Source organism: Choloepus didactylus, chromosome 17, assembly GCF_015220235.1.
Source record: "Choloepus didactylus isolate mChoDid1 chromosome 17, mChoDid1.pri, whole genome shotgun sequence".
In the NCBI taxonomy this organism is placed as follows: domain Eukaryota; kingdom Metazoa; phylum Chordata; class Mammalia; order Pilosa; family Megalonychidae; genus Choloepus; species Choloepus didactylus.
The window spans coordinates 1,866,128-2,010,306 of record NC_051323.1 but is presented as its reverse complement, the minus strand read 5'-3'; the positions used below and the strand labels follow the sequence as shown (position 1 = coordinate 2,010,306).

The following is a 144,179-nucleotide window of genomic DNA, read 5'->3' as shown; positions in this document are numbered from 1 at the left end:
GTTCTCTACAGTACTGCCCCCCAAAACTAGAACACACAAAATAGTAAGACCTTTGGGCAAAGGCATGAAGTTTGCTTTTGGATATTTTTAAAGACTTACAGAATGAAAAGGAATAATCAATTTTCATATCTGTATATATATATGATTTACATAATTAGAGTGAAAGATTGGCTTTAGTCTTACTTTAATTAGATTTTTCTTCATCAGTTTTCAAGGTAAACAGGGTGTGTCTTTCATATATGACTGATGAAGATATTAACAACATAAAAAGGCACCATCAAAACTGATTTTTTTTAGAACAAGAAAGATGCTTTGAGCTCTGGAATGTGGTGACAACATCCTCAATAATGAGCAGCATCCCCTGGATTTTCCATCTCTTTGAGTTCAGGTGAGTATTGGAGAGAATTTTCCTCCAGAGAGATGTACCTTCTTTATTTTGTAAATGAATTTTAATCTGAAGATAATTGTGTGATCTCACTGCAGACATTTGGTGACAGGCTGATGGTAAGTTCAGGTATAGTTGAGAAGGATTTCCTCCAGGATTTAATTGATAAGTAATAGGGAAGAACTTGCCTTATTTTAAAGATTATGGTGTCTATTTTTCTGCAGTTTGTCCCATGGAGGTGACAGGAGACGAGGAAATGAACAAATAAATAAACATGTAGTGACAAAACACAGGCACTGCCTGAAGATGAAGTTGTGTTCTGTTCAAGAGAACTTGGCCAGAGGAGGGAAAGGCTAACATAGGTAGGTGTTCAGAAAAGGGGGGAATTAAGAGGGATTAACTTTTAAACTGACAATGTAGGAAAATGAATGAGTGTGCTTATGTGTGTTTTGTGTTGGGAGGCGATAAAGGATAACAATAGTGCTTAGTGCAGTGAGTTAACAGTTTTCTATTGTGTTTCTGTGGTGCTGAAAAGGGGTTTTAGGAATTAATTCCTGGATGCCTTATGGAGCCATTAATTAAGATTTGTAGTGAAAGGATATATAACTTTCCCTTGTTTGGGGGAAAGTAATGTCTTCAGTTCAAGATATATTTTAATTTGGGCCCCAGTAAGTGTTGGGGAAATATAAATAAAAACAAAATCATTTCCCAACCCCAAATATCTCTCTGCAAAGGTAGAAGACAAAGAAAAACAATCTTAATATTGACTAAGCATTAAAACAGAATGTACATATCACAGGCAATCCCCAAAGGGATTCAAAGATAGAAAGAAATCTTATGCTTTTTATGGGACTAAGAAGATACAACCCATTTCAAACAGAATCTTAATTTTTTTCTCGTATCTTCAGAATCTGAGGTACATTTACAATTTGGAGCCAGGAACATCCCCCTTACCACTCAATCTTCAACTGCCAGAAGTTATGTTCATCTCTTATCAGGAAATTGGGAGAAATTTTCTTTGGCTACATTTCAAAGAAATGGCTTCATTGTGTAGAACTTGTGTGGGAAAATTTTTAAGAGAGACTTACTTAAATTTTGACACACATTTCAAATGTGCATGTATTTCAAAAGGACAAAGAAATTGGTATTACTTACAACTACTGATTTTCTAAAGTAAAGACTCAAAGAGATGCGAGAGAATATGTAGTTTCTTCCCTTACATTCAACAGGAATAATAAAGGCTTTCTCATTTTTAAATTTGCACTTGGCCTTACGTAATACACAAGTATATAGAAGTAAAATATCAGAAATGACATTCAGATGATAACATCTTCACTGTCATTGTATGGATAAAAATGAAGAAAATGTCATCAATCTGAGAAATGGGTCAGGTTATCATAGTACAGTGATGAAATGAGGACAGAAGAAAAGAGAATTGATCATCAAGATGCTTCAATAATATTATTTGTTGAGTGTTTTAATTTCTTTCGCTGCTCAAGCAAATACCATGCAATGGATCAGATTACACAATGGGAATTTATTATCTCATGTTTTGAGGCTAAGATAAAATCCAAATCAAAGTAACACCAAGGCAAAGCTTTCTCTTGGAAGACTGACATTTTGGGGATGGCTGCCAGTGATCCTTGGTCCTTAGGCTGTCACATGGCAAGGCACATTGCAGCATTTCCCTTCTCTTCTGGGTTCTGTTGATATTTAGATTCAGGCTGCTCCTACTGTGGCTTTCTCTCTGTCAATTCCAATCTCTTATAAAGATCTACTGTAATAGGATTAAGACCCATCCTGATTGAGGTGGGCCACACCTTAACTGAAGTAGCCTCATCAAAAGTTCCTTCCACTTAGAACAGGTCCTGGCAGGATAGGAGGATATGACTAGTAATTTTACAAGGAATCAAGAAAATCTGTTGCAGCTAAGAGGACAGAAATTTAATTAATAAGCAGTACAAAAAGCACTGGTAAGGGCAGTAACTGGCCCTTTAGTAGTAAGGAATGCTCTCAATGAAAATGGAGTGTGGGGGCTCACAGGAAATGGGTCCTTCATTTATTTGTAAGGTGAACTATGTCAAGATTGCTTGGAGAATTAATGATCATAGTAATAATCTGACATTTAAGTGGAACATGCCAGTTTTGCTCAAAGCATTTTACAATATTAATCTTTGTATGAATTCTCTGAGTTGGAGACTATTACCTTCAATTCCACTTTCTGGAGATCAAATGGAAGGACAAGGAGGATAAGTAAATTGCCCAAAGTGGCTTATCTAAGAAGGGACAGATGTGGTGTTGAAATCCAGACAATGGGGCTATCATTACTGAGTGGTGTAACATTAGGCCAGGAAAAGCCTTCCCAGCTTTTCCCAGGAAGACCCTTCAGAGAAAACTTCAGGCATGTCTTGGATGGTCCAGCTATCTTCAGTTACACTGGGGGGCTGAAAATTTCAAATCCCTCCTTCATATCAATAGAAGTGCTCTTTTATATATTTCTCATCTTAAAGAGGTAAACACTCCTGTTATAAAAATTATTCACTCCCTTTGGTTCCAAAATACATACACATATGTTTATTTATACACATATTTATACAAATATATGCACATATATTTATCCATTCATTTATTGTTTGATAGATTTATACAGACAATACACATATACATATATACAAAACATACATATAATATACATTAATTTTTTTTCTACTTCCCACATAGTTGTTCAGTGCTAGCTCTACCAAATGTTCTGTTAAATGAGCTATGAAGTTTAACTATCAAGAACCATCTTGAGACTTCATACCGTGAGGAAGACCACAGAGCTGGTCTCTGAGTATGCACAATGCCTCACCTCATGGCTCAGCTCTGAGAGCAGAAGTGGCATCTTGAAAGTGCATTGATATTGTGCATTCAGTGTATCCTGTACATTATGGTACATGCAGCTGCTCCTGTTTTGGAAAATGGAAATATCTTTGAAATAATCTGCCCTTGTGTCTTGGTTTTCTGTTCTAAAAATATGTGACATTCATGTATATAAAATCATAGCTGGCATCCTATCTTCCCTTACCTCTTACTCAGGGACCTGCAGAGACCATAGTTTGTGACCCCCTCTCTGGCTTCTTTTTAGGGACTTGCAAAGTCCCAAATCATGGGGTCTCCACATTTTCCCCACCCTTCAACACTCCACTTCCCACCTCAGCCTCTCCCACACTTTTCTCAGAGTCAGTGTAAAGATACATAAATAGAAGTTCAGAGGAGGGCTTTCCCAGAATACATCAGTTGACAATCGTAGGGGATATGAAAACACTCAACAGTTGGGGAAATCCAGACCCCCATTTCTCCTAACCCAGAAAACTCTACCACACCATTTGAGAATCACTAGGTAGAGGGAGACTTTTTACTTTATGTTTTCCATGGGAGTGGTCAAGTCAAAGGGATGCAAAAGAGATTATCTTCGTATTCTAGAGTTCATGGTTAAAAGGCAGTAGTGGAGAGATGAGGACCAAAGCCCAAGAGAATATGGATTTGACACTTCAGCCATGGGTTATGGGCTCAGCATTCTCCTGCTGCAACACTTCTAAACCTGCAGGATTTATAATTAATCTTCAAGTTAAATGATTCATTTGTACTGTCCCAGGTGCTTCCCATTGAAAATAGTCTAGTTTCACATGCCTATAGCAGTGACATAGGGAAATGATTTCATTTGCCTTGTCACTACTACAAAGAGGAAGATGGAAAAACATGGATGAATCACACAAATCACAACTCTGTGGCAAAATGTATTGATGGTGTCCCTCATATGGCAAATTGTTACTCTGAGACTGGCTCAGAGGGTTTTTAAAATTCAGAATAGACCACAAAAGTGTTAAAAGTGAGCACAGATACTATTCTGAGCTCTTTAATTTGTTCCCACCCAAACAGTAGCCCTCTGAGTCAGGTTCTGTTTTCCTTCTCTTCATATGTGGATGGTGACAGAGATGCAGAGAGAGCTTAAGACACATTGCAGACACAGTGGCAGGTGGAGACCAATACTCAGGCAGTGCAGCAACTAAAACACTTAATTACACCTTGTTGAGTGTGGATATTATGGACTCCAAGGAGCTCGGGGTGAATCAGATACAATCATATAAAGCCTTTCAGGAACGTCATGTATTTTCTCAGCGTAAAATAAACTTTGCAATTATAATTAACTTGTTAATTGTTCACTTCCTGGGGACATGTTTAAATGACATAATAGCAACATACACGACAAATTCCTAAGAATGAGAAACAAAATATGTTTCTTTACTTAACACCATGGAACCCTTCCAACCCCCATGCCGTCAGCACCTGGCGGGGATTTCCTGTCGCAGGTTTCAAGGAGCAGGCAGTGGAGAAGGGGCTTCAACCACCTCTGTGGTTAAGCAGCCCCACGCCGGGCTTCCTCGATCCCTGAAGGTCTGTGCACCCTGGGCTGGAAACACTGGGTTGGGCCTGCCAGGCTTCCAGGTGGCAAAGAGTTCCTGGACAGGTCATCTTCCTTGAGGTCCAATGAATTCATCAACAAACTGTGGATATCTCCTAACTGGACAGGGTGGAGGGTTGGTGCATGGAGGCAGGGAGGACTCTGGCTAGGCAGGGCCTCTGCGGGGAGTCCCGTGGGAGATCACAGACACCCTTTGTGAGGCACCATGAGCTTATGCTGGGATTGTCCAGACGGTGGGGGCGAGGATAAAACCTTGATGTGGGCAGGAAAGACTGGGAGAAGGGTGGAGGCTCCCTGGCTCCTGCTCCTTCTGCGGGTCCTTCTTCCTGAACCTTCAATGTTGGCTGTGATGAGGAGTCCACTTCACCCAGGCTCAGTCTACTGGCACTGAACAATCTGAACACAATCTCAGTGATTCGGCCACTGGGCGGGGAGGGCACGGATTTTCACCACGAAGCAGATGCCGAAGCTTCCTGCGCTGTGGACCGCCTGCCGGCAGGGGGCGCCGGAAACCGCCCTCTCTGACTAAACCGCGCCGGAAACGCCTCCTTGTTCATTCCCCCGCTGGGCGCCGCCTCCGCGGACAGGGCAGGCGGCTTATTCCCGCGGGACCCAAGGAGGAGCTACCCGCGGCTTTGGGGGTACTGTGGCCACGTCTGTGTGAGTCTGTAGCTTCTTGTTCGAGCCTGAGGCTGAGGAGCGAGCTCTGTTGTAGTTCTCCGCGGTGTTCTAAATAGCGAGCACGAAGCTTCATTTTCTGCACTGTCCTATGTAGTTCATTCTCTACTTTCTCAGGTAATCTTTTAGCGAGAGCTATTCTACTAAAGTATTCGTTCATTGAGGGCTTTGCCCGGTCGAAATCTGGCATGCTGTGGAACTTTTTACGAATCAGGACTTTTTCTGGAGACAGTCCTGATAAAGAGATTCAGAGAGAGGGGGAGAAGCATCCACAGTACTGAAAGGGATGTGCAGAATATTTCAGCCTTCCTGTGGAGCAGTCGGGGGGGCAGGCCAGTCCTGGTTGAGCCATATCAGAGCCCGAGGAGAAAGGGAAAATGGTGCTCCTAGGTATATGCCTTTATTATTGGTTTTATTGGCTAATTTTTCATGGACCGCTTACGGAGTTGAAAAAAATGTTGAAGAATTCACAAGTACGGGTAATACAACTCCCAACATTAATTTTAAATGCTATTTACCCCAAATTTCAACATTTACAATAACTTTACTTTCCTGGTTTTAATAAAGGCAAACTTTTGAGTAAAATTTGAAATATGTTTTTGAAACTTTTCTTTTCAAATGAAAAAATTGTCACGTTGTACAATTTCTGATGACCAAGTTATGATCTTAAATTATTTTTAAGTTTAGCTTCCTGAAATGTCTTTTTAGTTTGACTGATAGATCGATAGATAGAGGTTATACTTGCAAAGCATGAGGATGTCCTAAATGCCCCTGAAGTGTAGTCTAAGTTGTTTGTTATGTGAATTTTACAGCAAGATATGTGACCTCCAAGTTAGGATAAGTTTGTCTCCATTAAAATTCATGCACGAATGGAAATCAGTTTTTGATGTGCAAAACAGGATTGTGATTTTCAATATCTGATATTGCACAATGCTTAAATCTACTTAAGATGAAATTTGTGCAGGACTTAAATCATCATTTTATTCAAGAGCTGTGTCAGAGGCTATTTTTTTTGTAAATCAGATGTATTCATTGAAACTAAATTTCTCTGGTGGAAAATTCAAACTCTGACTGCACTTGGTTTAATTTTGTATATTTCCATGGGAAGGTGAACTCAGTATGTCTACAATCTCATCATTTTGTATATGCCTATTTTCTGTATTTATCAGTATTTCAAATGGTGATGAACCATTTTCAATTTCTTTACTTTTCTCTTTCTCTACTTTCAAATTTGGAAATGTATTCATATGTCTACATAAATTTTACACTAATGATATACACTGAAGTGGGGAAGAGGCCTAATAACCATCTACCTTTATATACCATGACAATTTTTTTTTCTTGAGATTTATTAACTAATTTCTCTTGGTCAGCATATCATCTCACACTAATAAGTCATATACACTTATTAGTTTGTCATCTATTTTCAACAAGAAGTTGTTGATTTCAACATAGTCCATTTCTTCTTTTTACCATCCATACATTAGATATATCTGATATTATTTAAACATTCTGTAAATGTTAATTTGTACATGAAGTGCCCTGATTACATTTGCTTCCCTCCCACCTTGGCACATAAAGATAAATTCCAGCATTTCATAACCCCCAGCACTTCTCCACCTTGCAAATCCCTGCTGTGATCAAGTCATTACCTTATTCCCCCATAGTCACTAATATCTCTCAAAAGACTACTGAAGGGGAAAGAGATAGAGAGATGATCTCCTGAAACACAGATGCACAGACAGACAAAAGAAAGCCAAGTACAGAAAATCTGAGGTAAAGTCTGAGCCACCTCTTGAAGCCATAGTGAACACAAGAAATTCTGGAGTAGCAAGCCTCTGGCATGTAGAAGGGAGTTACATAATACATGTCCTTCACTATGGCTTTCAACCTGGGATAAAGGGCAGTACGTCTCCAAAACATGCAGAGAGGAAGGAGTTTCTGTGAGAAACCGGAATTCAAACACCTCGCTGTTTCCACAAACAGCCCAAATCATTCAGGACACCAAGACATAGTGCTATTAATATGAAAGTAACATATTTCCTCCTTAATAACATCCAGATTGTTAAAAGGTTGATTGCTTTCAAATTTTGGTTGGATTACATTTAGGTAGATTTGGTCCGGTATGGTAGATTTGGTGTGTGATAGTGACATGGGCGTTTTTAAAGTAATTTATTTTGAAATAATATCAAATGTGTAAAAAATTGCAGAGCAGTAGGTACAAAGAACTCCTGATCCCGTCACTAAGATTCTCAAGTTGTTTTTAATTTTACCATGTTTGGACCCTAAAAAACATTTCATAAAAATACTCCACTTATTTATCTACAAAAACAAGGACACTCTCCTAGAAATTCCAAATCAGGAACTCACCTTTGCTTCAATGCTGTAATCCCACTGTCAGACCTGTTCAATGTTTACGCACTAATTCCCCCTTCCCAAACTCTCAACATTATCTATTTTTCCAGTCAGCTTTATCCAGTCAATTTCAATATGCAGCTCCTCTGAGAGGTTCTTTGATTTTTACATCTTGACAAATTTAAGGAGCATTAATGACCCCCACCTTGGTCTGCCCAATGTTCCTTTTGAGATTTAGGCGTACATTCCCAGTAGGAACCCAGCTTGAAGCTATGCTTTCCTCAGTGCAGCCCATCAGGAAGGATAGGAGATCCAGTTGCTTCACCCACTAGTGCTGTGAACTTGGTAACTTGAAATTTCTTTCAGGTTCCTCTAAATGCAAAAACATGCTTGCACCTTTGTAATAAATGACATTTATGAGAACAAAGTTCTGAGATTATATCAATACTATGGTCCCCTTCTATCCTCCACCCTCCATCCTTTCCACCACTCAACCACAACTCGAATGGTTGTCAAATGTTCATTTTTTCTTTTCCAGCACTGCTCTCTATTTTTATTTGGCTTTCTGCCTTACAGAGGGCTTGCTTGCTCCCAGTTTACTTGATATAGCACTAAAGATTTGGGTATTCTATTTTATTCAATGTATTCTCATCTTTTATTATTTGTTTTAATGCTCAAATTGTTTCAGATTGCATAGTGGGATCCCCTGCAAGTAAGTCATCTTTACTTGGTCTAGGTGGGATTCAAAGCAAGAGGATTAAATTATTCCTGACTTCATTTTTCAGATTTTTTCCAGTCTTGTGGGCAACCATCTTTGAATATTTAAAATTGACTAATATCCTTCTAAATTTTCTCTTAATGTACCTCTCTAATACTTATGTCAACACATCCTAAACCTAAAGGGCTCTCTTGGACATAGATACATGTCATTCTACTTTAACTTTGTTGATGGGTCCCCATTGTCCTTCAAACAAGGACTATAGGGCTTCCAATGGTCTTCAGACCCTGAATGCTTCTTTCAGCCGCTCTCTGCAGTCCAGTCCAACCCAGTTGCCTGCAGTCCATTCCGCTCTCAGTTTCTGCAAAGAGCAGTCTGTTGTTGCTGGAATTTTGTACATTTTCCCATTAAACCCGTTTGTATCCCAAACAAATTTTCTAAATGTTGTCCAGGTCATCTTTAAAGTTTCAACAAACATCTACTCTTTCCAAGAGGATTGTCCCACCTCAACAAATAAATCCTTCAGTACTATGTACACAAGTTAGCATTGTCATTTTTACTTTGTGTTTTCTCTTCTGAACTAAACTTAAACTTACCACAGGGCAGATGATTATTTTATTAGCTGGTATATTACATTGACTGACATAGCCTTGACTCAAATAGATTATGACTTCCCTTAAGAATGTTGCACAATGGCCAGGCTAGAAAGAGTAATGGTAACATAAAAATATGAGATTACCTAAAATACCTGCTTTTAAAAAAGCACTAATTTTTTTTCCAAAACAGTGGATTTTTAAGAGTAAATATAAAGAAGGCAAGGTGTGTTTCTGGGAATTGGCCCATATTGTCAAGGATATCTAATACCTTTGGGCACAATTGCTTATAGTGTTCTCTTAAAACCCATCTTATTTTTGTAAGGTTGTTAGAAATGTCACCACTTTCTTTACTAATTTAGTGAATTGACTCTTCTCTAATTTATCCTTTTTTTCATTTTCTTTTGTGGAATATAACATATACATAAAAGTGATAATTTTCAAAGTGTGATTTAATAAGTAGAGACCATATTTCAAAGAATGTTATGGGTTACAGTTCCATTTCAGTTATTTACTTACTGTGAAATATGATATATGCAGATAAGTGATAACTTTCAAAGTATGATTTAGCAAGTGGTTATATAGGAAATTTCAAAGAATGTTATGGGGTCCAGTACCATAGTTTCAGTTATTTCTTTATTATAAAATATAACATATGTACAGAAGGGTGATAACTTTCAAAGTACAATTTAACAAGTAGCCATAGAGCAAATTTCAAAGAATGTTATGGGTTACCGTTCCACCATTTCAGGTCTTTCCTTCTAGCTATTCTGATACCCTAGCAAATAAGAAAAAAAAATTATATAAAGATTCAGTATTCATAACCCTTTGTTAAATCCTATCTTGTCTGTTGCAACCCCTTGCTCTAGTTTAATCACTTTCCTGATCTTCAGGGATGTCTAGGCAGTGACCACCCTAACCTGTTCATGTTGAAAAGGAGTGTCTATATTATGGGAAGTCCCAAAACCCTGTTGCCTCTGGGTTTTGGGACTTACTGGCATTGGAACACTCTGGAGGATTTGTTTCTGAAAAATAAACTTATGAGTGAAACTTTTACAGAGTCTCAGATAGGGACCAGGGTATTCTTTAGGGTTTTCAGGACTGCTGTTGATTTGGAATTGTCATACTGTGGCCATTTGGCACATCTAGCTGAAGCTTGCATAGGAGTAACCTCCAGGACAGCCTCTTGACTCTATATGAAATCTCTTAGCCACTGAAACCTTATTTGTTGCCCTTCTTTAACCCCTTTTATTTAAAAAGCATTCTCCATCCCTCAGTGCCAGGATCAGGCTCATTCCTGGGATCTGTGTCCCACATTACCAGGAAGACTCACTCACCTGGGAGTCCTGTCACACATTGGGGGCTTAGAGAAAGAAAGGCCACATCTGAGCAACAGAAAAGGTTTTCTAGAAGTGACTCCAAGGTGTTTTTTTAGGTGGGCTTAGCCTCCCCTTTACAGCTGTGAGTTTCACATGAACAAGCCTTAAGATCAATGACTTGACTTATTAAGTAAAGGGTTCCTAATTTCACATAGCTTATGTTCTGTCCTAGATAAACTATCAGTGTACATTATCTTCATTTAGTTGTACAATCATAATCACTCTCCATTTTAAACAATTCTTTTGACCCAAAATACCCCAAGCTCATATCAGCCCTTAATTATTTATCCCTAGTATTTGTGTGGTACTTTTAAGGTATTCGCATTAATTATAGTCTCTAGTATGCAATAGGTAGTTTTTCCCGTATACCACCCTGTTGTTAACTCTTTTATCAGTGTCATACCTTAGAAGTATGTCATGCAAGCCCTTCTACTTGTAGTGCTAATCTGTGGGATACATGCCTTTAAGAAACCACTTCCGATATGTTCACCTTCAATGTTGCACTGATAGTTATAATCCCATTAATGAACCATTGTCAACTCTGTTCATTCCCATACATTTAAGTTCACCCTCATTATCATGTCTATACCTATTAGGTTTTCATTCTCCCTTCACTAGCTTCTGTCTATCTCTAGGTCCCCTGCATTCTACATTGTAAGACAATGATTTTATGTTTTTCAGAGAGTTCATATGAGTGATAACATACAATATCTCTCCTTTTGTGTCTGACTTATTTCACTCAACATTATATCTTCAGGGTTCATCCATGTTGCCATATGTTTCAGAACCACATTCCTTTTTAGTGCTGCATAGTATTACATTGTCTGTGTATATCACATTTTGTTTATCCACTTGTTTATTGAAGGACACTTGCATTGTTTCCATCTCTTGGCATTTGTGAGCAGTGTTGCTATGAACATTGGTGTGCAAATGTCTGTTTGTGTCACTGCTCTCAAATCTTCTGGGTTTATACTGAGAAGTGGAATTGCTAGATTGTAGGGTAACTTGATATCCAGTTTTCTGAAGAATGGCCAAACTGTCTTCCACAGTGGCAATGAATAAGAGCTCCAATTTGTAAACATCCTCTCCGTCATTTGTAGTTTCCTATTTATGTAATGACAGCCATTCTTATTGGTGTGAGATGATATCCCATTGTGGGATTGATTTGCATTTCCCTAATAGCCAGTGAAGCTGAACATTTTTCATTTTTTTTTATACATTTGTAGTTCCTCTTCAAAAATTTTATTTTCATATCTTTTGCCTGTTTTATTTATATTTATTATATATATATATATATTAGATGCTACAGTATTAGAACAGCTAGAGGGAAATAACTGAAATGGTTGATTTGTTACCCAAAACATTCCTTGAAATTTGCTCCATAGCCACTTGCCAAATTTCACCTGAAAGCTATCACCTTTTTGTATCTGTTCACAATAAGGAAATAATTGAAACTGTGGAAATAAAACCAATCGCATACTTTGAAATTACCTATATAAGCACATGCTAAATCATACTTTGAGTTACATTTCCCTATGTATGTTATAATCACAATAAGGAAGTAACCGAAATTGTAACCATAACATTCTTAGAAATGTGCTAACTACTTGTTAAGTTGTACTTTGAATGCTAAAAAAAAAAGAAAATTAGAGATGCTGATTTAGGGAGTTCAAGAACACCTGGACCACATGAAATCACCTTGTATCAATTTTCCTGATTTTCAAGAAGGCAACAGTTGGATGCTAGTGCCACCTTACCTTTCTAATATTTGCTAATCAACAGTTTTACCATAAAGAGAGTATGATCAAAACTCAGAGCCTTCCAGCAAGCAACATTTTCTAGCTATAAGATAATGATTTTTTGGTCATGTTTGAATGGATGGATAGATAGATTTATGTTTATAGCTTTAGAGAATGATTCTGCTTTTCCTTTTATAGTATGGATATAAAGATATTAACATTTTAAAGCATTAAGTAATTATATTCAGGGACATGATGGTATGGCAAAACTTATGAAAGTTATGAAAATTGCTGGAGTGTGGCAACAAAAAGAAAATTTTATAATTGGGCTGTTTGTACCTTCATCATTGAGGTGTAGGATTTCTTTATATATGCAGGATATGAGTCTCTTATCAGATATATAGTTTCCAAATATTTTCTTCCATTCAACTGGCTGCCTCTTCAATCTTTTTGACAAAGTCTTTTGTGGCACAGAAGCTTTTGATTTTGATGACTTCCCATTTATCTATTTCTTCTTTTGTTGCTTGTGCTTTGGATGTAAGGTCTAAGAAGCTACCTTCTATTATGAGGTCTTCAAGACGTTTCCCTGTATTATTTTCTAGGAATTTTATGGTGCTGTCTCTTATGTTGAGGTCTGTGATCCACTTGGAGTTAATGTTTGTGTAGGGTGTGAGGCAGGGGTCTTCTTTCATTCTTTTGAATATGGATATACAGTTCTCCAATCCCCATTTGTTGAAGAGATTATTCTATCTAGTTCGGTGGATTTGTGGGACTTATCAAAAATCAGTTGACCTTAGATCTGGGGTTCTATTTCCAAACTCTTAATTGGATTCCATTGATCAGTATGTCTATCTTTGTGCCAATACATGCTGTTTTGATGTCTGTGACTTTATAGTATGCTTTAAAGTCAGAAGTGTAAGTTTTCCCATTTAGTTCTTTCTTAGAATATTTTTGGCAATGCAAGGCCCCTTTCCCTTCCAAATTTGATAACTAGCTTTGCCAATTCTGCAATTAGGTTGTTGGAATTTTGATTGGAATAGCGTTTAATCTGTAGATCAGTTTCAGTAGCATTGACATTGTAACAATGTTTTACTTTCCTATCCATGAACATGGAATATCTTTCCACCTAATTAGGTCCACATTGATTTCTTTCAGTAAAGTTTTGTAATTTGCTCTGTAGAGGTCTTTTACATCCTTGGTTAAGTTTATTCCTAGGTACTTGATTTTTTTAGTTGCTATTGTGAATGGAATTCTTCTCTTGATTGGCTCTTCAGTTTGGTTATTACTAGTGTATAAGAACATTGCTGGCTTATGCCCATTAATCTTGCATCCTGCCACTTTGCTGAATTTGTTTATTAGCTCAGGTAGCTGTGTCATCAGTTTCTCTGAATTTTACAAATATAAGATCACATCATCTGCAAATAATGACAGTTTTACTTCTTCCTTTCCAATTTGGATGCCTTTTGTTTCTTTGTCTTGGCAAATTGCTCTGGCTAGAACTTCTAGCACAGTGTTGAATAATAGTGGTGACAGTGGGCATCATTGTCTCATTCCTGATCTCAAGGGGGAGACTTTCAGTCTCTCACTGTTGAGTACTGTGCAGGCTCTTGGGTTTTTCGTATGTTCCCTTTATCATATTGAGGAAGTTTCCTTGAATTCCTACCTTTAGAAATATTTTATCAAAAAGGGATACTGAATTTTGTCAAATGCTTTTTCAGCCTGTATCAAGATGATAATTTGATTTTTCCCTTTTGATTTGTTAATGTGTTATATTGATTGATTTCTTATGTTGAACCACCCTTGCACCACCACTTGATCATGGTGTATAATTCTTTTAATGTACCTTTTGATTCGATTTGCAATTATTATGTTGAGAATTTTTGCATCTATATTAGGGAAATTGGCTTGCAGTTTTCCTTTCTTGTAGTGTCTTTATATGGTTTAGTAATAGAATGATGTTGGCTTCATAAAATGAATTAGTAGTGTTCCTTTTTCTTCAAATTTTCAAGAATTTGAGGTGGAATAGTGTCAATTGTTTTTGGAAAGTTTGGTAAAATTCTGCTGTGAAGCCATCTAGCCCTGGTCTTTTATTTGTAGGTAGATTTTCATGACTGATTGGATCTCTTTGCTTGTGATTAGTTTGTTAAGGTCTTCTGTTTCCTTTCAGATCAGTCTAGGATGTTCATGTGTTTCCAGGAAATTGTCCATTTCCTCTAGGTTGTCTAGTTTGTTGGCGTACAGCTGTTTATAGTATCCTCTTATGAGTTTCTGAATTGCCTCAGGATCCATTGTAATGGCCCTCCTCTCATTTATGATTTTGTTTGTTTGGGTCTTCTCTTTTTTGACTTTGTCAGTCTAGCTAAGGTTTTGTCAATCTCGTCGATCTTCTCAAAAAACCACCTTTTGGTTTTATTTATTCTGTTTTTTGTTGTTCATCTCATTTATTTCTGCTTTAATCTTTGTTATTTCTTTTCTTCTACTTGCTTTAGGGTTAGTTTGCTGATTGTTCTGTAGCCTCTTCATTTTTTCAATTAGGTCTTTGGTTTTAGCTCTTTCTTCCCTTTTTATGTATGCATTTAGAGCTATAAATTTCCCTCTCAGCACCACCGTGGCTGTATCCCATAGGTTTTGATATGTTATGTTCTTGTTTTCATTTGTCTAGTTATTTACTTATTTCTATTGCAGTTTCTTCTTTGACCCTCTGGTTGTTTAGGAGTGTGTGGTTAACCTCCATATATTTGTGAAAGATCTGGTTCCTTGGTGTCTATTGATTTCTAGTTGCATTCCATTTTGGTCATATAATGTGCTTTGAATAATTTCAGTCTTTTAAAATTTGTTAAGACTCATTTTGTGCCCCAGCATATGATCTGTCCTGGAGAACGTTGCATGAGTGCTAAAGGAGAATGTATATCCTGGTACTTTGGGATGTAACAATCTATATATGTATGTTAAGTCTAATTAATTTATCATATTTTTTTAGGTTCTCAATTTCTTTATTGGGGCTCTGTCTAGTTTTTCTATCTATAGAAGAAAGTGGTGTATTGAAGTCTCATTATTATTGTAGAAATGTCTATTGCTCCATTCAGTTTAGACAATGTTTGTCTCAAGTACTTTGTAGCTCCTGGGTGCGTAAACATTTATATTGTTATTTCTTCTTGGAGTATTGTCCCTTTTATTAATATATAGTGTCCTTCTTTGTCTCTTATGACATCTTTGCATTTAAAGTCTTTTGTCTTTTATTGGGATGGCTACCCCTGCTTTTTTGGTTGCAGCTTGTATGGAGTATCTTTTTCCATCCTTTCACTTTCAGTCTCTGTGTCACTGGGTCAAATATGAGTCTCTTCTAAACAATATTTCAGTGGATCATACTTTTTAATCCATTCTGCCAATCTATAAGTTTTAATTGGGGAATTTAATCCAATTAAACATTTAAATTTCTTACTGTGAAGGCAATTCTTGAATCAACCATGTTATCCTTTGGTTTTTAATTGTCAGATCTATTTTACTCCCTCTTCTTCTTTTTTTTAAGTTACATATTCCAGTTTGCTAATGCTGCTATTATGCAATATACCAGAAATGGAAAGGCTTTTATAAAGGAGATTTATTGGTTACAAAGTTATAGTCTTATGGCCATGCAAATGTCCAAACAAAGGCATCAACAGTAGGGTAACTTCGCTGAAGAACACCGATGGGTCTGGAAAACCTCTGTTATCTGGGAAGGCACATGACTGGTGTCTCTTTGCTCCTAGGTTCTTTGTCAAAGTGGCATTCTCCAAAATGTCTCTCTGAGATGCAGCTGCACTGAGCTCTTCTGTCTGAGCTTTTATAGGGCTCTGGTAAACTAATCAAGACTACAATGAATGGGCAGGCCATACCTCCATGGAAAATATCTAATCAAAGGTATTACGCACAGTTGGGTGGATCACATATCCAAGGAATCTAAAGATTCTAACTAATCAACCCTAGTACATCTGCCCCCAGAAGACTGCATTAAAGAACATGGTGTTTGGGGGGACATAATACATCCAGACTGAGACATTACACTTACTTCTGTTCTTCAGTTCTGTGCCCTTCTCCAGACCTTTCTCTCTTTTTTTCTCAGCTGGCAGAACTCTTTAGTATTTCTTGCAGGGCAGGTTCTTGTTCATAAATTCTCCTAGTATTTGTTCATCTGTGAAAATTTTAACTTCTTCATTTTTTAAAAAAAATCAGTTTTATTGAGATATATTCACATACCATACAATCATCCACGGTGTACAATTAGCTGTTCACACTACCATTATATAGTTGTGCATTCATCAATAGTCAATATTTTAACATTTTCATTACCACACACAAAAAAGAATAAGAATTAAGGTTAAAGTAAAAAGAACACCAAAAACATCCCATACTCCCATCCCTCCCTATTATTCATTTACTTTTTCTCCTTATTTTTCTATTCATCTGTCCATACACTATATAAAGGGAGGGGGAGTCACAAAGTTTTCACAATCAAATGGTCACACAGTGTGAGCTATATAGTTACACAGTTGTCTTCAAGAGTAAAAGCTACAATTTTAGGTATTTCCCTCCAAGTATTCCAATACACTAAAAGCTAAAAAGTGATATCTACATAATGCATAAGAATAGCCTCCAGAATAACCACGCGACTCTATTTGAGATTTCTCAGCCTTTGAAACTTGATTTTGTTCCATTTGTCTTCCTCCTTTTGGTCCAAGAGGCTTTCTGAATCCCATGATGCCAGGACCAGGCTCATCCCTGTGAGTCATATCCCATGTTGCCAGGGAGATCTGCACCCCTGGGAGTCATGTCCCCAACCTGCAGAGTTGGCTTCAAGAGAGAGGCCACATCTGAGCAACAAAAAACAGGTTCTCTCTGGGGGTGATTCTTAGGCACAGTTTTAACTAGGCTTAACCTCTCCTTTGTAGCAACAAACTTCATAAGGGCAACCCCAAGATCAAGTGCTCGGCCTTCGAGATTGGTAGTCCCTAGTGCTTGTGAGTATATCATCAGTTTCCCATGTGGGGAAATTTAATATTTCCACATTTTCCCCTAGTCCCTCAAGTGGGATTTGCAAATACATTTTTGTTTTCTGCCCAAAGTACTGTGGGATGTATTGGGGCTTCACAATAGCCTGTATAAACCAGCCAGATTTCACTGCCTATTCAATGTTCTGTATAAACATGTTGGTTGAACAAACTGGCCATACAAGTTAAATTATGTAGTGTGTTAAAAACAATATAAATTTTACACCTTTGGTCTCGCTCAGAAGTTGAAGTTTTAAACACACTGTCAATATTGTCATTTACCCTTTATTCTGATTTACCTTAGTCCTAACCAAGTCCATTTCGTGTATCTCTAATTGAAGTCTGATCTCTTTTTTCAGACTCCTTAACATTTGCTGTTGCTGACAGGGCGACGCTGAAATGAAACACAGACACAAAGTTAAGATTTAAGGGAGCAGGGGACTCACAGCATCGTATGCCAAGTGGGTGCTGATGCACCTGTGCTCCAGTTATTTATTCGTTTGTTACACAAAGCAAGACTATGCTACGTGATCAAAAGCATTCAGGGTCTCTCAGATATTAATCTTTACATCCTGCTGCAGATAAGGAGGAACAATCTGGGATCAGTGGTTAACGCTGCTGTCATAGTCACGAGACGCACATCTTTACAAGGCATGCCTGCACGGCATTCTGTGCAGGCTTGTGGCCCAGCATTCCAGGCCACCACCTGGTCTAAGTGACATGAAAAGCTTGGTTCCCCACAATTTGCTATATGGGGTGATGATGACATTCATAGCTGACAGACTCTGGCTCTGAATCTCATGTGTCACACAGATACACAAAGTTCCAGGGACCAGCCAGGTTATATACCAAGATCTCAGCGTCTCAGAATTTATAAATAACCATTACAACACAGGAATAGATGTAACTGCTGTAGGAGCTTACAATCTAGGAACCTTTACAATCAGGCTTCCACTGATAGCCTGTGCTCTCAGGCCCAGGTCTCAGAGTTTACACATTATAGTTAGGCCATATTAATGAGGCATTATATTATTTTTCTTTACATTTCTGGTTTATTTCACCCAACATACTGTCCTCAATATACATTCATCTCACAACTTCACTCCTCCTTTTAGCAGTCAGTACTCCATTGTATATATACACCACAGTTCACCATTCCGTTCATCAGTTGATGCACCCTTAGACCACTTCCACCCACTGCAAATCATGAATACTGACACCATAAACCCTACTGTGCAAATGTCCGTTTGTATCCCTCTTTTTAGTTCTTCCAAGTAAATACCCAGTAACTGGGTTCCAGGACCATATGGCAACCCCATGCTTAGTTTCCTTTGGAACCACCACACTGCCCTCCACATGGACTGCAGCATTCTACTGCCCCACCAATGGAGACTAGATACACTTTCTCCACATTTTCTCCAGCACTTGTATCCCTCTGTTTGTTTTTTAGATGGTTTTATTCACATACCATATATTCCATCCTAAGTAAACAGTCAGTGCTTCCCTGTATGATCACATAGTTATGTATTCACCACCACTATCTATATAAGGACATCCCATTTCTTCCACAAAGAAAGAGGAATAGGCAACAAAGTAAAAAGACAAAAGAAAAAGGAAGAAGAATGATAACTTAAAAGCAAGGAAAGAAAAGATAAATAAAATACAATAAAAAAAGTCAGCAAAACCAATACCAAGGATCCCACACCCCTACCTTCCTTATATCATCCTCTTTTAGATATTTAGCTTTGGTGTATTGCCTTTGTTACAATTAAAGGATGCATATTACAATGTTACTGATAACTATGGACTCTAGTTTGCATTGATTGTATTTTTCTCCCAATATCACCCCCTTTTTAACAGCTTGCAATGTTGACATTCATTTGTTCTCCCTCATGTAAAAACATATTTGTACATTTTATCACAATCATTGACCACTCTAGGGTTCACTAAATTATATGGTCCCAGTCTTTATCTTTTATCTTTCCTTCTTGTGTCCTACATGCCCCTAATCTTCCTCTTTCAAGTCATACTCACAGTCATCTTTGTTCAGTGTACCTACATTATTGTGCTACCATCATCCCAAATTGTGCTCGAAACCTCTCTTTCCTGTCTTTTCCTGCCTGTCTGTAGTGATCCCTTTAGTATTTCCTGTAGAGCAGGTATCTTGTTTACAAATGCTCCCATTATCTGTTTCGGAATATTTTTAACCATCCCTCATATTTGAAGGACAGTTTCGCTGGATATAAAATTCTTTGTTAGCAGTTTTTGCCTTCAGTATCTTAAATATATCATAGCACTGCCTTCTTGCCTCTATAGTTTCTACTGAGAAATCTGCATATAGTCTTATCAAGCTTCCGTTTTATGTGATGGATCACTTTTCTTTTGCTGCTTCCAGAATTCTTTGTCTTTGACATTTGATAATCTGATTATTAAGTGTCTTGTCATAGGTCTGTTTGGATCTATTCTGTTTGGGGTACTTTGCACTTCTTGGATTAATTTTATGTCTTTAGTAAGAGATGGGGAATTTTCAGTAATTATTTCCTCCATTACTGCTTCTGCCCTTTTCCCTTCTCTCCTACTTCTGGAACACCCATGGCATGTATATTCATGCGCTTCATGATGTCATTCACTTCCCTGAGACGTTGCTCATGTTTTCCCATGCTTTTCTCTTTCTATTCTTTTCTGTGTAGGATTCCAGATGTCCTGTTCTTTAGTTCATGAATCTTTTCTCTTCAGATCTGCTGTTGTGTGCCTCCATTGTGTTTTTCATCTCTTGTATTGTGCCTTTCATTACCATATGTTCTGCCAGTTGTTTTTTCGAACTGTTCAGGTTCTTCCTTATGTTCGCCCAGTGTCTTCTTTATATCCTTTACCTCTTTTGCCATTTCTTCCCTCATCTCGATTTGATTTTTGGTTTGATTTAGGAGATTTGTTCGATTAATAATTAGTTGTTTCAATTCCCCTGTCTCAGTTGAAGTGTATGTTTGTTCCTTCGACTGGGCCATATCTTTGTTTTTCTAATATGATTAGTAATTTTCTGTTTTCTAGGCATCTGGTTTCCTTGATTATCCCTATCGGATTTTCCCAGACCAGATGGGCCCAGGTCTCAGAATGAGGCTGCATTCAGTATCAGGTTTCCTTGAGGGTGAGTCCTAGAAGTTTGACAGGCTTTTCTGTGAGGCCTGTAGACTGTGCTTTTCCTATCCTGCCCAGCAGATGGTGCTTTTCAGCCCGTCCTCTCCCCACTGGTGTAAAGAGATGTGTCCTTTAATTCTCAGCAGACCCTGTTCTGGCCAGGGGCTGAGGGTGTCAGAAGCCAAGCTTAAGTTGTTTCTGTCCCCCTCAGGCCCTGGGGTCTGAATTCTCTGAGGGAGGACAGGCACTTGAGCTGGGTCCTGCCCTCCTTTTCTTAGGGAAGATACATCCTTTAGGCAGTTATCTTCTACACTTGAATTCCTCCTTTGTCTCTCTGGCTCTGTTAACTCCACCTGTTGCCTGGGTCAGGGCTGACAATTGAAAATGCCTGAGGGTTTCTCTAATGAGCTACTTAGAGTGAGAAAAAAAAAAGGAAAAAGAGAAGGAGCCGCTTTTCAGAGCCTGTCCCCAGGCACCCATTTTCCGGTCAACAGGTGCTGGTACCCTGTTCTTTGTGCCCCTTTTCTTGGGGCACAGCCATTTTCCAGTATTCTGAGCTCAGCCATCTCTGAAAGTCTCTGTTTTTATTTATTTATGTATTTTTTTTCCCCATCAGCCCTGCCTCCTTTCTGCCAGGACACACCTGTTTTCCATCCTGCCTTGTCCAAGATTATCTGTGCCTGTAGCTTGTATTCTGTAGTCCAGATTTGTTAATTAAAACCACAGTTTGAGCTTGGTTGAACTTCATTCCCTTGCTCAGGCAGGAACTGCTTCTTTCTCCCACAGTAAGTTTTGCAGCTTAGCCTGCCATGCCGGGGGGAGGGGCACTAGTTCTGCAGTTTGGGGAGTGTTACTTACAATTCTGTGCTGTGATCTCAGCTGTTTCACCCATTCCAGGCTGGTGTATGGTGTGAGGAGTCACGTATATCCCCCAACAGTTGTTCCAGATTATTTCCCGGTTGTTTCTGGTTGTTTACTAGTTGATCTAGAGGACTAACTAAATTCCACACCTCTCTTTGCTGCCACTTTCTCTCCAATTTTGAAGGAGAGGTTGGCTGGATGAAGAATTCTTGACTAGCAGTTTTTCTCTTTTAGAATCTTACATGTGTCATACTACTGCCTTTTGGCCTCTATGGTGTCTGCTGAGTAGTCAGTACTTACTGTTATGTGGTTTCTCTTAGATGTGGTGAATCACTTCTCTCTTGCTGCTCTCAAGACTTTCTCCTCTTTAGTCTCTAGTACGTTTTAAATTTGATCTACAGTACCTTTTATTTCCCTAAGATCTGCTCGTTTTTAATTTACTCTTTCAAATTCTTCTTTAGATTCCTCTAAAGTCTTCTTGGTGTCCTTTATGTCTTAGGTAACCCATTGAAATTGTTCTGGAAATTTGTATGTCCTTTTTTGATTAATTGCTCCAGATTCTGTGTCTCCTCTGGCTTTTTAATTTGGTCATTTGGTTTCTCCGTATCTTCTTTGGTCTTCATATGCTTTGTTAATTTAAGGTCATTTGCTTATCTTGATAAGGTTACTTTGAGATATGCAGGATTATTTAAGCATTTATATATAACTTAGGAGATCTGTAGCTTGCTGGAGTGCACTTTCCCTGTCCGCCAAGGGATCACGCTCTTGAGCCACCTGTTGTCTCAAGCCAGCTGTTTGCCAGCTTCATTTATGCACTGTGCAGGGTCTTAACCAAATGGAAATCCAGTCAGTGCACCAGTTCTCCATTGCACTGGGGCTGCCAGCCCTGTGGGTGGGGAGTGGGCCCTGTGCAGCTTGATAGGGTGTCCTCTTAAGGGTACAGTTACCCTGATAATTACCAGGCCTCCAAATCAAGCACTCTTGAGCTGCAGGGCCATGCGTCTCATACCCTATTTCCAAGGTGCCTTGGATCCTTTCTGCCATGTACCCACAAGCCTCTGGTGTTGGGGAAGCTCCTGGCGCTTCCATGCATTGCCCTCACCTCTCCCCACCTCTCACCCTTGCACACTGCAGGTTTCCGTGGAGGAAGAATAATTGTGGTCACCACAAGTCCACTGAAACCCAAGTTCCCTCATGGGAGCTCCCAACCTTGGAGCTGTGAAGGTTATCTTCCTAGCCAACTGCTGAAGTGGGTGCACGGGGCATGGAAAGCTGCTCCCTCCCACACTTGGAGTCTGGCTCTGGTTGCCAGTTCCTGGCGGTGGTCCTGGTTGAACACACTCACCCATCCTTTCTTTTTTTAATTTTTTTATTGTGAACTTTAATATATACACCTAGCAGTGATAACTTTCAAAGTATGATTTCACAAATTATTAGAGAGCAAATTTCAAAGAATGTCATGGGTCACAGTTTCACAACTTCATCCATTTCCATTATTGTAAAATATAAAATGCATACAGAGAGGTGTCAACTCTCAATGTACAGCTCAACAGCAGTTATATAGGTATTTTAAAAAATTGTTATGGGTTACAGTTCCACAGTCTCAGCCCCTTCCCTATTATACAATTCAAGGATATATGGAAAGGTGAAGACCTTCAAGGCACATTCAACACACAGCTATAGAACAAATCCCAAAGGATGCTATCGACTTTAGTTCTACTATGTCGTTTACCTCTTCTAGGCTTTCCAACAACCCAGCATCCAAAAACGTATGTATATAATCATATGAAGTTTCAGTGTTCATAGACCTTGTTAAATTTTTTGTTGCTACCCCTTCCTCTCACTTAATCTCTTTGTCCATCTTGAGGGGTGCTTAGGTAGTGAGCACCCTAACTTGTCATATTAAAGGAGGTGTTGACAGTATGGGGAAGGGGGCTGCATCTAATAGTTGATCTTAAAGAGGCTGTTGCCTCTGGGTTTTAGGACTTGTCTGGTATGGGAACAGTCTGGTGGATTTAAGTTTCTGAAAGATAAAAATTAGTGAGTGACTCTTTTATAGAATCTCAGGTAGGGACCTAGGTATTTGGGAACTTCTTTTGGTAAGGGCATAGCATACTATGGCCATTTGGGATGTCTAGCTGGAGCTTGCATAAAGAAACCTCTATGATAGCCTTCAGTGCTATCTGGGATCTCTCAACCACTGTGCCTTCAGCTTGTTATCATTCTTTTTTGCCCCTTTTGGTCAAGTAGGCATTTTCAATCCCTCACTGCCAGTTCCAGGCTCACTCCTGGTAGTCATGTCCCATGTTGCCAGGGAGGTTCATTCCCTTGGGAGTCATGTCCCTCTTGGCGGGGGGTGGGGGTGGGGTGGGGTGGTATTTGCTGAGTTGGGCGTAGAGAAAGGCTACATCTGAGTAACAAGAGGTTCCCTGGAAGTGTCTGTTAGGCATAATTATAAGAGAGCTCAGCTGCCTATATACAACCCTAAATTTCACAAGAGCAAGCCTGAAGTCGAGGATTTGATTTATTAAGTGCTGGGTTCCTAACTTCACTTAATCTATATTCTATCCCAAGATAAATGGTTAGTTTCTTACATTATCTTCACTTATAAAAATCATCACTCTCAACTTGAAATAATTATCATAACATAATACATCCCAGAGCTCTTATCAGCTGCTAATTATTCATCCCTTTTATTAGTGTAGAGTTGGTAGGATATTCCTATTAAATACAGTCTTTACACATAATGGGTAGTTTTTCCATACCACTCTGTTGTTAACCCTCTGCACCAGTGTCATACCTTTAAGTTTATCATGCTAACTTATTTATGTTTATGGTGCCACTCTGTGGTTACATGCCTTTAAACAACCATTTACAAACATGTTTGCCTTTTAATGCATCACTGCTACTTATAATCCCATTAATGAACAGTATTCACACCTGAGCATTCATGTACAATTAAGATCACCCTCATTATCATCTGTATTAGATTATCGTTCCTCCTTCACTAGCTTCTGTCTATCTCTAGGTCCTGGCCCCATCCTTTCATGAATGGTGTCTCCACCTCTCCATCCAGGTCCCTCTATCACTCCAGCCAGTCACCCTGGAACCACTGTTTTGGATGCCCTTTGCCCCTTCTCTAGTTCCCTGCTCTTCCTATTCCACCGTCTTCCCTGGAAGTCCCTGCTTGCTTCTCCGTTGCTTCCAAAGGGGAGAAATCTTCTCTGAATATGACCAACTTGGATTAAATTGGAAAATACTGAAGCTGTTTTGAAATCCTATTGTACGTAAAGCCTTATAAATAAACTTATATGACAACTAACCAGAAATATCCCCAATGCTAAAGATTTTACGTGTCAAATATTTGAGTACATCAGTTCCAAATAACCAAAACATCCCTGAATAAACTTAAAGTGAAGAAATATGGCAGTTCTGTCATCACTTTTATCATAGTGATCGTTTAGGGAGATAGGTTTCTGCAGGTGAGTTGGCTTCTTCAGCCCAGATGATGTCAGCTATTCTGGCGTTACTGGTGAGAGTGAGCAGATGTCAGTGGAAGCACATTCTGGATCCAAATATACTCAAGACATTTACTGATCAGAGTGTCTAATATCAAAGAAAGAGGAAGAGGCAAAAATGTAAAAAGAAATGTCATTATATAAATAGTGTTAGTGAATGCATAGCTATGTGATTATACTGGGAAATATTGTTTGTTACTTAAAATGGAATGTATGGTGTGTGAATACAAAAAATATAAAAATGAATAGAGGGATACAGAGCTGGAGAAGAGAAACTGGAGAAAGGATATGTACCTAATCACCATTGTGGTGAGGAAGTAGAATGGTGCAGCCCATCTGGAGGACAGTGTAGTGATTCCACCAAAAGCTAAGCATGGGGTTTCCATATGGTCCTGCAACTTGGTTATTTCACATATACTTGGAATAATTGAAAAGCAGGACAAGAATGGACATTTGAACAGTGGGTTTATGGTGTCAGTATTCATAATTTGCAGTGGAAAAAAAGAGGTGAAAATTTCTGATGAACTAAACAGAAGCGAAGTCAGAGGTCTAGAATAAGTTGAACTGAACACCAAAGGATAGAGAACAAAGTCAACCAACAAGAAAACCCCAGGTAAAAAGAGTGTGAAAACAAGTTCCTGGATAAAGTAATTAGGAAACTCAGGATATCTGGACAGCTTAAAATAATGAGTCATACTAGGAAACATGAAAATATGGACCAGCCAAAGAATAAACTAATAGTTCAACTGATATACAGGAATTGAAATAACTAATTAAAGATTTTCAAACTAATATCCTTAACCAAATCAATTAGCTAAAGGAAAACATGAAAGAGAAGGATATAAGAAGACACTGGGTGACCATAAAAGAGAATTTGTAAGCTTGATAAAACAACTGACAGAACTTATGGGAATGAAAGGCACAATAGGAGAGATGAAAAACACAATGAGGACATACAACAGTAGATTGAATATGCAGGAGAAAGGATCAGTGAACTGGAAGACAAGGCATTTGAAATCATACCACAAATGAACAGATAGGGAAAAGAATGGAAAAATATAAGCAGAGTCCTAGGGCATTGAATGACATGAAGCACACAAAATATGTATTACAGGTTTCCCAGAAGGAGAAGAGAAAGGAAAGGGGGCAGAAAGAATAATAGAAGAAATAATCACTGAAAATTTCCCCACTCTATGAAAGCATAAGATTACAGTTTCAAAAAAATACAGCACAACTTAAACAGAATAGATTCAAAGAGTTATACTTCAAGACACTTACTGATCAGACTGTCTAATGTCAAAACAGAGAGAATCCTGAAAGCAGTAAGAGAAAAATGGTCCATCACACACAAGGGAAGCTTGATAAGACCAGGCACAGATTTCTCCACAGAAACCATGGAGGTGAGAAGGCAGTGGTGTGATATATTTAAGATAATGAAATAGAAAAACTGCCAACCAAGAATTCTATATCTGGCAAAATTGTCCTTCAAAAATCAGGGAGAGATTAAAATATTTTCTGACAAGCAGACACTGAGAGAGTTTCTGAATAAGAGACTGGCACTCAAGAAATACTACAGGGAGTGCTACAAGCTGATAGGAAGACAGGATAGAAAGGTTTTGAGAAGAGTGTAGAAATGAAGACTATCAGGAAGGGTAAAAGGAAAGGAGAGAGAGAGAAAAAATAAGATATGACATATAAAATCCAAAAGACAAAATGGTAGAAGAATGTACTGCCCTTAAAGTAACAACACTATATGTTTATGGATTAAAACCCCCCAAAAAGTCATAGGCTGGAAGAATGGATTAAAAAAACAAGACCCATCTATATGCTGTCTACAAGAAACACACTTTAGACACAAAGATAAATAGGGTGAATGTGAAAGGCTGGAAAATATATATTACACAAACAACAACCAGAAAAAAAAGCAGGAGTAGCTATACTAATATCAGAAAAATTAGACATCAAATGTAAAACAATTAAGAGAGACAAAGAAGGAGACTATTAATAAAAGGGAGAATTCATCCAAAAACATAACGGTCGTAAATGTTTATGTGCCAAATCAGAGTGCTCCAAAATGCAGGAGGCATACACTGTCAACAATGAGGGGGAGAAATAGATTCCTCTACAATCATAGCTGGAGACTTCAATTCACCACTCTAATTAATGGGTAGAATCTAGAAAGAGGATCAATAGGAAATGGAGATGTTAAGTTGTATGATTAATGAACTAGAGTTGACAGATATTTATAGAACACTACACCCCACAACGCAGGATACAGTTTTCTCAAGTGTTCATGGAACATTCTCTAGGATAGACCATATGTTGGGTCACAAAGAAAGTCTCAACAAATTTAAAAATGTCAATATTATACAAAACACTTTCTTGGATCATAATGGAATGAATTTGGAAAGAAAAACAGGTGAAGGTCATGAAATTCGCAAACATATGGAGGCTAAAATACACTCTTAGAAAACCAGTGGACAAAGTGAGAAATTACAAGAGAAATTATTAAACACCTCAAGGCAAATGACAAGGAAAACACAACATATGAAATCTTATGGAATGCAGTAAAGGAAGTGCTGAGAAGGAAATTTATTGCCCTAAACACCTATATTAAAGGAGAAGACAGAAAATATTCAAGGAATTAACTGTTGAGCTGGAGGAACTAGAGAAGGAACAGCAAACTAACCCCAAAGCAAACAGAAAGAAAAAAATAACAAAGATTAGAACAGAAATAAATGAAACTGAAGGCAGGAAAACAATAGAGAGAATAAAAAAATGAGAAGTTGGTTCTTTGAGAAAATCAATAAAATAGAGGATCCTTAGCTAGGCTAACAAAAAAAGAAAAAAGAAGAAGAATGGATGGAAAAATACAATCAGAAATGGGAAAGGAGACATAACTACTGACCCCACAGAAATACAGGAGCTAATGAGAAGATACTATGCACAACTATATAATAATAACTAGACAAGTTAGATGAAATGGACAAGTTCCTAGAAAGCATGAGCAACCAACATTGACTAGAAAATAAATAGATGACCTTAGCAGACAATCACAAGTAATGAGATTAAGTCAGTCAGCAAAATGCTCCTAAAAAGAAATGTCCAGTACTAGATGGCTTCACATGTCAGTTCTACCAAGCATTCAAGAGAGAACTAGTAAAATTCCAGCTCAAACTCTTCAAAATTGAAGAGGAGGGGAAAGCTAGCTAACTTTATGAAGCCAATATCACTGTAATAGCAAAGTCAGACAAAGACACTACAAAAAAGAGAGAAAATTATAGACAATCACTTCAATGAATATGATGCTGAAATCAACAAAATACTTGCAAATAGAATCCAGCTCACATTAAAAGAATTATATACCACTACCACATCGGATTTACCCCAGGTATGCAAGGCTAGTTCAACAGAAGAAAATCAATTTATGTAATGCACCACATCAATAAATCAAAGTGGAAGAACTGCACATCATCTCAATAAATGGAAAAAAGGCATTTGAAAAAATGCAACATCCATTGATGAAACACTTCAAAGGATAGGAATAGAAGGGAACTTTCTCAATATGATAAAGGATACATGAAAATCCAACAGCTAAATCATATTCAATGTGGAAAGACTGAAAGCTTTCCCTCCAGGATCAGGAACATGACAGGAATGCCCATTATTGCCATTGTTATTCAACATTGTGCTGGAAGCTCTAGCTAAAGCAATTAGGCCAGAAAAAAAAATAAAAGTCATGCAATTTGGAGAGGAAGAAGTAAAACTTTGTTTGCACATGACATGATTCTATACATAGAAAATCCAGAAAAAAATTATAGCAATGTACTAGAACTAATCAATGAATACAGCAAAGTGACTGGCTACAAGATCGAGCAAAATCAGTAGTGTTCCTATACGCTAGTAATGTGCAACAGGATGAGGAAATCAAGACAAACATTCCATTTACAATAGCAATCAAAAGAATCAAGTGTTTAAGATTAAATTTAACCAAGGCCATAAAAGACCTATATAGAGAAATCTGCAAGAAACTGCTAAAAGAAATCAAACAGATCTAAAAAAAAAAAAGAAGAACATACTGTGTTCATGGATTGGAAGAGTAAATATAGTTAAGATGTTATTCTACCTAACTGATTTTATAGATTCAATGCAATACCAATGAAAATCCCTACAACTTACTTTAAAGAAATAGAAAAACCAATAAATAAATTTATTTGGAAGGGCAAGTTGCCCCAAATAGCCAAAACTTGAGGAAGAGGAATTAGCATTCAAGAAAGAAGTGGGAGGTCTCACGCTACCTGACTTTTAAGCACATTACAAAGCTGCAGTGGTCAAAGCAACATGGTACTGGCATACGGGTAGATATGGCCAATGGAATCAAATTGAGTGTTCATAAATAGACCCATGCATATACGGACAATGGATCTTTGATAAGGCATTCAAGCCAAAGCAACTGGGACAGAGCATCCTTTTCAATAAATGGTGTTTGGAGAAATAGATATTCATTTCCAAAAGAATGAAAGAAGAGTCCTATCTCACACCCTATACAAAAATTAACTTGAAATGGATCATAGACCTAAACATTACTGCTAAGACCATAAGACTCTTAGAAGAAAACGTAGGACAATATCTTAAAGATTTTGTAATAGGAGGTGGCTTCCTAGCCCTTACACCCAAAGTGCAAGCAACCAAAGAAGAAATAGGTAAGTGGGATCTCCTCAAAATTAAACAGTTTTGTACCTCAAAGGACTCTGCCAAAAGTAAAAAGGTATCCTATGCAATGGATGGAGACAATATTTGGTAACCACATATAAGACAAGGGTTTAATACCCTGATATAAAGCAACCCTACAACTCAACAACAGAAAGACAAACAACCCAATTAAAAAATGGGCAAAAGACATGGATAGACACTTTTCTGAAGAGGAAATGCAAACGGCCAAGAACATATGAAAAAATACTCAACTTCACTGGCTATTAGGGAAACGCAAACCAAAACCACAGTGAGATATCATCTCACACCTACAAGAATGGCCATAATCCAAAAAATAGAAAATTACAAGTGCTGGAGAGGATGTGGAGAAAGAGGCATATTTATTCACCATTGGTGGGGATGTAGTGGTGCAGCCACCCTAGAAGACAGTGTGGCAGTTATTCAGGAAGCTAAGTATAGATCTGCCATATGACCCAGCTATTCCATTACTAGGTATATACTCAGAGGAACTGAAAGTTAAGACATGAATGGACATTTGTAATCTAATGTTCACAATTGCCAAGAGATGGAAACAGCCCAAATTCCATCAGTGGACAAGTGGCAACAACCTGGCATATACACATAATGGAATATTACACAGATGTAAACAGAACAAAGTCACAAAACATATAATAACATGGATGAACCCTGAGGACATTACATTGAGCAAAGTAGCCAGAAAAAAAGGATAAATACTGTATGGTCTCACTAATATGAACTAACATTAATGAGCAAACTTTGAGAGCTAAGTGCTGAGAACACAGGTTATCAGGAGATTCAAAGGAGGTAGAGATTGGGCATTTGATGCTTGAAGGACTAGAGAATGTTCAACATGATTGATTGTATAGATCCAGAAATTGATAGCATAATACTGTGTGATGGTAGCACAATATTGTAGGTATACTGAACAAAGATGTCTGTGAGTAAAGCTGAAAGAGAGGGCTAGGGGCATGTATGACACCAGAGGTAAAGATAGACTATAAGGACTGGGACTGTATAAGTTAGTGAAAACCAGACTGGTCAATGATTTTGACTAAATGTACAAATATAAAATGTTTTTACATGTGCAAGAAAAAATGAATGTCAATCAAGAAAAGTGTTGAAAAATGGTTGGTATTGGGGAAAACAAACAAACTGGAGTCTATAGTCAGCAGTAACATTGTAATATGCTTCAATTAAATATAACAAAGGCAATATAACAAAGTTAATGTGTATGAATGGGGGATATAAGGGAGGTATGGGATTTTTGGTAGTGGTGGTTTTGTCTGACCTTACTATTATAATCATTGTATGGTATTTTATTTTTCTTTTTATTATCTTTTTAAATTATTATTTAAAAGTTTTTGTTTAATGAATATGTTCAAGTGCTAAGTGTGGTGATAAATGCATATGATGATTCTGTGAACAATTGATTGTACACTGTGAATGATTGTATTGTATGTGAATATATCTCTATAAAATTGTAGGAAAAATATAAATAGGGATTAAAGTGATGGAGAAAACATGGAGAGAGGGATGTACCTTATTTAATTTTGTTGGGGAAGTAGAATGGTATAGCCTACATGGAGGACAGTGTGGTGATTCCAAAAGAAACTAAGTATGTGGGTGCCATAATGTCCTGCAAACTCATTATGGGGTATATACTTGGAAGACCTGAGAACAGGGACATGAATAGACATTTGCACACTGGTGTTTTTGGAGGCAATATTCATGATTTGCAATGGTCGGAGGTGGCCTAAGTGTACTTGACTGATGAATAGAATGATGAACTGTGGTGTACTCATACAATGGAATATTGAGCAACTGTGAGAAGGAGCGAGCTGTAAGACATGCAATGATCTGAATAGATCCTGTAGACACCATTTTAAGTGAAGTACACCAGCAATGAAAAGGCAAACATAATGACTCACCAATATGGACTAATACAATGTGTAAACTCAGAATTGAATCTTACAGCACAGCTTATTAGGAGAATGCTTATTGATGGTCCTTAGAGTATAAGCTCTTACAGCAGTCACATCTATTCCTGCATTGTAATGGCTGTCTCCAAATTCTGAGATGCTGATCCCTTTGTATACCTGGTCAGTCTCTGGAACTTTGGGTATCTGTGTGACACCTGAAACTGACAGCTAGATCTCAGCAGCTATGAATGTCAGTATTAGCACATACCACAACTGTTAAAAAAGCTGAAAAAGAGTCAGACCTCAATTAGAGATATTAATGAAGCATATCTGGTTAGGACTGAGGCAAATCAGTCCCAAGGGTAAAGGATGATACTGACTGTGTTTCAAAACTTCAACTTCTGTGTGAGACCAAGGGAAGAGATGTTTATTGGATGCAGGATATATATCTTCTACAGCACACTAAATAATTAACTTGTATGGTCAGTTTATTCAAACATCAAGGTTACATGGAACTTTGAATAGGAAGTGAGATCTGGTAGGTTTGTATAGGTTAGTGTTAAATAGCAATACATCCCAAAGTAATTTGTGCAGAGAATAAAAATATATATGCAGCCCCCCCTTGAAGAGCTGAGGGAAAATGCAGAAATGTTGCACATCCTCACCTGGATTGTTACTGATATTCTCACAAACATGAGTACTGACAATTTGTGCTGAGCCCCGATCTTTGGACTTGCCATTATGAAGCTTGTTGCTGCAACGGAAAGGCTAAACCTACTTGTGGGTGTGCCTAAGAGTCTCCCCCAGAGTGCCTCTTTGTTGCTCAGTTGTGGCCCTTGCTCCATAGCTAAGCCAACTCATAAGGTGAATTCACGCCCATCCCCTATGTGGGACCTGACCCCCATGGGTGTAAATCTCCCTGGCAATGCAGAATGTGACTCCTGGGAATGAAACTGGACCTGGCATTGTGGGATTGAGAAAATCTTGTTGACCAAAAGGGGAAGTGAAATGAAACAAAATAAAGTTTTAGTGGCTGAGAAATTTCAAATGGAGTCGAGAGGTCACTCTGGAGGGCATTCTTATGCAGTATATAGATAACCTTTTTTAGGTTTTAATGTATTGGAATAGCTAGAAGCGAATACCTGAAGCTATCAAACTGTAATCCAGTAGCCATCATTCTTGAAGACGATTGTGTAACTATGTAACTTACATGGGGTAATGGTGTGATTGTGAAAATCTTGTGGATCACACTCCCTTTATCCAGTATACGAATGGATGAGTAGAAAAATGGGGACAGAAATTGACTGAAAAATAGGATGGGACAGGGGATTATTTGAGTGTCCTTTACACTTTTATTTTTTATTCTTATTTTTATTCTTTCTGGTGTAAGGAAATGTTCAAAAATTGATTGGGGTGATGAACTCACAACTATATGTTGGTGCTACGAACAGTTGATTGTACACCATGGATGGTTGTATGGTATGTGAATATACCTCAATAAAACTGAATTAAAAAAAAAAACAACATTCAGCTAAATAATAATATCATACACACACACACACACACACACACACACAACAAACACACACACAGAGTTCAGACCCTGGAGTCAGATAGTCAGATCCTGGATCCACATCCTATAACTTTATCTCACTATCCAGGAGAGCTTGCACATCCCCCCATAAAAAGAATTCCCAAGCAAATTCTGATGCTTCTCTGAGTGGAACTCCAGTGATCTATTTAACCCAATGCTCAGTTCATAGGTATTGAGGCTCCACCTTCACTCACTGTGGTCAGGTAGAAGGAAAGGGGGAGCAGATTTGAGGGCAGTGCCAGTTTGGATGCATTCTGCCCCCCAAATGCCATTACTTTAATCCAATCTTGTGGGGACAGATGTATTAGTGTTGATTTGGTCGGAATTTTGAATTAGGTTGTTTCCATGGAGATGTGACCCACCCAACTGTGGGTAATATCTTTGATTAGGTTATTTCCATGAAGGTATTACCCCACCCATTCATCATGGGTATTGATTAGTTCACTGGAGCCCTATAAGAGCTCACACAGAAGGGGCTCAACTCAGTGCTGCAGCTTAGAGAGACATTTTGGCGATGGACATTGAAAGCAGACTTTTGCTGATGCTTTGGAGATACCAGCCCTTAGTTTGCCTGGAGAAGCTAAGCCTAGAGACATTTTGGAGAATGCCATTTTGAAATGAAACCTAGGAGCAACCAGCTAACAGAGGTTTTCCAGGTGCCATTGGTATTTTAGTGAAGGTACCCTCCTGCTGATGCCTTTGTTTGGACATTTTCATGGCCATAAGACTGTATTTTGTAACTAAATAAACCCCCTTTATAAAAGCCAATCCATTTCTGGTATTTTGCATACTGGCAGCATTAGAAACTAGATCAAGGACTTTAGCAAATGGTATTGTTATTCCCCCAGATACCCATGATACGAGGCAAGATCTAAGGGAACAAATGTAACTACTTCATGCAGAAGTATGATTCCAGCTCCTCATACTAGCAGCAGAGCTAGGAAATGATACCTGCAAGTGGGATTTGGTCCTCCATTTGTGTTCTTATGAGCTCTGTCCCTTTTCTCACCCTGTGTCTGAGCTCCTTTTCAGTTCCTGTTCCCATGAAATATGAAAAGTAGCACAGGAGAGAAAGGAGCAAGATGTCAGATCCTCTTCTGAAGGGAAAGTAGGGTTCCTGTGATCCTCAGTGCCCCCTATACCACTTGAATGAAACAAACGGTAGTGGTTTCTGTGAAGAGGAAGGGGCTACACTCTGGCAATATCCTTGGAGAGGTTACAGTGAGTTTGTCTGGCATGAAGTTATGTTTACAGAAGAGGTAAACTGCTCTTACTCTGATTGTGTATTTATGGAGGCCTTGGACATAATAGTAGGCATAAATTATGCCTATTCACATGGTTGTGATATTTAAGAGTCTAAATATTCTCCTTTGACCAGCATCTTGGCTGAAGGAAAATATGTTTCACCTCAGAAATATTGGAGCATCTGATAGGAAGGGAATGGGGGATGACTGAATGTTAATCAATCCCAGATACCCTTGCGGAGTTTAGTGGCTACTATCAGAAGCTACCAGGATGCCGTTCTGGATTTTCCTCATTTCCTTTAGCAGGATTTATGGGTGGTTGGGAGGTGGGTTGCCTCAACCTAAGGAATAGATTGAAGAGAAAGGGAATTCTTCCTGGTGCAGATTGAGATGTCTGGGATATGATATATCCAACAGACACTTTTCCCCTCCTCCCCTACCAAGACCCTCATACTGTTATCTAATGGACACTGGGCCACACCAGTGGATTAGGCATTGGGGTGTTCTTCCCAAATCCTCCATTCTGACCAAGGGACCTGCATAGGGCTGGGGCAGAGAACAAGAATTCCTTGAGTGTTGGGCAAAAGATTATGATGGGGCCAGGGAAAAGGCAGGGACTAGGGGAAGGAGAACTGTGCTATTTCACCATATTCAGCTGTTGACCCAGTATCAATACCAGGAGGAAGCAGGGGCATCCAGAGGGAAAATTGGGTGTTAGCTGGAGGAGGGAGGACAGATTTATCTGCCCAGTGGTCTTGGACATGGGATCTTTTCTCAGAAAACTTGTTTTTCTTTTCATTTACCTGTGTGTTCCTCACTCTGTCAGCTACTTTCTAATTTTACCCTGCTTCTCTCTAGCCCCACATTGATCCCACCATATGCAATTATTTTTTTTAACCAGGAAACACTTCTAGAAGGAAACACAAGTAATAAGGATGCTTGCAGAGTGAGAACAGCAGACTGTGGTGAGGACCTGAGCTTCAGAAAAGGGTCAAGATCACATGAGCATTTGGCCGAGGAAGTTCTCATCAGTTATTATCCTTTCCAACCTGCAATGAACAAAATTAAAACATCAATATTCATTTCTCAGAGGAAGCATAGTTCAATATTCTCATCCCCAGAGGAAGGTTTGTACAGTTCCCGAGTAAAAAATAAAAAGAAACTAAACTGAAGGAAGAACATGGGTTAAAGTTTTGACTACAAGAGAATACAATTTAAAATTTGACAAAGAGATGCATGGAGCCATGAAAATTTAATTTTTCTGACCTTCTTAGATGGGACTTTTAAGGGAATCCAAAAGCTGCCAGGACTCTAGAGAGGTACTTGTTGCAGGTAGGAGAACCATATTCCCCTCTCAAAAGACCAAAGGAACAGGGATCACATACTGATTACTATTCGATATTTTGCCCTTAGTTCAATACAAGGGACTCATTATGCCCCCAGTAAATACTTACAAATTAATGAAATTTTGGATACGTTAAAGGACTATGAAACTAAAGATGAGACAGAGAAGAACCAAAAATTGACATTTGATCCAGCAAAGGGTCTGCAGGAAATCTGTTGCTGGCTGACCCCAGATGAAGCAGAGCTTGTGAAAGACAGAATGGTAGGCAGACTTATAGAAGGACCCCTATGGTCCCTGCCACCTGGAATTCACACCCTAGTGTAATCACTTCCCCTTGACTGAGGGGTGCACCTAGGTGAATAGAAGAGAATACCACAAAAGGAAGCATTAATCACTTCCTAAACAGGGTTACAAAAGACTGAATTCCAACTTGCTACCTGACTCTATTACCTTCTCAATTTGTAAGTTTGCATGAGGCAAATTTCCATGTGGGAGTGCCCAGATGGCAAGGAAATGAGAACAACCTCCAGCCAACAGCCGTGGACCGAGGTCCTCTGTTCAACAGTTCAAGAGAAAGTAAATGCTGCCAAGCACAAGGTGAATGAGTTTAGAAGTGGATCCTCCCTAAGCCAAGCCTTCAGATGAGAACACAGTTACTTTGCCAAAGTTTAGCTCTCTGCTAACACCCTTCACTTTATGTGCAAATGCTAACACAATGTGTAATTACACAATTGTTGGATATTTAGATATTAAAGTCAGGAAGGGAAGGACATGCATTTTTCCACTAGCAAAATGCCTGTCACATCTTCAGTGCTCAATAGCATCTGAGAAACAAATTTTAAACACCATTACATTTGTATGTAAAGACATATTTATTTTTATATGTAAAGTCATAGGAACATATAAGAGAACTGTAAAATTGAGGTTTATTACCAAAAATGTCCTTACTAAAATAATACAGAATACATTTTTTAAAAAAAATTCAGAATACTATTTAAAAATAAAGGACAAAATATTTCCTTTGGAAACAACTGTACTCCAAATTTAAATATATTGCTTGGTTTTTCTTTACAAATTTATTTTCATTTTTCTAGGAGATGTCCTAGAACTTTTTAACTTTTAATTTTATTTAAAAAATATTTGAAACACATTTATAGTCATATCAATAATGAAAATTGGATAATTCATTCCTTTGAAGGCAGAATATTTGAGATTTGTAGGATTTTACACTCTTTAAGACATCAGATAAGCCTGAATTGAAGAGACCTGTGTTCTGTGGTATTTTTCTTCCTTAGTAGTAAAATAGATGCATACTTGATACATAAAAATAGCTTTCCATTTAAATATGTATTTGCAGCATAACTATTTGCACTTTTACAGAGCAACATTTATGCTCCCAACCTGAGAGAATGTTGGTCATTTTAGGAATCTTCAGCAGGAGTGACCCTCTTTATTCAGTTCTCTACAGTACTGCCCCCCAAAACTAGAACACACAAAATAGTAAGACCTTTGGGCAAAGGCATGAAGTTTGCTTTTGGATATTTTTAAAGACTTACAGAATGAAAAGGAATAATCAATTTTCATATCTGTATATATATATGATTTACATAATTAGAGTGAAAGATTGGCTTTAGTCTTACTTTAATTAGATTTTTCTTCATCAGTTTTCAAGGTAAACAGGGTGTGTCTTTCATATATGACTGATGAAGATATTAACAACATAAAAAGGCACCATCAAAACTGATTTTTTTTAGAACAGGAAAGATGCTTTGAGCTCTGGAATGTGGTGACAACATCCTCAATAATGAGCAGCATCCCCTGGATTTTCCATCTCTTTGAGTTCAGGTGAGTATTGGAGAGAATTTTCCCCAGAGAGATGTACCTTCTTTATTTTGTAAATGAATTTTAATCTGAAGATAATTGTGTGATCTCACTGCAGACATTTGGTGACAGGCTGATGGTAAGTTCAGGTATAGTTGAGAAGGATTTCCTCCAGGATTTAATTGATAAGTAATAGGGAAGAACTTGCCTTATTTTAAAGATTATGGTGTCTATTTTTCTGCAGTTTGTCCCATGGAGGTGACAGGAGACGAGGAAATGAACAAATAAATAAACATGTAGTGACAAAACACAGGCACTGCCTGAAGATGAAGTTGTGTTCTGTTCAAGAGAACTTGGCCAGAGGAGGGAAAGGCTAACATAGGTAGGTGTTCAGAAAAGGGGGGAATTAAGAGGGATTAACTTTTAAACTGACAATGTAGGAAAATGAATGAGTGTGCTTATGTGTGTTTTGTGTTGGGAGGCGATAAAGGATAACAATAGTGCTTAGTGCAGTGAGTTAACAGTTTTCTATTGTGTTTCTGTGGTGCTGAAAAGGGGTTTTAGGAATTAATTCCTGGATGCCTTATGGAGCCATTAATTAAGATTTGTAGTGAAAGGATATATAACTTTCCCTTGTTTGGGGGAAAGTAATGTCTTCAGTTCAAGATATATTTTAATTTGGGCCCCAGTAAGTGTTGGGGAAATATAAATAAAAACAAAATCATTTCCCAACCCCAAATATCTCTCTGCAAAGGTAGAAGACAAAGAAAAACAATCTTAATATTGACTAAGCATTAAAACAGAATGTACATATCACAGGCAATCCCCAAAGGGATTCAAAGATAGAAAGAAATCTTATGCTTTTTATGGGACTAAGAAGATACAACCCATTTCAAACAGAATCTTAATTTTTTTCTCGTATCTTCAGAATCTGAGGTACATTTACAATTTGGAGCCAGGAACATCCCCCTTACCACTCAATCTTCAACTGCCAGAAGTTATGTTCATCTCTTATCAGGAAATTGGGAGAAATTTTCTTTGGCTACATTTCAAAGAAATGGCTTCATTGTGTAGAACTTGTGTGGGAAAATTTTTAAAGAGACTTACTTAAATTTTGACACACATTTCAAATGTGCATGTATTTCAAAAGGACAAAGAAATTGGTATTACTTACAACTACTGATTTTCTAAAGTAAAGACTCAAAGAGATGCGAGAGAATATGTAGTTTCTTCCCTTACATTCAACAGGAATAATAAAGGCTTTCTCATTTTTAAATTTGCACTTGGCCTTACATAATACACAAGTATATAGAAGTAAAATATCAGAAATGACATTCAGATGATAACATCTTCACTGTCATTGTATGGATAAAAATGAAGAAAATGTCATCAATCTGAGAAATGGGTCAGGTTATCATAGTACAGTGATGAAATGAGGACAGAAGAAAAGAGAATTGATCATCAAGATGCTTCAATAATATTATTTGTTGAGTGTTTTAATTTCTTTCGCTGCTCAAGCAAATACCATGCAATGGATCAGATTACACAATGGGAATTTATTATCTCATGTTTTGAGGCTAAGATAAAATCCAAATCAAAGTAACACCAAGGCAAAGCTTTCTCTTGGAAGACTGACATTTTGGGGATGGCTGCCAGTGATCCTTGGTCCTTAGGCTGTCACATGGCAAGGCACATTGCAGCATTTCCCTTCTCTTCTGGGTTCTGTTGATATTTAGATTCAGGCTGCTCCTACTGTGGCTTTCTCTCTGTCAATTCCAATCTCTTATAAAGATCTACTGTAATAGGATTAAGACCCATCCTGATTGAGGTGGGCCACACCTTAACTGAAGTAGCCTCATCAAAAGTTCCTTCCACTTAGAACAGGTCCTGGCAGGATAGGAGGATATGACTAGTAATTTTACAAGGAATCAAGAAAATCTGTTGCAGCTAAGAGGACAGAAATTTAATTAATAAGCAGTACAACAAGCACTGGTAAGGGCAGTAACTGGCCCTTTAGTAGTAAGGAATGCTCTCAACTCTCAATGAAAATGGAGTGGGGGTTCACTTTTAAGGTGAACTATGTCAAGATTGTTTGGAGAATTAATGATCATAGTAATAATCTGACATTTAAGTGGAACATGCCAGTTTTGTTCAAAGCATTTTACAATATTAATCTTTGTATGAATTCTCTGAGTTGGAGACTATTACCTTCAATTCCACTTTCTGGAGATCAAATGGAAGGACAAGGAGGATAAGTAAATTGCCCAAAGTGGCTTATCTAAGAAGGGACAGATGTGGTGTTGAAATCCAGACAATGCGGCTATCATTACTGAGTGGTGTAACATTAGGCCAGGAAAAGCCTTCCCAGCTTTTCCCAGGAAGACCCTTCAGAGAAAACTTCAGGCATGTCTTGGATGGTCCAGCTATCTTCAGTTACACTGGGGGGCTGAAAATTTCAAATCCCTCCTTTATATCAATAGAAGTGCTCTTTTATATATTTCTCATCTTAAAGAGGTAAACACTCCTGTTATAAAATTATTCACTCCCTTTGGTTCCAAAATACATACACATATGTTTATTTATACACATATGTATAAATATGCATAAATATGCACATATATTTATCCATTCATTTATTGTTTGATAGATTTATACAGACAATACACATATACATATATACAAAACATACATATAATATACATTAATTTTTTTTCTACTTCCCACATAGTTGTTCAGTGCTAGCTCTACCAAATGTTCTGTTAAATGAGCTATGAAGTTTAACTATCAAGAACCATCTTGAGACTTCATACCGTGAGGAAGACCACAGAGCTGGTCTCTGAGTATGCACAATGCCTCACCTCATGGCTCAGCTCTGAGAGCAGAAGTGGCATCTTGAAAGTGCATTGATATTGTGCATTCAGTGTATCCTGTACATTATGGTACATGCAGCTGCTCCTGTTTTGGAAAATGGAAATATCTTTGAAATAATCTGCCCTTGTTTCTTGGTTTTCTGTTCTAAAAATATGTGACATTCATGTATATAAAATCATAGCTGGCATCCTATCTTCCCTTACCTCTTACTCAGGGACCTGCAGAGACCATAGTTTGTGACCCCCTCTCTGGCTCTTTTTAGGGACTTGCAAAGTCCCAAATCATGGGGTCTCCACATTTTCCCCACCCTTCAACACTCCACTTCCCACCTCAGCCTCTCCCACACTTTTCTCAGAGTCAGTGTAAAGATACATAAATAGAAGTTCAGAGGAGGGCTTTCCCAGAATACATCAGTTGACAATCGTAGGGGATATGAAAACACTCAACAGTTGGGGAAATCCAGACCCCCATTTCTCCTAACCCAGAAAACTCTACCACACCATTTGAGAATACTAGGTAGAGGGAGACTTTTTACTTTATGTTTTCCATGGGAGTGGTCAAGTCAAAGGGATGCAAAAGAGATTATCTTCGTATTCTAGAGTTCATGGTTAAAAGGCAGTAGTGGAGAGATGAGGACCAAAGCCCAAGAGAATATGGATTTGACACTTCAGCCATGGGTTATGGGCTCAGCATTCTCCTGCTGCAACACTTCTAAACCTGCAGGATTTATAATTAATCTTCAAGTTAAATGATTCATTTGTACTGTCCCAGGTGCTTCCCATTGAAAATAGTCTAGTTTCACATGCCTATAGCAGTGACATAGGGAAATGATTTCATTTGCCTTGTCACTACTACAAAGAGGAAGATGGAAAAACATGGATGAATCACACAAATCACAACTCTGTGGCAAAATGTATTGATGGTGTCCCTCATATGGCAAATTGTTACTCTGAGACTGGCTCAGAGGGTTTTTAAAATTCAGAATAGACCACAAAAGTGTTAAAAGTGAGCACAGATACTATTCTGAGCTCTTTAATTTGTTCCCACCCAAACAGTAGCCCTCTGAGTCAGGTTCTGTTTCCTTCTCTTCATATGTGGATGGTGACAGAGATGCAGAGAGAGCTTAAGACACATTGCAGACACAGTGGCAGGTGGAGACCAATACTCAGGCAGTGCAGCAACTAAAACACTTAATTACACCTTGTTGAGTGTGGATATTATGGACTCCAAGGAGCTCGGGGTGAATCAGATACAATCATATAAACCTTTCAGGAACGTCATGTATTTTCTCAGCGTAAAATAAACTTTGCAATTAATTAACTTGTTAATTGTTCACTTCCTGGGGACATGTTTAAATGACATAATAGCACATACATGACAAATTCCTAAGAATGAGAAACAAAATATGTTTCTTTACTTAACACCATGGAACCCTTCCAACCCCCATGCCGTCAGCACCTGGCGGGGATTTCCTGTCGCAGGTTTCAAGGAGCAGGCAGTGGAGAAGGGGCTTCAACCACCTCTGTGGTTAAGCAGCCCCACGCCGGGCTTCCTCGATCCCTGAAGGTCTGTGCACCCTGGGCTGGAAACACTGGGTTGGGCCTGCCAGGCTTCCAGGTGGCAAAGAGTTCCTGGACAGGTCATCTTCCTTGAGGTCCAATGAATTCATCAACAAACTGTGGATATCTCCTAACTGGACAGGGTGGAGGGTTGGTGCATGGAGGCAGGGAGGACTCTGGCTAGGCAGGGCCTCTGCGGGGAGTCCCGTGGGAGATCACAGACACCCTTTGTGAGGCACCATGAGCTTATCCTGGGATTGTCCAGACGGTGGGGGCGAGGATAAAACCTTGATGTGGGCAGGAAAGACTGGGAGAAGGGTGGAGGCTCCCTGGCTCCTGCTCCTTCTGCGGGTCCTTCTTCCTGAACCTTCAATGTTGGCTGTGATGAGGAGTCCCCTTCACCCAGGCTCAGTCTACTGGCACTGAACAATCTGAACACAATCTCAGTGATTCGGCCACTGGGCGGGGAGGGCACGGATTTCACCACGAAGCAGATGCCGAAGCTTCCTGCGCTGTGGACCGCCTGCCGGCAGGGGGCGCCGGAGACCGCCCTCTCTGACTAAACCGCGCCGGAAACGCCTCCTTGTTCCCCCCGCTGGGCGCCGCCTCCGCGGACGGGACGGCGGCTTATTCCCGCGGGACCCAAGGAGGCGCTGCCCGCGGCTTTGGGGGTACTGTGGCCACGTCTACGTGAGTCTGTAGCTTCTTGTTCGAGCCTGAGGCTGAGGAGCGAGCTCTGTTGTAGTTCTCCGCGGTGTTCTAAATAGCGAGCACGAAGCTTCATTTTCTGCACTGTCCTATGTAGTTCATTCTCTACTTTCTCAGGTAATCTTTTAGCGAGAGCTATTCTACTAAAGTATTCGTTCATTGAGGGCTTTGCCCGGTCGAAATCTGGCATGCTGTGGAACTTTTTACGAATCAGGACTTTTTCTGGAGACAGTCCTGATAAAGAGATTCAGAGAGAGGGGGAGAAGCATCCACAGTACTGAAAGGGATGTGCAGAGTATTTCAGCCTTCCTGTGGAGCAGTCGGGGGGGCAGGCCAGTCCTGGCTGAGCCATATCAGAGCCCGAGGAGAAAGGGAAAATGGTGCTCCTAGGTATATGCCTTTATTATTGGTTTTATTGGCTAATTTTTCATGGACCGCTTACGGAGTTGAAAAAAATGTTGAAGAATTCACAAGTACGGGTAATACAACTCCCAACATTAATTTTAAATGCTATTTACCCCAAATTTCAACATTTACAATAACTTTACTTTCCTGGTTTTAATAAAGGCAAACTTTGAGTAAAATTTGAAATATGTTTTTGAAACTTTTCTTTTCAAATGAAAAAATTGTCACGTTGTACAATTTCTGATGACCAAGTTATGATCTTAAATTATTTTAAGTTTAGCTTCCTGAAATGTCTTTTTAGTTTGACTGATAGATCGATAGATAGAGGTTATACTTGCAAAGCATGAGGATGTCCTAAATGCCCCTGAAGTGTAGTCTAAGTTGTTTGTTATGTGAATTTTACAGCAAGATATGTGACCTCCAAGTTAGGATAAGTTTGTCTCCATTAAAATTCATGCACGAATGGAAATCAGTTTTGATGTGCAAAACAGGATTGTGATTTTCAATATCTGATATTGCACAATGCTTAAATCTACTTAAGATGAAATTTGTGCAGGACTTAAATCATCATTTATTCAAGAGCTGTGTCAGAGGCTATTTTTTTTGTAAATCATATGTATTCATTGAAACTAAATTTCTCTGGTGGAAAATCAAACTCTGACATGCACTTGGTTTAATTTTGTATATTTCCATGGGAAGGTGAACTCAGTATGTCTACAATCTCATCATTTTGTATATGCCTATTTTCTGTATTTATCAGTATTTCAAATGGTGATGAACCATTTTCAATTTCTTTACTTTTCTCTTTCTCTACTTTCAAATTTGGAAATGTATTCATATGTCTACATAAATTTTACACTAATGATATACACTGAAGTGGGGAAGAGGCCTAATAACCATCTACCTTTATATACCATGACAATTTTTTTTCTTGAGATTATTAACTAATTTCTCTGGTCAGCATATCATCTCACACTAATAAGTCATATACACTTATTAGTTGTCATCTATTTTCAACAAGAAGTTGTTGATTTCAACATAGTCCATTTCTTCTTTTTACCATCCATACATTAGAATATCTGATATTATTTAAACATTCTGTAAATGTTAATTTGTACATGAAGTGGCCCTGATTACATTTGCTTCCCTCCCACCTTGGCACATAAAGATAAATTCCAGCATTTCATAACCCCCAGCACTTCTCCACCTTGCAAATCCCTGCTGTGATCAAGTCATTACCTTATTCCCCCATAGTCACTAATATCTCTCAAAAGACTACTGAAGGGGAAAGAGATAGAGAGATGATCTCCTGAAACACAGATGCACAGACAGACAAAAGAAAGCCAAGTACAGAAAATCTGAGGTAAAGTCTGAGCCACCTCTTGAAGCCATAGTGAACACAAGAAATTCTGGAGTAGCAAGCCTCTGGCATGTAGAAGGGAGTTACATAATACATGTCCTTCACTATGGCTTTCAACCTGGGATAAAGGGCAGTACGTCTCCAAAACATGCAGAGAGGAAGGAGTTTCTGTGAGAAACCGGAATTCAAACACCTCGCTGTTTCCACAAACAGCCCAAATCATTCAGGACACCAAAGACATAGTGCTATTAATATGAAAGTAACATATTTCCTCCTTAATAACATCCAGATTGTTAAAAGGTTGATTGCTTTCAAAATTTTGGTTGGATTACATTTAGGTAGATTTGGTCCGGTATGGTAGATTTGGTGTGATAGTGACATGGGCGTTTTTAAAAGTAATTTATTTTGAAATAATATCAAATGTGTAAAAAATTGCAGCAGTAGGTACAAAGAACTCCTGATCCCGTCACTAAGATTCTCAAGTTGTTTTAATTTTACCATGTTTGGACCCTAAAAAACATTTCATAAAAATACTCCACTTATTTATCTACAAAACAAGGACACTCTCCTAGAAAATTCCAAATCAGGAACTCACCTTTGCTTCAATGCTGTAATCCCACTGTCAGACCTGTTCAATGTTTACGCACTAATTCCACCCTTCCCAAACTCTCAACATTATCTATTTTTCCAGTCAGCTTTATCCAGTCAATTTCAATATGCAGCTCCTCTTGAGAGGTTCTTTGATTTTTACATCTTTGACAAATTTAAGGAGCATTAATGACCCCCACCTTGGTCTGCCCAATGTTTCCTTTTGAGATTTAGGCGTACATTCCCAGTAGGAACCCAGCTTGAAGCTATGCTTTCCTCAGTGCAGCCCATCAGGAAGGATAGGAGATCCAGTTGCTTCACCCACTAGTGCTGTGAACTTGGTAACTTGAAATTTCTTTCAGGTTCCTCTAAATGCAAAAACATGCTTGCACTTTGTAATAAATGACATTTTATGAGAACAAAGTCTGAGATTATATCAATACTATGGTCCCCTTCTATCCTCCACCCTCCATCCTTTCCACCCACTCAACCACAACTCGAATGGTTGTCAAATGTTCATTTTTTCTTTTCCAGCACTGCTTCTATATTTTATTTGGCTTTCTGCCTTACAGATGGCTTGCTTGCTCCCAGTTTACTTGATATAGCACTAAAGATTTGGGTATTCTATTTTATTCAATGTATTCTCATCTTTTATTATTTGTTTTAATGCTCAAATTGTTTCAGATTGCAATAGTGGGATCCCCTGCAAGTAAGTCATCTTTACTTGGTCTAGGTGGGATTCAAAGCAAGAGGATTAAATTATTCCTGACTTCATTTTTCAGATTTTTTCCAGTCTTGTGGGCAACCATCTTTGAATATTTAAAATTGACTAATATCCTTCTAAATTTTCTCTTAATGTACCTCTCTAATACTTATGTCAACACATCCTAAACCTAAAGGGCTCTCTTGGACATAGATACATGTCATTCTACTTTAACTTTGTTGATGGGTCCCCATTGTCCTTCAAACAAGGACTATAGGGCTTCCAATGGTCTTCAGACCCTGAATGCTTCTTTCAGCCGCTCTCTGCAGTCCATTCCAACCCAGTTGCCTGCAGTCCATTCCGCTCTCAGTTTCTGCAAAGAGCAGTCTGTTGTTGCTGGAATTTTGTACATTTTCCCATTAAACCCGTTTGTATCCCAAACAAATTTTCTAAATGTTGTCCAGGTCATCTTTAAAGTTTCAACAAACATCTACTCTTTCCAAGAGGATTGTCCCACCTCAACAAATAAATCCTTCAGTACTATGTACACAAGTTAGCATTGTCATTTTTACTTTGTGTTTTCTCTTCTGAACTAAACTTAAACTTACCACAGGGCAGATGATTATTTTATTAGCTGGTATATTACATTGACTGACATAGCCTTGACTCAAATAGATTATGACTTCCCTTAAGAATGTTGCACAATGGCCAGGCTAGAAAGAGAAATGGTAACATAAAAATATGAGATTACCTAAAATACCTGCTTTTAAAAAAGCACTAATTTTTTTTCCAAAACAGTGGATTTTTAAGAGTAAATATAAAGAAGGCAAGGTGTGTTTCTGGGAATTGGCCCATATTGTCAAGGATATCTAATACCTTTGGGCACAATTGCTTATAGTGTTCTCTTAAAACCCATCTTATTTTTGTAAGGTTGTTAGAAATGTCACCACTTTCTTTACTAATTTAGTGAATTGACTCGTCTCTAATTTATCCTTTTTTTCATTTTCTTTTGTGGAATATAGCATATACATAAAAGTGATAATTTTCAAAGTGTGATTTAATAAGTAGAGACCATATTTCAAAGAATGTTATGGGTTACAGTTCCATTTCAGTTATTTACTTACTGTGAAATATGATATATGCAGATAAGTGATAACTTTCAAAGTATGATTTAGCAAGTGGTTATATAGGAAATTTCAAAGAATGTTATGGGGTCCAGTACCATAGTTTCAGTTATTTCTTTATTATAAAATATAACATATGTACAGAAGGGTGATAACTTTCAAAGTACAATTTAACAAGTAGCCATAGAGCAAATTTCAAAGAATGTTATGGGTTACCGTTCCACCATTTCAGGTCTTTCCTTCTAGCTATTCTGATACCCTAGCAAATAAGGAAAAAAAAATTATATAAAGATTCAGTATTCATAACCCTTTGTTAAATCCTATCTTGTCTGTTGCAACCCCTTGCTCTAGTTTAATCACTTTCCTGATCTTCAGGGATGTCTAGGCAGTGACCACCCTAACCTGTTCATGTTGAAAAGGAGTGTCTATATTATGGGAAGTCCCAAAACCCTGTTGCCTCTGGGTTTTGGGACTTACTGGCATTGGAACACTCTGGAGGATTTGTTTCTGAAAAATAAACTTAATGAGTGAAACTTTTACAGAGTCTCAGATAGGGACCAGGGTATTCTTTAGGGTTTTCAGGACTGCTGTTGATTTGGAATTGTCATACTGTGGCCATTTGGCACATCTAGCTGAAGCTTGCATAGGAGTAACCTCCAGGACAGCCTCTTGACTCTATATGAAATCTCTTAGCCACTGAAACCTTATTTTGTTGCCCTTCTTTAACCTCTTTTATTTAAAAAGCATTCTCCATCCCTCAGTGCCAGGATCAGGCTCATTCCTGGGATCTGTGTCCCACATTACCAGGAAGACTCACTCACCTGGGAGTCCTGTCACACATTGGGGGCTTAGAGAAAGAAAGGCCACATCTGAGCAACAGAAAAGGTTTTCTAGAAGTGACTCCAAGGTGTTTTTTTAGGTGGGCTTAGCCTCCCCTTTACAGCCGTGAGTTTCACATGAACAAGCCTTAAGATCAATGACTTGACTTATTAAGTAAAGGGTTCCTAATTTCACATAGCTTATGTTCTGTCCTAGATAAACTATCAGTGTACATTATCTTCATTTAGTTGTACAATCATAATCACTCTCCATTTTAAACAATTCTTTTGACCCAAAATACCCCAAGCTCATATCAGCCCTTAATTATTTATCCCTAGTATTTGTGTGGTACTTTTAAGGTATTCGCATTAATTATTGTCTCTAGTATGCAATAGGTAGTTTTTCCCGTATACCACCCTGTTGTTAACTCTTTTATCAGTGTCATACCTTAGAAGTATGTCATGCAAGCCCTTCTACTTGTAGTGCTAATCTGTGGGATACATGCCTTTAAGAAACCACTTCCGATATGTTCACCTTCAATGTTGCACTGATAGTTATAATCCCATTAATGAACCATTGTCAACTCTGTTCATTCCCATACATTTAAGTTCACCCTCATTATCATGTCTATACCTATTAGGTTTTCATTCTCCCTTCACTAGCTTCTGTCTATCTCTAGGTCCCCTGCATTCTACATTGTAAGACAATGATTTTATGTTTTTCAGAGAGTTCATATGAGTGATAACATACAATATCTCTCCTTTTGTGTCTGACTTATTTCACTCAACATTATATCTTCAGGGTTCATCCATGTTGCCATATGTTTCAGAACCACATTCCTTTTTAGTGCTGCATAGTATTACATTGTCTGTGTATATCACATTTTGTTTATCCACTTGTTTATTGAAGGACACTTGCATTGTTTCCATCTCTTGGCATTTGTGAGCAGTGTTGCTATGAACATTGGTGTGCAAATGTCTGTTTGTGTCACTGCTCTCAAATCTTCTGGGTTTATACTGAGAAGTGGAATTGCTAGATTGTAGGGTAACTTGATATCCAGTTTTCTGAAGAATGGCCAAACTGTCTTCCACAGTGGCAATGAATAAGAGCTCCAATTTGTAAACATCCTCTCCGTCATTTGTAGTTTCCTATTTATGTAATGACAGCCATTCTTATTGGTGTGAGATGATATCCCATTGTGGGATTGATTTGCATTTCCCTAATAGCCAGTGAAGCTGAACATTTTTCATGTTTTTTTTATACATTTGTAGTTCCTCTTCAAAAATTTTATTTTCATATCTTTTGCCTGTTTTATTTATATTTATTATATATATATATATATATTAGATGCTACAGTATTAGAACAGCTAGAGGGAAATAACTGAAATGGTTGATTTGTTACCCAAAACATTCCTTGAAATTTGCTCCATGGCCACTTGCCAAATTTCACCCTGAAAGCTATCACCTTTTTGTATCTGTTCACAATAAGGAAATAATTGAAACTGTGGAAATAAAACCAATCGCATACTTTGAAATTACCTATATAAGCACATGCTAAATCATACTTTGAGTTACATTTCCCTATGTATGTTATAATCACAATAAGGAAGTAACCGAAATTGTAACCATAACATTCTTAGAAATGTGCTAACTACTTGTTAAGTTGTACTTTGAATGCTAAAAAAAAAAGAAAATTAGAGATGCTGATTTAGGGAGTTCAAGAACACCTGGACCACATGAAATCACCTTGTATCAATTTTCCTGATTTTCAAGAAGGCAACAGTTGGATGCTAGTGCCACCTTACCTTTCTAATATTTGCTAATCAACAGTTTTACCATAAAGAGAGTATGATCAAAACTCAGAGCCTTCCAGCAAGCAACATTTTCTAGCTATAAGATAATGATTTTTTGGTCATGTTTGAATGGATGGATAGATAGATTTATGTTTATAGCTTTAGAGAATGATTCTGCTTTTCCTTTTATAGTATGGATATAAAGATATTAACATTTTAAAGCATTAAGTAATTATATTCAGGGACATGATGGTATGGCAAAACTTATGAAAGTTATGAAAATTGCTGGAGTGTGGCAACAAAAAGAAAATTTTATAATTGGGCTGTTTGTACCTTCATCATTGCGGTGTAGGATTTCTTTATATATGCAGGATATGAGTCTCTTATCAGATATATAGTTTCCAAATATTTTCTTCCATTCAACTGGCTGCCTCTTCAATCTTTTTGACAAAGTCTTTTGTGGCACAGAAGCTTTTGATTTTGATGACTTCCCATTTATCTATTTCTTCTTTTGTTGCTTGTGCTTTGGATGTAAGGTCTAAGAAGCTACCTTCTATTATGAGGTCTTCAAGACGTTTCCCTGTATTATTTTCTAGGAATTTTATGGTGCTGTCTCTTATGTTGAGGTCTGTGATCCACTTGGAGTTAATGTTTGTGTAGGGTGTGAGGCAGGGGTCTTCTTTCATTCTTTTGAATATGGATATACAGTTCTCCAATCCCCATTTGTTGAAGAGATTATTCTATCCTAGTTCGGTGGATTTGTGGGACTTATCAAAAATCAGTTGACCTTAGATCTGGGGTTCTATTTCCAAACTCTTAATTGGATTCCATTGATCAGTATGTCTATCTTTGTGCCAATACATGCTGTTTTGATGTCTGTGACTTTATAGTATGCTTTAAAGTCAGAAGTGTAAGTTTTCCCATTTAGTTCTTTCTTAGAATATTTTTGGCAATGCAAGGCCCCTTTCCCTTCCAAATTTGATAACTAGCTTTGCCAATTCTGCAATTAGGTTGTTGGAATTTTGATTGGAATAGCGTTTAATCTGTAGATCAGTTTCAGTAGCATTGACATTGTAACAATGTTTTACTTTCCTATCCATGAACATGGAATATCTTTCCACCTAATTAGGTCCACATTGATTTCTTTCAGTAAAGTTTTGTAATTTGCTCTGTAGAGGTCTTTTACATCCTTGGTTAAGTTTATTCCTAGGTACTTGATTTTTTAGTTGCTATTGTGAATGGAATTCTTCTCTTGATTGGCTCTTCAGTTTGGTTATTACTAGTGTATAAGAACATTGCTGGCTTATGCCCATTAATCTTGCATCCTGCCACTTTGCTGAATTTGTTTATTAGCTCAGGTAGCTGTGTCATCAGTTTCTCTGAATTTTACAAATATAAGATCACATCATCTGCAAATAATGACAGTTTTACTTCTTCCTTTCCAATTTGGATGCCTTTTGTTTCTTTGTCTTGGCAAATTGCTCTGGCTAGAACTTCTAGCACAGTGTTGAATAATAGTGGTGACAGTGGGCATCATTGTCTCATTCCTGATCTCAAGGGGGAGACTTTCAGTCTCTCACTGTTGAGTACTGTGCAGGCTCTTGGGTTTTTCGTATGTTCCCTTTATCATATTGAGGAAGTTTCCTTGAATTCCTACCTTTAGAAATATTTTTATCAAAAAGGGATACTGAATTTTGTCAAATGCTTTTTCAGCCTGTATCAAGATGATAATTTGATTTTTCCCTTTTGATTTGTTAATGTGTTATATTGATTGATTTCTTATGTTGAACCACCCTTGCACCACCACTTGATCATGGTGTATAATTCTTTTAATGTACCTTTTGATTCGATTTGCAATTATTATGTTGAGAATTTTTGCATCTATATTAGGGAAATTGGCTTGCAGTTTTCCTTTCTTGTAGTGTCTTTATATGGTTTAGTAATAGAATGATGTTGGCTTCATAAAATGAATTAGGTAGTGTTCCTTTTTCTTCAAATTTTCAAGAATTTGAGGTGGAATAGTGTCAATTGTTTTTGGAAAGTTTGGTAAAATTCTGCTGTGAAGCCATCTAGCCCTGGTCTTTTATTTGTAGGTAGATTTTCATGACTGATTGGATCTCTTTGCTTGTGATTAGTTTGTTGAGGTCTTCTGTTTCCTTTCAGATCAGTCTAGGATGTTCATGTGTTTCCAGGAAATTGTCCATTTCCTCTAGGTTGTCTAGTTTGTTGGCGTACAGCTGTTTATAGTATCCTCTTATGAGTTTCTGAATTGCCTCAGGATCCATTGTAATGGCCCTCCTCTCATTTATGATTTTGTTTGTTTGGGTCTTCTCTCTTTTTGACTTTGTCAGTCTAGCTAAGGTTTTGTCAATCTCGTCGATCTTCTCAAAAAACCACCTTTTGGTTTTATTTATTCTGTTTTTTGTTGTTCATCTCATTTATTTCTGCTTTAATCTTTGTTATTTCTTTTCTTCTACTTGCTTTAGGGTTAGTTTGCTGATTGTTCTGTAGCCTCTTCATTTTTTCAATTAGGTCTTTGGTTTTAGCTCTTTCTTCCCTTTTTATGTATGCATTTAGAGCTATAAATTTCCCTCTCAGCACCACCGTGGCTGTATCCCATAGGTTTTGATATGTTATGTTCTTGTTTTCATTTGTCTAGTTATTTACTTATTTCTCTTGCAGTTTCTTCTTTGACCCTCTGGTTGTTTAGGAGTGTGTTGGTTAACCTCCATATATTTGTGAAAGATCTGGTTCCTTGGTGTCTATTGATTTCTAGTTGCATTCCATTTTGGTCATATAATGTGCTTTGAATAATTTCAGTCTTTTAAAATTTGTTAAGACTCATTTTGTGCCCCAGCATATGATCTGTCCTGGAGAACGTTGCATGAGTGCTAAAGGAGAATGTATATCCTGGTACTTTGGGATGTAACAATCTATATATGTATGTTAAGTCTAATTAATTTATCATATTTTTTTAGGTTCTCAATTTCTTTATTGGGGCTCTGTCTAGTTTTTCTATCTATAGAAGAAAGTGGTGTATTGAAGTCTCATTATTATTGTAGAAATGTCTATTGCTCCATTCAGTTTAGACAATGTTTGTCTCAAGTACTTTGTAGCTCCTGGGTGCGTAAACATTTATGATTGTTATTTCTTCTTGGAGTATTGTCCCTTTTATTAATATATAGTGTCCTTCTTTGTCTCTTATGACATCTTTGCATTTAAAGTCTGTTTTGTCTTTTATTGGGATGGCTACCCCTGCTTTCTTTTGGTTGCAGCTTGTATGGAGTATCTTTTTCCATCCTTTCACTTTCAGTCTCTGTGTCACTGGGTCAAATATGAGTCTCTTCTAAACAATATTTCAGTGGATCATACTTTTTAATCCATTCTGCCAATCTATAAGTTTTAATTGGGGAATTTAATCCAATTAAACATTTAAATTTCTTACTGTGAAGGCAATTCTTGAATCAACCATGTTATCCTTTGGTTTTTAATTGTCAGATCTATTTTACTCCCCTCTTCTTCTTTTATTTTAAGTTACATATTCCAGTTTGCTAATGCTGCTATTATGCAATATACCAGAAATGGAAAGGCTTTTATAAAGGAGATTTATTTGGTTACAAAGTTATAGTCTTATGGCCATGCAAATGTCCAAACAAAGGCATCAACAGTAGGGTAACTTCGCTGAAGAACACCGATGGTGTCTGGAAAACCTCTGTTATCTGGGAAGGCACATGACTGGTGTCTCTTTGCTCCTAGGTTCTTTGTCAAAGTGGCATTCTCCAAAATGTCTCTCTGAGATGCAGCTGCACTGAGCTCCTTCTGTCTGAGCTTTTATAGGGCTCTGGTAAACTAATCAAGACTACACTGAATGGGCAGGGCCATACCTCCATGGAAATAATCTAATCAAAGGTATTACGCACAGTTGGGTGGATCACATATCCAAGGAATCTAAAGATTCTAACCTAATCAACCCTAGTACATCTGCCCCCAGAAGACTGCATTAAAGAACATGGTGTTTGGGGGGACATAATACATCCAGACTGAGACATTACACTTACTTCTGTTCTTCAGTTCTGTGCCCTTCTCCAGACCTTTCTCTCTTTTTTTCTCAGCTGGCAGAACTCTTTAGTATTTCTTGCAGGGCAGGTTCTTGTTCATAAATTCTCCTAGTATTTGTTCATCTGTGAAAATTTTAACTTCTTCATTTTTTAAAAAAAAATCAGTTTTATTGAGATATATTCACATACCATACAATCATCCACGGTGTACAATTAGCTGTTCACACTACCATTATATAGTTGTGCATTCATCAATAGTCAATATTTTAACATTTTCATTACCACACACAAAAAAGAATAAGAATTAAGGTTAAAGTAAAAAAGAACACCAAAAACATCCCATACTCCCATCCCTCCCTATTATTCATTTACTTTTTCTCCTTATTTTTCTATTCATCTGTCCATACACTATATAAAGGGAGGGGGAGTCACAAAGTTTTCACAATCAAATGGTCACACAGTGTGAGCTATATAGTTACACAGTTGTCTTCAAGAGTAAAAGCTACAATTTTAGGTATTTCCCTCCAAGTATTCCAATACACTAAAAGCTAAAAAGTGATATCTACATAATGCATAAGAATAGCCTCCAGAATAACCACGCGACTCTATTTGAGATTTCTCAGCCTTTGAAACTTGATTTTGTTCCATTTGTCTTCCTCCTTTTGGTCCAAGAGGCTTTCTGAATCCCATGATGCCAGGACCAGGCTCATCCCTGTGAGTCATATCCCATGTTGCCAGGGAGATCTGCACCCCTGGGAGTCATGTCCCCAACCTGCAGAGTTGGCTTCAAGAGAGAGGCCACATCTGAGCAACAAAAAACAGGTTCTCTGGGGGTGATTCTTAGGCACAGTTTTAACTAGGCTTAACCTCTCCTTTGTAGCAACAAACTTCATAAGGGCAACCCCAAGATCAAGTGCTCGGCCTTCGAGATTGGTAGTCCCTAGTGCTTGTGAGTATATCATCAGTTTCCCATGTGGGGAAATTTAATATTTCCACATTTTCCCCTAGTCCCTCAAGTGGGATTTGCAAATACATTTTTGTTTTCTGCCCAAAGTACTGTGGGATGTATTGGGGCTTCACAATAGCCTGTATAAACCAGCCAGATTTCACTGCCTATTCAATGTTCTGTATAAACATGTTGGTTGAACAAACTGGCCATACAAGTTAAATTATGTAGTGTGTTAAAAACAATATAAATTTTACACCTTTGGTCTCGCTCAGAAGTTGAAGTTTTAAACACACTGTCAATATTGTCATTTACCCTTTATTCTGATTTACCTTAGTCCTAACCAAGTCCATTTCGTGTATCTCTAATTGAAGTCTGATCTCTTTTTTCAGACTCCTTAACATTTGCTGTTGCTGACAGGGCGACGCTGAAATGAAACACAGACACAAAGTTAAGATTTAAGGGAGCAGGGGACTCACAGCATCGTATGCCAAGTGGGTGCTGATGCACCTGTGCTCCAGTTATTTATTCGTTTGTTACACAAAGCAAGACTATGCTACGTGATCAAAAGCATTCAGGGTCTCTCAGATATTAATCTTTACATCCTGCTGCAGATAAGGAGGAACAATCTGGGATCAATGGTTAACGCTGCTGTCATAGTCACGAGACGCACATCTTTACAAGGCATGCCTGCACGGCATTCTGTGCAGGCTTGTGGCCCAGCATTCCAGGCCACCACCTGGTCTAAGTGACATGAAAAGCTTGGTTCCCCACAATTTGCTATATGGGGTGATGATGACATTCATAGCTGACAGACTCTGGCTCTGAATCTCATGTGTCACACAGATACACAAAGTTCCAGGGACCAGCCAGGTTATATACCAAGATCTCAGCGTCTCAGAATTTATAAATAACCATTACAACACAGGAATAGATGTAACTGCTGTAGGAGCTTACAATCTAGGAACCTTTACAATCAGGCTTCCACTGATAGCCTGTGCTCTCAGGCCCAGGTCTCAGAGTTTACACATTATAGTTAGGCCATATTAATGAGGCATTATATTATTTTTCTTTACATTTCTGGTTTATTTCACCCAACATAGTGTCCTCAATATACATTCATCTCACAACTTCACTCCTCCTTTTAGCAGTCAGTACTCCATTGTATATATACACCACAGTTCACTATTCCGTTCATCAGTTGATGCACCCTTAGACCACTTCCACCCACTGCAAATCATGAATACTGACACCATAAACCCTACTGTGCAAATGTCCGTTTGTATCCCTCTTTTTAGTTCTTCCAAGTAAATACCCAGTAACTGGGTTCCAGGACCATATGGCAACCCCATGCTTAGTTTCCTTTGGAACCACCACACTGCCCTCCACATGGACTGCAGCATTCTACTGCCCCACCAATGGAGACTAGATACATCCCTTTCTCCACATTTTCTCCAGCACTTGTATCCCTCTGTTTGTTTTTTAGATGGTTTTATTCACATACCATATATTCCATCCTAAGTAAACAGTCAGTGCTTCCCTGTATGATCACATAGTTATGTATTCACCACCACTATCTATATAAGGACATCCCATTTCTTCCACAAAGAAAGAGGAATAGGCAAACAAAGTAAAAAGACAAAAGAAAAAGGAAGAAGAATGATAACTTAAAAGCAAGGAAAGAAAAGATAAATAAAATACAATAAAAAAAGTCAGCAAAACCAATACCAAGGATCCCACACCCCTACCTTCCTTATATCATCCTCTTTTAGATATTTAGCTTTGGTGTATTGCCTTTGTTACAATTAAAGGATGCATATTACAATGTTACTGATAACTATGGACTCTAGTTTGCATTGATTGTATTTTTCTCCCAATATCACCCCCTTTTTAACAGCTTGCAATGTTGACATTCATTTGTTCTCCCTCATGTAAAAACATATTTGTACATTTTATCACAATCATTGACCACTCTAGGGTTCACTAAATTATATGGTCCCAGTCTTTATCTTTTATCTTTCCTTCTTGTGTCCTACATGCCCCTAATCTTCCTCTTTCAAGTCATACTCACAGTCATCTTTGTTCAGTGTACCTACATTATTGTGCTACCATCACCCCAAATTGTGCTCGAAACCTCTCTTTCCTGTCTTTTCCTGCCTGTCTGTAGTGATCCCTTTAGTATTTCCTGTAGAGCAGGTATCTTGTTTACAAATGCTCCCATTATCTGTTTCGGAATATTTTTAACCATCCCTCATATTTGAAGGACAGTTTCGCTGGATATAAAATTCTTTGTTAGCAGTTTTTGCCTTCAGTATCTTAAATATATCATAGCACTGCCTTCTTGCCTCTATAGTTTCTACTGAGAAATCTGCATATAGTCTTATCAAGCTTCCGTTTTATGTGATGGATCACTTTTCTTTTGCTGCTTCCAGAATTCTTTGTCTTTGACATTTGATAATCTGATTATTAAGTGTCTTGTCATAGGTCTATTTGGATCTATTCTGTTTGGGGTACTTTGCACTTCTTGGATTAATTTTATGTCTTTAGTAAGAGATGGGGAATTTTCAGTAATTATTTCCTCCATTACTGCTTCTGCCCTTTTCCCTTCTCTCCTACTTCTGGAACACCCATGGCATGTATATTCATGCGCTTCATGATGTCATTCATCATGCGCTTCATGATGTCATTCACTTCCCTGAGATGTTGCTCATGTTTTCCCATGCTTTTCTCTTTCTGTTCTTTTCTGTGTAGGATTCCAGATGTCCTGTTCTTTAGTTCATGAATCTTTTCTCTTCAGATCTGCTGTTGTGTGCCTCCATTGTGTTTTTCATCTCTTGTATTGTGCCTTTCATTACCATATGTTCTGCCAGTTGTTTTTTCGAACTGTTCAGGTTCTTCCTTATGTTCGCCCAGTGTCTTCTTTATATCCTTTACCTCTTTTGCCATTTCTTCCCTCATCTCGATTTGATTTTTGGTTTGATTTAGGAGATTTGTTCGATTAATAATTAGTTGTTTCAATTCCCCTGTCTCAGTTGAAGTGTATGTTTGTTCCTTCGACTGGGCCATATCTTTGTTTTTCTAATATGATTAGTAATTTTCTGTTTTCTAGGCATCTGGTTTCCTTGATTATCCCTATCGGATTTTCCCAGACCAGATGGGCCCAGGTCTCAGAACGAGGCTGCATTCAGTATCAGGTTTCCTTGAGGGTGAGTCCTAGAAGTTTGACAGGCTTTTCTGTGAGGCCTGTAGACTGTGCTTTTCCTATCCTGCCCAGCAGATGGTGCTTTTCAGCCCGTCCTCTCCCCACTGGTGTAAAGAGATGTGTCCTTTAATTCTCAGCAGACCCTGTTCTGGCCAGGGGCTGAGGGTGTCAGAAGCCAAGCTTAAGTTGTTTCTGTCCCCCTCAGGCCCTGGGGTCTGAATTCTCTGAGGGAGGACAGGCACTTGAGCTGGGTCCTGCCCTCCTTTTCTTAGGGAAGATACATCCTTTAGGCAGTTATCTTCTACACTTGAATTCCTCCTTTGTCTCTCTGGCTCTGTTAACTCCACCGTTGCCTGGGTCAGGGCTGACAATTGAAAATGCCTGAGGGTTTCTCTAATGAGCTACTTAGAGTGAGAGAAAAAAAAAAGGAAAAAGAGAAGGAGCCGCTTTTCAGAGCCTGTCCCCAGGCACCCATTTTGCCGGTCAACAGGTGCTGGTACCCTGTTCTCTGTGCCCCTTTTCTTGGGGCACAGCCATTTTCCAGTATTCTGAGCTCAGCCATCTCTGAAAGTCTCTGTTTTTATTTATTTATGTATTTTTTTTCCCCATCAGCCCTGCCTCCTTTCTGCCAGGACACACCTGTTTTCCATCCTGCCTTGTCCAAGATTATCTGTGCCTGTAGCTTGTATTCTGTAGTCCAGATTTGTTAATTAAAACCACAGTTTGAGCTTGGTTGAACTTCATTCCCTTGCTCAGGCAGGAACTGCTTCTTTCTCCCACAGTAAGTTTTGCAGCTTAGCCTGCCATGCCGGTGGGGGAGGGGCACTAGTTCTGCAGTTTGGGGAGTGTTACTTACAATTCTGTGCTGTGATCTCAGCTGTTTCACCCATTCCAGGCTGGTGTATGATGTGTGAGGAGTCACGTATATCCCCCAACAGTTGTTCCAGATTATTTCCCGGTTGTTTCTGGTTGTTTACTAGTTGATCTAGAGGACTAACTAAATTCCACACCTCTCTTTGCTGCCACTTTCTCTCCAATTTTGAAGGAGAGGTTGGCTGGATGAAGAATTCTTGACTAGCAGTTTTTCTCTTTTAGAATCTTACATGTGTCATACTACTGCCTTTTGGCCTCTATGGTGTCTGCTGAGTAGTCAGTACTTACTGTTATGTGGTTTTCTCTTAGATGTGGTGAATCACTTCTCTCTTGCTGCTCTCAAGACTTTCTCCTCTTTAGTCTCTAGTACGTTTTAAATTTGATCTACAGTACCTTTTATTTCCCTAAGATCTGCTCGTTTTTAATTTACTCTTTCAAATTCTTCTTTAGATTCCTCTAAAGTCTTCTTGGTGTCCTTTATGTCTTAGGTAACCCATTGAAATTGTTCTGGAAATTTGTATGTCCTTTTTTGATTAATTGCTCCAGATTCTGTGTCTCCTCTGGCTTTTTAATTTGGTCATTTGGTTTCTCCGTATCTTCTTTGGTCTTCATATGCTTTGTTAATTTAAGGTCATTTGCTTATCTTGATAAGGTTACTTTGAGATATGCAGGATTATTTAAGCATTTATATATAACTTAGGAGATCTGTAGCTTGCTGGAGTGCACTTTCCCTGTCCGCCAAGGGATCACGCTCTTGAGCCACCTGTTGTCTCAAGCCAGCTGTTTGCCAGCTTCATTTATGCACTGTGCAGGGTCTTAACCAAATGGAAATCCAGTCAGTGCACCAGTTCTCCATTGCACTGGGGCTGCCAGCCCTGTGGGTGGGGAGTGGGCCCTGTGCAGCTTGATAGGGTGTCCTCTTAAGGGTACAGTTACCCTGATAATTACCAGGCCTCCAAATCAAGCACTCTTGAGCTGCAGGGCCATGCGTCTCATACCCTATTTCCAAGGTGCCTTGGATCCTTTCTGCCATGTACCCACAAGCCTCTGGTGTTGGGGAAGTCTCCTGGCGCTTCCATGCATTGCCCTCACCTCTCCCCACCTCTCACCCTTGCACACTGCAGGTTTCCGTGGAGGAAGAATAATTGTGGTCACCACAAGTCCACTGAAACCCAAGTTCCCTCATGGGAGCTCCCAACCTTGGAGCTGTGAAGGATTATCTTCCTAGCCAACTGCTGAAGTGGGTGCACGGGGCATGGAAAGCTGCTCCCTCCCACACTTGGAGTCTGGCTCTGGTTGCCAGTTCCTGGCGGTGGTCCTGGTTGAACACACTCACCCCATCCTTTCTTTTTTTAATTTTTTTATTGTGAACTTTAATATATACACCTAGCAGTGATAACTTTCAAAGTATGATTTCACAAATTATTAGAGAGCAAATTTCAAAGAATGTCATGGGTCACAGTTTCACAACTTCATCCATTTCCATTATTGTAAAATATAAAATGCATACAGAGAGGTGTCAACTCTCAATGTACAGCTCAACAAGCAGTTATATAGGTATTTTAAAAAATTGTTATGGGTTACAGTTCCACAGTCTCAGCCCCTTCCCTATTATACAATTCAAGGATATATGGAAAGGTGAAGACCTTCAAGGCACAGTTCAACACACAGCTATAGAACAAATCCCAAAGGATGCTATCGACTTTAGTTCTACTATGTCGTTTACCTCTTCTAGGCTTTCCAACAACCCATCATCCAAAAACGTATGTATATAATCATATGAAGTTTCAGTGTTCATAGACCTTTGTTAAATCTTTTTTGTTGCTACCCCTTCCTCTCACTTAATCTCTTTGTCCATCTTGAGGGGTGCTTAGGTAGTGAGCACCCTAACTTGTTCATATTAAAGGAGGTGTTGACAGTATGGGGAAGGGGGCTGCATCTAATAGTTGATCTTAAAGAGGCTGTTGCCTCTGGGTTTTAGGACTTGTCTGGTATGGGAACAGTCTGGTGGATTTAAGTTTCTGAAAGATAAAAATTAGTGAGTGACTCTTTTATAGAATCTCAGGTAGGGACCTAGGTATTTGGGAACTTCTTTTGGTAAGGGCATAGCATACTATGGCCATTTGGGATGTCTAGCTGGAGCTTGCATAAGAGAAACCTCTATGATAGCCTTTCAGTGCTATCTGGGATCTCTCAACCACTGTGCCTTCAGCTTGTTATCATTCTTTTTTGCCCCTTTTGGTCAAGTAGGCATTTTCAATCCCTCACTGCCAGTTCCAGGCTCACTCCTGGTAGTCATGTCCCATGTTGCCAGGGAGGTTCATTCCCTTGGGAGTCATGTCCCTCTTGGCGGGGGGTGGGGGGTGGGGTGGTATTTGCTGAGTTGGGCGTAGAGAAAGGCTACATCTGAGTAACAAGAGGTTCCCTGGAAGTGTCTGTTAGGCATAATTATAAGAGAGCTCAGCTGCCTATATACAACCCTAAATTTCACAAGAGCAAGCCTGAAGTCGAGGATTTGATTTATTAAGTACTGGGTTCCTAACTTCACTTAATCTATATTCTATCCCAAGATAAATGGTTAGTTTCTTACATTATCTTCACTTATAAAAATCATCACTCTCAACTTGAAATAATTATCATAACATAATACATCCCAGAGCTCTTATCAGCTGCTAATTATTCATCCCTTTTATTAGTGTAGAGTTGGTAGGATATTCCTATTAAATACAGTCTTTACACATAATGGGTAGTTTTTCCATACCACTCTGTTGTTAACCCTCTGCACCAGTGTCGTACCTTATAAGTTTATCATGCTAACTTATTTATGTTTATGGTGCCACTCTGTGGGTTACATGCCTTTAAACAACCATTTACAAACATGTTTGCCTTTAATGCATCACTGCTACTTATAATCCCATTAATGAACAGTATTCACACCTGAGCATTCATGTACAATTAAGATCACCCTCATTATCATCTGTATTAGATTATCGTTCCTCCTTCACTAGCTTCTGTCTATCTCTAGGTCCTGGCCCCATCCTTTCATGAATGGTGTCTCCACCTCTCCATCCAGGTCTCCTCTATCACTCCAGCCAGTCATACCCTGGAACCACTGTTTTGGATGCCCTTTGCCCCTTCTCTAGTTCCCTGCCTCTCCTATTCCACCGTCTTCCTGGAAGTCCCTGCTTGCTTCTCCGTTGCTTCCAAAGGGGAGAAAATCTTCTCTGAATATGACCAACTTGGATTAAATTGGAAAATACTGAAGCTGTTTTGAAATCCTATTGTACGTAAAGCCTTATAAATAAACTTATATGACAACTAACCAGAAATATCCCCAATGCTAAAGATTTTACGTGTCAAATATTTGAGTACATCAGTTCCAAATAACCAAAACATCCCTGAATAAACTTAAAAGTGAAGAAATATGGCAGTTCTGTCATCACTTTTATCATAGTGATCGTTTAGGGAGATAGGTTTCTGCAGGTGAGTTGGCTTCTTCAGCCCAGATGATGTCAGCTATTCTCCTGGCGTTACTGGTGAGAGTGAGCAGATGTCAGTGGAAGCACATTCCTTCTTCCTTCCACTTTGCTCTCTCCTTTGTTTTTATTTTTTAATGTAATTTTATTGAAATATATTCATATACTGTACAATCCTCCAAAGTATACAATTGTTCACAGTTTCATATGGTTGTGCATTCAACACTATAAGCAATTTTTGGACATTTTCATTACTCCAAAAAATAAAAATAAGAATAAAAATAAAAGTAAAAAGAACACTCAAAACATCCCATACCCCTCCTCCCCTGCCATTTCCTTTTTTAAAATTTGTTTTTAATTGGAATACATTCACATACCGTACAGTCATTCAAAGTGTAAAAAAAGTTCTTCACACTATAATCATATAGTTGTGCATTCATCACTACAATCAATTTTTGAACATTTTCATTACTCGAAAAAATAAAAATAAAATAAAAGTAAAAGGAACACCCAAAATGTCCCATACCCCTCTCCTCCATATTACTCATTTACTTTTTATCTCCATTTTTCTACTCATTTGTCCACAATCACACGGTCATACCATATAAGCTATATAGTTGTAAGAATGCCTCCAAGAATCAAGGATACTGAATTACAGTTCAACAGTTTCAGATATTTTTTTCTAACTGTTCTAACAAACTAAAAACTAAAAAGGGATATCTATATAACGCATAAGAGTTACCTCCAGAATGACCTCTTGACTCCATTTGAAATCTTTTAGCCACTGATACTTTATTTTGTTTCAGTTCTCTTTCTCCCTTTCCCCTCTTGGTCCAGAAGGCTTCCTCAGTCACATGGTGCAGAGTCCATGCTCATCCCCAGGAGTGATATTCCACATTGCCAGGGAGATTTACTCCCCTGGAAGTCATGTCCAATGTAGGGGTGGGGGCAGTGAATTTATCTGCCAAGTCAGTTTAGAGAGAGGCCACATCTAAGCAACAAAAGAGGCCCTCTGGAGGTGACACTTAGGCAAAATTATGAGTAGGCTTAGCTTTTCCTTTGTGGTAACAAGCTTCATAAAGGTAAGCCCCAAGATCGAGGTCTCGGCCTACTAAGCTAATGGTCCCTAATGCTTGCGGTAATACCAGGAATTCCCCAGCTGGCTAGGTTTATATTTCCACATTTTCCCACAGCCCCTAAAGGGCCTTTGCAAATACTTTTTATTCTCTGCCCAAATTACTCTGGGCTTTATGCTATCCTGTACAAACCAACAAGGTCTCACTCCCTAATCAAGGTTCTATGTAATTATAGCAGTTGAGTAAACTGACCATACAAGTTAAATTATATAGTGTGCTACAGAAAATATAGGTTTTGCACTATATAACTGTCTCTGCCTTTGGTCTCACACAGAAGCCAAAGTTTTAAAACACAGTTAATATCATCCTTTACCCTTTAGTCTGATGTACTCCAATCTCAACCAAGTCCATTTTGTTCATATTTCCAAAGTCTGATTTCCTTTTCAGCCTCTTTGTTGATTCCTGCGGCAATGCCAACACTCTCGGCTGCTGAACTCTGGCTCTGAGTCCCAGGTGCCACAGAGATACCTGAAGCTCCAGGGACTGACCAGGTCAAAGAGAAACAGCTGAGAATCTCAAAATTTAGAAATCACTGTTACAACTCATGAACAAATGTGGCTGTTGTAAGAGCTTACAGTCTAAGATCCTTTACATAAGCCTTCCCCTTATAACTCATGCTCCCAGGTTCAATCTCAGAGTCTACACATTATTACTTGTCCATATTAGTGAGTCATTATAATGTTTATCTTTTCATTTCTGGCTTATTTCACTCCACCTACTGTCTTCACTTTCCATTCACTTCATTGTATACCTCACAACTTCATTCCTTCTTGTGCTCCCTCATGCAAAAACATTCTTATGTTTATACATTTAATCACATTCATTGAGCACTCTGGGTTTCACTAAGTTATGCAGTCCCAGTCTTTATCTTCTGTCTTTCCTTCTGGTGTCATACAGACCCCTAAGCTTTCTCTTTGAACTGTATTCACAGTCATCTTTTTTCAGTGTACTTACAATATTGTGCTACCATCACACAGTATTGTGCTATTCATTTCAAATCTACACAATCAATCCTCTAGAATATTGTATACTCCTTCAACATCAAATGCCCGATCTCTACCCTCTTTGACTCCTGATATCTTCATTTCTATACTCTTCTCCAAAACTCTCTCTTCTGTCTTTTCCTATCTCTCTGTAGCACTCCCTTTAGTATTTCCTGTAGAAGCAATCTCATTTTTGAAGGATGGTTTTGCCAGGTATAGGACTCTTGGTTGGTGGTTTTTCTCTTTCAGTATCTTGAATATGTCATACCATTGCCTTCTCACCTCCATGGTTTCTCCTGAGAGATCCACACTTAGTCTTATCGAGCTTCCCTTGTGTATGATGGATTGCTTTCTCTTGCTGCTTTCAGAATTCTTTCTTTGTCTCTGACATTTGCAAATCTGATTAGTAAGTGTCTTGGAGTAGATCTGTTTGGATCAGTTCTGTTTGGGGTACACTGTGCTTCTTGGACCTATAATTTGAAGTCTTTCCTAAGAATTGGGAAATTTTCATTGATTATTTCCTCTTTTATTCCTTCTGCCGCTTTTCCCTTCTCTTCTCCTTCTGGGACACATATAACAGGTATATTCTTTTGGTTCATGTTGTCATTCATTTCCCTGAGACCCTGCTTATTTGTCCATTCTTTTCCCTATGTGTTCCTTTGTGTGCAGTATTTCAGATGTCCTGTCCTCCATCTCATGGATCCTTTCTTCTGCCTCTCCGTTTGCTGTTGTATATCTCCATTGTGTTTTTCTTATCTTCTGTTATGCCTTTTTTAAGTTCTGCTGTTTGTTTTTTCAAGTTTATGTATTATTCCTTTTGATTACCCAGTGTCTTCTTTATATTCGTCATATCTTTTGTCACACTCTCTCCCACCTGGTTGATTTGATTTAAAAGATTTCTTTGAATATCTATGATTAGTTGTTTCAACCCCTGAATCTCATTTGAAATGTTAGTTTCTTCCTTTGATTGGGCCATATCTTACTGTTTCCTGATGTGGCTCATGATTTTTTACTAATATCTCAGAATCTGATTTCCTTGATTGGTTTGTTGTGGATGTTGTTTTCTCTCTTTTGCCTAAGGTTTTCTTGTCTGTTGGCTTTCATCTCTTTTCTTTTTTCTGTCCCTGGCCTGTTGTCAGATTGGCTCTGCCCCCTAGTCTCTCCCTCCCCAAATCAGGTGTCCACTGTGGCCTGCCACAGGGGTGGGAGGTAGGCACTGGGCACTGCAGCAGGTTCACTGTGTGTGGTAATACAAATCTGCTGGCTTCCAGTGGTGCTCTATTTTCCAACTGCTAGCAAGACCTGGGTTTGTTTTGGTGTCCTGCTTTAACAGTTTGGTCTTCCCTATTTCTCAGCCAAAAGAGGGCTCGGTTTCCATACAAGACATGTAGTCTAGCTTCTGTGCGCCTAAGAAAGGGTCTGAATTAACAAGTATTTTCTTGCTTCAGACTTTCTGGACTGTCCAGCAGGTGGCGCTGTTCAGTAACTTACTGGTCATCAGGCTGCTTTGCCTCCAAGCACAGGCTTTGTGTGACCAAGGCAGGTGAAACTGCAGGATTCCTTTTCCTTCAGTTTGCTGGCCAAAGTCTGTCTTGATGTGGGGTTCCACCTGTGACATCAAGTACTCCTTCAGTGGACCCAGCACTCCAGCTGTCTCCAAGGCAAGGGAACAGCCGCTGGCTGCTGCTTCCCTCAAGGTTTAGGGAAGGGCTTTTGGACCCCGGGCTGGAAATGTGTCTCTGTCCATGTTTTCTCTGTCTCTTTGTCTCTCACTGATCTGGGCCTTGAAATGTCCTCTACTGTCCACTGGGTCTTCAAACAGTGGGGGTATTTTTCACTGCTGTGAGATTTTAAAATCTGTGTCCCTGGTGGGGGATTCCCCTCTGCTGTTTCTGTGCCTTTCCCACACAGACACAGTGAGGGGAAGGGGAGACAACTAGCTGGTCTGGGTCTGAAAATTCCTGCCTGATATTTTTTCTCTTTCGTCAACTCGGCATTTGCAGGGTCTTTCTCCAGTCAATATCCTCCTCCAGAATTTCAAACAATTCAGAATTGTCTTTTTTTTCCCTTGAATCTCTGGAGAGAAATTTCAGTCGCTGTTTATGTTGCTGTTTATGATGTTACCCACTCCTTTATTCTTAAGCAGTCTAGTGATAGGATTTTCAATTTTGTTGATGTTTTCAAAGGACCAACTTTTAGTTGTGTTGATTCTATTGCTTTTCTATTCTCTATTTCATCTCTGCTCTAATCTTTCTACCAGCTTTGGGTTTAGTTTGCTCTTTTTATATTTCCTTAACATGTAAAATTATGTTACTGATTTGAGATGGTTATTCTTTTTTAATATAGGTATTTATGGCTGTAAACTTCTCTATTAGCAATATTTTCAGTGCATCCTATAAGTTATGTTCAGTATTTGTTTCTGTATGTCTCAAAGTGTTTTCTAATTTCCTTCATGTTTGTATTTGTGATCTGTTGGTTGATTGAGGGTTATAGTTCAATCTCCGCGTATTTGCAGAACTTTCCAATTTCCTTTCTGTTATTGATTTCTAGTTTCGTTCTACTTTGGTCAATAAAAGATACTTTGATTTCAGTGTTTTTATATATGTTGTGGGGTAACATATGGTCTCTTCTGGGAATATTCCATGTGCACTTGAGAAGAATGCATATTCTGCTGGAACTAGTTTATTTATAATGTTGTTCAAGTCTTCTATTAGTGATTATCTGTCTAATTTCTCTATTTGTGAAAGTGGGAAATTGAACTCTCCAATTTTTATGGTAGAACATCTATTTCTCCCTTCAAATCTGTCTTTTTTTTCCTCCATATATTTTGGTGCTTTGTTGTTTCTTGCATATTATTTTATAACTTCTGTATGTTCTTTATTGATTGACTCTTTTATGGATATATAATATAATTCTTTGTTTTTTGTAACTATATTTGTTTTAATTTGGTCTATTACTCCAGCAAGCCTACCTTATTTTTTTTGTTATTTGCATGCAGTATCTCAGTATAGTTTTCCGTGCTTTCACTTTCAGCCTCTAGGCCTTTGGATCTAAAGTGGGTCTCTTATAGGCAATAAATAGTTACATCATCTTTTATCCATTATGTGAAGCTCTGCTCTTAAGTAATTACTTTAAATGAAAAAGAATTAGCACATATAATTAGAGCAGAGCTTGGCATAATGAATAAAATTACTTACATTGAAAGACTTAAAACTTTGTTTTCTGTATGTACTTTTGGTTAATTACTCCACTAATGTTTTAACTGATATTTTGTAGTGTACCCTTTTAATTCCCTCCTCATGTCACTTTTTTTCTTTAACAATATTGAAATATCTTCTAACATACAGGACAATTGCAAAAATAAATACTGACATACACCCCTGCCTTCTCATATCTGATCCTTCATTTTTTACATTGTGCCACATTTGCATTCCTTCTTTCCTCCTTTCTTCCTCCATCCCTTCCTCCTAAACATTTGAGAGTAGGTTGGATGCACCATGCTCCTTGAACATAGTACTTGCATGTATATGTCCTAAGAACTAGGATATTCACTAATGTAACTGCCTTATGTACAGTTAACAAGTTAAACATATTTAATATTGTTTTGAGGCATATTCTGTATTCCAGTTTTCCTATATATTCCCAATAAGGTCTTTTGAGTATTTTCTTTATTATTAAACCCCATCTAGGTTCATGTATTACATTTGTCATCAACTCTTTTGTTGCTTATTTTTCAATTGTGTAAACAATATATACAGCATACATGTTACCATCTCAGCCAGTTCTAAGCATACCATTCACTGGGATTAGTTACACTGAGTATGTTGGGCTATACTCATCACCATCCATTACCAGAACTTTCCCGTAACCCTAAACAGAAACCCTATGCCCATTATGCTTTAATTCCCTGTTGCCGCTCTATCCTGCACCAGATACGCTGTAATCTACTTTCTCTGAACTTGCTTATTCCAGTTAATTCAAATGAGGGAAATCATGCAGTATGTCTCTATGTTTCTGACATGTCCATCAATTTGATGTCTTTTAGTTCATCCATGTTGTAGCATGTGTCAGGACTTCATTCCTTTGACAGCTGAATAATATTTCTATGTATTTACCACATTTTTAATCTACTTTTCTGTCGATGGATACTTGGGTTTCTTCCATCCTTTGGCTATTATGAAAATACATAATTTTCATAATACAACAGTACAACTCTGTTTGAGTTCCTGCTCTTTCATTCTTTTAGGAATATACCTAGAAGTAGAATGCCAGGTCATATGATAGTTCTGTGTTTAACTTTTTGAAGAACTTCCAAACTGTTTTCCGTTGTGGTTACATCATTTTATATGTACACAGTGTACAGGGTTTCTAATTCTCTGCACCTTTGCCAGTATTTATTTTTTAGTAATGGCTGTTCTCATGAGTATGAGGTGCTATAAGTCTTTGTATTTTTTAAAAACTTGTACTTATATTACCATGTGTACCAGTCAAAATTTCCCATTTAACCCCTTTCAAGGGGGCATTTCAATCAGATCAAGTACAATCATGATACTGTGCTACCATCATCAATATCCATTACCCCAACTTTTTCATCACCTCAAACAGAAACTCTGTACCTATTAAACTAACTTTTTCTTGCTCTTCTCCCCTCCAGCCTTTGGTAACATAACATAATTTGGTAATATAACAGCCTTTGGTCTCTATGAAATTTCCTTCTTTTAGTTATTTTTTATAAGCAAGTTCATACAAAATTTGTCATTTTGTATCTGGCTTATTTTACACAGCAGTTTGTCTTCATGGTTCATCCATGTTTTAGTATGCATCAGAATTTCATGCACTTAAATAAGTAAATTTTAGAAGATTGAAATCATATAAAGTATTTAACCTGACCACAATGAAATGACACTAAAATTCAGTAACAGAAATTGAAAATTCACAAATATTTGGAAGTTAAGCAATACATGCTTATTTACAGCTCAATAATATTTCATTGTTTATATACCATTTTTTGTTTACTCATTCATCTGTTAATGGGCACTTGGGTTGCTTCTACTTTTTGTCTACTTTGAACAATGCTGCTATAAACATTGGTGTACATTATCTATCTGAATCCCTGCCTTCAGTTCTTTTGAGTATATACCAAGAAGTTGAATTGCTGGGTCATATAAGAATTCTGTTTTCAACTTTCTGTGGAACTGCCAAACTAGTTTCCACAGTGTCTGTACCATTTTATAGTCCCACTAGCAATAATATCAGGATTCCTTTTTCTCTCTATTTTCACCAATATTTACTATTTCTTGCTTGGATAGTAATAGCCATCTAGTGGATGAGAAGTGGTATCTCCTTATGCTTTTGATTTGCATTTCTCTAATAACCAATGAGAAACCATCATGTGCTGTTGGCTATTTGTATTTTCTTTGGAGAAATTCTACTTAAATCACTAGTGAAGCTGTACTGTCCTAGACTTTGCTGCATTGGGAAGTTTTGGATAATTGATATAATACTTAATTTTCTTGGTCTTTTGAGGTTATTTCTTCTTGAGTATTGTGCCAGTTTGAATGTATTATGTCCCCCAAAACCCCATTATCTTTGATGTAATCTTGTGTGGGCAGAGGTATCAGTGTTGATTAGATTTTAATTCTTTGAGTGTTTCCATGGAGATGTGCCAGCTGTGGGTGATGACTCTGATTGGATAATTTCCATGGAACTGTTACCCCACCCATTCAGGGTGGGTCTAAATTAAATCACTGGAGCCATATAAATGGGCTGACAAACAGAAGGAACTCAGTGCAGCTGAGAGTGGCATTTTGAAGAGGAGTTACAGCCAAGAGGACACTGAAGAAAGCACAGGAGCTGCAGATGAGAGACATTTTGAAGACAGCCATTGAAAGCAGACTCTTGCTCAGGAGAAGCTAAGAGAGGACAAATACCCCAAGTGCAACTAAGAGTGACATTTTTGAGGAACTACAGCCTAGAGAGGAACGTCCTGGGAGAAAGCCATTTTGAAACCAGAACTTTGGAGCAAACACCAGCCATGTGCCTTCCCAGCTAACAGAGGTTTTCCAGACACCATTGGCCATCCTCCAGTGAAGGTACCCGATTGCTGATGTGTTACCTTGGACACTTTATGGCCTTAAGACTGTAACTGTGTAACCAAATAAACTCCCTTTTATAAAAGCCAATCCATCTCTGGTGTTTTGCATTCCAGCCACATTAGCAAACTAGAACAAGTATGTTTGCTCAATTTGTGTGTTTCTGAAAATTTGTCCATTTCATCTAAGTTATCTAATCTGGTAGCATACAATCCCTTTTATTTTTATAAAGTCAGCGGTAATAGTCCCCCTTTCATTGCAGATCATTTTTGTTATATGCATTCTCTCTTTTTGTTTCTTTATCATTCTGTCTAATATTTGTCTTAAGTTTGGGTATTTTGTATTTTCATTTTCACTCATCTTAAGATATTTCCAGATTTCCTGATTATTTCTTCTTTGACCCATTGCTTCCTTAAGAGTGTATTGTTTAACTTCCAAATATTTGTGAATTTTCAATTCCTGTTGCTGAATTTTAGTGTCATTTCATTGAGGTCAGGTTAAATACTTTATATGATTTCAGTCTTTTAAAATTTATTGAGACTTGTTTTGTGATACATAGTCTATCCTGAGGAATGATCCTTGTGCACTTGAGAATATTTACTCTGTTGTTTTCAAACAGATTTGTGTTACATATTTCTCATACTGTATATAATCTACATCTAGTTGGCTCATAGTATTATTCAAGTCCTCTATTTCCCTATTGTCTGTGCTAGTTTGGATATCATGCCTGTTTGGATGTATTATGTCCCCCAAGATATCATGTTCTTTGATGGAATCTTGTAGGGGCAGACATATTTAGTCTTGATTAGGTTGGAACCTTTGGATTGAGTTGTTTCCATCAGAATGTGACCCATTCAACTGTAGGTGATAACTTTGGGTAATTTCCATGGAGGTGTTACCTCACCCATTCAGGGTGGGTCTTAATTGAATCACTGAAGTCCTATAAAAGTGTACACAGACAGAAGGAGGTGCTGCAGCCAAGAGAGACACTTTGAAGATGGCCGTTGAAAGTAGATTTTTGCTACTCCAGAGTTTGCCTGGGAGAAACTAAGAGAATACCCCCAGACACCTAGAGAGAAACATCCTGGGAGAAAGCCATTTTGAAACACAACCTGGGAGTGAGGGAAGATGCCAGCCACATGCCTTCCCAGACAACAGAGGTGTTTCAGATGCCATCGGCCATTCTTCTGTGAAGGTATACTTGTTGAAGCCTTACCTTGGACACTTTATGGCCTTAAGACTGTAATTTTGTGACCAAATAAACTCCCTTTATTAAAGCCAATCCATTTCTGGTATTTCCACAGCATTAGCAAACTGGAACAGATATATTATGTCCCACCAAAAGCCATATTCTTTAATCAGTCTTGTGGGGGCAGACGTATTAGTGTTGATAGGTTGGAATCCTTTGTTTCCATGGGGATGTGACTCAATCAACTGTGGGTGAAACATTTGATTAAATTATTTCCTGGAAATATATGGGCCCTGCCCATTCAAGGTGGGTCTTGATTTAATCACCAGAGTCCTATAAAAGAGCTCACAAAAAGAAGGACCTCAGAGCAGCTGAGCAGGACATTTTGGAGAGAAGCTAAGTGCTGATGCTGACACTGACACTGAGACTTGGAGATATTTGTAGATGCAGACAGAAGGATGTTTGACTGCAAGATGAAGCCAAGTTTGCTCCAGGACATACTAAGACAGAACCCCCAGGCACTTAGAGAGAGAGAACTAGTAATGCACATGAGCTGAGAGAGGAGCTGGAACACAACCCAGGGTCAACAGACACCAGCCAAGTGCCTTCCAAGGTAACAGAGGTTTTTCCGGGCACCATTGGCCATCCTTCGTCGAACATATCATCTGTTGATGCTTTAGTTTGGACAACTTTTATGGCCTTAGAACTGTAAATTTGTAACCAAATAAACCCTCTTTATAAAAGGCAATCCATTTCTGGTATTTTGCATAATGGCAGCATTAGCAAACTGGACCATTGACCTTCAGTGTGAATATGCTAAACATTATTGAATGTGGTATATTGAAGTCTTCTACTATTAATATAGAACAGCTATTTCTCCCATCAAATTTGTCAATGTCTGCTTCATATATTTTGGGCCTCAGAATTATGTACATTTTTTTAAATCTGCACATTTTTATTGAGATATATTGACCTACCATATATTCCATCCGAAATATACAGTGTCTCACAGTATCATCACCTAGTTGTGCAGTCATCATTGCACTTGATTTTAGACCATTTTCATTGCTCCAAAAAGTAGAATATCAGACAGACATAAAAAAAGAAAATCCAAAACATCCCTCTCTCTAACTCCCTCCCCCGCTGTTATTGACCCCTAGTATTGGATGTGGTACACCTGTTACTGTTAATGAAAGAGTATTAAGGTATTACTGTTACCTATAGTCCATAGCTTGCAATGGGTAATTTTTCCCCATATACCACTCTATTATTAACTCTTTGCACAAGTGTCATACATTTGTACTAGTTCATGCAAGAACTTATTTATGTTGTAGTGTTAATCGGTGACTTACATGACTCTAAACAACCTTTTTCAAACAAATTCATCTATACAGCACTATTACTTATAATTCCAATAACAAGCTACTGTCACCTTCACCCTTTTCCAAACATTTAAGTTTAACCCCATTAAAAATTCTGTACATATTAGGTAACAATTCCTTCTCTAGATTCTATCTCTAGGTACCCTATATTCTAGGTTTAAATACTTTGAGTTTACATATTCTAATTACTTTTTCTAATTGATCCTTCAATCAGTATATAGGTTCTTGTTCCTTCTAAGAGTATTTGATTTTGTCTATTTTGTCTGCTGATAATTTAACCATCCCCACTGTGTTTTGGTTACTATATTTATGGAATATTTTTCCATCCTTTCCTTTTTAACCTACTTTTGTCTTTGAATTTAAGATGTGTCTCTTGTAAGCAGAATACAGGTATCCCTTCCATATCACAGGGGTTAGGGGTCGGTACCCCCACAATCTGGAAAGTCCATGTAAATTTTTTTGGCCCTCCCTTCATACCAGAGAAAAAGTCTGAATTTTTTTTCTTTTATTTTTACAGTAACTTATTGGTATTAAAAGGTAGGTATATTGGTATGATAACAATACATCTATTTTATGCATTTCTGAATTTCTAAACATTTTCTGTGTTGTCTGGTGGCTTTTGTGTGTTGTCTGCGGCTTCCACAAAATTTCCCCCAAATTCCCGTTTAATTTCTTATGCTAACCTGCAATATATTGAAACCGTGATAAAGAAAGTTGTGATGTAGAAGGGATAAATGTATACTTGGGTCATGCTTTTTTATACATGCTACCAGTTTCTGCTGTTTGGGAAATTTAGGACATTTACTTTTAAAATAGTTCTTGATAATGTAGGACTTCTGCCATTTTGCTTTTTGGTTTTTGTAAGTCATATCTTTTTTGTGCTTCAGTTCTTTCATTACTGCCTCATTTTGTATTTAGTTGATCTTTTTTAGTGAACCAGTTGGAATCATGTCTCATTTCCTTTTTGTATATTTTTCTGATATTTTCTTTGTGGTTTCCATGGAGTTTAATTTAGCATCCTGACTTTAGTCTCTTTAGATTTGATACTAACTTAACCTCAATATCATCCACAAACTTTGTTTCTGTACTTCTCCATTCCCCCCTTTATGAAGTTCTTGTCACAAATTATGTGTATATTCCTTTTGAGTCCCAAACCATACATTTATCATTACTTTAATGCATTTGCATGATGTATTCTGCATGTAGAGTTAAATACCAAAATACAGTAAAATAGTATTTTGGTCTAGTGTCCTTTCATTTCAGTCTTAATAACTTGCTTTAGTTTTGCTTGTAGGGCAGATCAAGTATTGATGAACACTCAGGTTTTGTCTGTCTGAGAACATCTTAATTTTTCCCCCAGTTTTGAAAGAGAGCTTCTCTGGATACAGATTTTTCATTTATAATTTTTTTCTTTCAGCACTTTATATTTCTTCCCGCTGTCATATTGCCTCCATGGTTTCTTTATTTTTTTAAAGCAGTTTTATTGAGATTTATTCACACACCATATTGAGATATATTCACACACCATGCAATCCATCCAAAGTGTACAATCAGTGACTCGCAGTATAATCACAACATCTTATAGCCCTTTATTATTGAAACTTAGCACTGATGATCTTTATTCTTGATAAAAGAGTATTAAAATATTAGCTGTAGCCTATAGTTTGTGTTAAGTATATGTGCGTGTTTGGATATATTATGTCACCCCCCAAAGCCATGTTCTTTAATGCAGTCTTGTTGGAGCAGACTGATTAGTCTGTTGATTGGGGTGGAAACATTTGATTAAATTTTTTCCATGAAGATGTGGACCCCGCCCATTGAGGGCGGGTCTTAATTAAATCACTGGAGTCCTGTAAGAGAGCTCAGATACAGAAGGAGTTTGGAGCAGCTGGGAGAGACTTTTGGAGAAATGATTGTGAGCTGACAGATGCTCAGAGATGCTTGAAGTTGTGGATAGAAGGATGTTTGGTTATGCTAAGCTGAGGAAGCACAGGAGCTGAGAGAAGAGCTGAAACAATCTGGGATCAGCAGATGCCAGCGACATGCCTTCCCAGCTGACAGAGCTGTTCTGGATGCCATCAGCTTTTCTTCAGTGAAAGTACCCTCTTGGTTTGGACACTTTTATGGCCATAGAACTCTAAATTTGCAGCCAAATGAACCCCCTTTATAAAAGCCAATCCATTTCTGGTATTTTGCAGAATGGCAGTATTAGCAAACTGGAACAATATATTTTTCTCAATTATCACCCTATTATTAACACATTGTAATAATGACATACATTTGTTCTAGTTCATGAAAAAGTATCCTTGTGTTTGTACTGTTAACCACAGTCATTGTCCCCAAAAGTGCTCACTGTGTTGTGCATTACCGTATTTTATCTAGCTTTCCTTCTAATGACACACACAACCATAAATTTTCCTTTTTAACCACAATCACATGATTCAGCAGTGTTAATTACACACATAATAATTACGCTCACAAGAGCTGCCATCACCTCTTACTCATTTCAAAATATTACAATCAACCTAATTAAAAATTCTGCAAAAAATATGCATCAGCTCCCCATTCTGTACCCTCCTATTTCCTGGTAACTTATATCCTAGATTATTGCTCTATGAGTTTATTATTAGTATTAGTGACATCATACAATATTTATCCTTTTGTGTCTGGCTTGTTTCACTCAACAGAATTTTCTCAAGATTCATCCAGGTTGTCGCATGCATCAGAACTTCATTTTTCTTACAGCTGAGTAATATTCTATTACATATATATATACACACACACACACACACACACACACACACACACACACACACACCACATTTTGTTTATCCTTCATTGGTTGATGGACACGGGTTGTTTCCATCTGTTGGCAGTTAAGAATAGTGCTGCTATGAACATTGGTGTGCAAATGTCCACAGTCCTGCTTTCAGTTCTGGATATACACCTTGTAGCAGGATTGCCAGATCCAATGGCAATTCTATACTTAGCTTCCTGAGGAACAGCCAAACTGTTTTCCACAGAAGCTGCACCATTTTACATTCCCAGCAGCAGTGAATGAATTTTCCTATTTCTTCATATCCTCTCCAGCACTTATATAATTGTTGTTTTTTTTTTAATATTGGCCATTCTAGTAGGTGTGAAATATCTCATGATTTTGATTTGCATCTCCCTGATAGCTAGTGCTGCTGAGCATCCCTTCATGTGCTTTTTAGCCATTAGTATTTTCTTTTGAAAAATGTTTATTCAAGTCTTTTGCCTGTTTTTAGTTGGATTGTTTGTCTTTTTGTTATTGAATTTTAGGATATCTTGGTATATTCTGGATTTTAAACTCTTATCACATATGTGACTTCCAAATATTTTTTCCCATTGAGTAGGCTGCCTTTTCACTTTTTTGGCAAAGGCCTTTGAAGCACAAAAGTGTTCAAATTTGAGGAGGTTCTATTTATCTTTTTTGTTTTTCATTGCTTATGCTTTGTGTATCAAGTCTAATAAAACTTTGCCTACCACAAATTCTTGAAGATGTCTCCCTACATTTTCTTCTAGAAGTTTTATGGTCCTGTCTCTTATATTTTAGGTCTTTGATCCATTTTGAGATAAGGGTCCTCTTTCTTCATTTGGATATGGATAGCCAGTTCTCCCAGCACCATTTGTTGAAGACACTGTTCAGTAGAGTGGAATTGGCAGCTTTGTCAAAAATCAGTTGACCATAAATGTGCAGGCTTATTAAATTGGGATCCCATATTGCTTAAGAGAATAGCAGGAATTCCCCAGTTTGGGAAGTTTAATATTTCCACAGTTTTCCTCAATCACTCAAGGGGTCTTTGCAAATGTATTTTTATTTTCTGCCAAAATATTCTGGGATGTATTGGATATTGCATTAGCCTATACAGAATAACAAGATGTCATTCCCTGTTCTAGGTTCCATGTAGTTACGTTGCTTAAATAAATTAACCAGGCAGGTTAAATTAGATAGTATGCTACAGAATATAAAAATTTTGTACCAAATAGATATCTCTTCTTTTGGTTTCATACAGGAGTTGGAGTTTTAAAATACAACCAGTATCATTTGCCTTGTATTCTAACTTACATTGTCCTAACCAAGTCTGTTTCATTCATGTCACTAATGTTGTTGTCTGATCTCTTTTTCAGCTTCTTTAACAATTGCTGTGTACAGTAATGCTAACTTTCAGAGCTGCAGAACTCTGAGTCTCAGGTGTCACACAGATTCCTAAACTTCCATGGAACTACCACGTTATTCACAAAGAACTGAACATTGCAGAATTTAGAAATAACAGTTAAAACTCAGGAATAGATGTGACTGCTAAAAGAGCTTATGATCTGGGAACCTTTACAATAAACTCTATTGATCATTCTGTACTCCTTAATCATCAATTGCCTAATCTCTGCCACCATTCTATTCCCATACAACCTATGTTCTCAAATTAAATTCTCAGCATTTGCTTATTATAGTTAGTTTATATTAGTGTGGCCTTACAATATTTATCCCTTCATTTTTGGCTTACTTCACTCAAAATAATGTCCTCAAGATTCATTCACCTAGTTCCATGCCTCCAACTTCACTCCTTGCATCTGCTCAATATTTGCTTGGATGTATACACCACAGTTTGCCCCTCCATTCATCCATTGATGTACCCTGAGGCCACCTCCATCATATGTATATACCACAATTTGTTTACCCACTAGTCTGTTGATGGACATTTGGGCTCATCACTTGTTAATCATGAATAATTCTGCTATAAACATCAGCGTACAAATGTTTGTTTGTGTCCCTACCTTCAGTTCCTCTGAGTATATATCTAGTAATCGGATTGCTGGGTCATAGGGCAATTCTGTTCTTAGCTTGCTGAGGAACCACCAAACTGCCTTACAGAGCACTTGCACCACACTATATTCCCACTAACAGTGAGTAAGTATATCAGTTTCTCCACATCCACTACAGCACTTACAGTTGTTTGTTGCTGTTGTTGTTGTTTTATAATGGCCATTCTAGTAGGTGTGAGATGATATCTCATTTCACTAATAGCTAGTGAAATTGAGCATCTTTTCCTATGTTTTTGAGCCATTTGTATTTCTTCTTTATAAAAGTGTCCGTGGCTTTTGACCATTTTTTTCATTGGGTTGTTGGTTTTTTTATTGTTGAGTTGTAGGATCTCTTTATATATTCTGGATATTAAACCCTTATCTGATATGTGGTTTCCAAATATTGTGTCTCATGGTGTAAGCTGCCTTTTTAATTTCCTTATGAAGTTTTTTGATGTGCAAGTGTTCAATTTTGAAGAGATCCCATTTGTCTATTTCTTCTTTCATTGCTCGTGTTTTGGGTGTAAGGTCTAGGAAACCACATCCTTTCACAAGATGTTTAAGGTTTTTCCCTACATTTTCTTCTAATAGTTTTATGTTCTTAGCTCTAATGCTTAGGTCTCTGATCTATTTTGAGTTAATTTTCATATAAAGTGTGAGATAGAGGTCCTCTTTTGTTTTTCTGTGTATGGATATCCAAGCACTATTTGTTTAAGTGGCTGCTCTATTCCAATTGACTCAATTTGACTGCCTTTTCAGAGATCAATTGTCTGTAGATTAGAGGGTCTGTTTCTGAACACTCAATTCAATTTCATTTGTCCGTATGTCTTTATCCTAGTATCATGCTGTTTGGACCACTATAGCTTTGTAATGTGCTTTAAAACCAGGTAGTGTGAGACCTCTCACTTCACTTGTCTTTCTCAAGATATTTTTAGTTATTTGAGGCACCCTGCCCTTCCAAATAAACTTGATTATTGGTTTTTCTATTTCTGCAAAGTAAGTTATTGGGATTTTAATTGGTATTGCATTGAATCTGTAAATCAGTTTGGGTAGGATTGACATCTTAGTCTTAAAATCCATAAACATGATATGTCTTTCCATTTATTTTAACTTTTTTGTGTTCTTTTAGCAGTTTTTTTCTTGTTTTCTTTATATAGCTCTACCATGTTCTTGATTAAATTTATTCCTAAATATTTGATTCTTTTCTGTCAATTTTACTGGATTTTCTGCGTATAGGATCATGTCATATGCGAACAGTGAAAGTTTCACTTCTTCCTTCCTTTCCAATTTGAATGTCTGTTCTTTTTCTTGCCTCATTGCACTGGCTAGAACTTCTAGCACAATGATGAATAACAATGGTGACAGTGAGCATTCTTGTCTTTTTCCTGATCTTAAAGGAAAACTTTCAGTCTTTCCTCATTGAGTATATTCCATTCATGATGTTGAGAAAGTTCCCTTCTATTCTTATCCTTTGAAGTGTTTTCATCAACAAAGGATGTTGAATTTTGTCAAATGTCTTTTCTGAATCAATTGAGATGATCTTATGGCTTTTCCCTTTTGACTTATTCATGTGGTGTATTACATTTATTGATTTTCTTGTGTTGAATCATTGTTACATACCTGGGATAAAACCCAATTGGTCATGGTGTATAATTCTTTTAGTGTGATGCTGGATTTGATTTGCAACTATTTTGTTGTTTTTGCATTTATATTCATTAAAGAGATTGGTCTATAATTTTCTTTTCTTGTAGTATCTTTTGCTTTGGTGTTAGGGTGATACTGGCTTCATAGAATGAGTTAAGTATCTTTCCCTTCTCTTCAAATTTTTTGAAGAGTTTGAGCAGACTTGGTCCTAATTCTTTATTGATTGATTGGTAGAATTCACATGTTTAGCCAAATGGTCCTGGACTTTTCTTTTTTTTGGAGTTTTTGATGACTGATTCAATCTCTTTTCTTGTGATTGTTTTGTTGATGTCTTTATTTCTTCTTGAGTCTGTTGGTTGTTCATGCTTTTCAAGCAGTTGTTCATTATAAATTGTCTAGTTTATTAGCATATATTTGCTCATAGTATCCTCTCCTTGTCTCCTTTATTTCTGCTGGGTCAGTAGTTATGTCCCTCATCCCATTACTGATTTGATTTATTTGTATCCTTTCTCTTTTGGTCAACCTAGCTAAGGGTCCATCAATTTTTTTATTTTCTCAAAGAACCAACTTCTGGTTTTGTTGTTTCCCTCTATTGTTTTCATGGTCTCAATTTCATTTATATCTGCTCCTAATCTTTGTTATTTCTTTACTTCTGTTTGCTTTGGGATTAGTTTGCTGTTCTTTCACCTGTTCTTTGAGGTGAGCAATTAATTCCTCAATGTTTGCTCTTTTTGCTTTTTAAATATAGGCATTTAGGGCAGTAAAGTTTCTTCTCAGGTCTGCCTTTGCTGCATCCCATAAGTTTTGATATGTTGTATTCTCATTCATTTGCCTCCAGATATTTATTGATTTCTCTTTCAATTTCTTCTGTGACCCACTGCTTTTTTAAGAGTGTTGGTTAGCCTCCATATATTTGTGAATTTTCCTGCCTTCTGCCTGTTACTGATGTCCAGCTTCATTCCATTATGATCCCAGGAAGTGTTTTGTTTAATTTTGATCTTTTTAAATTTCTTGAGACTTGCTTTGTGACCCAATATATGGTCTATCATGGAGAATGATCCTGAATGCATATCCTGCTGTTGTGGGGTGCAGTGTTCTGTTAATGTCTGTTGAGTCTTGTTTGTTTATCATGCTATTCAATGTCTCTGTTTTCTCATTGATCCTCTGTCTAGGTGTTTTAACCATTGATGAATGTGGTGTATAGAAGTCTCCAGTGATTATTGCCGAGGTGTCTGCTTCTTTCTTCTGTGCTGTCAGTGTTTGCTTCATGAATTTTGGTGCACTCTTGCTTGGTGCATAAATATTTATGATTGTTATATCTTCTTGATAAATTGTTCATTTTATTAATACATGTCCTTTGTCTCTTAATTGTTTTACATTTGAAGTCTAATTTGTCTGATATAAATATAGCAACACTTGCTCTTTTCTGGTTGTTTGTGTGAAATATCTTTTTCTAGCCATTCACTTTCAACCTGTTTTTGTCTGCGGGTCTAAAATGAGTCTCTTGTAGACAGCATATAGATGAGTCCTGTTCTCTAATCCATTCTGCCGGTAGATGTCTTTTGACTGGGGTGTTTAATCCATTAACGTTTAATGTTGTTATGGTAAAGGCAGTACTTCTACCATTTTGTCTTTTGGATTTTATGTCATAGCTTATTTTTTCTCTCTTTTTACCCCTTCTGATAATCTCCATTTCTACCCTCTTCTCCAAATCTTTCTCTCCTGTCTTATCTGCCTGTAGTGCTCCTTTGGAATATCTTTTAGAGCAGGTCTCTTGTTCACAAACTTTCCCAGTATCTCTTTGTCTGAAAATATTTTAGTCACCCTAATTTTTCAAAGACAGGTTTATTGTTGTTGTTTTTTGTTTTTTGTTTTGTTTTGCTTAGATATAGAATTCTTGGTTGGCAGTTTTCCCCTTTCAGTATCTTAAATATATTATACCACTGCCTTCTCGCCTCCATGGTTTCTGCTGAGAAAGGTGTACATAGTGTTATTGAGCTTCCTTCTATGTGATGGATTGCTTTTCTTTTGCGCCTTTCAGAATTCTCCCTTTGTCTTTGACATTTGACAGTCTAGTAAGTGTTTTGGAGTAGGTCTATTGGAATCTATTCTGTTTGGGTTATGCTGTACTTCTTCGGGAAGATATGCCCTTCAGGGAGTTATCTCCTTCACCTGGCTAGTTACTTGGTCTTTCAGACATACCTTAGCTCCCACCTTGCTTAGGGCAGTGCTGACAACTGAAAATGTTTGCTGCTTCCTTTATGCTAAAATGTAAAAAGAAAAAAAAAATCCTTTTTAGACTGGATCCCAGCCCCTGGGGTTTGCCAATCAAGAGCTGTAGTTGGTACCCAGCTCTAGTGCCCTTTTTCAGGGGGCACAGCCCTTTTCCAGTATTTTGAGATTGTTCAACTCCAAAAGCGTCTTTTTTTTTTTTTTTTTTTTTTTTTCCTCCCCATCATCCCTGCCTCCTCTCTGCAAACGGGCTACTTCTGGGTTCCTTTCATGCTTGCTCTAGGTTTATCTGTATCTGGAGCTGGCATTCAGCAGTCTGAATTTGTTAATTCAATTTGCAATAGGAGCTTGCTTGATCTCTCCTTCCCTTATTCCTAGTAGAGACTAAATTCCACACCTACCTATGCCACCATCTTGCCCTGCCTCCCCGATAAATTTTGATGTGTTGTGTTCTCATTTTTATTCATCTTGGGATATTTACTGATTTCCCTTGCTATTTCTTCTTTGACCCACTGATTGTTTAACCTCCATATATTTATTAATTTTCCAGCTAGTGCTTTTTATAATTTCAGTCTTTTCAAATTTACTAAGACCTTGTTTTGTATCCCATCATGTGGTCAATCCTGGAGAATGTTCCATGAGCACTTGAGAAGAATGTATATCCTTCTGTTTTGGGGTGCAATGTTCTGTAAATGTCTGTTAGATCAACAGTGGTATCTTGGTATTTGATTGCTTTGAAACTCCTTGCATTTGCTGTTTGACATATTTTGGCATGAAAATTTTGTCACAGTACTCATTGTTTGTTTGGCACCCAGCACACAAGCTAGAACTTGTCAGTGTCAGTTGCCTCGTGACTCACTACCCTTTTCAGCCAAAACAAAAGGTCACACATTAGTGATGTGGTAACTCTTGTCCTGTGCACATCCCCATGTGGTCTTATCTTAGCTTCTGCAGTGATTTTGTGTATTTTTTTGCTTTTTTTCTCGTCAATGGGTCCTAAAAAAATGAACAGTGATAGTGCCAAGCAGAAAAGAAAATCACTTTGCCCCACCGTTGAGCAAATAAAAAAGAAATAATAGGCAAGTATGAGTGGTATTTGTGTTACTGATCTTGCTAGGGATTATGGTATGCCTAGAACAGCTGTCTCAAAGAAGTGATTAAAAAAAATAAAGGCTGATGTTGCAAAAGGAGTTAAAGTAGTAACAAAGCAGCATTCCCAAACACACAAGGAAGTTGAAAAGATGTTATTAATGTGGGTAAAGGAGATGCAGTTAATGGGCAACAGTGTATCAGAAGCCATGATATGTGAAAAAACCAAAGTGTTTCTTGCTTATTTTTTGCAAAACAAACCGGGACCTAGCGATGAGTGTTGAAGTTTTTAAGGTCAGCCATGGCTGGTTTGATAATTTTAAAAAGAGGATCGGCATCCATAGTGTCTTGAGGCATGGCGAGGCAGTGAGTCCTGATAAAAAGGCTACTGATGAATTCAAAGGTGAATTTCAAGACTACATAGAGGCTGAGGGTTTTATTCCTCACCGTTTTTGCCTGTGATAAGACTGGTGAGGAGGAGATAAGGGACAATGTCCTGTTTCCTTGATAAAAGAAATGTGTGCAAACTGGGCAGAAGTTCAGAACTATGTGGAGAAGTACCATCCGGATAAAGCCCTGCCAAGCAAAAATGTGAATTTATTAAATGACCAAACAATTTCACATTTTCAAGGTTTTCTGAAAAGAAGACAGAAGCAGTCCTCATTGGATAAGTTTTTAGTGATTATGATAAAGAGTGTGTCAGAGCCTGTAGTGCAAGTTGAAAAAAGGCAGAAAAGAGAAAGAACACCTGAAGTGCAAGTGCTTAATGTTCTAAAGGAGGAGGACTCTCCTTCCAAGCAACACACTCCATGTAACCTCTCCTCCTCACCACTCTTCTCCCACCATCCCATTAGACCGTGGACTCTTCTGTGTACAGGTAAAGTGAAGGTTTTATTTTATTTAATCTAAGTATTTATTAATTTTTAGGTTTATTTCTCAAGTAAAGTAATAATATGCAACCATATCTTTTTACATATTGCCTTAAAAATGTGCATTGTCTTTTGTTTGGGAGCACATTAAATTTATTTACATTATTCCTTATGGGAAATTTTGTTTGGTATTCATTGTTTCTGGTACTCATCATACCTCCTGGAACCAGTTTATGAGAGTTTCGAGGTACCACTGTAGTTCAATTATTATATTATTTAGGTTCTCTGTTTCCTTAATGATCCTCTTTGTGAGTTTTCTATCCATTGAAGAGAGTGGTGTATTGAAGTCTTCAACTGTTATTATACAGACATCTATTTCTCCTTTCAGTGTTTACGTTGTTTGCCTCTTGTGCTTTGGGGCACCTTGATCAGGTGCATATGTATTTATCATTGTTATTACTTTTTGGTGAATTGCCCCTTTTATTAATATATAGTGTCTTTGTCTCATAAAATTTTTGCATTTGAAGTCTATTTTGTCTGATATTATAAGAGGCTTCCCAGTATTTTATTTTTGTTGTTGTTTTGGTTTTTGGTTACATGGAATATCTTTTTCCATCCTTATCCTTTCAGCCTAATTTGCTTTTTTGAATCTAAAATGAGTCTCTTGCAAACAGTATATAGATGGATCATGTTCTTTTTTACCCATTCTGCCAATCTGTGTCTTTTGATTGGGGAATTTTATTCATTAATAATCAATGTTATTACTGTGAAAGCAGTCCTTTTTTCATCCATTTTATCCTTTTACTGTTACTTATCAGATTTTTTTTTCTCTTTTTATCCTTTTATTTACCCTTGCTGATAATCTTCATTTCTATACTCTCCTCTAAGCTTCTCTCTTGTGTCTTTTTTTTTTTTTTTTTCCCCAAGCAGAACTCCCTTTAGTATTTCTTGCAGTGCTGGTCTCTTATTAACAAACTCTCAGCTTTTATCTGTGAATATTTTAAACTCTTCCACAGTTTTGAAGGACAGCTTTGTTGGATAAAGAATTCTTGGCTGGCAATTTTTCTCTTTCAGTATCTTAAATATATCATACCTCTGAGATGCCTCAGTGGTGTCTGATGAGAAGTCAGTACTTAGCCTTATGTGACATCCCTTGTATTAGGTAAATCACTTTTCTCTTACTGCTTTCAAGATTCTCTCCTTCTTTTTGGCATTTTACAGTCTGATTAGTATGTGTTCTGTTAGTGGTTCTATTCTGATTTATTTTATTTGTAGTACTTTGGGCTTCTTTGATTCGCATATTTATGTCTTTTATAATGATTGGGAAATTTTCAATCATTATTTCCTTGAATATTTCTTCCTTGCCCTTTTCCCTTCTTTTTCCCTTCTGGGACACCTGTGATGTGTATATTTGTGCACTTTATTCTTTCATTCGTTTCCTGATACCCAGCTCACATTTTCCGTTTTTTTTTTCCTCCATTTGTTTTTTTGTGTGTGTGTATTCCAATTCTGTTGCTCTGTCTTCTGGTTCCCTGATCCTTTTCTTTTTCTGCCTCTTCAAACTCTGCTGTTGTGTCTCATGTATATATATATATGTATGTATGCCTATATACACACATACACACACATTTTGGTGTTTATGTAATTTTGTTGAGATATAGTCACATACCATACATGCCATCCAAAGTACACAATCATTGGCTCACAGTATCATCATATAGCTGTGCAGTAATAGCCAAATCAATTTTAGAACATTTTCATTACTCCAAAATAAGGGGTAAAAAAAGTAAAAATGAAAAAGAACACCCAAAACATCCCATACCCCTTATCCCCCCCATTAGTTATATGCATATGTTTTTTGTCTTTATTACTCATCTGCCTATATACTGGGTAAGGGGAGTGTCAGTCACAAGTTGTTCACAATCACATAGTCACGCAATAAAAACCAAATTACAGTTCAATAGATTGTAGTTCAGCTGATTAATGTACTTCTTTATAGCTATTCTAATACACTAGAAACTAAAAAGGAGTATCTGTATAATACATAAGAATAACCTCCAGAATGATATCTTAGCCACTGAAACTTACTTTGTTTCATTTCTTTTCCTCCTCTTAAAGGTCAAGAAGGTGTTGTCAATCCCACAGTGCCGATGCCAGGCTCATCCCTGGGAGTCATGTCCCACTTTGCCAGGTCCTGGTAGTCATGTCTCGTGTAGTGGGGAGGGTTGTGAGTTTATTTGCAGGGTTGACTGAGAGAGAGTGGCCATATCTAAGCAAGAAAAAAAGGTTCTCTGAGGTGACTTTTAGGCATAATTATAAGTAGGCTTAGCTTCTCCTTTGCAGGAATAAGTTTCATAAGGGCAAGCCACAAGGCTGAGGACTTGGCATATTAAATTCAGAGTCTCTAATGGTTGTGAGAATATGAGGAATTTCCCAGGTGAAGAAGCTTAATATTTCCACAGTTTCCCCCAGTCCCTCATGGGAACTTTGCAAATACTTTTTTATTTTTCTGCTCAAAATACTCTGGGGTATAGCAGGGTATTACATTTACCTGTACAGAAGAATAAGATGTCATTCCCTGTTCTGTATCCCATATAATTAACAATGTTTAAATAAACTGACCATACAGGTTAAATTAGAAAATGTGTCACACTCATTTCTAAGTTTGGATCAGCTTCCTTTGCACTTTTGACATCGTGCAGTATCACTGAGGGTTCTTTCAGTGTGATCTTTTTGCTGGTCCTCACTTCCTCTGGGACATCTTCATCTTTTTTTTATACCCACTTTCCTCATTTGTGCTTCTCTGGGAGATGGTTAATGTGAGCCTGAGATGGACTGGGTAGGACCCTGTACTGAATATGTCTTCTGCCCACTCCGTCAGATGGACCTCGAGTCTTGCAAGACTTTGTTTCTTGGGTCTCCCATGGTCTCAATGGCCCATTTCCACCCAAGTGACAGTACAGTTACCAAGATGGTGGTTTTTGTCCAAATCACACACATCTCCCCACAACATTCCTTTTGCACAGGAGCTGGTTTCTGGTTCTTTCTGTGAGGAAATCACGTGAAGTATTGGGGATCTCAAAAGGAACCTGGAAGGGGTTTGTTTTCAAGGCTTGGGTGGGGAAGGGGATTGATGGTTGGAGGAGTGGTGGGGCAGTGTCTGGGGTGGGAGAGGGTTAAGATGGGATGTGGATGGTGAGGCGGATCTGGGCCTGGCCTGAGGCCTCGGAGAGGGTCTTGTCCTGGAGTGGGGGAGGAACTGGGCTTGGGTTGGGGGAAGGGACCTGTCTAGTGTATTTTTAGTTTCATCTACATTATCTTTCATTTCCATAAAAGCTACCATTTTCCTGTGTATTGTTTCAAATTGTTTATGTTCTTCCAGTGCCATCTTAATATTCTTTATCTCTTTAGCTATCTTGTTGAAATCATTTAGGAGATTTGTTTGAACATCTTTAATTAGTTGTTCCAAATTCTGTAACTCTTGTAATTTGATTTTCTGGCTTGGTCGTATCTTCTTGTTTTTTAGTGTGCCTTGAAAGAGCTCTAGAGGGAGAGTCAAGAAAGCAGCTTCCCAACACTGCACTTTCCCAGCCTTTCCTGCAGATGGTAATTTTTGGCAACCTATTTCCCACAGCCCTAACAGAGGTAAGTTATTTTTTAGCCCTCTGACCCCTCTGTTTCTGAGGTGGGAGGGAATAATGGCAATGCGGTGCTGTGGACACCTGTCCAGAAAGACGAGGCTGTGGGACCCCACAGTGCAATTTCACTGGCCAACTATTGGATCCGAACTGTGCTGTGGCCCTCTCTGTTCCTGTGTGGGAGGGCTTACCTTTCTCTTCCAGATGGCAGCATCCAGCTGAGCAGGGTCCAGGCTGGTCCAAAGCTGAAGGCCTTGGGGGTGGGGGATGAGTGCTGGGAGCTGCAGTGAAACTCAGTCACTCATTGCAGCTTCTCTGTGCAAATAGTGGAGCTGTGAGAGCCCATGGCTCATGTCTGGAAATATACAAGGCTGCAGGACCCAGAGGGTCACACTTGCCTGCCAATAGTTGGATCATTTCTGTTCTACGTCTCCCTCGTTTCCCAATGGGAGGGGCTCCCTATCTTTCCTGGACTGCAGAAGCCTGGCAGCCAAGAACCAGGCATGCCCAAAGCTGCCAGTCTTGGGGGTGGGGGATGGATGCTAGGAGCTGTTGTGGAGATCACTCACCACAGTCTTTTTGTGGAAATACTGGAGCTGTGGGCACCCTAGGCTTCTGCACGGAAAGGCTCAAGGCTGCGGGATCCAGAGGGTTAACTTTGCTGGCCTGTAGTTGGATCTGGATAGTGCCATGTCTCACTAGCGGGCAAGAACCTGTCTGATGCACAGCTGTTGGCCCTGGGGGTGGAGGATGTGTTCTGGGAGGTGCCGTTGAGTTCACTCACCACAATTCTTTGGTTGTAGTTTCTTTTTCCTTCATCCATTTCTTCCTTGTGTGTTGCAGTTGCCCTTCCCTGGTCTCCTGAGCCCCAGAATTGCTGCTTTGAGCAGTTTCTGCTTGATCTCTAGGTGTTTTTGGTAGAGGAATAAAGTCTGCCTTTCTTTATTCCACTGTTTTCCTGGAAGTTCTCTCCTTGAGTTGATCTTTGTATATGGTGTAACATAGGGGTTCATATTCATTCTTTTGCCTGTGGATATCCAGTTTTCCCAGAATGATTTATTCAAGAGGAAAAAAGATATGAGTGTCTTTTTCCATTCCATGTACTTAATCACATTATTAAAAATCAATTGGCCATAGATGTGTGGTTCTATTTCTGTACTTTCAATTTTGTTATATCAATCTGTTTGTCTCTCTTGACCATGATGGTAGTACCAAACTGTTTTGCCTACTGCAGCTTTGTAGTACAATTTGAAATTGGGAAATTTGAGTCCGCCAACTTTGATACTCTTTTTCAAAACTGCCCTGGCCATTCAGGCCTCTTGCACTTCCATATGAATTTGAGGGTTGGTTTTCCATGTCTGCGAAGAAGTTTTCTAGAATTTTGATGGGATTACATTGAATCTGTAGGTCAATTTGGGTAATATTGACATCTGTTCCATGAAGTCTCCTGATTGAGTTGTCCATCATAGTATCTCTTAGAAACCATTGAAAGATCTGTTGTGTTATTTGAACTGATTAAGGCTGATAAGGCTGTACCACCTGATCCCTGGAGAGCTACTCTGGGGCTTCCATCCTTGATCAGCTCCTCAAACACATCTGAATACATGAATCAGTGCTGGATCCCACTAGCACTAAACAGGGCTGATGCTAAAACTGCAGCAAGAAGCTCCTTCATGACCAAGTGCTTCTCTTGGGTCCTGATTATTCATAGTCATTGACCATCGTTCACCATATCTGATATCCATCTTGGGCAGCAGTGAAGGCCTTGTGACTCTTCCCTCAGGCAGAAGAGAACATTGTGGGCAAGAAGGGGTCACAGGAGAGAGTAAGCATGTTGATTTTTTCTTCTCCTCCTGGCCATTAAAAATTAGGTCCACTCGCAGTATCACTGAATCAGAGGTGGGAGGAACTACCCTAATTGGCTCTTTAAAAGGGAGTCTGGTAGCCTGAGTGAGATGGATATCTTTCCAAGTATTCAGGAGATTTGTGAGACAGCTAATAAACCTATGGTCACTTGAAATTGCCCATGGTGTAGGTACATTCACTATGGAAATCAGCCTATGCTATAAATCCAGGGGCTCTTTGTCATTTTTGAGGGAGCCATTTTACTACCACACTACTGCCATAATCCCTTGAACTCAGTGATCCTTCTTCCCAACAAGACCAGAAAATGAGGTTTCTTGTCAACTATCCATGTTGTGAGATGACACTCTATCCCATCAATAATTCATATAATAATAAGAATGAATTGATGAAAAAATCATAAATATGTTACTGCATAGGAGTTCCAAATAGAGATAAAAGAATAGAAGTATGAGATTTTAAGGTAAGAGAAGGAGGGAAGATTGGCAGAGTTTTGAAACTTAATAAAAAGCAAAAGATAGCCATCTCAGATAAAGTACCCATTGAGACAAAAATGAAAGGAAAATAGACTTGTCTAGAATATCACACATATACACAAAGGACTTGAGAAACAGCAAAAGGAAAGAATAAAGTAAAACATTTTGAAATGAGTAGAGAGTAGTAGAAAGCTATGGAAAACTGATCCAAAACTGATAAAATCAATGTTACTGGTAAAGATAAACTGAATGATGTGCAAAATAATTTTATGTTTTAATTCAATAAAAAGTTTAAGCAGAGCTTCATTTTAGGGTTTTGGAATGCTCTTACTCTTAAGTGTGGATAAAAAACTATAATAAAAATTCTTTAACAGATTTCCTTGTTGCTGTCTGTAATTCAAGGATAAATGTTTAGCATCAGGACAAAGAAAAAAAGGAAACCAGCCAAATATGGGGAAAAGTTTCCCCAACTGAATGAAATACTGGAGCACAAAGCCTTCATGGAATACAGTCGTGTCCCTTAAAATATAATAAACCTATAAATTATTTCTCAAATATCACAGCAAGGGATGGGCTTAGAGAATTCTTGTATGTAGGTGCTGCCCATAGATGAACTAAAAATAGTTCAGTTAGTCAAATGCAGATTGTGACCAGGACATGCATTAAGTGAAGGAAGTAAAAGCAAACTCATTTCACAGTGGACCACAGTATGGAATCAGTGGAAACTGTGCTATGAAAGAAGATTAAATGTATTATAGAGAACATGCCTACCTTGTCAGTCTTGAGGAGATGTAACCAAGTTTTTAATGCTTCCAAATCATTAGGCATCCATTCAAAAATATATTATACAAAAAATATTGTACAAATTCTCAGCAAAGCAAAAGTAGTGACTTAAGTCCTTGGTGCCTTTAGGATGGGTGAGTGCTCTGCTTAGGCTCTCCTCCTGGTCTCTTGAAGAGCTAACAGGAAGTAGGTGTTCTGCATCCTCAAGGTCACTTTAATATATAAAAACATTCATTCCATTCAGAAGTGGGCTTGTCATTACGCAGCTCTTCCTGGTGTGCCTGGGACAGATCTGCTTAGTGCTGTGGTTCAGTGTTAAACATCTCTTTGTTTCCACACACCAAAACCATGTTGTCCAACATCTCTGTCAATAAAAAATCTGATATCCATTCACTTGTAATTTTTCTTCCTTTTATTCAGTAATGCAGTGAGTTAAAGAGATGTTATTAAGTGATTCCTCTCAAATTCCAGCACCAGCAATGGGTCAGGCACTAGCCAGGTATTACAGGCAAAAATGGACAGTTGAATGAAAGAAAATATTCTTTATTTTCCTTCTACATTCTAGCAAAATATAGATAGAAAAGCAAAGACCAACCATGTAGAAAACAAAGTAGGTTTAATATGAACAAGGTATTAAACTATAAATCATAAGCTTACCCTCTCATTTTGGGTCATATATCAAAACCCAACTCTTGATGTTCAACATCCAATATATTTTTTTTGATCAGTAATATTGAAGATAAAATGGATTCCATATGTATCCAAGAAATTTATATATGAAAGCACTGCATCCTGAAAGGGAAAAAAAAAAAAAAGCCAAACCAATATTATAGGATAATTCTTTGCCTTACCTTGTGGAAAATGCCAGTTAAACAATATGCATACTTAACTTAAGAAGATAAAAGAAATACAATGAGAATATCATTTGAGGAAAAACATAGGGGGAAACTAATAGAAGCAGAAAAAAATTATTTATAGACAGAAAAAATAGAAGAAATACCTAATATGCAAATCGGTATACCCAAATAGTTCTGTCTGCAATGACGATAATACTCTTATCTCCGAATCTGTCTCTGCACAATCTGTTACAGAAGCTGCTGGCCTCATGCAGCTATTGATCTCTTGAAATTTGTCTGATGCTACGGAGGAGCTAAACTTTCAGTTTTATTTGATTTTTTTGATGGCAATGTAAATTTAACAGCCACTTGAGGCTTGGCTTACAGTATTGCACAACACAGATCTAGAATCTTGGAGAGGACAGTTAAAGCTAGTGAAGGAGATTCAAAATGCAAATGGTAAAAGGACACAGAGCCAAAAATAGGAAATGTGAATAATGAGGTAAAAGTTGCTTTCATACAACAAATGTCTGACTATAACCAGGACTTAACGAAACAGTAGGTTAATGAGGTCTACTCACAGCTAATTGTTTGGAGAATTCAGCATATCCCCCAAATTTTAAGACACAGTGAGGTGAACCAGTTTCTCAAATAGGTTTCAGAAGAAAGCACTTTGCTCTTCTCTCCAAATTCCTGCACTTCCCATCTTCTTTTGAGGGTGCATACACCCTCATTTTTCATTCTGTTTAAAAATTGAATAAACCCAAGAAAGTCTACCTTCCAGGGTCTGCATCCTGATTACACAAATAATAAACCTAGTCAGGGCTTCATTCTGTGGAAACACACTGTTCATCTTGATTGAATTTACCAGACAATTATAAGATTATAACCTGCATATGGTGTTGGAGAATAAATATGTTAGGCCATTTTGAAGGGCAGCAAGGAGGATTCATTCATTCCTTTATTTGTTCATAAATGTTTCTGACTCCATTATGTAAGGAGTCATTCTAGGTCCTGGAGATAAAGAATGGAGCCAAAGACACTGACAGGGATCCCTGTAGACAAAGGGCTGGAAATCCCTCAAATTTGGAAATAACAGTATTTGGAAGATGAATAAATAAGAACATTTCAATGTGCAAAATGATGTAAACAAAATAAAAGTTTCTTGGGATGAAGAAAGGAGGATAAGTTGGTGAGTTAGAGGCCACATAGTACTCCCTAGATTAAGTTATGAATGATATTATCTGTTTAAGGAAAATGGGAAGACAATTTTAGACTTGTTTTTGATAAGAAGAGATTAGGTAAAAATTGTAGTGCATAGCACAGTGTAAGGCATAATTTTATTGCCATTTCATTCACTTATCAAATTTAACATTTGAAAGGAATTCCAGGGCTTCCTTTTTAATTTGCTATTTTTCATTTATTTTTCTCTAAATATGTTGTCTTTTTTGCATGAAAAACAAATATGAAAAATATTCATTCAAATTTTGAACTATTAATGTTTATATTCACATGGATACAGTAAGATTTGTTTTGTTTCAAAAGTAAATTGGGTTTCTTTGAATAAAATATCATGCAACTTTTTAGCTTGTGATTATCTGCCCCTTTTTAAAATTCATGTAAATTAATATACCATAAAATAAGCATTTTAAAGTGTATAATCATTGGCGTTTAGTATTTTCACAGTGTTGTGCATCAGCTTTATCTAATGCCAGAACATTTTCATCATCCCCAAAGGAAACCCCACATCCAGTCTTACCAAATCCTGTCAACCAGTATTCTGTCTCTATTGATTTACCTATTCTGGATATTGCATATAAATGGAATCATTAAAAAAAATGTCAACTTTTATGTCTGCTTTTTAAACTTAGCATGATTTTGATTTGTCCATTGTTATATCATGTACCATTACTTCATTCCTATTTCTGGCCAAATAGTATTACATGTGTGGTGTTCCAGTTTGCTAATGCTGCTAGTATGCAAAATACCAGAAATGGATTGGCTTTTATAAAGGGATTTATTTGGTTACACAGTTACAGTCTTAAGGCCATAAAGAGTCCAAGGTAAGGCATCAACAACTGGGTACCTTCACTGGAGGATGGCCAATGGCATCCAGAAAACCTCTGTTATCTGGAAAGGATGTGGCTGGCATCTGCTCCGGAGTTCTGGTTTCAGAAGGGCTTTCTCTTGGGTTGTTCCTCTCTAGGCTGCAGCAGTGAGCTCCTTCTGTCTGAGCTTTTTCTATAGGATTCCAGTGATTTAATTAATAGCCACCGTGAATGGGCGGGATCCATATCTACATGGAAATTATCCAATCAGATGTTTCACTCACAGTTGATTGAGTCACATCTCCATGGAAGCACTCAATAGAAGGATTCCAACCCAATCAACACTAATACATCTGGCCACACAAGATTGCCTCAAAGAACATGGCATTTGGGGGGACATAATACATCCAAACCAGTACATATGGATATAACACATTTTATTTATCCCTCCTCTTCTGTTTTTTCGAAGAGCTTGAGAAACATTCATGCCAGTTCTTTAAATGTTTTATCAACTTCTACAGTGAAGCCATCTTGTTTTTATCTTTTCTTTGTTGAGAGCTTTTTGATTTCTGATTCAAACTTTTCTTATTATTGTTCTGTTAAGATATTTTGTTTCTTCTTGAGTCAGTTTTTGTAGTTTTTTATTTCTAGGAATTTATACCATCTGCATTATTTAATTTGTTGAATTGCAATTGTTGTTCATGGTATCCTCTTGCAATCCGTTTTTATCCTCTTAAGTCAGTAGTATGTCTCCACTTTAATTTCCCAATTTTGTTATTGGTGTTCTCTTACTCTTTTTTCTCATTGTCAGTCTAGCTAAAGATTTGGCAATTTTATTGATGTTTTCAAAGAATGAACTTTTGGTTATGTTGATTTTGTATTTTGTTTTTCTTCTATATTATATGTCCACTCTAACCTTTATTATTTCCTTCTTTCTTATAATTTTATATTTAGTTTGCTCTTCTTTTTATAATTCTGTAAAATGTAAAGTTAGTTCTTGGGATTATTATTCTTTATTAAAGTAAGTGTTTCAAGGTATGATTTGCTTGAGCACTGCTTTCCATTCATCCCACAAATTTAGGTATGTTATGTTATCATTTTTATTCATTTCAAAGTATTTTCTAATTTCCCATGTGATTCATTTTTTGACCCACTTGTTAAATGGGTATTGTTTACTTTCCGCATGTTTGTGAATTTTTCAGTTTTCCTTAAATGTTACTGATTTTTGGGTTCCTTCCATTATGGTTGGAGAAGATACTTTGTGTGATTTCAGTCTTAAAAATTTTTTGGTCTTGTTTTTGTGATCAGAGATATGGTCTACCCTTGAGAATATTCCATGTGCACTTAGGAAGAACATGTTGTGTGGTATGTTCTGTATAGGTCTGTATAGGTCTGGTAGGTCTAGGTGGTTTATAGCATTGTTTAAGTCCTCCATTTGTTATTTATTATAGTCTTATACAGCACCATTATTCCTTTTTTATGTTGTTATTGTCACAAGTTACATCTTTATATATTGTGTTCCTATTGACATAGGTTTATAATTATTGTTTTGGGCAATTGTCTCTGAATCATATTGGAAAAAAGGAGGTGTTACATACAAAAATTCTTTAATACTAATGGTCTTAATTTGCCAGAGCTGCTATGAAAAATACCATACCATGGGTTAGCATAAACAACAAGCATTTATTGTATCACAGTTTGGAAAGTTGGAAGTCTAAAATCAAGATGTCGGAAAGGAAAAAAAAAAAGATGTCGGCAAGGCCATGCTTTCTTTCACACTTGGTAGCATTCTGGTGATGACAGTCCTCTGCGCATAGTGATCTCCCACTCTTCTCTGGCTTCTGTGTCTGGCTCTTCACTTCTCATCTCCATATTTAATTTTCTTTGGGTATAAACTATGGCCCCATTAGTTTCAGGCCCCAATTCATTAATTTCTGCCAAGGGATCTTCAAAGATCCTATTCACAAATGAGTCCACATCCTGACTCACCTTAATATATTTGAAGATACCATTTTCAAATGGGTTTGCACCCCCACAAGTATTGATTAACACTTGAATATGTTTTCTATGTGTACAGCATTTAGTCTGCAGCATACCTGGAGCAAAAAAATAACAAAAGAATACCTCTCCCTGTCTTTGCACATTGGCTGTGTTGGAGTATTCCTTTATGCTTAGCTAGGCATTTAAACTACCACCTTAGTCTTCACTTCCTAAGTTTCTGAAGCTTAATTATCAGCCGATGTGGCAACGTAGGATCTTCTCAGTCCTTTTCTGAACACAAGTGCTATCTAAAACATGTTCTTGGCTTTCTAGGTTCCCCTCAAACACAACTGTTTCTCAGAACCCTTGTTCCCTAAAGCAGCTCTCTCCCCAGCTTTCCTAGGGTTTTGTTGTGTCTGTTTACTTCACCTGGCATCTTTTCCCCAGATAGCAAAGATTGTTCATTGGCATTTAAGTGTTTTGAAGGACCATCCTTCCCCTTACCACTCTTTTGAACTGAGAGAGTTCCAAGTTAGGCAAAAGAGAGGCAAGCAATTGTTTTAATTGGGATCAAGATCTGTCCTGCTCGCTCTGGAATAAGGTACATGCACTGGAAACATGGGTTGCTGCCTTCAAGACCACCCCACACTTAAGAAGTGGGTGTGTTGGGCTAAGTTGAAATGCTTTCCTTCCTCATTTGCCACTTTTTTCTTGATTCAGCCTTCATATGGTTGTTGTAAACCTTTGTCTATTTCTTTCGACAAATATGATTTTGGCAGTTTTTTGTTCTTTTATGCATTGTTTCTGAGGAGGGATGAGTCAGGTGCTTCCTACTCCAATATTTTTGCTTATACCACCATCTGCCCATTTTAAAGGTGAGAATCACCTATATTGCATCACAGCCTCTAAGACAATGGATTTTAAGGCATCTCTACTTTGAAATTATCTCTTTTTTTAAAATTATGATATTTAGAATCTATCACAAGAGATTCTAATTTAATTGTTCTTAGTTGTGATCTGGACGTTCAGAATTGAAAAGATCCCAAGGTTATTTGAATAGTCAGTAAAATTTGAAAACCGCTTCTGTAAGGAAGGGGAGAACCAAAAACAGGACCTTGCAACTCATGGTGTGAGTGAGGTAAATGTGCCCCTGGTATCAGCACATCTCAGGAACTTGCTAGAAAAGCATTATCAAAGGGTCCATCTCAGACCTACTAAATCAGAAACTGAGTTTCTGCAAGATTGCAGAGATTCATATGGTTGTTGAAATATAAGCAGCATTGGTTTTTTACTGTCTTCAGCTTCTCACTGTGCTTAAATCCTATGCAGAAAGGTGAGGATCCTGCCATTGTGTCTCTGTTCATATCGGAAAGCATCTCTGCTTAAAAGAGAAAATGCTGATGGTTCCTCAGAAAACTTAGCACTTGGTAGTGAACTTTTGATGTCTCATCCTTGCTTTGGATGTTGGATCAAAATGAAATAGTCTGAGGTTAAGATACTGAATAATAAAGCCACCTTTATGATAAAAAATAGGAATGCCATCCCTGCTACATTTATTCACATCCTCAAGTCCATTTCGCAGAACTACCTATTTCCAATTATTTTAATGCTTCTTTGTGTATCTCAGTTTTTTAATAGTTTTCATTTTTAATTTTATCTTTCTGAATTTATACTCAATGTATATTATTTATAGATTTCAAAAGATGAGTAGTTGAGATTGCACACCATATCTGACAAATTCCCAGCCCTACTCTTTTCCCAAAATAATTATATCATAATTCTTGTTAAATTAACTTAGGGTTTACATTATTTTGAATATGCATATAACCTTCATTGCTGTTTTGTAGTCTTTATTTGTCATTATAAAATTCTTTTTCTGGAATCAGCAATTGTTTTAATATGTCATTTTCTTCACTTTCATTACATCCATCATTTATCATCTCTAACATTCCAAAATAATTGTCAAATAATTGTAAAATTACTCCCATCACTTCAAATTCAAGTCAATCTGTTATCTGATTTTTTCACCTGGCAATCCTTTTTGCAGCCCTCTGTATTTTTACTCCAGTTCTGGCTTCTCTGCGCCTGCAGGTACCTTGATCCTGGTGCTGTGTTTCTCATGCCATTGCATTTTCTTTTTTACTGCCTCAGATTGTCCTGTTTGAGGAATCCCTGGTCTACCCATTTTTAGCACTTTTCTTGTAGTAACGTTTGTGCAGTAACTTTCTGTTAAGTTGTGAATAGGTGGAGAATTGGTTATGAGCATGGATGCCTAACTGTCCTTACTCTATTCTCACTTGTTCTGATAATTTGATTATTTTAGAAAGCCAGAAAACAAAACGAAACAGACTCATTTTTCTCTTAGAGTTTTGTAAGCCTTCTTTGATTAAGTGTTGATGCTGATATCTGTGTTTACCTATGTGATCTATGTTTCTTTTCTTGTAGATTTTGGATCTTCTGTTCATGCCAACAGTTCTGAAATAGGACAATGCTGTAGCTGTATCAGTTTTCACCACCTTCTCCTCATACATTTTCATCATGATACTAGTCATCCATGAACTCACACAGTTACTGAATCTGGGCCATGAGTGCTTTTTTACTATGTCATTTTACACCTAGGGAGATCTTGAGTCTTTGCTTTACCTTAAATGGTGACCTGTAGGGAAGGCCTCAGCAGTAGTGATATTGGTGTCATGTTTATTCCCAGACAGTTTGTGTGTATCTGCTCTCAGCAGCATCTAAGGCATGAATAACTTCACTTCTGTGGGGGGTCATGGACTGTACTGCATTAGTGACTTCCTCACGTAGCCACCTATTCCTGGAACTTCTTCCAACAGTATCCAGCATGGCCTTCTTTTAGATACTGGCCTAGGTATTAATAGTTTGAATAGTGAAGCCCAACACTGATATCTTTCTAGAGCCGATGAAAACCATGTTTCTACAAAAGTATGTACCACTAGTAGTTCATTTTTCTTGACTGTCTCCTTCCCCAGACAGTGAACTTCAGAAGGGCAGGTGTCAAGTCTGTTTGTCTCAGCTTTGTACATCACAGTGTGGCACATGAAAAAGCTCAGAAACTGTACTGATGGAATGACAGACACTCAGATTTAGGCATTTGTTCTTTATTAAAGCCCATGTTCTTGAATTAATGTTGAAGAAAACCACTTGTGTGGGAATCATATGAGGAATGCTGAAGAGGCCCTTGTCCAGTCAAGAAATTCTGGGGATTAGTTGGAACAGTGAATGGGAGCTTCCTGAGTCAGTTTCAATGATGATTAAATAAAAACCATCAATGTTCACTGGTTCATGCTCTTTCAATGAACACCTAAATGGGTAAAGCCAAGGATGGGATATATAAAGAATTTTATGATCCCAACTGTTTGTGAGGACTTGGACTCTGTTTTCAGGTTCAAAAGCTTTTAAGACATAATTTAAGCCATAACAGTGACATTGAATTTTCATAAGTAAACAATTATACAGAGTATATTTTTGTCTCATCTCTTTGGAGGACCATTGCATGATTTCAAAGGTGTTCCTTTTCTATTTCATTACAAGTATGTCAAAGCTTCATATCTAAATTAATTAAGAATATTTGTTGGATTACTTAGTTTAAATTATTACATCTATTGTGAATATCCTTTTTATCTACTTTGATAACCAATTCAGATTTTTCAATACTGTAGATGAAAATTGATCAAGCTATTTTCTGAATTCATCCTACGAGGCTTTTGATCTTGTTCAAATTATTCCTTCAAGGATTATGTCATTGACATGGAGACCTTTGAAACTGTTTAAACATTTTAAAAACTTATGACAGTTTCCCCTTTCCTCTTTTTTTTTTTTTTTTTTTTTTTTTTAAATCATCATTTTATTGAGATATATTCACATACCACGCAGTCATACAAAACAAATTGTACTTTCGATTGTTTACAGTACCATTACATAGTTGTACATTCATCACCTAAATCAATCCCTGACACCTTCATTAGCACACACACAAAAATAACAAGAACAACAATCAGAGTGAAAAAGAGCAACCGAAGCAAAAAAGAACACTGGGTACCTTTGTCTGTCTGTTTCCCTCCCCTACTTTTCTACACATCCATCCATAAACTAGACAAAGTGGTGTTTGGTCCTTATGGCTTTCCCAATCCCATTGTCACCCCTCATAAGCTACATTTTTATACAACTGTCTTCGAGATTCATGGGTTCTGGGTTGTAGTTTGATAGTTTCAGGTATCCACCACCAGCTACCCCAATTCTTTAGAACCTAAAAAGGGTTGTCTAAAGTGTGCATAAGAGTGCCCACCAGAGTGACCTCTCGGCTCCTTTTGGAATCTCTCTGCCACTGAAGCTTATTTCATTTCCTTTCACATCCCCCTTTTGGTCAAGAAGATGTTCTCCGTCCCACGGTGCCAGGTCTACATTCCTCCCTGGGAGTCATATTCCACGTTGCCAGGGAGATTCACTTCCCTGGGTGTCTGATCCCACGTAGGGGGGAGGGCAGTGATTTCACCTTTCAAGTTGGCTTAGCCAGAGAGAGAGGGCCACATCTGAGCAACAAAGAGGCATTCAGGAGGAGACTCTTAGGCACAAATACAGGGAGGCCTAGCCTCTCCTTTGCAGCAACCGTCTTCCCAAGGGTAAAACTTATGGTAGAGGGCTCAACCCATCAAACCACCAGTCCCCTATGTCTGTGGTCATGTTAGCAACCATGGTGGTGGGGTAGGCGAATACCCCTGCATTCTCCACAGGCTCCTCAAGGGGGCACTACATCTTTTTTTTTTTTTTTTTTTCCCCTTGTTTGTCTTTTTTCTTTTTTTTTCTTTTTTTTTTTTTTTAACTTTCCCTTCTTTTTTCAAATCACCTGTATGAAAAAAAAAGTTAAAAAGAAAACAAACATACAATAAAAGAGCATTTCAAAGAGACCATAGCAAGGGAGTAAGAAAAAGACAACTAACCTAAGATAACTGCTTAACTTCCAACATGTTCCTACTTTACCCCAAGAAAGTTACATAATATAGCAACATTTCAGTGAACTTGTTCCTACTACAACCATCAGAAATTAACAGACCATAGTCATTTCTGGGCATCCCCAGAACGTTAAATAGCTTATCTGTTCTTCCTGGATTATTGTTCCCCCTTCCTTAATTGCTCTCTACTGCTAGTTCCCCTACATTCTACATTATAAACCATTTGTTTTACATTTTTCAAAGTTCACATTAGTGGTAGCATATAATATTTCTCTTTTTGTGCCTGGCTTATTTCGCTCAGCATTATGTCTTCAAGGTTCATCCATGTTGTCATATGTTTCACCAGATCGTTCCTTCTTACTGCCGCGTAGTATTCCATTGCGTGTATATACCACATTTTATTTATCCACTCATCTGTTGAAGGACATTTGGGTTGTTTCCATCTCTTGGCAATTGTGAATAATGCTGCTATGAACATTGGCGTGCAGATATCTGTTCGTGTCACTGCTTTCCGATCTTCCGGGTATATACCGAGGAGTGCAATCGCTGGATCGAATGGTAGCTCTATATCTAGTTTTCTAAGGAACTGCCAGACTGACTTCCAGAGTGGCTGAACCATTATACAGTCCCACCAACAATGAATAAGAGTTCCAATTTCTCCACATCCCCTCCAGCATTTGTAGTTTCCTGTTTGTTTAATGGCAGCCATTCTAACCGGTGTTAGATGGTATCTCATTGTGGTCTTAATTTGCATCTCTCTAATAGCTAGTGAAGCTGAACATTTTTTCATGTGTTTCTTGGTCATTTGTATTTCCTCTTCAGAGAACTGTCTTTTCATATCTTTTGCCCATTTTATAATTGGGCTGTCTGTACTATTGTCATTGAGTTGTAGGATTTCTTTGTATATGCAAGATATCAGTCTTTTGTCAGATACATGGTTTCCAAAAATTTTTTCCCATTGAGTTGGCTGCCTCTTTACCTTTTTGAGAAATTCCTTTGAGGTGCAGAAACTTCTAAGCTTGAGGAGTTCCCATTTATCTATTTTCTCTTTTGTTGCTTGTGCTTTGGGTGTAAAGTCTAGGAAGTGGCCTCCTAATACAAGGTCTTGAAGATGTTTTCCTACATTATCTTCTAGGAGTTTTATGGTACTTTCTTTTATATTGAGATCTTTGGTCCATTTTGAGTTAATTTTTGTGTAGGGGGTGAGGTAGGGGTCCTCTTTCATTCTTTTGGATATGGATATCCAACTCTCCCAGCCCCATTTGTTGAAAAGACCATTATGGCTCAGTTCGGTGACTTTGGGGGCCTTATCAAAGATCAGTCGGCCATAGATCTGAGGGTCTATCTCTGAATTCTCAATTCGATTCCATTGATCTATATGTCTATCTTTGTGCCAGTACCATGCTGTCTTGGCAACTGTGGCTTTATAATAAGCTTCAAAGTCAGGGAGTGTAAGTCCTCCCACTTCGTTTTTCTTTTTTAGAGTGTCTTTAGCAATTCGAGGCATCTTCCCTTTCCAAATAAATTTGATAACTAGCTTTTCCAAGTCTGCAAAGTAGGTTGTTGGAATTTTGATTGGGATTGCATTGAATCTGTAGATGAGTTTGGGTAGAATTGACATCTTAATGACATTTAGCCTTCCTATCCATGAACATGGAATATTTTTCCATCTTTTAAGGTCCCCTTCTATTTCTTTTAGTAGAGTTATGTAGTTTTCTTTGTATAGGTCTTTTACATCTTTGGTTAAGTTGATTCCTAGGTACTTGATTTTTTTAGTTGCTATTGAAAATGGTATCTTTTTCTTGAGTGTCTCTTCAGTTTGTTCATTTCTAGCATATAGAAACATTACTGACTTATGTGCATTAATCTTGTATCCCGCTACTTTGCTAAATTTGTTTATTAGCTCTAGTAGGTGTATCGTTGATTTCTCAGGGTTTTCTAGATATAAGATCATATCATCTGCAAACAATGACAGTTTTACTTCTTCTTTTCCAATTTGGATGCCTTTTATTTCTTTGTCTTGCCGGATTGCCCTGGCTAGCACTTCCAGCACAATGTTGAATAACAGTGGTGACAGCGGGCATCCTTGTCTTGTTCCTGATCTTAGAGGGAAGGCTTTCAGTCTCTCACCATTGAGTACTATGCTGGCTGTGGGTTTTTCATATATGCTCTTTATCATGTTGAGGAAGTTTCCTTCAATTCCTACCTTTTGAAGTGTTTTTATCAAAAAGGGATGTTGGATTTTGTCAAATGCTTTTTCAGCATCTATTGAGATGATCAATTGATTTTTCCCTTTCGAGTTTTTAATGTGTTGTAATACATTGATTGTTTTTCTGATGTTGAACCATCCTTGCATGCCTGGAATGAACCCCACTTGGTCATGGTGTATGATTTTTTTAATGTGTCTTTGGATTCGATTTGCAAGTATTTTGTTGAGGATTTTTGCATCTATATTCATTAGGGAGATTGGCCGGTAGTTTTCCTTTTTTGTAGCATCTTTGCCTGGTTTTGGTATTAGATTGATGTTAGCTTCATAAAATGAGTTAGGTAGTGTTCCATTTTTTTCAATGTTTTGAAAGAGTTTGAGTAAGATTGGTGTCAGTTCTTTCTGGAAAGTTTGGTAGAATTCCCCTGTGAAGCCATCTGGCCCTGGGCATTTATTTGTGGGAAGATTTTTGATGACTGATTGGATCTCTTTGCTTGTGATGGGTTGGTTGAGGTCTTCTATTTCTTCTCTGGTCAGTCTAGGTTGTTCATATGTTTCCAGGAAATTGTCCATTTCTTCTACATTATCCAGTTTGTTGCCATACAGTTGTTCATAATATCCTCTTATAATTTTTTTAATTTCTTCAGGATCTGCAGTTATGTCACCTTTTTCATTCATTATTTTGTTTATATGGGTCTTCTCTCTTTTTGATTTTGTCAGTCTAGCTAGGGGCTTGTCAATCTTGTTGATCTTCTCAAAGAACCAACTTTTGGTGATATTTATCCTTTCTATTGTTTTTTTGTTCTCTATGTCATTTATTTCTGCTTTAATCCTTGTTATTTCTTTTCTTCTACTTGGTTTAGGATTGGTTTGCTGTTCATTTTCTAGCTTCTTCAGTTGATCCATTAGTTCTTTGATTTTGGCTCTTTCTTCCTTTTTAATATATGCGTTTAGTGCTATAAATTTCCCCCTTAGCACTGCTTTTGCTGCATCCCATAGGTTTTGGTATGTTGTGTTCTCATTTTCATTCGTCTCTATATATTTAGCAATTTCTCTTGCTATTTCTTCTTTAACCCACTGATTGTTTAGGAGTGTGTTGTTTAACCTCCAGGTATTTGTGAATTTTCTAAGTCTCTGATGGTTATTGACTTCTAATTGTATTCCATTGTGGTCAGAGAATGTGCTTTGAATGATTTCAATCTTTTTAAATTTATTGAGGCTTGTTTTATGTCCCAACATATGATCTATTCTGGAGAAAGTTCCGTGAGCACTAGAAAAGTATGTGTATCCTGGTGATTTGGGATGTAATGTCCTGTATATGTCTGTTAAATCTAATTCATTTATCAGATTGTTTAGGTTTTCAATTTCCTTATTGGTCTTCTGTCTGGTTGATCTATCTATAGGAGAGAGTGATGTGTTGAAGTCTCCCACAATTATTGTGGAAACATCAATTGCTTCCTTTAGTTTTGCCAATGTTTCTCTCATGTATTTTGTGGCACCTTGATTGGGTGCATAGACATTTACGATTGTTATTTCTTCTTGCTGAATTGCCCCTTTTATTAGTATGTAGTGGCCTTCTTTGTCTCTCAAAACATCCCTGCATTTGAAGTCTATTTTATCTGAGATTAATATTGCTACACCTGCTTTCTTTTGGCTGTAGCTTGCATGAAATATTTTTTTCCATCCTTTCACTTTCAATTTCTTTGTGTCCCTGTGTCTAAGATGAGTCTCTTGTATGCAACATATTGATGGTTCATTTTTTTTGATCCATTCTGCGAATCTATATCTTTTAATTGGGGAGTTTAATCCATTTACATTCAACGTTAAAACCGTGAAGGCATTTCTTGAATCGGCCATCTTATCCTTTGGATTATGTTTGCCATATTTTTCCCTCTCTCTATTAATATCCTTTATTGTACCCATACCGAATCTCTTTAGTACTGAACCTTTCTCCAAGTCTCTCTGTCCTGTCTTTGTTTCTCTGTCTGTAGGGCTCCCTTTAGTATCTCCAGTAGGGCAGGTCTCTTGTTAGCAAATTCTCTCAGCATTTCTTTGTCTGTGAAAAATTTAAGCTCTCCCTCAAATTTGAAGGAGAGCTTTGCTGGATAAAGTATTCTTGGCTGGAAATTCCTCTCTCTCAGAATTTTAAATATATCGTGCCATTGCCTTCTCGCCTCCATGGTGGCTGCTGAGTAGTCACTACTTAGTCTTATGCTGTTTCCTTTGTATGTGGTGAATTGCTTTTCTCTTGCTGCTTTCAGAACTTGCTCCTTCTCTTCTATGTTTGACAGTGTGATCAGTATATGTCTCGGAGTGGGTTTTTTTGGATTTATTCTATTTGGAGTTCGCTGAGCATTTATGATTTGTGTATTTATGTTGTTTAGAAGATTTGGGAAGTTTTCCCCAACAATTTCTTTGAATACTCTTCCTAGACCTTTACCCTTTTCTTCCCCTTCTGGGACACCAATGAGTCTTATATTCGGACGCTTCATATGATCTATCATATCCCTGAGGTCCATTTCGAGTTTTTCAATTTTTTTCCCCATTCTTTCTTTTATGCTTTCATTTTCCATTCTGTCATCTTCCAGGTCACTGATTCGTTGTTCAACTTCCTCTAGTCTTGTACTATGAGTGTCCAGAATCTTTTTAATTTGGTCAACAGTTTCTTTAATTTCCATAAGATCATCCATTTTTTTATTTAGTCTTGCAATGTCTTCTTTATGCTCTTCTAGGGTCTTCTTGATTTCCTTCATATCCCGTACTAGGGTCTCATTGTTCATCTTTAGTTCTTTGAGTAGCTGCTCTATGTGTGTCTCTTCTGGTCTTTTGATTTGGGTGCTTGGGCTTGGGTTATCCATATCGTCTGGTTTTTTCATATGCTTTATAATTTTCTGTTGTTTTTGGCCTCGTGGCATTTGCTGTCCTTGATAGGGTTCTTTTAGGGTTTGTAGACCAGTTGAAGTCCTTATCTCTAATTTATCAGATCTACAGCTTCGTGGAGTACACTTTCTCTAACTAACCAGCAGGTGGCGTCCACGAGCCACCTGTTCTCCACAAGCCAGATCTCCCCTGCTTAGCCTTTTTGGTGAGTGGGGGAGTGAGTCTTGTGGGGCCCAATTGGTGTCCCAAGCTTGCGTGTGTAGTTGGTGTTGCCTGCCCTGTATGTGGGGCGTGTTTCTGGGCAGTCGGGGAGGGGGGGTGGCCCTAACAATCAAATCTCCCTGATGATCCTAGAGTTTTAAAGCTACTGCAATAGTCTAATCCTTCAGTTCAGTCCTGCCACAGTTTGTCTCTGCCACTGACCCACAAGTCTTTGGTATTGGCGTATGGCTCCTGAGACTTGCAAGTGGGCCCCTCTTCCAGGCTGTGCACCCCGGGTCCTCTGTTGAGGGATGACTGTGCTATGTCACAGGTGAGTGCCGTCCCCCCAGGGCAGTTCTGGGCTGCTGGGCTGTGTTGGGAGGCTCCCAGTCTGCTCAAATGATGGCTGAATGGGGCTCTGTTAATTCACACTGCTCCCCCGTCCCAGCTCTGGGACATTCAGCTGAGGTTGCAGGGAAGGCTAATGTCCACGCCCAGTTTTGTGGTGTGTGCCTGTTATTTGAAGCACTTCCGTCACACTGGGTTGTCTGGGGCAGCTCTGGGCTATGGGGCTGGCGATGGGCAGGAGTGTTTCCTGTCCACCAGGATGGTGGCTGTGAGCGGACACCCCCCTTTTCTTGGGAAGTTGTGTTGTTTAGTGAATTTTCTCAGCCACTGGATTATTGCCTTTTGTCTCAGAGCTCTCTTATTTCTGCTCTTGACTTGACGTGCCCAAATTTCAATTCTTTGAAGCTTTCTGTATTGAGCTTCTTAGAGTAATTGTTTTAGAAAAAGCAAAAAGGATTTAAAAAAAAAAAAAAAAAAAAAAAAAAACGGCCCTCCTCAGAGATCTAATGGGTTATTGAAATGCTAATAGACAAAGCAACCAGGGCCATTAAGGAAAGGTGCCCTGGGCAGAGAGATCAGCCTTGCTTCGGGATTTGCATATGCGCCTCAAGGCCTGATCTCCGCCCTTCCCCTTTCTGTGTTCACCAGAACTCCAAAAATCCTCTGCTTTTACTTTGGAGCTTCTCGTGTTGTTTTCCTTCTATGCCCGTCTCCTCTCTGCTGGGCTGGCTGCTCTCAGAGTCTCTGGTGTCTGGCCTCAGTCTATCTATGGTTGGAGTTTGAATCAGTAGAATGAGTTTCCGATGAGAGCAGCCACTGCAATTCTCCCTTCTCCTTCCTGGAGCTGACAGCCCCTCCTCCCCCGGGACTGAGCCTGGCAGGGAGGGGCGCGGGTCCCCTGGCCGCAAAAACTTACAGATTTCGGTGATCTCAGCAGTTCCACGTTTTCATGAGTGTTGTATGAAGTATGCCCAAAGACAGATTGCTCTGTGGTGTCCAGTCCACGCAGTTCCTGGCTTTTTACCTACTTTCCTGGAGGAGTAACTAAAACATACAGCTCACCAGTCTGCCATCTTGCCCCGCCTCTCTCCCCTTTCCTCTTTAAGGATAAGTCTGTTGTCTGTGATTGGTATATTTTAATCAGAATTTGCACATTTACACATTATTCTGTTCAACCTGAATACCATGTTTTCTAATTTGATATAATGTGTTAGACTCAAATTTCATATTTTTCATAAAGAGGACCTGACTGGTTACTCCCTGGGCTCAAAAAACTTGTGGGCCTGATACCTAAATAATAATGTTGTTATTGTTATAAATAACCATATTAGTTGAACACTCTTTGTTGAGCTTATTTCAAGCACTCTACATGTAAGTAATTTATCATTCAAAATAAAAATTTGGTTAAAATACCACCTATATTTTACAGATGAAGGAATTGGCCTTCCTTGGGACAAATAGATAATATTTATGGTGCTTGAATTTATTCTGGGGCTCTACAAACATTAGGAGCATTTGGCCATAGAGATTATTATATCCAATCCCAGCCTTCAAGCACCCTCAGTTTTAAAGTCCTTTGGTGTTTAGAGACATGACTATATCTGGTATATCTAAGAGTTAGGTGACTGCCACTTCCTGCAACAGCTACATGTTGTTGAAGCTTCCTAAGTGGCATATTGAAGGCTTCCAAGCTATAGCTGTCCAAGTTAAGGCCCTACAGAAAAAGTGTTAACTACAGAAATAGTCCTTTCTAGATTAAAAATTCCTGGTTTCCAGGAAGAAACACTTTTACCAAGGTACATTGTAAGTATTTCCTTGGATCTGAGGCCATGACACCAGGCTATTTAGGGTATTTCTCAGAATTCTAGGCAATCCTATTAGGTCTTGCAGGTCAGTTCCACTTCCCATTCTTAATAAATACTCTTTTGAATCCTTGCCACGACCTTTGAGTCTCCACAGTCTTGCCTTTCTTCTCACATTCAGCCTCTCACTTGAAATCTGTTTCAGAAATGAAATAGGTAAAATTGGAGGTAAGTATTTTGAGCTAGTAAATTTGAAAGTATCCCTCTACTGGCATCTGTCCTATAGCAGGTGAGGTATTCTTTTATCCCAGCTGACTTCTTTACCTCTAACTTTGCATTTGAGTCCCATTCCTTACTACAATATCATGAATTTTATATCATTATTTTCTTTTTCCCAGACAATTTTGACTGTTGTCACAAGTTAGTTTCCAAGAATGTAAAATGTAGGATATTTATTTGGAAGTGCTCTTGGGATCAACATGGTGGAAAGAGAGAAGAGAAATCAATCCTGGGCAGAGGGAAATTGAAGCTGCAATGCCATCTTATAGCTACAGAGAGCCCTGGAACTAACATGGCCCATTATATCTGTAGTATGCTGAACCAGAAGGGCCAGCACTACATATGCTGTTCTCCATTAATAACCCTGGGAATGTGTGACCTTGTGGCTTGTGGTTCTCTGCAGGTGAGGTAATCCCCAAATGTCCAGACAACTAAAGGACATTGTCAGAGTGTTGATAAAACTCAGAATCTGTGCAGGAAACTCTTCTCTTGAGGAGGGTTAGGTGGAGCATCTCCATGTCCATCCAGTCCATCCCTTGTCCCACTTGGATCTCTCTTTATACATTCAGGGAGCTGCTCCCCCAGGATTCCAGTTGGCCTCTCTTCTGAAGGAACCCTGCAGGAGAAAGTTTATTGACACCATAAAGCCACCACCACTGCAGGTGTTCTTGGGGCACAACTGATACTCATTATCCTACTACCTGGTCCATTCTAGATTTCCCTCACCCCCACGTGGCACCTCTGCTAGTCTCGAGTGCTTACCAGGTACCAGGTCATCACCTCTGATGGGTCTGATCTCCTGATCACAGTGTCCTTCTTGGGCAAGGTTTGCCTTTCTTGTTCATTATTGAGAAAGTGGGGCAGGAGAGTATCAAGAGGTGCCTAAGTAAATCATGTGGGTGCCAAACATGTAGTTCACTGCCTCTGGTACATAACTGCACATCATCTTCCCTGGACAGGCCACACACAATCACTACTGCCAAGACTGGGGCCCCTCTTCTTGCCTACTAGGCCCTGACCCTGAAGAACAAGTGCCCAGCTGGTGATCAGAGCAAGGAATTCAATGGTAGTATTCTTGGGCTTTTGTCTTTTACATAAATATTAGAATCAGTTTGTCAATGTTGCCAGGATATTTGGTGTGAATTTTGGGTGGAATTTCATCATATTAATTTGATAAGTGACATTAACAATAAATTGAATCATACTCTTTATGTTTGTAGAAGTATATACATTTTCTAATTTTATTGCTCCTTTTTCAGATTGGAGGAAAACAATGAATGACCCCTCCCTACCCCATTTTGTAGGATAGTGAAAAGTGGGAAAGGTAAAGGTGAAAAAGTAGATGAAGATTAAACTTTCTGTTCCTTGTTATTACAGAGCACGTGGAGGACAAGGTTTGGATGCACTCATTTCACAGTGGATACCCCAAAAAGAAAAATTTGGATACAGTAGATTGTGAGATAAAGTTTGACTTTATATGAGTCACAGCTATAGCTTTAAGATTATTTAGGAAATTTTTGATCATAAGTGTTTGATTCAAAGAAAATGAAGCTAATGACAAAATAATGCAAGAAAGAAAATGATATAATCAAGAAATTTGTACACAGCCAAACTTAGAAATAAATAATAATGTGAAAAATTACATTAACTGGAAATGTGGAGAAACAGCACAGATTCTCTTTGTCATTCTAAGCTTGGCTATTTTATTCAGTATTTTAAATGAAGAGTATTTTGTTTTTAGCCTATATCAAAGCAAGGGAAAACTTTAGTAATCTAGGAAACCTGGCACCAAATCACAGTACATGAGTTATTACTGTGTAGGCAAACTCCTGAGATAAACTTTCTTGACTATGTCTTGTGTCGATATGAACTGAATGAGGCAGTGGCAGAATCTTCGTTTTTCCGTGTGAGATTTAAGCATGGTGAAATGAGACATTGGAATGAATTCTGAACCAGTGTTACTCATTTTCAGTGTACATTTGAATCTGGTGGTATCTTGTTAAAATGCAGATCCTGATTAGGAAAGTCTAGTTTGGGGCCCTGGATTCAGCTTTCTCCTGATCTCTTTGGCATGCTCATGCTGCAGATCCAGATCCACTTACCATGCACTATGAGTTCTCAGGCCCTGTTTGGGGTCTCAGCACTTTAAAGAAGTGGTTCTGCAGAATTGCATGCATTTTTAATAAAAAGAAAACAGTTTTCATATATATTATATTTCTCATGTTTTTCTAGTGACATTTGGAAGCATATCAGACCAAAAAAAAAAAAAAATCCACTAATAATAGCCAGTTAATTAATGGGAAACTTTTGAATTCCACTCAGATATGAATTTCAGTTCTAAAATTCCTAAAATTGTATAGTTCATTGTGGTGGGTACTTAAAATTTTATTCTTCCCCAGTTTTTCTCAATGGACTGCAATATGTTTTAATCTGCCTTCACGTAAGTCCACTACACTCAAGAGTCTGGTTATTTCCACCCCTTTGAAGCCATTGAATTCCATGTCATCCTACAAAATTCCTCAACAAATTCCCTAAGTCCTTTCTTCTAGAATCTATCTCTGTCCTGGTCTCCTACCTCACAATATTCACCTGGATCTCTCTGGCTTCACTTTCTAGGTGTTTGTGAGCTCTTTCTGAAACCTTAATTATTGGACCTCTACAGGCCTCAGTCTTAGCCTTCCTTTCCTTCTTCCTCTCTACCTAGGCAATATCCTCCATTCCTTTGACCCCAGATATCATCTTTATGTTTTTAACACTTAAACTTTCCAGTCTGACTCTTAAATCTGATTCCCAGACCTGAACATTTATTTATCTAGTGGGATATTTCAGTCTCCTCTTAAGTAATGTAGATCACATTTTTAAAGTTTGCTCATCCTTAGTAAGTCAGACTTTAGTAAGTGACCTTACCTGTGACTCAATGCCTGGAGTAAAGAAACCTCAGAGTAATTCTGTGTGCAAAATATCTGTATTTCTGGGACAGTCTTCCATCTCCTAAAGTGAAATAGATTTAGATTGTGTATTCAAAGCATGCTTTGATATTTTTCCTTTAAATGATCTCTTTTAATGTAGCTCTTAAACTCTACACTTCCACACTGTCTGTCTGTTTTATTTGCTAGTATGACTATATGTACTTGGATAGGCCTAGTTCAGGGTCAGCCTGTAACATCAGTATATTCACATTTCTATCAAAAAAAGTTCATCACTTGCCTCAAGAATGTTGTAGTGAACTAGGCCGAAATCTCCTAGGACTATATACAAAATCCATGAAAATGGAGTTATTGATTACCAAAATGCATGCTAATAAAATAATACAGAATATAACTTGTTAAATTTCAGAACAAGTTTAAACAAGAGTTTAAAAAAAGACACAATTACTTAAAAATGAAATGCCTGTACCTAAAATGAAGATGCATTGCTTGATTTTGCTTCTGAAATGTTTCTTTTCTATATCTCAAGGTATGCCTGAAGACTTTCATACTTTTAATTTAAAAGAAATAGTCAAGGCTGGCTGTATCCTATCTGTTTGTTGTGATTGGAAAGTTCTGGTAAAAGATGCATCACAGTATTTTGCATGTGATTAATCCCACTGAATTGTATGCTGGGAAGTGGCTGAGACTGGAAAGTTTATGTTGTATAAATGTTTTCACAATAAAAAAAAAGCTAAATAGATAGTGAAAATTAAATGCAATGCATTATCCTGGGCTGGGTCTAATAAAAAAAAAATAGAGCACATCCTATTCATAAGAAAATAATGAAATTAGATTATTTATGCTGGGACTCTTAATATTTTAAAGTATATAGGATTTTGAAGTTCTTAGAATAGCTGCTAAATCTGAGATGAAGAGATATGGTATGGTCTTTCCTTTGTTCAGTAGTAAAATATGTACACTTAAATACAATGATAATATTTTTCTTTGAATATGTATTTTTATCACAAACATTTTATACTTAGACTACTGTAATGCTCACATCCTTAGAGAATGTTGGTATATTACAAGTCCTCTTATATATGAAGAGCAGTAGGAACCTTCTTCCTGTAGATTATCTAGAGTACTTGCCCAGCAGATCAAAATCCACAAAACAGTGAGTCCTCTGGAAAAGAAAAGATAGCCTTAAGACTTTTAGAAGGAATTAAAGGACATCTGCATGATTTATGTAATTTATGGCAAAGATTATGTTAAAGAAGGCATTCTTGATTAGATGTATCTTTACTGTCATCTGAATTAATAAGGGTATGTCTGCTGGATTATAAGACTGATGACAATAATATCACCTGCATTAAAAGAGAGTCCTCCATGAAAATACTTTTTCTAGAGTGAGAAAGGACTGCCAAGCATCGGAATTTGGTAAAAGTATCTTGAATAAGTCCTAGTTTACTTGCATTTTTGGTCTTTTTGGTCTTTTTTGAATAAGAGAATTTTAAGGGGTAGTCCATATTTATTTTGTACATGATTTGTTAATCAGAATGTAATTGTTGGATTTGACTGCAGCCATTTAGGCCCAGGCCATTTGAAGTCAGGTTAGGTTATAGTAGACATAGAGTTCCTCTGGATTCATAATTCATTAGTACTTTTCACAGAGAAACTTGCCTAAAATCATGAAGGGATAGTTTTATGCAGTTAGAACAGTAAGAGGCATAGACAAATAAACAAGCGAATTATGACAAATTTTATGAGTGACCCAAAGGAAAGGAACTTTGTGTTTAGACTGGCTCCTCATCTTAGTCATGTTCTTTGTGGAGTCATGGACAAGGCAGGACATGAGAAATGTTGTTCTCAGTAAGTTTACATTGAAATGAGGAAGTGTGGATTATGCTAAACTGTAAAAATCAGCTGAGCAAGAGGCCGATGTTTTGGTAGTGGATTCACTTCTATGAAGGTTCTTGTGGTAGGAGAACTTGGGCATGGGGTATAATTGTGTAAGCAAACTGTATGAAAAGGGGATTTTCACAATAGGGTGGAGACTGCTTATTAAAATGAGAGGTGGTATTTCAGGTAAAACCTATAAATCTTAAGGAATTTGAATTGGGGAGACAGAAATAATTCAAACTCTGACTGTGTCTATTTTTAGCCATGTAATTTTCTAAGGTTACTAAAGATTCCTCGACTTCTGTTCATTTGTTAAATAGGTAAAGCAGCCTTAATCAATAGGATTAATTTGAGGATTAAATAAATATAAATCTCCAAGCACATTTAATGCAACCATTGTTTATGTGGACTCAGGTGCAAATGGGTAAGTTAATCTGACTTCTTTTTCTGACAGTATCATCATTTGTCCATGAAATTATTATGTAATTATTAACTGTTTTAGGGGAGAATTTAGAATATCAAAGACCTTTCACATTTATAAATTATGAAATGAAAGAATGTTATAGCTGAAAAGGATTAATGTAGTGTAAGATTTCAGCTGCCACTTTCCTAAAATATCAAATTGAGAAAATGCATTTTCTCCCACATCCTTCGTTCTACATTATATGAGCCTCCTGAACCTGTGTGGATTTTGAGACGTTATGAGTCATGTACGTCTGCTGCTTTTTGACACAGGAGATTTTTAGGACTATATTTGTATAATGGCAACTATCCACTATTCACTCTAAGTGGACCAAGTCCTTGAGTTGATCACCCCATAATAAAATGCATTCTTAAGTTTCTTCCTTACTATCTGAGTCCAGCAGGACGAGATCTAGATCTCAGTATTGAGAGAACTATATTGCTAGACATCTCATGTGGAAGAACTAAGATGATTTAGAGCAAGTACACTCAGAAGAGCAGGTACAAGTTAAAGCAGGAAGGGAATGAGAGTCCAGAGTGCTGGGATGGATGTTTCATAAAACAGGCATATTTATATGTGAAAAATCCAGAGTGGTTTCTATGGATTTGATGACCCAGTGTTTTGGCATCAGGGAAGGAACTGAAAATCTCTGAACACCATGGGTTAATGAATATATAAAACTCAACTTATTTCCACATTCTGATCTGTACATTGAAGGTATTCTCTGGGAGCACATTCATGTTCCTGTTGATTGGGCTGGGGTTACTCTCATGTGAAGGGTTGGGAGTCATGACAGTTGGGTCTGGAAACTGGGGACAAGACCAAAGTCTCATAACTTCTTTCTCCATTCTCAGCTTTGCTATCTGATTGTGAGTGAAAACCCAGAGGGAGACAATTCTCATCTGAGCTTTTGACAATGCAGCCACTGGTGAGTTGGGAGTTTCTTCTTTCTGCTGAAATTACTTATGTGTTGTCAGCAGATGGACACGGATATTCTAAGCTCATTTAGGAGATATTCAGGGATCTGCATTCCAGTTAAGTTTATCCAGTCCTCTGGGATGGTTACAGTTCATCAATAAGTAATCTCCTTTCCAGCACTAATTTGTTCCAGACTTCTAAAGGCTCTGTATTCACTGGAGAACTGAGATTTTTTTCTCATCCAGCCCATGTCCTCATTAGAGAAATAATACACTCATTGATCCTGTTAATGCCTGCTGATGGCTTAGGCATGCAGTGAATAATTCATTTTCCCCCAATTCCTGATTTTTTAAAATATTGATGTTGTATATTTCTACATATAAAAAACTTTTAAAAAGGTAACTAAACTTCTCCTTTTCCTTTTGTCCTCATTCCTCATTTTCCCTTTTTGTAAATAATCTTTATTGAAATTTTGTAAATGAAAGTAATGAAAGGGAGTGTTTCTTTAATTTTGGTGTGCATTCAGGAGGAGAATAGTGGGTAGAGTAAAATTTTTGGCCCTGTGAAAATTTTTGAAGAATTCAAGAGACCATAATGGAAGAAGAGGCTTCTTTTACAGTTGAACATACAGAGGAGGTGAAGATAAAAGACAGGTGAAGAACATGGGTTTTCAAGGTCCCAAGGAAAGTTGAGGTTGGCAGATCTCATACCCCTGGAATGGCCAGATGAGATCATTCTTCAGTGCAGCAGTCTCAGAGGTCTATATTGTGTGCTGCTGAACTGGCTGTACTTGTATGTTATGATGAAAACCTGAGTTATGGAGAGTTGAGCAAGGCAGCACATACTGATCCAAGTTATCCATGATACCTGTTTAGTTCTGCAAAATGCTGTACTTTACTACAAAGTATGGTGCCATTCTAATGAATAATATACCTATATATTATGTTGAGATAGGAAGTACTTTTCACCTAAGCTCATTGGATCTTCCAAAATTTGTAACAGGTTGTGAAAAGATTTCATAGATGAGGGGAATTGAGGTCAGCTGGGGAAATAATGTATCCATAGTTATGATATAAAAATGGCAAATCATGGATACTGGATATTCCTTGCCCTGTGATGAGTCTGTAAATTTACTTGAAATTGGTGGAAGAGGGTGTTTTAGTTATGAATGTGCAAGTGTACATCACCATCTAGAAGTCATAATGACCAGTTTATTAGGAAATGTCCAGGTTATAGTATATCACGTTTTTGAGATTCTTTTATAATGGAGTCTTGAACAATCACTGTGTGTATATGTATGTGTCTGTGTGTGTGAAATACAGGTGATGTTAAGCACTGAGTTTCTGACTTGAAACTCAAATGCAGTTTGTGTTTTCTGTCAATAGTCATCACTTCTGTGCTATTCTCTCAGACCTCCTACTCTGGACATTGGCAGATGGCCCTTTTCTGAACCCTAGTGTCTCTGATATTTTTAGGAGTTAGTGAACTTGAAAGACGTAGTTATAGATTTCACACAGGAAGAGTGGGACCTACTGGACACGTCCAAGAGAAAGCTGTTCAGAGATGTGATGCTGGAGAATATCAGTCATCTGCTCTCTGTGGGTGAGTCTCCCATTCTTATCTATCTAATCCTCCCAAGAAGTATCTAGAAGGGCTTGTCTATATTGTCTTATATTTTATTTTTTACAAGACAAATATATGTTATTTTATAACATGAGAAACTACCTAAAAGAAATTTGTTTCTGTACTTATTACTTATATCTAGTTTTCACCCCTCTAGAATGTAATCTTTGTGAACACAGATTTCACATTTTTCTTTTACTCGGTATACAACACTCAGAGCAGTGCTGGGAATTCAATGAACATTTTCTGAAAGGATAATTAAGTGGATTAAATATGTCCTAAATAATTGTTGTGCTCTAGGGATTCAGTGTGGATTCAGACTATAGTAATAAAAACAAGAGGCATACCCTTTTCCACATAAAACTTATACTATTCCAGGTGAACTGATGTTATTAGAGTCTTTTTTTTTTCAATTTTATTATTTTATTGAGATATAGTCACATACCATACAATCATCCAAAGTGTACAATCAGTTGTTCAAAGTATCATCCTATAGTTGTGCATTCATAACCGTTCAATTTTTGAACATTTTTATTACTCAAAAAAAATAATAATAAAAATAAAAATAAGAATAAAAATAAAAGAGAACACCAAAAACAATCCATCCCCACCATTATTCATTTACTTTTTTGTCTCCATTTTCCTACTCCTCTGTCTACACTGGAAAAAGGAAGTGTGAGCCACAAGTTTCTCTAAAATCACACAGTCAAACTGTATAATCTATATAGTTATACACTCATCTTCAAGAATCAAGCCTACCGGGTTGCAGATCCACAGTTTCAGGTGTTTCCTTCTAGCACTCCAACACACTAAAAACTAAAAAATGATTTCTGAATAATACATAAGAATAATCCCCAGAATGACTTCTTGACTCCATTTGAAATCTCTCAGCCCCCAAAACATTACTTTGTTTCATTTCTCTTCCCCCTGTTAGTCCAGAAGACTTTGTCAGTGCCACAATGCCGGGTCCATACTCATCACCGAAGTCATATGCCATGTTACCAGGGAGAGAACCACCTGCTAAGTTGGCTTAGAGAGAGAGACCACATCTGAGCAACAAAATAAGTTCTCTGGGGGTGACTCTTATGCAAAATTATAAGGAGGCTTAGCCCCTTCTTTGCAGTAACAGGCTTCAAAAGGGCAAGCCCCAAGATCGAGGGCTCAGTCTACTAAATTGGTACTTCCCAGAGTTTGCGAGCATTTAAGGAATTCCCCAGGTGGGTAAATTTAATATTTCCATGTTTTTCCCAAGTCTCTCAAGGGGGCTTTTCAAATACTTTTTTATCCTGTGACAAAATTCCTCTGAGATGTAGCAGGAACTCACACCAACCTGTGAAAACCAGATCTCACTCCCTGTTCAAGGTTCCATTATGGTGGTTGAATAAACTGACTATAAAATTTAAATTAACTAGAGTGCTATAGCAGATAAAGGTTTTCCACCAACTAAACATCTCTACCTTTGGTCATGCACAAAAGTTGAAGTTTTAAAACACTTACCATCCTCTCCCTTTTGGTCTGATACTCCTTAGTGCCAACCAAGGACATTTTGTTCATATCTCTACTTGAACAGCTTCTTTAACGTTTGCTGAAGGGGGTTATATGGACATTCATAGCTACCGAACTCTAGCTCTGAGTCTCAGGCATTGCACAGATACCTGAAGTTCCGTGGATGACCAGGTTATACACAAGAACTCAGGATCTCAGAATCTAGAAATAACCATTACAACTCAGGAATATAGGTAACTGGTGTAAGAGCTTATAATCTAGGAACCATTATACTAAGCCTTCCCCTGATAACCTATGCTCTTAGTTTCAATTCTGAGTTTGTACATTATAGTTAGTCCATATTAGTGAGGTGTTATAATGTCTGTCTTTTCCTTTCTGTCTTATTTCACACAACATACTGTCCTCAAGTTTCATGTACCTAGTTGCATACCTCAGAACTTCATTTCTTCTTGCAGCTGCTCAATATTCCATTGTATATTACACACCACAGTTCACCATTCCATTCATCAGTCGATGTACCCTTAGGCCACCTCCATCCATTGCCAATCATGAATACTGTCATCATAATAACAGTGTGCAAATGTCCATTCATGATCCTGCTTTCAGTTTTTTCAAGTATATACCGAATAATGGGGTTGCAAGACCATATGACAGCCCCATACTTAGCTTCCCATGGGACCACCACACTGCCCTCCAGAGGGCTGTACTATTCTGCTTTCCCACCAGCAGTGATTGGGTACATTACTCTCCACATTTTGTCCACCACTCATATGCCTCTTTTTATATTTTAAACATCCAATCTTAAGTAAAGAATCAGTGGTTCCCAGTATAATCACATAGTTATGAATTCACAACCACAATCTATATCTGGACATTTCCATGTCTTCTGAAAAAATAAAAACAAACAAACAAACAAAAAACCAAAACAGGAAGAGGAGAAAAAAATGAGATATAATCACATAACATGCAATCATTTCAAACTGTAAAATCAGTCCATAGTGTCATCATATAGTTGTACATTCATGAGCACAAACTTTGAACATTTTCAGTACTCCAAAAAATAAAATAAAAAAGAACATCCAAAACATCCCATTCCCCTCTTCATCGTTCATTTACATTTTTAATACAGTTTAACTGAGATATATTCACACAGCCTTACCGTCATCCACAGTGTACAATCAGTTATTCACAGAACCATCTTACATTTGTGAGTTCATCACCAGAATCAATTTCTGAACCTTTTCCTTAGTCCAAAATAAAAATAAAAGCAAAAAAGTACACCCAAAACTTTCCAACCCCTCCATCCCACCCTATTCTTCATTCAGTTTTTGTCCCCATTTTTCCACTCCTCTGTCCATGCACTGGATAAAAGGAGTGCGAGTCACAAGTGTGCAGGCTACTTAGTTATACAATCGTCTTCAAGAATCAAGGTCACTGGGTTGCAGTTTGACAGCTTTAGGTATTTCCCTGTAGCCATTCCAACACTAAAAGCTAAAAAGTGAAATCTATATAGTGCATAAGAATACCCTCCAGAGTGACCTTTCGACTCCATTGGAACCTTATTTTGTTTCATCTCTTTTTCCCCTTTTGGTCAAGGAGGTCCTCTCAATCCCACAGTGCTGTGTCCAGATTCATCTCCAGGAGTCGTTTTCTGGTTTCCAAAGGTATTTGCTCCCCTGGGCATCATGTCCCACATAGGGGGGAGGGTAGTGAGTTCACCTGACCAGTGGGCTTAGAGAGGGGGCCACAACTGAGCAAAAAGAGAGGTGCTCTGGGCAGGAACTCCTAGGCACAATTATAAGTAGGCTTAGCCTCTCTGTTGCAGCAACTAGCCTCATAAGGGAGAGCCCCCAGATTGAGGGCTCAACCCACTAAGTTGGCAGTCCTCAATTTCATGTTAAAATTAGCAATAACCCAGGTGGGTAAGTCCAACATGTCCACATTTCTCCCCAGTTCCTCAGGGGGCCCCACAAAGACACTTTTACTCTCTGCCCATTACCACTCTGGGATGTATCATGATTTCACTCAAGCCTTTACAAACTCATCAAATCCCACCTCCCTTTCACAGCTCCATGCACCTGTGGTGTTCAAACAGACTTCTCGTACAGGTTAAATTATCTAGTGTGCTACAGAAAATATAGATTCTGCACAAAATGAACATCTCCCTGGGTCTCACAGAAGAGTTGTAGTTTTAAAACCCAGTCAATATCGTCCTTTACTCTTGGGCCTGATTTGCCTTAGTCCTAACCATATCTGCTTCATTCATATTTCTACCTGAAGTCTCAACTCTTTTTCAGCTCTTTCAGCAGTTGCCTTATGGGTTAATACTGACATTCATAGCTGCCAAGTTCTAGCTCCAAGTCTTGGATGTCACACAGATACCCAAAGTTCCAGAGATCAGCCAGGTTATACACAAGGAGTACAGCATCTCAGGATTTAGAGATGGCCATTACAACTCAGGAATAGATGTGACTGCTGTAAGAGCTTACAGTCCAGGTACCATTACATTAGGCATTCCCCTGATAAGCTGTGCCCTGAGAATCAGTTCTCAGAGTTTACACATTATCGTTAGTCCATATTAGTGAGCCATTATAGTGTTTGTCCTCTTGTTTCTAGCATGCTGCACTCAAAATGCTGTACTCAAGATCCATTCACCTAGTTGCGTGTCTCACAGCTTCATTCCTTCTTGTAGCCACTTAGTATTCTATTGTATGCATACACCACAGTTCACTTTCTGTTCAGCAGTCATTGTACCCTTAGACGTCCTCCGTCCACTTCAAATCATGTATACTGTTGCCATAAACACCAGTGTGCAAATGTCCATTCATGTCCCTGCTCTCAGATCTTCAAAATATATACCCCATCCTGAGGTTGCAGGAACTTGTGACATCCACGTACCTAGCTTCTTGTGGACCACACTGTCCTCCAGATAGGCTACACCATTCTACTTCCCCACCAACAGTGAATACATACATCTGTCTCTCTACATTCTCTCCAGCACTTGTGTCCCTCCGTTCACTTTTTTCCCTGAAATTTTTGTTTTTAAATAGGACAGTTGCAAATATAATACAAACCCCATACAGAGAACTCCAACAGCCCCCCACCCCCAGATACCCGTATCTACCAATTTTACATTTTGCTACCTTTGCAGTACCTTTCTTTCTCTTTCCTTCCTTCCTCTCTCCCTCACTCCCTCCTTTCCCCCCTTCTTTCAATTATATCTGTTATCTTTCTATCAATTGTCTACCCATTTATCATCTTCTGAACATTTGAGAGCAGGTTGCGTATATCATACTCCTTGAACTCATAACACTTCCATGTACATTTCCTAAGAACAAGGACATTCACTTATGTCATTAACTTAACTGCAGTTAATTCAAGAAAATTAATAGGATATAAAGCTTAAATTCTATATTCCAATTTTACTTATGCCCCCTTTGAGCTTTTCTCCTCCATTCTTAGATCCACTCCAGTATCATATATCACATTGATTGTCATTAACTCTTAATTAACTTTTTTTTTTAATTATCTGTATCTGAAAAAAAAAATTTTTTTAAAGATATACATAAAAAAACATTTCAAACAAACCTTAACAAGGGAGTAAGAAAAAGACAACTAACCTAAAATAACTGCTTTACTTTCAACATGTTCCTACTCTACCCCAAGAAAATAAGCTAATATAGCAACATTTCCATGAACTTGTTCCTACCATACCTATCAGAAATTAATAAACTATAGTCATTCCTGGGCATTCCCAGAATGTTAAATTTACCAACAGTAGCATATCTGTTCTTATTGGGTTATCATTCCCCCTTCGTTAATTGCTCTCTATCGCTAGTTCCCCTACATTCTACATTATAAACCATTTATTTCAGGAGTGTGTTATTTAACCTTCAGGTGTTTGTGAATTTTCTAAGTCTCTGATGGCTGTCAACTTCTAATTGTATTCCACTGTGGTCAGAGAATGTGCTTTGAATAATTTCAATTTTTTAAAATTTATTGATGTTTGTTTTATGTCCCAGCATATGGTCTATTCTGGAGAAACTTCCGTGATCACTAGAGAAGAACGTGTATCCTGGTGATTTGGGATGTGATGTTCTTTATGTCTGTTAAATCAGATTCATTTATCAGATTGTTTAGGTTTTCAGTTTCCTTATTGGTCTTCTGTCTGGTTGATCTGTCTATAGGAGAGAGTGATGTGTTGAAGTCTCCCACAATTATTGTGGAAACATCCATTGCATCCTTCAGTTTTGCCAGTGTTTGTCTCATGTATTTTGTGGCACCATGATTGTGTGCATAAACATTTATGATTGTTATTTCTTCTTGTTGAATTGCCCCTTTTATTAGTATGTAGTGGCCTTCTTTGTCTCTCATAACATGCTTGCATTTAAAGTCTATCTTAGCTGAGATCAATATTGCTACTCCTGCTTTCTTTTGGCTGTAGCTTGCATGAAATCTTTTTTCCATCTTTTCACTTTCAATGTTTTCGTTTCCCTGTGTCTAAGATGAGTCTCTTGTATGCAACATATTCATGGTTCATATTTTTTAATCCATTCTGCCAATCTGTATCTTTTAACTGGGGAGTTTAATCCATTTACATTCAATGTTATTACTGTGAAGGCATTTCTTGGATCAGCCATCCTATCCTTTGGTTTATGTTTTGTCAGATATATGTTTTTCCCTCTCTCTCTTATTGTCCTTTAGTGAACCAATATTGAATATCTTTAGTACTGAACCTTTCTCCATATCTCTATCTCCTTTCTTTGTTTCTCTGTCAGTAGGACTCCCTTTAGTATCTGAAGTAGGGCAGAACTTTTATTAGCAAAATCTCTCAGCATTTGTCTGAAAAATTTAAGCTCTCCCTCAAATTTGAAAGAGAGCTTTCCTGGATAAAGTATTCTTGGTTGGAAATTTTTCTCTCTCAGAATTTTAAGTATGTCATGCCACTGCCTTCTTGCCTCCATGGTGGCCTCTGAATAGTCACTACTTAGTCTTATGTTGTTTCCTTTGTATGTGGTGAATTGCTTTTCTCTTGCTGCTTTCAGAACTTGCTTCTTCTCTTCAGTGTTTGACAGTCTGATCAGAATATGTCTTGGAGTGGGTTTATTTGGATTTATTCTATTTGGAGTTCCGTGGGCATTTATGCTTTGTGTATTTATAGTGTGTAGAAGGTTTGGGAAATTTTCCCCAACAATTTCTTTGAATACACTTTCTAGACCTTTCCTCTTCTCTTCCCCTTCTGGGACACCAATGAGTCTTATATTTGGACGTTTTATCTTATCTATCATATCCCTGAGGTCCATTTTGATTTTTTTGATATTTTTCCCCATTCTTTCTTTTCTTCTTTCATTTTCTATTTTGTCATACTCCAGGTCACTGATTCATTGTTCAGCTTCCACCACTCTTGTTCTATGAGTATCCAGAATCTTTTTAATTTGGTCAACAGTTTCTTCTATTTCCATAAGATCATCTACTTTTTATTTACTCTTCTTTATGCTCTTCTAGGGTCTTCTTCATGTCCTTCATATCCTGTGCTATGCTCTCATTCTTTGTCTTTAATTCTTTGATTAATTGCTCCAAGTACTGTGTCTCCTCTGATCTTTTGATTTGGGTGTTTGGGTTTGGGTTATCCATATCATCTGGTTTTATCTTATGCTTTAAAATTTTCTGTTGTTTTTGGCTTCTTGGCATTTGCTTTACTTGACAGGGTTCTTTTAGGATATGTAGGATTATTCAAAGACGAATCTCTAATTTGTCAGATCTACAGCTTGGTGGCATGCACTTTAACCAGCAGATGGCATCCACGAGTCACCTATTCCCCTCAAGCCAGTTCTCCCCAACTTTGTCTTTGTGGTGTGGGGGGGTCTGATTCTTGTGGGGTCCAATTGGTGCAACAAGTTTGGGTGTGTAATATGCTTCCTAGTTAGGTCGCACGAGACCTCCCACTTCATTCCTCTTTCTACAGGTATTTTTGGCTATTCCAGGCATCCTGCCCTTCAAATAAATTTAGTTACTGGTTTTTCTATTTCTGTGGAGTATATTTTGGAGATTTTAGTTGGTATTGTGTTGAATATATAAATCAGTTTTGGTAGAATTGACGTCTTAACTATATTTTATTCTTCCAATCCATGAAGACAGTATTTCTTCCATTTATTTAGGTCTTCTGTGATTTCTTTTAGCAATTGGTGCTTTCCGTCCTGAATGTGGGGCATGTCTGAGCAGTTAGGGTTGGAGGGCAGCTTTAACAATTGTGCCAGTTTGAATGTATTATGTCCCCCAGAAAAAGCCATATTCTTTGATGTAATCTTGTGTGGGCAGACATTATCAGTGTTGATTAGATTGTAATTCTTTGAGTGTTTCTTTGGAATGCACCCCACCCAGCTGTGGGTGATGACTCTGATTGGATAATTTCCATGGAGGTGTTGCTCTGCCCATTCAGGGTGGGTCTAAGTTGATCAGTGGAGCCATGTAAATGAGCTGACATAACAGAAGGAACTCAGTGCAGCTGTGAGTGATGTTTTGAAGAGGAGCTACAGAGAAGAGGGACACTTTGAAGAAAGCACAGGAGCTGCAGATGAGAGAAAGTTTGAAGACGCCCTTTGAAAGCAGACTCTTGCTCCGGAGAAGCTGAGAGAGGGCAAATACCACAAGTGCAACTGAGAGTGACGTTTTTGAGGAACTGCAGCCTAGAGAGGAACGTCCTGGGAGAAAGCCATTTTGAAACCAGAACTTTGGAGCAGACGCCACATGCCTTCCCAGCTAACAGAGGTTTTCCAGACACTATTGGCCATCCTCCAATGAAGGTACCCCATTGTTGCTGTGTTACCTTGGACACTTTGTGGCCTTAAGACTGTAACTGTGTAACCAAATAACCCCCCTTTTATAAAAGCCAATCCATCTCTGGTGTTTTGCATTCTGGCAGCATTAGCAAACTAGAACAACAATCAAACCTCCAAGATGTTCCTGGAGATTTAAGGCTTTTGCAAGAACCTAAACCTTCCTTTCAGTTTCACCACAGATTGTCTCTGCTACTGACCCACAAGTCTTTGGTATTGGTGTATGGTCCCTGGAATTTCTGAGTAGGTCCCTCTTCCAAGGCGTGCACTTCTAGGGCCTCTGCTGAGGGAAGATTGTGCTGCGTCACAAATGCACGCCATCCCTCAAGGGAAGTTCTGGGCCGCTGGGCCATGTAGGGGCGTTCCCAGCCTGCTGAAAGGATGGCTGAATAAGCGTGTTAATTTCCCCCTTTTTACACAACTCTGCCTTCCCAGCTGTGGGACAATTACCTGCGGGTGCACGAAAGGCTATTGTCCATGCCTGATATTGTGGCGTCTAGGTGTGTTGCTGGAAACACTTCATGTCACACTGGTGTTTTGGCGCGGCTCTGGGCTGTGGCTCCAGTGTTGGGCAGGAGCATTCCCAGCTCACCAGGAAGATGGCTGCAAGGGGCGTGGTTATTTTCCCCTTTTGGCTAACCTCTGCCTTCCTCCCACCAAGACAATTAGCAGCAGTTGTGCGAAAGGCTATTCCACGCCAGATATTGAGGCGTTCGCACAGCCTGTTCCTGCTGCACTTCACTGTGCGGTTCTCACTGCTTATCTGCAGCCGCTTTTGAGTTTTTTTAAAAAAGAACTAGTCTGCCTCCAAACACCAACCCTCGGTTTCCCCACACTGCAGCGTGGCTGTTGGATATTCAGTGGCTTACTCACTCATTTCAGAACACAGCCTCCTGATTTCACCAAGTGCACAGTCCCTGTGGATTTATCAGAACTTGTCCAGCTGTGCATCACTGGAACTGGTGTTCTGGGTCACTTTCTGGCTTTTATCTGGTATTTTTCATGAAAGTGTTTTTTTGTGCTGTCTCTCCTAGCCACCATTTTAGGTTTTTATAGGGATATGTTCAGATACCATATAGTCACCCACAGTGTACAGTTGTTTGCAGTATCGTCATATAGTTATTCATTTGTCACCTCGGTTAGCAATTACATATACTCATTACTCAATAAACGAATTGAATCCAAAGAATAATAAAAAGGATAAAAGTAAAAGTAAAAAAAAAGCATAAAATATAGCCCCAAAGAAAGAGGAAGACACGAAAAGAGTGAAGATGAAGGAACGAAGGAGGGAAGGAGTCAAGGAAGGAAGGAAGGAAAAATTGGCAAGTAAAAAGCCACAAAAGAAAAGGCAAAATTAAAATAAAATACAATTAAGAAGTCAGACAGCAACACTATTGCCAAGAATCCCATACCTCTCCTCTGTGTCCCTCTCTTATGGGCATTTACCTTTGGTATATTGCCTTTGTTACAGTCAAAGAAAGCATATTGCAGTGTTGCTGTTAACTGTAGACTCTAGCCTGCACTGGCTGCATTTTTCCCCCAATACTACCCCCTTTAGTACTATGCTGTTTTGACCACTGTAGCTTTCTAATATGCTTCCTAGTTAGGTCTCATGAGACGTCCCACTTCATTCCTCTTTCTACAGGTATTTTTGGCTATTCCAGGCATCCTGCCCTTCAAATAAATTTGGTTACTGGTTTTTCTATTTCTGCGGAGTATATTTTGGAGATTTTAATTGATATTCTGTTGAATCGATATATCAGTTTTGGTAGAATTGACATCTTAAAGATATTTATTCTTCCAATCCATGAAGACAGTATTTCTTCCATTTATTTAGGTCTTCTGTGGTTTCTTTTAGCAATTTGTGGTAATTTTCTTTGTATAGATCTTTTCTGTCCTTGGTTAAATTTATTCCTAAATATTTGATTCTTTTTGTTGCTATTGTAAATGGAATTTTTTTCTTGATTTCCTCCTCAGATTGCTCCTTACTAGTGTGTAGAAACACGAGTAATTTTTATGTGTTGATCTTACTGCCACTTTGCTGTATTCATTTATTCATTCTAGTTGCCCTGTGTAGATTTTTTTCAGAATTTCTACATAGAGTATCATGTCATCTGCAAACAGTGAAGGTTTTACTTCTTCCTTTCCAATTTAAATGTTTTTTATTTCTTTTTCTTCCCTAATTGCTCTAGCTAGAACTTTTCTGCATCAGTTGAGATGATCATTTGGTTTTTCCACTTTGATTTATTAATGTGGTGTAGTACACTGATTGATTTTTTTGTACCAGCCTTGCATAACTGGAATAAATCCCACTTGGTCATGGTGTGTAATTGTTTTAATGTGCTGCTTGATTCAATTTGCAAGTATAGTGTTGAGGATTTTTCCATCTTTATTCGTTAAAGAGATTGGTCTTTAATTTTCTTTCTTGTAGTATCTTTGTCTGACTTTGCTATTAGGGTGATACTGTCTTCATAGAATGAATTAGGTAGCTTTCCCTCCTCTTCAATTTTTTTGAAGTGTTTGAGCAGTATTGGTGCTAATTATTTCTTGAATGCTTGTTAGAATTCACATGTGAAGCCATCTGTTCCTAGACTTTTATTTTTGGGGAGCTTTTTGATTGCCGATTCAGTCTCTTTACTTGTGATTGGTTTGTTGATGTCCTCTATTTCTTCTTGGGTCTGTTTTGGTTGTTCATGCTTTTCTATGAAATTGTCCATTTCATCTGGGTTGTCTAATTTATTAGCATATTAGCATATAGTTGCTTGTGGTATCCTCTCATTGTCTCCTTTATATCTGCAGGATCATGGTTATGTCTCCTTTCCCATTTCTGATATTGTTTATAAATACTCTTTTTTTTTTTTTTTTTTTTTAAGCCTGCCTAAGGGTCCATTGATTTCATTGATTTCCACAAAGAATCAGCTTCTGGTTTTGTTGATTTTATCTATTGTTTTCATGTTCTTAATTTCATTTATTTCTGCTCTGATCTTTGTTTTTCCTTTTCTTCTGTTTGCTTTGGGATTAGTTTGCTGTTCCTTCTCTAGTTTCTCCAGGGGAGCAGTTAATTCTTCGAATTTTAGTCTTCTGTTTTAATATAGGGACTTAAAGCAATAAATTTCCCTCTCATTACTTTGCTGTATCACATAAGTTTTGATATGTTGTGTTTTCATTTTCATATGCCTCAAGATATTTACTAATTTTTATTGTAATTTCTTCCTTGAGCCACTGGTTGTTTGAGTGTGTTGCTCAGCCTCCATGTATATATGTGAATTTCCCAGCCTTCTACCTATTATTGATTTTTAGCTTCATTCCATTGTGATCTGAGAAAGTGTTGTTCATAACATCAATTTTAAATTTAGTGAGACTTGCTTGTAACCCAACATGTTATGTCATGGAGACATGTGGTCTGTCATGGAGAATGTTCCATGTGCTTTTGAGAAAAATGTGTATCTAACTGTTGTGGGGTGTAGTGTTCTATAAATACTTGTTAAGTCTAGTTTATTTTCGTACTATTCAGTGTCTCTGTCTCCTTACTGATCCTCTGTCTAGGTATTCTATCCATTGATGTAAGCGGGGTATTGAAGTCTCCACCTGTTATTGTAGAAATGTCTACTTCTCCCTTCAGTGTTGTCAGTGTGTGCCTCATTTATTTTGGGGTGCTCTGACTTGGTGCATAACTATTTATGATTGTTATGTATTCTTGATGAACTGTCCCTTTTATTAATATAGAGTGTCCTTCTTTGTCTCTTAATTGTTTTACATTTGAAGTCTAGTTTGTCTGATATTGATATAGCTATCCCTGCTCTTTTCTGTTTATTGAAATACCATTTTCCAGTCTTTCACTTTCAACCTATTTTTTCCTTGTGTCTAAAATGAGTCTTTTGTATGCAGCATATAGATGGGTCCTGTTTTTTAATCAATTCTGCCAGTCTGTCTTTTTATTGGGAAGTTTAATTCATTAACATTTAATGTTATTAGTCTAAGGTCAATACTTTTTCTGTCGTTCTGTATTTTGTATTTTATATGTCTTAGTTTTTTTTTTCTCTCTCTCTCTTTCCTTTTACCCTTGATAGTCATTTCTACACTCTTCTCCAAACCTCTTTCTTGTCTTTTCCTGTCAGCCTGCAATACTCCCTTAAGTATTTCTTGTAAAGCAGGTTTCTTGTTCACAAACTCTTTTAGTGTCTGTCTGAAAATATTTTAAACTCCCCCTCATTTTTGAAAGACAGCATTGCTGGATGTAGACTCCTTGGTTGACAGTTTTTCTCTTTCAGTATCTTAAATGTATCATACCATTTGCTTTTCACCTCCATGATTTCTACTTGGAAATCTGCACGTATTTTTATTGAGCTTGCCTTGTATGTGATAGATCACTTTTCTTCTGCTAATTTCAGAATTTTCTGTCATTGACATTTGGCAATCTGATTAGTGACTATCGTGAAGTAGGTCTGTTTGAGTCTATTCTGTTTGGAGCATGCTTTGCTTCTTGGATTTGTAATTTTATGTCTCTCATAAGAGATGGGAAATGTTCAGTGATTATTTCCTCCATTATTCTTCCTGCTCTTTTTCCCTTCTGTTCTCTTTCTGGGAAACCCATTACACATATATTCATGCACTTCATGTTTTCATTCAATTCCCTGAGATCCTGCTTGTGTTTTTTCCAGTCTTTTCCCTATCTCTTCTTTTGTGTGTTTGGTTTCAGATGTCTTGTTCTGTAGTTTAGTAATCCTTTCTTCTGCCACTTCAAATATGGTGCTTCATTTCCATATTTGTGCCTTCATTCCCATAAGTACCACCATTGGTTTTCTCAAACTTTCAAGTTCTTCCTTATGTCTGTCCAAAGTCTTCATGTCCTTCATCTCTTTTGCCATATCTTCCCTCAACTCATTGATTTTATTTTTGAATTCTCTTTGCATGTTAGTTTGAATATCTTGAATTAACTGTGTCAACTCCTGTTTCTCATTTGAAGTGTTAGTTTATTCTGGAGGTCATTTTCACTCTTTTACTTTGGGTTTTCTCATTGATTGGCTTTGTTCTCTATCTTTTCTTTGGCATTCTTTTCACCTTATTCTAGACATATATCAAACTTCTGTTTAACTGGTCAGAATTTTTCAACTCTTCTTATTCTTGTTTCTCTGCCTGTCTGTTGCTGGCCAGTTGTCAAATTAGCTCAGCCTCACAGTCTCCCCCTATGATCAGGCACCCACAGCAGCTTGCCTCTGGGGTAGTCACTGAACACCACAGCAAGTTCTCTGTGGTTAAAACAAGTCTGCTGGCACCCAGTTCTGTTCCTTTGTTGCTGGCCAGCAAGCCCTGGGTTTGTTTTAGAGCAGTGCTTTAACTGTTGGGTCATCTGTAATTTTCAACTTAATCATGGCCTGTTTTCCATGCATGGGGTGTAGACCAGCTCCACTTTTCCTGGGTTAAGATCTGGAGAGGTTCTGAGAAGCCCTAAAATTCCCTTGCACATTCCAATCTTCTCTACAAATGACCCTTTTCAGTGACTTAATTGTCCCTAGAAGGTGTTTACCTTCTGGATCTGAAGCTGTGCCTGATGCACAGCTGAGAATAGCCAGTGGGGTGAATTATTTCTTGGAGCCCAGGTGTGTCTGCCTGGTTGGGGCTGGATTACCTCTTGGAGCCAGGCTGAGTCCGGTTGGGTGGGGCTGGATTACTTCTTAGATCCCAGTTGAGTCTGGTAGGGTTGGGCTCAATTATCCCTTGGAGCTCGGCTAAGTCTGGTTGGTCAGAGCTGAATTGCCTCCTACTGCCCTTGTCTGAATGGGCAAGGCTCATACTGCAGGTTTCCTGTACCATCACATTTCTGAGTAAAGTCTGACTCAGTGTGGAGCTGTGTCCCCCACTCTCTGCAGCAGAGTACTCCAGCAGCTGCCAGTTTTTATCTGTCCCCCAGGCAAGTATCGGCTGCCAGCTACTATATTCTTCACATGTGGGAAAAGGGCTTTCAGACCTAGGGATGTAAAATGTCTCTGCCCACATTTTCTCAGACTCTTCGGCCGTCAACAATCTGGTCCTTGAAATGCCCTCCCCTGTTACTATGATTTCCACACAGTGGGGATCTGTCTCATTGCTGTGAGCGATGTTTTAGTCTATGTCCCCAGTTGGAGTTGAGAGAAATCCTACCTCTTGGTTCTGTATTCCTTCTGTGCTGCATGAGACTGAGGAGGAGGGAAAAGGAACTGCTGGCCCACAATGGACTTCCCCTTCTGATGTCTCCCCTCTTCTTCAGTTCAGCATTTGTAGGGTCCTTTTCCCATCCATACCCTCCTCCAGAGTTCCAAACAAGTCAGGGTTATCCCCCTTTTTACCTGAATATCTGGGGAGAAGTTGGCAGCTGTTGATGACATCACAATTGGACTTTTTTTTTAAATGATAATGAACTATTGTGGAAACCTAGAATTCCTCCTTGTCTTCAAATACAGAGCATTCTGTAGTCTTTGAACTTGGGCATCAGCAACCAGAGGTTCTCATCTTTTATGGTGAAAAATTGTCAATATTCTTTGCTCCAGGAGCTTTTACCTTGGCTGAACTTCTTTGTATACCTTATTTTTCTTTCATCACTATAGTGTTTTCAAGCTGTATGTACTACAGAAAAAATATGTTGTGAGATCTAATCCATTCCTGTGTATGGAAGCCCATTTTATGTAGGACCTTTTGATGAGGATACTTCAGTTAAGGTGTGTCCCACCTCAATATGATGGGTCTTCATCCTATTACTGGAATCTGTTGTAAGAGAATAAAATATAGAAAGCCATAGGAAGTAAGGAATTGAAATCAGTGAAAACTGAAAGAGAAGAAATCAGGAGACACCATTATGTGCCTTGCCATGTGGAAAACTAAGGACCATTATTGCCAGCTGTGAGCCCCAGAATGTCACCGCCTTGGGGGTAACTGTTGCCTTCATGATGCCTGGATTTTGACCTTTTCCCAGGCCCAAAATGCCATAAGCTAGTATATTTGCATTGTTTCAACCCACGCATTTCATGGTATTTGCTTAAGTTGCCACTAAAACAAATTGTGGAACCAGGTGAGTGGGTACTTCTGTTTCACATACCAAAAATGTGGACAAGTTTTGGAACGGGGTAATGGTTGAGGGTGAAAGAATTGTGAGGTGCTTTATTGAAAAGGCCTAGATTGAAGAGACTTTTGTTAATAATACAGATTTTAAAGGTACTTCCAGTGATGCCTTAGTAGGAAATGATGTATTATTTAAAACAGGAGAAAAGGTGATCGTTGCTTTACTAATGGCAGAGAACTTATCAAAATTGAGTTCTGCTGTTGGATGAAAGGCAGGATTTCAGTGAGGAACTTCGATATTTAACTGAGGCAATTTCTAAAATAAGTAGAGAGTGCAGGCCAGTTTCTCCTAGATTATAAAATGCTAGAGGAATGGGATATGCTGAGAACTGATGTCCTGGGCATTAAAAAACTATAAACTGATGGTTTGGAAAATTCTGAGCTTCTGAAAAGCAGGTCCCCAGAGAATAGTGCTCCAAATGAGGGTTTAGTTAAATATCGAACTAGTCAGCAATTCCTATTCAAGTCAGAAATGCAGGTGCAGTTATCCAGGAAGAATCTGTGGAGCATTCTTCTGTGTGATGGTTTGGACCTCTTTGTACTATATCAACAACTGATAAGTGTTTTTGCAAGAACTGCATGAACAGAAGCACTGCCACCATGGATTAAAAAGAAGAAAGGAGGGACAGATTGTATAAAAAATCCCTTCAGGGGCAGAACCATGGAAGCTGAACTCTGGACCAAAGACATTTTTGCAGGCAAGACCCTGGGCCAACACGTTTGTGTGTAAATGGTGTGTCTACTCTGGGACTTTGAGTGAATTGACCTACTGCTGCATTTAAGGAAGAGTGCTGCCACCCAGCTGTCTTCAAAGGTTGGAATCTACCCATGGGCATCAGAGTCTCTGGCTAGGCCCCACTGTTCTGAGAGATTTGACCCTATTTCCCAGGGATTTCAGAGAGTCTGGCAACCATCCTAGTGTTGTCAGAGGGTGGTGGTTTCACTCAGTATTTACACAGAGCAGAGCTGCTGCACAAGCACTTGGAAGGGGTGGGGTTGCCACTTCATCAGTCTTGGAGGAAAAAGTATTCCATATGTGACTCTCAGACTTTGAAATGTATTGGATCTCTTTATATAGTCTGGACTTTAAACCCTTATCTGATGTGTGGTTATATTGACTTACCTTGTATAGGCTACCTTCTTAATTAGTTGACAAAGTACTTTGATGCACAAAAGTATTCAATTTTGAGGATATCCCATTTATCTATATCTTCTTTCATTGCTTGTACTTTGGGTATAAGGTCTACGATACCACCTCCCATGACAAGATCTTTAAGATATTTCCCTACATTTTCTTCTGAATGTTTTATAGTCTTAGCTCTAATGTTTAGGTCTCTGATCCATTTTAAGTTCATTTTTGTATAAGGTGTGAGATAGGGTTCCTCTTTCATTCTTTTACATATGCCTTTCCTGTTCTCCAAGTATCAATTTTTCAAGAGGCTGTTCTGTCCCACTTGAGTTGACTTGACTGCCTTATCAAAGATCAGTTGTCTATAGATGAGACAGTATTTCCGAACACTCAATTCCATTGGTCAGTATATCTTTATGCTAGTACCATGCTGCTTGACCACTGTCATTTTGTAATGTGCTTTAAAGTCAGGTAATGTGAGACCTCTCACTTCATTTTTCTTTCTCAAGATGTTCTTTTGCTATTTGGGGCACCCTCCCCTTCCAAATGAATTTGATTATTGGTTTATTTCTGTAAAGTAAGTTGCAGGCATTTAATTGGTATTATATTGAATCTATAAATTCAGATAGAATTGATGTCTTAACTATATGTAGTCTTCCAATCCATAAACACAGTATGTCCTTCCATTTAGGTGTTCCTTGATTTCTTTTAGCAATGTTTTCTAATTTTTTTGTACAGGTCTTTTATGCCCATGGTTAAATTTATTCCTAAATATTTGATTCTTTTTGTTTTGCTGTTGTAAATAGAATTTTTTTCCTGATTTCCTCCTCAGATTGCTCCTTATTAGTGTATAGAAACACTACTGATTTTTGCATGTTGATCTTGTATCCCATCACTTTGCTATACTTGTTTATTTGCTCCAGGAAGTTTGCTGTAGTTTTTTGGGGATTTACTACATAGAGATTCATGTCATCTGCAAACAGTGAAAGTTTACTTCTTCCTTTCCAATTTGGATGCTTTTTATTTTTTTTTTTTCTTGTCTAATTGCTCTGGCTAGAACAATTTTATATAAAATGGTGACAGTAAGCATTGTCGTCTTGTTCTTGATCTTCGAGGTAAAGCTTTCAGTCTGTCCCCATTAAGTATGTTAGCTGTGGGTTTTTCATATATTCTCTTTAACATGTTGAGGAAGTTTCCTTCTATTCCTATCCTTTGAAGTGTTTTTATCAAGAAAAGATGCTGAATTTTGTTAAATGCCCTTTCTACGTCAATTGAAATGATCATGTGGTTTTTCCTCATTGATTTATTGATGTGGTGTATTACATTAATTGATTTTCTTATGTTGAACCACCCTTGCATACCTGGAATACAACCCACTTGGTCATAGTGTATAATTCTTTTAATGTGCTGCTGGATTCGATTGCAAATAAGGAATTTTTCATCTGTATTCATTAGAGACTGATCCAAAGTTCTCTTTTCTTGGAGTATCTGGCTTTGGTATTGGGGTGATTTTGGCTTCATAGAATAAGTTAGGTAGCTTTCCCTCCTGTTTAATTTTTTTTGAAAAGTTTGAGCAGAATTGGTACTAATTGTTTGGTAGAATTCACATATGAAGCCGTGTGCTCCTGGACTTTTCTATTTTTGATTTTTTGATGACTGATTCAATCTCTTGTGATTGTTTTGTTTCTTCTTGAGGCAATATTGGTTGATCTTTCCTAGGAAGTTGTCCATTTTGTCTAAGTTGTCTAGTTTGTTAGCATACAGCTGCTCACAGTACCCTCTCATTAGGTCTTTCATGCTGTGGGTTCAGGTGTAATGCCTCCCTCCCATTTCTGATTTATTTCCATGCCTTTTTATTTCAGCCTACATAGGTGCCATCAATTTTATTGATTTTCTCAAGGAACCAACTTCTTGTTTTATTGAATACAAAATGTTCAACAGGATTGATTGTAAAGATTCAGAAATAGATTGCAAATGTGTGATGGTTGCACAATATTGTAAGTGAGCAAAGCTGAGTGAGCAAAGAGGAAGGCTAAGGGAATGTATGGTCTAGAAGGAAAGATACATGATGAAAACTGGAACAGTATAAGCAAATCTTAGAGTGGACAATGATAGTGATTAAAAGTACAAATATAAGAAAGTTTCTACAGGAGGGTGAACAAATGAATGCCACCATTGCAAGGTGTTGAAAATGGGATGGTATATGGAAAGAATACAGTCAATGCAAACCAGAGTCTATAGTTAACAGTTACTTTGTAATATTATTTCATTAATGTTAGCAAAGGCCATATACCAAAGCTAAATGTCAGTGAGGGAGATATTAGGGAGGGGTATGGGATTCTTGTAAATCCTGTTTAATTTACTCTAGTTTTTATTTTTACCTCTTTGCATAAGATAGGGAAATGTTCTCATATAGATTGTGGTGAGTGCATAACTATGGGATTATACTGGGAGCCATTTTATTGTACACTTAGGATAGATTGTATGGTGTGTGAATAAAACTGTTTAAAAATAGAAAGATACAAATACTGCAGAGAATGTGGAGAGAGATATTTATCTATTCACTGTTGGTAGGTGTTCTAATTTGCTAACACTGCTGGAATGCAAAACACCAGAGATAGACTGGCTTTTATAAAGGGGGATTATTTGGTTACACAGTTACAGTCTTAAGGCCATAAAATGTCCTTCGACAAAGGGTACTGTCACTGGAGAAAGGCCATTGGCATCTGGAAAACCTCTGTTAGCTGGGAAGGCATGTGGCTGGTGTCTGCTTGCTTCTAGGTTGCGTTTCACAATGGCATTCTCCAAAATGTCTGCATCAGCTTCCAACAGCCATCTTCAAAATGTTTGTCTCAGCTCCAGCTCCTCTCTCAGCTTCCCTGTATTCTTCAAAGTGCCCCTGTGGCTGTAGCAAGCTCTCTCCTGTCAGAGCTTACCTAGTGCTCCAGTAAACTAAACAAGGCCTACACTGAATAGGTGGGGCCATGCTTCCTTGGAAATTATCCAGTTATCACCTACAGTTGGGTGGGTCATATCTCCATGGACACTGAGCCAATAGGTTCCAACCCAATCCACACTAATATGTCTGCCCCCACAAGAATGCATTAAAGAATATGACTTTTTCTGAGGGACATAAATTTACAAACTGGCACAGTAGGGAAGTAGAATGGTGCAACCTCTCTGGAGCACAGTGTGGTGGATCCACAGGAGTATAGGGTTGCTATGTGTTCCAGTTTGCTAATGCTGCCATTTTGCAGAACACCAGAAATGGACTGGCTTTTATAAAGGGGGTTTATTTGGTTACAAAGTTATAGTCTTAAGGCCATAAAATGTCCAAGGTAAGGCATCAACAGTAGAGTACCTTCACTGGAGAAAGGCCGTTGGCATCTGGAAAACCTCTGTTAGCTGGGAAGGCATGTGGCTGGTGCCTGCTTGCCCCTAGGTTACATTTCAATATGGCATTCCCCAAAATGTCCCTGTATCAGCTTTTTGAGGCAAACTCTGGGCTAGTACCTCCAAAGCATTAGCAAAACTCTACTTCCAACCACCGTCTACAAAATGTCTCTGTAAGCTGTAGCAGCAATCTCCTTGTGTCTGAGCTCTTATATACAGCTCTAGTAAAATAATCAAGGCCCATGCTGAATGGGTGGGGCCACACCTCCATGTAAATTATCTAATCAGAGTTATCACCTACAGTTGGGTGGGTCACATCTCAATGGAAACAACCTAATCCAAAGGTTCAAACCTAATCAACACTAGTATGTTTGCCCACACAAGATTGCATCTAAAAAAATGTCATTCTGGGGGACAATACATCCAAACTGGCACACCATGTGAGCCTGCAACCCTATTATTAGCTATATACTTGGAAGAACTAAAAGCAGGGACATAAATAGACATTTGCACATTGGTGTTTATGGCAGCATTATTCATGATTTGGAATGGATTGATGTAGCCTAAGGGTACATCGACTGATGAATGGAAGGGTGATCTATAGTGTTTGCATACAACTGGATATTGAGTGGCTGCAAGAAGGAATGAAGTTAGCATGCGACTAGGTGAATGAACTTGGAGGGCATTATGTTGAGTGACGCATACCAGAAGAAAAGGGTCAAATATTGTATGGTCTCATCAATGTAAACTAACTATCCAGTGCAAACTCTGAGAATTGAATCTGAGCATTCGTTGTCTGTTTATGGAAAGTAGGCAGGCTTTGGACAATCAATGATTATTCAGTAAGGCACATTTGAAAAGTTCCTAGATTGTGAGCTCTTAGAGCAGCCACATCTATGCCTGAGTTTTAACTCATTTCTAAATTCTGAAATGCTGTGCTCTTTTTTGATAACCTTGTATTTCCCTGAAACTCTGGGTATCTGTGTGACACCTGAGACTCACAATTGGAGTTCTGAACCTCTGAGAGACAGCATTACTCCATACAGCAACTGCTAAAGAAGCTGAAAAAGAGATCAGATTTCAATTAGAGATATCAATGAATCAAACCTGGTCTGGACTAAGGTAAATCAGAATATAAGATAAAGGATGATATTGTCTGTATTTTAAAATTTCAACCTCTGAGATCGCAGGAAAAGACACTTATTTGGTACAAAATTTAAATTTTCTCTAACACTATCTAAATTGGGTGGTCATTCTATTTAAGATAACATAGTTACATGGAAACTAGAATGGAGCTTGAGATCTTGTTATTCTGCACAGGTTATTGTAATACCCTGATATATTTCAGAATATTTGGGGCAGAAAATAAAAACATATTTGCAAAATGCCCTTGAGGGACTGGGGGAAAAAATGTGGAACTGTTTAACTTCCACACCTGATATGGGGAGTTCCTAATATTCTCTCAAGCATTAGAGACTCCCAATTTAATAAGCCAAGCCCTTGACCTTGAGGCTTGCCCTTATGAAACTTATTTCTGAACTGGCGAAGCTAAGCTTATTTATAATTTTGCCTGAGAGTCACCCTCAGAGAGCCCCTTGTTACTCAGATGTGGCCTGTCTCTCTTCTAAGCCAAATCTGCAAATAAAGTCATTCCCAGGGGTTTAAGTCTCTGTGGCAATGTGGGACATGACTCCCAGGGATGAGCTTGGCCCTGGCATCATGGGATTGAGAATGCTTTCTTGACTAAAAGGGGGAAAAGAAATGAAACAAAATAAAGTTTCAGTGACTAATATATTTCAAATAGTCTACAGGTCATTCTGAAGATTAATCTTTTACAAGCTATGGCCAGATATTTCAGATTGCCACAATATGCCAAAACCTGGTCAACAATATTCCAGAAAACCATAGAGAATACCCTGGGCTCTCTCTAAGACTCTATAAAGTTTTCCATAGTAAGTTTGTTTTTTCAGTTTCTCACTATAGGAATGGAAATGTTTATTCTGTCCTGTCCCTCCATTTTATATTGGAAGCAGATAATTTGTTCTCTAGATTTCACAAGTCTACAGACATAGGAATTGTGATCTAGGACAGAGTACACTCATAACCATTTTTTATTAGACTTTGTACTAGGCATTACTTCTGAAATGACTTAAGGCTTTTGGGTTATTGTGATGGAATGAATGTATTTTGTCTAAGAAATAACATGTCTTTTTGTGGTCCAGAGAGTGGAATGTGGTGGTTTGAAGCCAAGCATACCCTGAGAAATCATTTTCCCATTCCTGTCCTTGTATACCCATTGTAACTATGACCTTTTGATGAAGTTCCTTCCATTAAACTGTGTCCCACCTCAATCAGGATGGGTTTTAGTCCTTTTACTGGTACCCTTTGTAAGAGATTAAAATTCAGACCCAGAGAAAGAAAGCCATCTGAAGTAGGAAGGTGAAATCAACAGAACCCAGAAAAAAAGGAAGAGATCAGGAGATGTTACCATATGTCTTGCCATGTGACAAACTAAGGACTCAGGGTCACCAGCTGTCAACCCCAGATTGCCAGATTCTTGAGGACAAAGCATTGCCTCTATTATTCCTTGATTTGGAAAATGTCCTAGCCTCAAAACTATAGGCTAAAAAACTTCCATAGTTTTAGCCAACCCCTTTCATGGTATTTGTTAAGCAGCATAGGAAACTAAAACAGTCACTTTCCCTGTACTTGATGGCACTAAACTGTTAAGCCCAGAACTCAAGATTTATTTATTTTTTCCCCCACAACCAGGACATCAGGTCTGCAAATCAGATGTATCTTCCAAATTTGATCAAGGAGAGGAACTGTGGACAAAAGAAACTGGACATTTTCAAAGCCAGAATTCAGGTGAATTGTAGGAGCCTGTGCTTTATGATGAGGAGCCTTGGTTTTGAGTGAGTAGGTTCTTGAAAATATTGCCTGCAGATTTTCTTAAGTAAGTTACATTTTCTGAAATGTAGGTGTTGATATTGGGGAAATTTTCTTCAGGTGTGCTCATTATTGCATTAACTTGTCAGTCTGTATTCAAGTGCCTGTGGCTTTCAGGAAATGGGTATTTATGTACTATTGAGTTTAATCTTTCATTTAATTGCCCATTCTTGGACCTCCTCTTCAATGATTTTCTCTCTCTTTACCTCCCCAACATTACTATTTTTTAAATAATTTTTCTTATATATCAATCTTGAGAATTTTTTCTAATTGTCAATGTCATATGAAGTATACTGCTTAGAATAATCCTTAATTTGATGTTTTTTTCCCAGATAAGCATCATATTTGAAACAGTTATAGGCCATGTCATTCTTTTAAACATTTTCATTTCTCTAATGTTCATCTATCAATTAATTGTGTCTTCAATTGTTTTAGACCGGGAAAGTTGTCTCAAAAACCATGAAATGCTATCAATGCAGCATCACTGCAGGAAAGACATATCTACCATCATATCATTGGTAAGCATAATGGGTGTGAGTCCTGGTCCTGCAACTAGATTCCTGGGGGTTGAATATGTTAGAAATTCAGTACAATCACTTAATTGTAAATTGGTTTATGTGCTAATCCAGAAAAAATCTTTCATAGTTTGAAATTAGGAAAAAATTACTTTGAACACAAAAGTATAGCCTAGGTTTTTATAAAAGGATAATTGTATAAACATGGCTTATATACCAAATCTTTTAAATATTATAGTCTTCAAAACTGATGAGATAGTTCTGCAGTTGAGATGTTACAAAAGAGACAGTCCCTGTGCATGCAGGAGAATAACATGATATGTAACTAACATGGGAAAGATTTTAATTGCAGACTTGCACCAAATGATTAGTGTAGAATTCATATATATATGAATGGATTTTTATGCAAAAACCTTTTACAGTCTCTCATCTACTTCCCAGAAGCAGAACTTTCATACTGAAAAGAATGGCATTGTATGTAGTGAATTGCCGGAAGATTTTCCTCACAGTTCCAGAGCTACTCAACATGTGGTAACAGACAATGGAAAGAAACCGTGTTTCAGCAATCTATTTGGAAGAGCCTTTGGTGACCAGCCATCTTTTAATCAACAAAAGCATTTTCACAGTAGACGTAAATCATATGAATGTCACCTAATTGGTAAGTCCTTTATTCAAAGTTCTGGCCTTACAAATTACAATGGAACTCACATTGGAGAGAAACTTTATGAATGCAATCTATGTGGGAAAGGCTTCATTCGATGTTCTGCCCTTAAAGAACATGAGAGAACCCACACTGGAGAGAAACCTTATCAGTGTCATCTGTGTGGGAAAGCCTTTGCCCATCATTCTACTCTTAGAAGACATGAGAGGACTCACACTGGAGAGAAACCCTATGAATGTCTTCTATGTGGAAAAGCCTTCACTCAGTGTGTTCACCTGAGACGACATGAGAGAATTCACACTGGAAAGAAACCTGATGAATGTCATCTATGTGGGAAAGCCTTCACTACATGTTCTGACTTGAGTGAACATGAGAGAACTCATACTGGAGAGAAACGTTATCAGTGTCATCTATGTGGGAAAGTCTTTACCCGTTATGTTAACTTTAGAAGTCATGAGAGGACTCACACTGGAGAGAAACCCTATGTATGTCTACAATGTGGGAAAGCCTTTACTCAATGTGTTCACCTGAGACGACATGAGAGAACTCACACTGGAGAGAAACCTTATCAATGTCATCTATGTGGGAAAACCTTCACTACATTTTCTGACCTCAGTCAACATGAGAGATCTCACACTGGAGAGAAACCTTATCAGTGTCATCTATGTGGGAAAGCCTTTGCTCATTATTCTTCTCTTAAAAGACATGAGAGGACTCACACTGGAGAGAAACCCTATGAATGTCTTCTATGTGGGAAAGCCTTCACTCAATGTGTTCACCTGCGACAACATGAGAGAACTCACAGTGGAGAGAAACCTTATAAATGTAATCTCTGTGGGAATGCTTTCAATAGAATTTCTAATCTCAGAGTACATGAGAGAATTCACAATGTTTAGAAGTCTTATGAATGTCATTTATGTGGGAAAGCCTTCACCCATTGTACTGGCTTTACAAAACATGAGAAAACTCACAGGGGCGAGATACCATGAGAATATCTTCTATTTGTGGAAATAGTTTACTTTTTAACCTTAGACTATATGAGAGAACTCAAACTGGAGTGAAACCCTATGAATACCATAAATGTGAAAGGCTTTAATTTTCAAATATTACGTTACATGAGAGAATTCATGTACTATAAATCTGAATATGCAAGAGATTTCAGCCCTTGAGTGATCCTTTAAACATACTACAGAACTCACACACTGAAGAAACATGCTTTGTAATCAATTTGGTAGAGCTTTTAGTCATCCCTACCACTTCATCAGTGTAAGCCGATTCATAGTGGAGAGAATCAATATCAGCATCACTTTGTAGCAAAGCTTTAATAAGATCTGATGATATACAATGTGAGAAAACTCATGATATACATTTGATGAAACTGGAAGGATTTTCATCACTGTTCCAAGTGATAGGTCTTTCTTGAGGAAGTGCCAGATAACCCCAGCTGGAGATATTATTGAAAAAAATCACACAAAATCCTTTATTCATACAGCAACACTTGTAGGACAAGCAAGAATTCACACTGTATAAAACTCTTATCAGTGTCATGAATGAAGGCATGTCTTCAGTGATCACTAATTCCTTTAGCATTAATACTCTTATGCTGAAGAAACAATCCTGAAGTCAATTTAGAAACATTTGCAGCTTAATTTCACATCAGAAAATTCATAATGGAAAAGGAAATATTTTTTTATGGACTCCTTAGCACAAAATTCAGCAGAGTCAAGATTTTGAACAAGTATTCGTGTTGAAATTATGTAGGATAATAGTGTAAAAGTGTGGAGTGACACAGTTATGTTGAATGAATTTTGTAAGAAGCAATATTAAGTGAGATTAATAGATTATTACTTGCATATATGTAAGCAACAAATATTTTTGGAGAAAGTCTAATATGTTGGCCGCCCTCTAGTTTTCTTTTTATGCAATTCTAAACAAAAAGATTTATATCAATCAGAAAATAACTTTTAATGTTAATGCAAACATCTAGAACAGAAAGTGATGATTCTTAACTGTTATCTTAGTATTATAGGTGCATGTCAAGGATGAACACAAATATGGATAAATAAAAACACTTTAGAAATAGGGTCATATGATACCTAAGAATCATTTAATGTTTTCACCAAAATTTAGAAAGGAATCAAAAAGAAAACTATGTAAATAACACAAGATGTGCTGGTTTGAATGTTATATACCCCAGAAAAGACCATGTTCTTTTAATCCATTCTTGTGGAGGCAGACCTATTGTGGTTGGGACCTTTTGGTTAGGCTTTTTCAATTGAGATACGACCTAGCCTATTCAAGGTGAGTCTTAATCTTTTACTTGAGTACTTTGTGAAGAGGATAAAAGAGGGTTTGGAGAGAAACGCCCCAGGAGAAATAAGCAAGGACCCAGAGGAGCTGAGAAAGCCATTGAAACCAGAATGCAGGAGACGACCAGCAGACATAACCATGTGCCCTCGCATGTGACACAGGAACCCCAGATGCCAGCAGCGTTTCCTCAGAGAAGGTATGTTCCTTTTGGTGCCTGAATTTGGACATTTTCATAGCATTAGAACTGTAAATTTGTAACTAATACATAACTAATAAATGCCCATTGAAAAAACCATCCCATTTCTGGTATACTGCATTCTATCAGCTTTGACAAACCAAAACACACATCATTGAGACTTGTGGTTTTATTGGCCAGAAAATTCCCCAGAATCTAGTATCTGTCAGTGTCATTCCATACATTAGTATTTTATTGCAAAAAGACTTTGGGAACACAAAGACATAGTGTTCAAAATGTCCAATTTTGGGGGGGAAAGCATCTGGATCACCTCTACTTTGGAAAAAAAGGGGTCTTTCTGGAAATACCACCATAGCCAACCTGTGGTGAATGCATTCCAGTGTCAAAATATTGAAATTGGGACTTCACATTTGTGGCATAAACAGGGAACTCTCTGGTCCTGCACTCCCTCAAAACCCAGTATTTCCCAACATATATTCCAGTTGCTTGTTCCTTACACTGCAGTATTTAGTGCTCAAATATCTTTAGGTTTATTCACTACCCAATAAGTTCTTCCTGATGTCCTTTTTGTGTAGATGTCCATTCCAGTTTCCTCTCACCTCATCATGTAGGGTGGGTGTGTGCCTATTGTTGAGTCACTTGTGCTGTAAATGAGGTATGTAGATCTAACTGGAGTCTAGTCAGAAACCTAAATACTTTACAGAGGTGTTTCGGCACAGCTACAGCAATGGTTCCAGCTGCCACATTATGCATAGTATGTGTCTACAGTTTTTTGTTTGTGAAAAAACTCATCTCCATTGAGTTGCAGTTTCCTCAATCAAGCCATGCCATCAGTAAATATCTTTTGGTATGTACTGTATTGTTTTGTCTGCTGAGGCCTGGGATTGGTGCCACTTGACCAACTGTATCTACAAGACCCAAGAAAGTTTGTATCTCCCTTCCCCCATCTATCTTAATGGGGGCATAGTATTTCTGATCCCTGGTTGGGGACCCAGAGTTGACTCCATCCCTCTACATTCTTTTTAAAAAGAGTAAGGTCAGGGTGCAAGCAATGGTGAGCATAATTCATATCCAACTCATCATGCTCATAGTCAGAATTGTTTCCTCACCATCCTGGTCCAAAGAGAAGAAAGCCTTAGCAATCCATGTGTTCTTTCCTGGGCTGCATCTGGAGCTCATTGGGCTGCTCTGCAGAATTTTAAACCTTTCCAGGTCTGTGAGCCTCTTCCTTCTGCTGGTTTATGGCTTGTAACATGACCAGCTTCTGCCCCATGACATTGACAGTTTTTCTGGAAGGATTCCCCCTATTTCTGCCTCGTCTGTCCCCTCATTAGGTAACCAAAGCCACTCTGTGAGTGGTTTCTGCCCTCTCTTGTCTTTCCTTGGTGGCTCTGTTGGTGGGCTTCTATCCTGAGATATCTCAGTGAAAATAGCTGATGTGCTGGTAATTCCATCACAGAGCAGGATATTATGGTGGGTCTTTTCTACTACACCCACTACTGTCACTGAGGACAATAAGAAGGTGATCTAGTTTGCTAATGCTGCCAGAATGCAAAATACCAGAAATGGATTGACTTTTATAAAAAGGGGGTTTATTTGATTACACAGTTACGGTCTTAAGGCCATAAGGTGTCCAGGGTAACACATCAACAGTCAGGTACCTTCACTGGAGGATGGCCAATAGTGTCCAGAAAACCTGTTAGCTGGGAAGGCACATGGCTGGTGTCTGCCCCAGAGTTCTGATTTCAAAATGGCTTTCTCCCAGGATGTTCCTGTTTAGGTTTCAGCTTCTCTCCAAAGTATCACTGTCAGTTGCTCTTGGGGTGTTTGTCCTCTCTTAGTTTCTCCAGAGCAAAAGTCAGCTTTCAAAGGCCATCTCCAAAATGTCTCTGTAAGCTGAAGCTCCTCTCAGTTCCAGTGCGTTCTTCAAAGTGTCCCTTTTGGCTGTAGCTCTTCTTTAAGATGTCACTCTCAGCTGCAGCTGCACTGAGTTTCTTCTGCTTGTCAGCTCATTTATATGGCTCCACTG

At 38.1% G+C, this 144,179-nt stretch overlaps 1 protein-coding gene across 2 annotated transcripts; it reads left to right on the top strand.

The window, feature by feature from the left end:
• The first annotated feature begins 42,585 nt into the window (after positions 1-42,585).
• Positions 42,586-140,800, top strand: LOC119512496 (zinc finger protein 596-like). 2 transcript variants are annotated; one of them, XM_037807208.1, is made up of 8 exons: positions 42,586-42,765; positions 86,962-87,080; positions 112,877-112,980; positions 113,874-113,947; positions 115,413-115,539; positions 138,292-138,387; positions 138,904-138,986; positions 139,428-140,800. In XM_037807208.1, the coding sequence occupies exons 4-8, from the start codon at positions 113,936-113,938 to the stop codon at positions 140,538-140,540; spliced, it is 1,431 nt and encodes a 476-aa protein (XP_037663136.1). In that variant the 5' UTR covers positions 42,586-42,765; positions 86,962-87,080; positions 112,877-112,980; positions 113,874-113,935; the 3' UTR covers positions 140,541-140,800. The 2 variants fall into 2 exon arrangements, with proteins under 2 accessions (XP_037663136.1, XP_037663135.1); XM_037807207.1 differs by lacking the exons at positions 42,586-42,765; positions 112,877-112,980; positions 113,874-113,947; positions 115,413-115,539 and adding an exon at positions 83,195-83,443 and having other exon boundaries at positions 139,406-140,800.
• The last annotated feature ends 3,379 nt before the right edge of the window (positions 140,801-144,179 follow it).

Coding starts and splice junctions, on each gene's coding strand:
- LOC119512496 (XM_037807207.1), top strand. CDS start 83,251: ATGATAAAGAGTGTGTCAGAGCCTGTAGTGCAAGTTGAAAAAAGGCAG. Junction 87,081..138,291: donor TTCCCACAGCCCTAACAGAG/GTAAGTTATTTT, acceptor CCCCACAACCAG/GACATCAGGTCTGCAAATCA. Junction 138,388..138,903: donor TTTTCAAAGCCAGAATTCAG/GTGAATTGTAGG, acceptor CAATTGTTTTAG/ACCGGGAAAGTTGTCTCAAA.